The 144179-nt window shown below is 44.6% G+C and overlaps 1 protein-coding gene across 1 annotated transcript; it reads right to left on the bottom strand.

Moving 5' to 3' along the window:
* Positions 1-32419: 32419 nt before the first annotated feature.
* On the bottom strand, positions 32420-103306 carry LOC148513467 (potassium-transporting ATPase alpha chain 2). Its single transcript, XM_088481751.1, has 23 exons — positions 103080-103306; positions 79176-79331; positions 75038-75097; positions 72539-72742; positions 71182-71295; positions 69385-69519; positions 66642-66759; positions 64172-64440; positions 62573-62771; positions 61815-61924; positions 61588-61722; positions 61313-61505; positions 59478-59653; positions 58477-58613; positions 57511-57661; positions 57198-57366; positions 56245-56399; positions 55682-55805; positions 55453-55598; positions 54902-55035; positions 50536-50637; positions 44522-44613; positions 32420-32772 (listed from the first exon to the last, which is right to left on the bottom strand). Exons 1-23 carry the CDS (start codon positions 103089-103091, stop codon positions 32744-32746), a joined length of 3120 nt encoding a protein of 1039 aa, XP_088337877.1. The 5' UTR covers positions 103092-103306; the 3' UTR covers positions 32420-32743.
* Positions 103307-144179: the final 40873 nt, after the last annotated feature.

Below are 144179 nucleotides of genomic sequence, written 5' to 3'. Positions count from 1 at the left end.
CATAAATACTCCCATTCCACAGAGTCTAAGGCCTTGGCTGCATCTAAGGAGACCACCACCGCTTCAGAGGCATCCCTTTGGGACATTTGCACATGGTAAAATCATCGCCTAAGATTTTGAGTAGTGGATTTACCAGGCATGAAGCCGGTCTGGTCAGGGTGTATAATAGAAGTAATAACAGAATTAAGACGAATAGCCAGCAGTTTTGCCAATATTTTAATGTCGGTGGTAAGAAGGGAAATAGGTCTATAAGATTCTGGATGGAGGGGGTCCTTCCCAGGCTTCAGGAGCACTACAACCAAGGCCTCCGACATGGATGGCGGGAGACAACCAGTCATCAAAAAAGAATCAAAAGTCTCAATGAGACGCGGGATAAAGAAGCTTTTACATTTCTGATATAACTCTATCGGGACACCATCAACTCCGGGAGCTTTACAGTGTGGATAGGAGGAGATAGCAACCTCCAATTCCTCCTCTGTAAAAGGAGCATCTAACAAATCCACCACCGCAGTCTCAAGACGGGGCAGACGGACCGCCTCTACATAGGCACAAAGCTGGCAGAGAGAATATGATACCTTAGTAGCATAAAGAGAGGAGTAATATTGCAAAAATAGAAGGAGCAGAGGTATAAACCCCGTTATTATCCCCAGGAATTAGGAGCCGACGGTAAGTGACGCGCCAGGAATTACCGCCATAGTTTAGGCCGCAGTTCTGCAGTAAGACATTTGCAGCTCAGGTTAATGTCAGGCTGGTTGGCGGGTAAGTAGTATAGACTCATTCTCCAGCCATTAGTACATTGTATGTGTGGCCCTAGGTGCTGAGTGCCGTCCATAGCTTTGTGTATAGCTATTAATAACAGGGTCCCTGTCCCACATTAACCAGTTAAATGGATAATGCTGCCTCTACATTATTAATTAGGTTAAGATGAGTCTGAAAAACAATAAACCATGTCCTGCCAAGTGAGTTATATTGTATTGCCTGCCCACTGTGTGTGTGTATAGAGAGAGAGAGAGAGAGAGAGAGAGAGAGATATATATAGATATATAGATATATATTAGGAGCTCCGGATTGGCGCATTGTGTATCACAACACTGGGGGGTATTTACTTATATTACAAGTTGGGTAACTAGAGTGTAGAGCCTACAGTACTATGGGGGTCATTCAGACCCACTCGCGAGCGGCAGTACGCTCGCAAGTGGGTCGATGTTCCCCACTGCGCATGCGCACGACGGAGGGAGCTCCGTCGTACGCATGCGCGAGACCCGGCGAGCGAAGGACTTTCCAACACTCCGGGTCTCGCACCAAAGGGGGCGTGCTGTCGATGTTGATTGACAGCACGCCCCCTTTGGTGGGCGTGCCGGGGGCGTGCCTTCCAGACGGTGGCGTTCCTATGGGCACGCCTACCGTCTGAAGCCGGCCCCACTGACATCACTAGTGATGTCAGTGGGAGTGATTTTGGCTCTGATAGAGCCAAAATCACTCCAGGGCTTGTGGCTGGGAAACCCGACCACAGGGTTTCACTCACAAGTCCGATGGTCGCGATGGTCAAGACCATCGCGACCATCTTGTTGGACGCTCGTATATGCTGTGGGTGGTGACCCACAGCTATACGAGCGTCCAGGAGGACGCTCCATTTTAATGGAGGTGGGCCCTGATTCAGAGCGAGCGCTCTGGTCTGAGCTTCCGGCTCTGAATCAGGGCCTATGTACTGTGTAAATGTATGTAAGGGGTGTTATCATTAACAGAAATGAATCAGTATGTTCTAGGCTTTTCCTGCTATAAATAATTTTCTCTGAATATTCCTTATCACTATACTAGAGAGCAAGCTCTGCAGGTCACTGGTAGTGTGCAGACATTAATACTTCTCCTATACATAATGAGAAGGACCTGTTATTGGGACTGTTGTACTTTGCAGAGCACTTTTTAAGCTGTGGCTGTGCCTACGTCCCAAAATAACTTTTGTCAGTGTCCTTTCCGTTCATTGAGGCCTAAGGTCACTTTTTATTTCAGAAAAGCAAACAATAATGAAATGGACATATTGTTACTCTGTATAAATACATCCATGGCCAATATAAAGCGCGAGGAAAGCCAACTCTTTGCTTTGTGCGTGCGTAGGTAAGGTATGTGGGTCCTGTAATGTAAAAATAGAATCTGATTGTTAGTAAAGCCCCTCCCTGCCCTATAATAGTACTTCCATGGGACACTCGTTGTGGTCAGCAGGGTTCTGATAAACACAAAGGTCCCCATTCAGAGGCGGTCGCAAGAAGCGAGCATTCGTTCTGAATGAGGGCGGCCGCTTGAATTTTCTAGTGCGGCCTCCTGGTCGCTAGCTAAGCTGTGGTTGACCACCCACAGCTTTAGCGATCGACCAGGTTAATTGTCACAATGGTCCAGACCATCGCGACCATCGGGACCTGCGACGAAACCTTAGGGTCTCGGCAACCGCAAGCCCCAGGGAGCTTCCTGCTCTGATCGAGCAGGAAGCTCCCCACTGACATCACTGCTGATGTCAGTGCGGCCGCTCACAAAATGGCAGGCGCTCCTTAAGGAACGCCTCCGTTTGTGAAAGACCCCCCCCCCCCACCGCCACACCTACAAAACGGGTTTGAGCTGTCGATCAACATCGACGGCCGGCTCTTTTGTAGTGAGCTCCAGAGCAAGAGAGTTTCTCTCGCTCAGGGGCTTGCGCACGCGCAGTGTGAGTGTACTCTATACAGCACTATTACCATCATTCCTTACACTGTACTCTGTACAGCACTATTACCATCACACCTTACACTGTACTCTATACAGCGCTATTACCACCACACCTCACACTGTACACTATACAGCACTATTACCACCACACCTTACACTGTACTCTATACAGCGCTATTACCATCACACCTTACACTGTACTCTATACAGCACTATTACCACCACACCTTACACTGTACTCTATACAGCACTATTACCCCCACACCTTACACTGTACTCTATACAGCACTATTACCACCACACCTTACACTGTACTCTATACAGCGCTGTTACCACCACACCTTACACTGTATTCTATACGTCACTATTACCACCACACCTCACACTCTACTCTATACAGCGCTATTACCATCACACATCACACTGTATTCTATACAGCACTATTACCACCACACCTTACACTGTACTCTATACAGCACTATTACCACTACACCTTACACTGTACTCTATACAGCACTATTACCATCACACCTCACACTGTACTCTATACAGCACTATTACCACCACACCTCACACTGTACTCTATACAGCACTATTACCACCACACCTTACACTGTACTCTATACAGTGCTATTACCACCACACCTTACACTGTACTCTATACAGCGCTATTACCATCATACCTCACACTGTACTCTATACAGCACTATTACCATCACACCTCACACTGTATTCTATACAGCACTATTACCACCACACCTTACACTGTACTCTATACAGCACTATTACATCATACCTCACACTGTACTCTATACAGCACTATTACCATCATTCCTTACACTGTACTGTATACAGCGCTATTACCACCACACCTCACACTGTACTCTATACAGCACTATTACCATCATACCTTACACTGTACTCTATACAGCACTATTACCACCACACCTCACACTGTACTCTATACAGCACTATTACCACCTCACCTCACACTGTACTCTATACAGCACTATTACCCCCACACCTTACACTGTACTCTATACAGCGCTATTACATCATACCTCACACTGTACGCTATACAGCACTATTACCCCCACACCTCACACTGTACTCTATACAGCGCTATTACATCATACCTCACACTGTACGCTATACAGCACTATTACCCCCACACCTTACACTGTACTCTATACAGCGCTATTACATCATACCTCACACTGTACGCTATACAGCACTATTACCCCCACACCTTACACTGTACTTTATACAGCGCTATTACATCATACCTCACACTGTACGCTATACAGCACTATTACCCCCACACCTTACACTGTACTCTATGCAGCACTATTACCATCACACCTTACACTGTACTCTATACAGCGCTATTACCACCACACCTTACACTGTACTCTATGCAGCACTATTACCATCACACCTTACACTGTACTCTATACAGCACTATTACCATCACACCTCACACTGTATTCTATACAGCACTATTACCACCACACCTCACACTGTACTCTATACAGCACTATTACCACCACACCTCACACTGTACTCTATACAGCACTATTACCACCACACCTTACACTGTACTCTATACAGCACTATTACATCATACCTCACACTGTACTCTATACAGCACTATTACCATCACACCTCACACTGTACTCTATACAGCACTATTACCATCATTCCTTACACTGTACTCTATACAGCACTATTACCATCACACCTTACACTGTACTCTATACAGCACTATTACCACCACACCTTACACTGTACTCTATACAGCACTATTACATCATACCTCACACTGTACTCTATACAGCGCTATTACCACCACACCTCACACTGTACTCTATACAGCACTATTACCACCTCACCTCACACTGTACTCTATACAGCACTATTACCATCACACCTCACACTGTATTCTATACAGCACTATTACCACCACACCTTACACTGTACTCTATACAGCACTATTACATCATACCTCACACTGTACTCTATACAGCACTATTACCATCATTCCTTACACTGTACTGTATACAGCACTATTACCACCACACCTTACACTGTACTCTATACAGCGCTATTACCACCACACCTCACACTGTACTCTATACAGCACTATTACCATCATACCTTACACTGTACTCTATACAGCACTATTACCACCACACCTCACACTGTACTCTATACAGCACTATTACCACTTCACCTCACACTGTACTCTATACAGCACTATTACCCCCACACCTTACACTGTACTCTATACAGCGCTATTACATCATACCTCACACTGTACGCTATACAGCACTATTACCCCCACACCTCACACTGTACTCTATACAGCGCTATTACATCATACCTCACACTGTACGCTATACAGCACTATTACCCCCACACCTTACACTGTACTCTATACAGCGCTATTACATCATACCTCACACTGTACGCTATACAGCACTATTACCCCCACACCTTACACTGTACTTTATACAGCGCTATTACATCATACCTCACACTGTACGCTATACAGCACTATTACCCCCACACCTTACACTGTACTCTATGCAGCACTATTACCATCACACCTTACACTGTACTCTATACAGCGCTATTACCACCACACCTTACACTGTACTCTATGCAGCACTATTACCATCACACCTCACACTGTATTCTATACAGCACTATTACCACCACACCTCACACTGTACTCTATACAGCACTATTACCACCACACCTCACACTGTACTCTATACAGCACTATTACCACCACACCTTACACTGTACTCTATACAGCACTATTACATCATACCTCACACTGTACTCTATACAGCACTATTACCATCACACCTCACACTGTACTCTATACAGCACTATTACCATCATTCCTTACACTGTACTCTATACAGCACTATTACCATCACACCTTACACTGTACTCTATACAGCACTATTACCACCACACCTTACACTGTACTCTATACAGCACTATTACATCATACCTCACACTGTACTCTATACAGCGCTATTACCACCACACCTCACACTGTACTCTATACAGCACTATTACCACCACACCTTACACTGTACTCTATACAGCACTATTACCACCACACCTCACACTGTACTCTATACAGCACTATTACCCCCACACCTCACACTGTACTCTATACAGCGCTATTACATCATACCTCACACTGTACGCTATACAGCACTATTACCCCCACACCTTACACTGTACTCTATACAGCGCTATTACATCATACCTCACACTGTACGCTATACAGCACTATTACCCCCACACCTTACACTGTACTCTATACAGCACTATTACCACCACAGCTTACACTGTACTCTATACAGCACTATTACCACCACAGCTTACACTGTACTCTATACAGCACTATTACCACCACACCTTACACTGTACTCTATACAGCACTATTACCACTACACCTCACACTGTACTCTATACAGCACTATTACCATCACACCTCACACTGTACTCTATACAGCACTATTACCATCACACCTCACACTGTACTCTATACAGCACTATTACCACCACACCTCACACTGTACTCTATACAGCACTATTACCACCACACCTCACACTGTACTCTATACAGCACTATTACCCTCACACCTCACACTGTACTCTATACATCACTTTTACCACCACAGCTTACACTGTACTCTATACAGCGCTATTACCACCACACCTTACACTGTACTCTATACAGTGCTATTACCACCACACCTTACACTGTACTCTATACAGCGCTATTACCATCATACCTCACACTGTATTCTATACAGCACTATTACCACCACACCTTACACTGTACTCTATACAGCACTATTACATCATACCTCACACTGTACTCTATACAGCACTATTACCATCATTCCTTACACTGTACTGTATACAGCACTATTACCATCACACCTTACACTGTACTCTATACAGCGCTATTACCACCACACCTCACACTGTACTCTATACAGCACTATTACCATCATACCTTACACTGTACTCTATACAGCACTATTACCACCACACCTCACACTGTACTCTATACAGCACTATTACCACCTCACCTCACACTGTACTCTATACAGCACTATTACCCCCACACCTTACACTGTACTCTATACAGCGCTATTACATCATACCTCACACTGTACGCTATACAGCACTATTACCCCCACACCTCACACTGTACTCTATACAGCGCTATTACATCATACCTCACACTGTACGCTATACAGCACTATTACCCCCACACCTTACACTGTACTCTATACAGCGCTATTACATCATACCTCACACTGTACGCTATACAGCACTATTACCCCCACACCTTACACTGTACTTTATACAGCGCTATTACATCATACCTCACACTGTACGCTATACAGCACTATTACCCCCACACCTTACACTGTACTTTATACAGCACTATTACATCATACCTCACACTGTACTCTATACAGCACTATTACCATCACACCTCACACTGTACTCTATACAGCACTGTTACCATCACACCTCACACTGTACTCTATACAGCACTATTACCATCATTCCTTACACTGTACTCTATACAGCACTATTACCATCACACCTTACACTGTACTCTATACTGCGCTATTACCACCACACCTCACACTGTACTCTATACAGCACTATTACCACCTCACCTCACACTGTACTCTATACAGCACTATTACATCATACCTCACACTGTACGCTATACAGCACTATTACCCCCACACCTTACACTGTACTCTATACAGCGCTATTACATCACACCTCACACTGTACGCTATACAGCACTATTACCCCCACACCTTACACTGTACTCTATACAGCGCTATTACATCATACCTCACACTGTACGCTATACAGCACTATTACCCCCACACCTTACACTGTACTCTATACAGCACTATTACCCCCACACCTCACACTGTACTCTATACAGCACTATTACCACCACACCTTACACTGTACTCTATACCGCACTATTACCACCACACCTTACACTGTACTCTATACAGCACTATTACCACCACACCTCACACTGTACTCTATACAGCGCTATTACATCATACCTCACACTATACAGCACTATTACCATCATACCTTACACTGTACTCTATACAGCACTATTACCATCACACCTCACACTACTCTATACAGCACTATTACCACCACACCTCACACTGTACTCTATACAGCGCTATTACCATCATACCTCACACTGTACTGTATACAGCACTATTACCACCACACCTTACACTGTACTCTATACAGCACTATTACCATCACACCTCACACTGTACTCTATACAGCACTATTACCACCACACCTCACACTGTACTCTATACAGCGCTATTACCATCATACCTCACACTGTACTCTATACAGCACTATTACCACCACACCTTACACTGTACTCTATACAGCACTATTACCATCACACCTCACACTGTACTCTATACAGCACTATTACCATCATACCTTACACTGTACTCTATACAGCACTATTACCATCACACCTCACACTGTACTCTATACAGCACTATTACCATCACACCTCACACTGTACTCTATACAGCACTATTACCATCACACCTCACTCTATACAGCGCTATTACCATCATACCTTACACTGTACTCTATACAGCACTATTACCATCACACCTTACACTGTACTCTATACAGCGCTATTACCACCACACCTCACACTGTACTCTATACAGCACTATTACCCTCACACCTCACACTGTACTCTATACAGCACTATTACCATCACACCTCACACTGTATTCTATACAGCACTATTACCATCACACCTCACACTGTACTCTATACAGCACTATTACCATCACACCTCACACTGTACTCTATACAGCACTATTACCATCACACCTCACACTGTACTCTATACAGCACTATTACATCATACCTCACACTGTACGCTATACAGCACTATTACCCCCACACCTTACACTGTACTCTATACAGCACTATTACCATCACACTGTACTCTATACAGCACTATTACCATCACACCTTACACTGTACTCTATACAGCGCTATTACCACCACACCTTACACTGTACTCTATACAGCACTATTACCCCCACACCTCACACTGTACTCTATACAGCACTATTACCATCACACTGTACTCTATACAGCACTATTACCATCACACCTCACACTATACAGCACTATTACCATCACACCTCACACTGTACTCTATACAGCACTATTACCATCACACTGTACTCTATACAGCACTATTACCATCACACCTCACACTATAGAGCACTATTACCATCATACCTTACACTGTACTCTATACAGCACTATTACCATCACACCTTACACTGTACCCTATACAGCACTATTACCATCACACCTCACACTATACAGCACTATTACCATCATACCTTACACTGGGCCTGATTTGGCAAGGGAGAGATTTCCCACACTCTGCGTATACAAACTAGCCAGTGTGATCGGGTAAGTGTATGCAGACCGTTCAGATTAGTGGCGCAAGTTCATCCCAGATGCCCGGAGGTAAGTTGTAATTTGGTGCCCCCCTCCCCCCCCCGTCACAGCCGCTGCACTATAATGTTACAATTCGCTTGTGGACAGACTATAGATAGATGAAGACAGTAGCTGATCGTCTGACATGGAGCTCTCTACTAGTGTATGATGGCCGGGGAAGGGTGCCATGTATTCGGCGGCTGTGACTCTACGCTCTGGGTACATAGTTACAGCCCTAAGTGGGGTGAATATGTTGTGGACGATGGAGGTGGTGCCCCTTCAGAGCCGGAGCCCGGTGGCAGGCGCCTCCATTGTCTCCCATAGTTCTGTCCCTGCTTCCGATATTGATTGACAATGCAACACCTAAGTACGTAAGATATTAGTGTTTAGTGAACACACAAACCCTGTACTACAACAATACAAACCAGTATCCAAAACACGACTATAGAAACGTTTGCGAGTTTTCTTTACCTGGGGCCAATGCACTTACGGTACCTCTGGCCCTGCGGATTTGTGTTTGCAGCCCCACAGGGTAGCACGCAGAAATCTGTATGTCCGGGGTGAGATCGAGCCGTGAGGGGGTGAGTTATGTACAGGAGTCTGTACAGATATCAGTGATAAGTAGGCTGAGACCTTAATATGGGTCAGGGGGATATTGCAGCTTGGCTGATCTGGGCCTGTTTATCTCTCCCCAGTATAGATGTTGATGAGGTTTTCATGCACCTTTTTTCTTAGTCTTTAGTAATGAAGCTATTTTGGTCCATTTATTTAGGACAGCTCCACCCTCAGCTTTTCATGTTTGTAGCCTGTTTGCTCTGGTTCCTGAGGAATCATTAGACAGCGGGTGTGGAGGATGTGTATAACAACGAGAATGTGCTGGTACCAGTACATATCAATCAAATGTCATTCCTGTGTGTCTGTTGCTGGTACCAGCGCATTCTCCGCTCAGTCCACACCCGAGCGTGACCTTTCCTCTAACTGGGGGGCAATGAACCAAGATCTCATCTCGGTCTGGTCACATTAACATTTCACCATCGTTGTGTAAAGGAATAGTTCACTTCTGACTTTCTTACTGACTAGGAGAATGGGGACTATTACAGTAATATTCAGTCTTCTGCGACTACCTTACTGGTTAGGAGAATGGGGACTATTACAGTAATATTCAGTCTTCTGCGACTTCCTTACTGACTAGGAGAATGGGGACTATTACAGTAATATTCAGTCTTCTGCGACTTCCTTACTGACTAGGAGAATGGGGACTATTACAGTAATATTCAGTCTTCTGCGACTTCCTTACTGACTAGGAGAATGGGGACTATTACAGTAATATTCAGTCTTCTGCGACTTCCTTACTGACTAGGAGAATGGGGTCTATTACAGTAATATTCAGTATTCTGCGACTTCCTTACTGACTAGGAGAATGGGGACTATTACAGTAATATTCAGTCTTCTGCGACTTCCTTACTGACTAGGAGAATGGGGACTATTACAGTAATATTCAGTCTTCTGCGACTTCCTTACTGACTAGGAGAATGGGGACTATTACAGTAATATTCAGTCTTCTGCGACTTCCTTACTGACTAGGAGAATGGGGACTATTACAGTAATATTCAGTCTTCTGCGACTTCCTTACTGACTAGGAGAATGGGGACTATTACAGTAATATTCAGTCTTCTGCGACTTCCTTACTGACTAGGAGAATGGGGACTATTACAGTAATATTCAGTCTTCTGCGACTTCCTTACTGACTAGGAGAATGGGGACTATTACAGTTATATTCAGTCTTCTGCGACTACCTTACTGACTAGGAGAATGGGGACTATTACAGTAATATTCAGTCTTCTGCGACTTCCTTACTGACTAGGAGAATGGGGACTATTACAGTAATATTCAGTCTTCTGCGACTTCCTTACTGATTAGGAGAATGGGGACTATTACAGTAATATTCAGTCTTCTGCGACTTCCTTACTGACTAGGAGAATGGGGACTATTACAGTAATATTCAGTCTTCTGCGACTTCCTTACTGACTAGGAGAATGGGGACTACTACAGTAATATTCAGTCTTCTGCGACTACCTTACTGACTAGGAGAATGGGGACTATTACAGTAATATTCAGTCTTCTGCGACTTCCTTACTGACTAGGAGAATGGGGACTATGGGCCTGATTCAGACCCACTCGCAAGCGGCTGTCCGCTCGCAAGTGGGTCGATGTTGTGCTCTGCGCATGCGCACGATGGCGGGAGCTCCGTCGTGCGCATGCGCCAGACGCGACGAGCGAAGGAAAGTCCTTCGCTCGTTGTGTCTGATCAAAGGGGGCGTGCTGTCGATGTTGATTGACAGCACGCCCCCTTTGGTGGGCGTGCTGGGGGCGTGCCTTCCTGACGGGGGCGTTCCCACGGGAACGCCTCCAGTCAGAAGCCGGCCCACTGATATCACTAGTGATGTCAGTGGGAGTGATTTTGGCTCTGATAGAGCCAAAATCACTCCGGGGCTTGCGGTTGAAAACCTCAACCGCAGGCTCCGGCTCACAGTTTCGATGGTCGCGATGGTCAAGACCATCGCGGCCATCAAACTGCACGCTCGTATAGGCTGTGGGTGGTGAACCACAGCTATACGAGCGTCCAGGGGGACGCTCCATTTTTATGGAGGTCTGCCCTCATTCAGAGCGTGCGCTCTGCTCAGAGCGTACGGCTCTGAATGAGGGCCTATTACAGTAATATTCAGTCTTCTGCGACTACCTTACTGTCTAGGAGAATGGGGACTATTACAGTAATATTCAGTCTTCTGTGACTTCCTTACTGTCTAGGAGAATGGGGACTATTACAGTAATATTCAGTCTTCTGCGACTACCTTACTGACTAGGAGAATGGGGACTATTACAGTAATATTCAGACTTCTGTGACTTCCTTACTGACTAGGAGAATGGGGACTATTACAGTAATATTCAGACTTCTGTGACTTCCTTACTGACTAGGAGAATGGGGACTATTACAGTAATATTCAGACTTCTGTGACTTCCTTACTGACTAGGCGAATGGGCAGGTAAGCAGTCGGGAAGCCGGCTGACCCTAATCAAGGGTCTAAAGACAGGCAACGCCTGATATGCCGCCTGTCATTAGACATACGCCGGGAGCCTGGCATCCCGATTGAAGGGGCGCCGAGGGCGGATAGCCGCGTGGGAAGGGGGGTTAGGTTTAGGGTTCCCGGGGGGGACTTAGGGTTAGGAACCCCCCCAGGAGGTTAGGTTTAGGCTAGGGGAAGGGGGTATAGCGTTAGTCACGCCCGGGGGGGGGACTTAGGGTTAGACACACCCCTGGGGGACCTAGGTGTAGGCGGTGGGGAAGGGGGGTTAGGTTTAGGCACTGGGGGGAAGGTTAGGGTTAGGCACCCCTAAGGGAAGGTTATGGGGGTAGAAATAGATTAGTATATACTTACCTTAGGACGATCGGGATTTCCTCCTCTGCCAGGATGCCGCTGTCGGGATTCCAACCGCCGGGCATGGGTCCGGCGGTAAATCATACCAATTCCCCTGGGGAGTATTACAGTAATATTCAGTCTTCTGTGACTTCAGTGATAGGTGTATAAGTATAAATAAGTATGTGAGCACTAACCAAATGCGAGCACTAAGGATTTATGTTACTGACTGTGGAGATATAAGTTGCTGAATTCCAAGAACCTGATTTTTTTTGCACAAATTAGTGTCTGTTCTTAAAGGAACAATAAAGAGTCTAAGACTGCGTTCTTCATTGATTGTGGGGAGTCGTATTGTTTAAAAACAGCAAGAAAATCCTGCAGTGTCCAAACAAACTTACACACAAGTATCCTGCTTCTCTTATCTACATTGTTACCTGAGAAACAACTATGACAGCGGTTCCCAAACCGTGGGCCTGATTCAGACCTGCTCGCAAGCGCATAGCGCTCACAAGCAGGTCGATGGTGGCCCAGTGCGCACGCACGGCATGCACACTGCTCATGCCCCGGAGCGAGCGCAAAAAGCACTCGCTCCGTGGCTCACTACGAAAGCTCACTCAACATCGACAGCTCGCCCCGTTTTGTAGGGATGGCTTCACAAATGGAGGCGTTCCCAAGCGAACGCCTACCGTTTGTGGGCAGCCCCACTGACATCACCAGTGATGTCAGTGAGAGAGCTTCCGGCTCTATTAGAGCCAGAAGCTCTCTGGGGCTTGCGGCCACGAGACCCTACCACAAGGGTCTCGTCGCCAGCCCGATGGTCGCGACCATCATCCTGGCTGCTCGCAATAGCTGTGACTGGTCACCCACAGCTATGCGAGCGGCCAGGAGGCCGCAACTAAAAAAACCAGCACCCGCCCTGATTCAGAGCGAGCGCTCGCTTTTTACGAGCGCCTCTGAATCAGGCCCTGTGTGCCTAGGCACCCTGGGGTGCCTCGGGACACATGAAAGGGTGGCTCAGGTTTTGGTCCAGCACCAAGTCAAATAATTTATGGTCAATGTAATGTAAATATATGAACAAACAGAAACACAAACCTGTCCCCACCACATAACTGAGCCTAAGGATGACCGGTCACCACAATTTACTTCACTACATCTTTTTGTGAATGTCTCAATAACAAACTTTTGGCTTAGGGGTGCTGTGAAAATAATGCTGATACACTAGGGCGCCGTGATTTAAAAAAGTTTGGGAACCACTGAACTATGTACATACATTAGTATGGGGATGTGGAAATTATGGTATTCATCAAATTCCGAAAATTATCAATTTTCGGAATTTGATGCAGTTACTATTCGCCACTGTGAGGTGGCGAATAGCAGAATCAACTTACCTGTATCCGCGTGTGCAGGTCCCCCGACGAGTCCCTCCGGCGCTCTGCTCCGTCCTCAGGCTCCAGAGGCTGGTCTGTCATGTGATTTCCCAGCAGAGCACAAGAAAGTTTAGACAAAAAAATATATATATTTTTTTTCTAATCTGTCATGTGGTCTGCTGGGAAACCACATGACAGACCAGCAGGACAGAGCCGGAGGCTGCTGCGCGGACAGGTAAGTTTGGGGGGGGGGGGGGAGGTGAGCGGAGGGGGGGAGGGGGGTGGTCGGGGGGGTACACAAACTTAACGCATCAGTAGGCAGTGCTGCGCATGCGCTGGTTTTACAGATGTAACAGTGCATGCGCAGCACTGTTTCCAGACGCGATAAGGTAGTGTAGAGAGGGAAATGTATCTATTTCCCGAAAAGCTGTCATCGCAAAAATGACAGCTTTTCGGAATAGATACTTATGGAGAGGTGGAATGATGAATTCCACCTATAATTAGCTAGAACTCCATGAGAGCTAATTATCTCCAGAGAATTTTTAGGTTTAATGAATAGGCCCCATAATCTCTAAACACAACTGTGATAAATACCTAGATGTAATAGCTTAGTAAGGGTTTTTTACTTATTTGAATAGAGACATATGTGGCCGTGAGAATTTAGATGCATTTCTAATTGAATGCATAATACAGAACTTGTATTAATTTCTAAATAGTTTTATTTATTGATACATATTTATCGGTTTAAAAACAATGGTTATTAACATTCTGCTAAATTGCTGGTAATTTCTCTTTTTAAAAAAGAAAATAAATCAATATTTTTCATTATATAGAACTGTGTGTTAGCACTTTCCATTTTCTTTTTGTAGGTGTATTAGTTGTTTGTGCACAAATAGGTTGCAAAGTGAGAATTAATGGGAGCCCACTGTAAATGCCATTGTGACCGTGATATTGGCTCTGATCTGTGTGTTAGGAGTTCTGGCCTTATGATACCGTACAAACACTGTGGGGTATATTTACTGAAGGTGGATTTTTTAGTTGATTTTTTTATGTGGATTTAAATCAACTAAAAAGGTCTAATTTACTAACGTCGGATTATGAAATTGATTTCAAAATGGAATACGATGTGAGTCGATTTTGCAAGGTGTAAATGCAAAGAGAACATAAAAATTGGAGATAAAAGCATCTAAATAAAAAAGAAGCCTGTACAGATCACTATGAGCCGTGCATGCTTTTTAGGGTCACATTGTTTTTATTATTATTTTCACATTTATTCCCAAACGGTGTTGGATCCCTCTGTAAACCCATAACCAGCCCTGAACCTTTTAGTCTGGTCTGGTCATGGAAAATCGGGAAACCCCATGACAATTTTTTCCCTGATTTCCCATTGGGGTGCCAGGCGAGGGGGAGCCAATTCTAAAAACAAGTGACATTGACAGAAACCAAAAATTCTAGGGATAAATCTTCAGAACCAGGAACTGCCTGTAGAAATCCGTTAAAGCAGAGCTCACACTCAGTACGCGCCTCATCCCTCTGTCGCAGCTTGGGGGATAACAGGTCTCATGTCCTTATATACCATATAATGTTCTGCTTCATGTATACTGCCCTGGACTGGCCATTGAAATTACTAAAACGTCGCACAAGAGAGACACAGTTGTCAGTGTGATTCTTACATTACAAGACCCGTGAGTGCTGCCATTCATCTTCATTATATATAGATAGATAGAGAGACAGTGTGTGTATGTTTGTATCTATATATATATATATATATATATATATAGGTGTGTGTGTGTGTGTGTATACATATATATATATATATATATATATATATATATATATATAATGTATACACCATTTTATTTCATATATATAAAATCTGTTTTATAGATGGGTTTTTATAAAATATTAATTTCTCACATTTTACCATTTGAGACAAATTTACTTTAATAAAACTATAATCCACATCTGCTTTCCTTCCCAGGGATAACCCTTGTTGCTGTCAGGGTGGCACAGTGGTGCTTGGGGTTAGAGATCCCTAGGGCACAGCTTTTTCTGTGTCTAATTATCACATACATGCCCCTCCCCACCTTGCCACAATTGAACAAGTACCCCTGATCGTCACAGCCAGTACCCCTGGAATACTATACACCAGGGTGAGAAATTAGCAACACTACGTCCACCAGGGGGCAGCAGGAAACCACAGACTATCCGTGCCACGGAGATAATATATTGTCAGGCTGCAGGTACCAGTGCATTCTGCAGCTTCAACTCAACCAGAGAGGCCGTAAATCAACAGTGTCTACTGTATCTACCCTTTTCTGACATATACTGTACTGTATACAGTCCTGGGAATGCCCAGAATGGCAACATGGAACTTAGGGCCTGATGCAGAGCCGGACGCTATTTGCGCTCGCTCGTTCAGAAAAAAGGGGTGGCTATTCAAATGAACCGTTCGCTCTTTGCGGTCTGTTCACGCCTCTAGGTCTGAACGAGCGAACAAAACATGCGGCCGTTTTTTTGAAAACTACGCCCCCTGGCCGCTCACATCCTACGTCATGTCCGCTATTTATTAGATTAATCGAGTACATCAACCAGCGTATGAACTGTTCTGACTATAAAATAACCCAGTGACGTGGTCAATGACGCTGCTGTATTAATTATGCACACCCATAAAACGCCCGTTTTGACCTTTAAGCACGCCTGCGTTCTGATCTCCACTCCCCGTTTTCAAGCACCTTCCCCTGTTACCACCCACATACGCCTCCTCCTGTCACTCATATTAGCAGGCATTCAGCGAAGAAACGATTTTTGGCCGCACTGACTGGTTCGCGCATGCGTATTAAGATCCGTACGCATGTGCAGTTGTGCAAACATCGCTCGGAACGAACGAGCGGCTCTGAATCAGGCCCTTAACCTAAAGAATGGACACAGTGATCTCACAGGCATCTGTCTATTTCTGCATGTGGAAGTGGATACATCGATATTTTGTGTCGCGATTTCTCATTGCCGCAGCCTCAGTCTCTGCTGCCACGATGAATGGGCAGTAATCTGCTTTTATACTGGGAGCAAGTCATGTATTACAAAGGTTTTTCTCTGATTATAGTGTTACAATATCTGATATATCACTGAATAAAGGAGGGTACACACCTGAATGCTATATCTGCGGGTACACTGAATGCCTGCGACGCTAACAGACATATCGCTTGTACACACTGGCCGACACGCACGCCATAATGGCTGTCCATGTCAGTAACTAGGCAGATCATATATGGCATGACCAGGGGCGTAGAGAGCCACGCCGGGCCCCGGTAAAGAGGGGACGTGGCCTAATTTCAGAAGGCGTGGCCACGCCCCCTTAAAAAAAAATAGTGTTTTGCAGCGCCGCGAAGCCCGTCGCAAAGCCAGTGGGCGGCGCGATCAGTGTGATCGCTCCCCCCTTCAGGCATAGGAGATTGCTGTGGCTGCTACTTAGTAGCCGCAAGCAATCTCCCTCCTGCAGGGGGAGGGAGGAAGTGAGGGGGGGGCGGCGCCAGACCAGGGCCCCTCTGGAAGCCTGGGCCCGGGTAAACTCCCCCCCGCTCCCCCCCCTCTCAGCGCCCCTGGGCATGAGCAGTGTGCAACTTCCTAATGGTTTCTGAGTGAACGGAGTGATTATAAGTCTGACATTATAGGAGAGAAGTGACTGTACAGTTTTCCCTGCTCCAAAACGTGTTCAAATATTAATTTGCAGCCTTATTGGTACATTTACAAACCAAAATCAGTGGTTACCGACAGACATAGACGGCGTTTTTCTGTCTATAAAAAGAGTATTTACCATCTGCTGGGTTTCAGCTTCAATCAAAACCCAACATTAATGGTCTTTTGTTTTTACCTGTTCTAGTCCGTCGTTTATGTTACTTTTCCAATCAAATTAAAGTTATAGAAAAGAGAAGAAAGTGAGGTCTCCCCCCACATCCATGACCAGCGCTGGACCACTGAGCCTAGGCTGGTGCTGGAAAATAACCGGCCGGGGGGGATAACGGAAGAGCAGGGAGACATATAGCATGGGGTTCCCCTGCCATAACGTTAACCAGCCCCAAACTAGTCACCCACGGCTGGAATCACTAAGGAAGTGGGACCAAAAGAAAAAAGGCCAAAGAGTTCTGTACATTTATCCTGACGTCCAGTAATTGCGCGTAACGCATGACACCACTGCAGGTCCTTATTGGGACCTTTATTTATTATTCATTCCCATCCTGCTCTTTACAGAAAGCTCCCTTAGAAACGCAGCTATCATCCCGCAATAGTCTTTAGTCACAGTGTAGCGGCTGGTCTACGTGTAGCCAGGAGTTTACCTGCATAGTTCTGTCTCCTCAGAGTCAGTGCTCGGTGAACTACCAAGTGCAAGTGTGCCATTGTTCTGGGACTGCCAATGTGCCATTGTTCTGGGACTGCCAAGTGCCAATGTGCCATTGTTCTGTGATTCCTATTTACCAGTGTGCCATTGTTCTGTGATTCCTATTTGCCAGTGTGCCATTGTTCTGGAATGCCAATGTGCTATTTTTCTGTTTGACATTGCTCTGGGACCCCAAGAATCATTGTGCGATTGTCCACAGAATCCCAAGTGCCAATGTGCCATTGTTCTGTGATGCCTATTTGCCAGTGTGCCATTGTCCACAGAATCCCAAGTGCCAATATGCCATTGTTCTGTGATGCCTATTTGCCAGTGTGCCATTGTCCACAGAATCCCAAGTGCCAATATGCCATTGTTCTGTGATTCCTATTTGCCAGTGTGCCATTGTCCACAGAATCCCAAGTGCCAATGTGCCATTGTTCTGTGATTCCTATTTGCCAGTGTGCCATTGTCCACAGAATCCCAAGTGCCAATGTGCCATTGTTCTGTGATTCCTATTTGCCAGTGTGCCATTGTACACAGAATCCCGTGCCAATGTGCCATTGTTCTGTGATTCTTATTTACTAGTGTGCCATTGTTCTGGGACTGCCAAGTGCCAATGTGCCATTGTTCTGTGATTCCTATTTGCCAATGTGCCATTGTACACAGAATCCCAAGTGCCAATATGCCATTGTTCTGTGATTCCTATTTGCCAGTGTGCCATTGTCCACAGAATCCCAAGTGCCAATATGCCATTGTTCTGTGATTCCTATTTGCCAATGTGCCATTGTTCTGGGACTGCCAAGTGCCAATGTGCCATTGTTCTGTGATTCCTATTTGCCAGTGTGCCATTGTCCAAAGAAACCCAAGTGCCAATGTGCCATTGTTCTGTGATTCCTATTTGCCAGTGTGCCATTGTTCTGGGACTGCCAAGTGCCAATGTGCCATTGTTCTGTGATTCCTATTTGCCAATGTGCCATTGTTCTGGGACTGCCAAGTGCCAATGTTCTGTGATTCTTATTTGCCAGTGTGCCATTGTTCTGGGACTGCCAAGTGCCAATGTGCCATTGTTCTGTGATTCCTATTTGCCAGTGTGCCATTGTCCACAGAAACCCAAGTGCCAATGTGCCATTGTTCTGTGATTCCTATTTGCCAGTGTGCCATTGTTCTATGATTCCTATTTGCCAGTGTGCCATTGTTCTGTGATTCCTATTTGCCAGTGTGCCATTGTTCTGTGATTCTTATTTGCCAGTGTGCCATTGTTCTGGGACTGCCAAGTGCCAATGTGCCATTGTTTTGCGATTCCTGTTTGCCAGTGTGCCATTGCCCACAGAATCCCAAGTGCCAATGTGCCACTGTTCTGTGATTCCTATTTGCAAGTGTGCCAATGTTCTGGGACTGCCAAGTGCCAATGTGCCATTGTTCTGTGATTCCTATTTACCAGTGTGCCATTGTTCTGGGACTGCCAAGTGCCCATGTGCCACTGTTCTGTGATTCCTATTTGCAAGTGTGCCAATGTTCTGGGACTGCCAAGTGCCAATGTACCATTGTTTTGCGATTCCTGTTTGCCACTGTGCCAGTGTTCTGGGACCCCCAACTGTTGATATGTGCGCACTATTTTGTGATGTACACAGATGGTAAATAGTAGACACCAGTGGAAAGAAGTATATGAAGAGAGACCAGAAGGATAGGCTTACACAGGAGCTTGGGTTTAGTAGTGCACAGGTCTGTACAGCCGTACTCACAGTTACAGAAGGCAGAGGAGATGGAGAGGAGCACACAGCGGACCTGCCGGTCATGTATGCAGGATATCACAGGATCACCCTGAGCTGAACACTACACATCCATGACACAAACACAGTGGCAAGATGCCGCTCATGTGTAGAAGACCTAATGGTGGCCATCTTGGTAAAGGACAGCTGCTTCAAGTAATGGAGCACTACATATACCAACACCAATTGCTGATGTGCCATTATTTTTGGGGGGAGGGGCCCTAGATTGCACACCCTAAGCACAATGTGAGGTGCTACCTGCTGAGACAATGTGAGGTGCTACCTGTCTGTTTTCTGCCTGTAGTGCTACAGGCAGAAACAGACAAATGCAAGTGCACACTCTACCATGCTGAACCTAATAATATTACTGCTAAATTGCATAAGTGGTTCTTGGCATAATAATGGCCATGAATGTCAGAGTTACGCCCTTGCATGTCCTGTTCTCTAGTCTGAATGTCAGTGTTAGACCTCGCATGTCCTGTACTGTAGTATGAATGTCAGAGTTAGACCTCGCATGTCCTGTACTGTAGTATGAATGTCAGAGTTAGACCTCGCATGTCCTGTACTGTAGTATGAATGTCAGCGTTAGACCTTGCATGTCCTGTACTGTAGTATGAATGTCAGAGTTAGACCTCGCATGTCTTGTCCTCTAGTATGAATGTCAGTTAGACCTCGCATGTCCTGTACTGTAGTATGCATGTCAGAGTTAGACCTCGCATGTCCTGTACTGTAGTATGAATGTCAGAGTTAGACCTCGCATGTCCTGTACTGTAGTATGAATGTCAGAGTTAGACCTCGCATGTGCTGTACTGTAGTATGAATGTCAGAGTTAGACCTCGCATGTCTTGTCCTCTAGTATGAATGTCAGTTAGATCTCGCATGTCCTGTCCTCTAGTATGAATGTCAGTTAGATCTCGCAAGTCCTGTCCTCTAGTATGAATATCAGAGTTAGACCTCGCATGTCCTGTACTCTAGTATGAATGTCAGTTAGATCTCGCATGTCCTGTCCTTTAGTATGAATGTCAGAGTTAGACCTCGCATGTCTTGTCCTCTAGTATGAATGTCAGCGTTAGACCTCGCATGTTCTGTACACTAGTATGAATGTCAGAGTTAGACCTCACATGTCCTGTACTCTAGTATGAATGTCAGAGTTAGACCTCACATGTCCTGTACTCTAGTATGAATGTCAGAGTTAGACCTCGCATTTTCTGTACACTAGTATGAATGTCAGAGTTAGACCTCACATGTCCTGTACTCTAGTATGACTGTCAGAGTTAGACCTCGCATTTTCTGTACACTAGTATGAATGTCAGAGTTAGACCTCACATGTCCTGTACTGTAGTATGAATGTCAGAGTTAGACCTCGCATGTTCTGTACTCTAGTATGAATGTCAGAGTTAGACCTCGCATTTTCTGTACACTAGTATGAATGTCAGAGTTAGACCTCACATGTCCTGTACTCTAGTATGAATGTCAGAGTTAGACCTCACATGTCCTGTACTCTAGTATTAATGTCAGAGTTAGACCTCACATGTCCTGTACTCTAGTATGAATGTCAGAGTTAGACCTCGCATTTTCTGTACACTAGTATGAATGTCAGAGTTAGACCTCACATGTCCTGTACTCTAGTATGAATGTCAGAGTTAGACCTCGCATTTTCTGTACACTAGTATGAATGTAAGAGTTAGATCTCGCATGTCCTGTCCTCTAGTATGAATGTCAGTTAGATCTCGCAAGTCCTGTCCTCTAGTATGAATATCAGAGTTAGACCTCGCATGTCCTGTACTCTAGTATGAATGTCAGTTAGATCTCGCATGTCCTGTCCTTTAGTATGAATGTCAGAGTTAGACCTCGCATGTCTTGTCCTCTAGTATGAATGTCAGCGTTAGACCTCGCATGTTCTGTACACTAGTATGAATGTCAGAGTTAGACCTCACATGTCCTGTACTCTAGTATGAATGTCAGAGTTAGACCTCACATGTCCTGTACTCTAGTATGAATGTCAGAGTTAGACCTCGCATTTTCTGTACACTAGTATGAATGTCAGAGTTAAACCTCACATGTCCTGTACTCTAGTATGACTGTCAGAGTTAGACCTCGCATTTTCTGTACACTAGTATGAATGTCAGAGTTAGACCTCACATGTCCTGTACTGTAGTATGAATGTCAGAGTTAGACCTCGCATGTTCTGTACTCTAGTATGAATGTCAGAGTTAGACCTCGCATTTTCTGTACACTAGTATGAATGTCAGAGTTAGACCTCACATGTCCTGTACTCTAGTATGAATGTCAGAGTTAGACCTCACATGTCCTGTACTGTAGTATGAATGTAAGAGTTAGACCTCGCATGTCCTGTACTGTAGTATGAATGTCAGAGTTAGACCTCGCATGTCCTGTACTGTAGTATGCATGTCAGAGTTAGACCTCGCATGTCCTGTACTGTAGTATGAATGTCAGAGTTAGACCTCGCATGTTCTGTACTCTAGTATGAATGTCAGAGTTAGACCTCGCATGTCCTGTACTCTAGTATGAATGTCAAAGTTAGACCTCGCATGTCCTGTACTGTAGTATGAATGTCAGAGTTAGACCTCGCATGTTCTGTACTGTAGTATGAATGTCAGAGTTAGACCTCGCATGTCCTGTACTGTAGTATGAATGTCAGCGTTAGACCTCACATGTTCTGTAATGTAGTATGAATGTCAGTTAGATCTCGCATGTCCTGTACTCTAGTATGAATGTCAGAGTTAGACCTTGCATGTTCTGTACTGTAGTATGAATGTCAGTTAGATCTCACATGTCCTGTCCTTTAGTATGAATGTCAGAGTTAGACCTTGCATGTCCTGTCCTCTAGTATGAATGTCAGTTAGATCTCGCATGTCCTGTACTGTAGTATGAATGTCAGAGTTTGACATTCATACTACATTACAGAACATGCAAGATCTGAGTTAGATCTTGCATGTGCTGTACTGTAGTAAGAATGTCAGTGGTGGAGTCACCACTACTAAGATTGGTAGTGACCTGACGATACGGATGCAGATAACATCAGTAAGACCGTATTCTGGAGCATCTCTAGGCTTTCCCCTCTACATGAGGCAAGGCGGAGGTTTCCTATAAGCCACTGATTCTCAACCTCAACACTCACGTTTTCTCAGCAGGAGCAGGTCATATAGTCAGGATTTCTTCTTCGGGGTCCATAGGGTCCACAGAAATTACCTTGGGGTATGTGGTTGGAGTGATCCAGGCACCAGTTAACAAGTTCTCAGCTCCCATGATGCACTGGGTCCTCCTATATATTTTCCCCCTGGCTACAGGCAGTTAGTTTTTTGTTTGGTGCGCAGGAGTGCACCTAGCTGACAGTGGGACTGCGGCAGTCGTCCCAAACAAGTTTTTTTTTTTTTTTTCATGAGTAAGCAGCACAAGGCTGGCCGGCTAGGCATTCAGATGGACGCCCATGCTGCCTGCTCTGTCTTCTCCCACCGGCGCTGCACACACCAGTGAAGGAACTGGTGATTTTGGCGGGTATCGGACTGAGCCCAGGACTACAGCCGGGAACATTGGAGACTTCGGTAAGGTCGTTCCCCGCGGCTGCTGACAAAGGGGAACCACGTGGCAGTCCGTGCCTCCAGCGGAGGAGACACGCCGGAGGACGCTGTAGTGAGGAGCCAGGTAAACTGCCTCCCACACTAGACCACTGGGACATGAGGGAACCTGACAGCCAGGGGCTTAGTAAATGGTGGCTGCCATGTTAGTGTGCCGGGTGGATCCACACAGCAGAGGGGAGGTACGCTCTCCCCGGCATCCCCTCCCCCAACCCAGACGTTGGTCCAGATCCGAGGTTTCCCGCGTCTTGGTTGCTTCTGCCTGCCTCCCTGTATATGAGACGGCCAGAGACCACTCTCAGGTGCTCTCGGTGGCTGCGATCTCAGGAGATCGGGTGAGTCTCCCTGTATACCTCTCCTTCGGATCAGGTTATACAGAGCTCGATATCTTACTTAGCCTTGTGTGCTGTTCGTAGTTGACTAAGAGCTTATTGCATATATATGTATTGTATATTTTTGCATTGTATGTGACTTGTGTAAATCTGCTGTGTGTTATACTGTCTTTGTGTTCCTGAATGACTGTCAGTTACTGTATAACTATCATGGCTGTTTCTCCTCATAAGCCCTCTGCTACAGGGGTGCCGGTTATTTTGGGTATGAAACACTGTCACATTGTATTATATTACTTTGCATAACATTAGGGATATTGCTATGTTCAAAGAAAATGAGAAGTGGGAGGTGAAAGCCCCTGTGCTGGTGTCATGTATGGCCTGTCAGGCGGGTTATCCCCTGTGCTGGTGTCATGTATGGCCTGTCAGGCGGGTTATCCCCTGTGCTGGTGTCATGTATGGCCTGTCAGGCGGGTTGTCCCCTGTGCTGGTGTCATGTATGGCCTGTCAGGCGGGTTGTCCCCTGTGCTGGTGTCATGTATGGCCTGTCAGGCGGGTTGTCCCCTGTGCTGGTGTCATGTATGGCCTGAATGAGGAAGAAAGAAGAACTCTCTAGTTGGGGTCACTCTTTACTGATACTAGATTGATAATTAAAAAATAGCATTTATTGGATATGCATTAAAATATCTGCCAAAAACAAATACAGATCCTAAATAGCACAATTAACAATCAATATTGGACAAAACAAAACACAATACTAAACACTAATATAGGAAACAATGTGAAATATGAGTCAGTGGAGTGACTTCAGGAGAAAGGGTTATATATTCAACAAATATGGTCATATGGAAAAGACCACTAAATGAGCCCCCCTCGAGATGTCAATCCAAACAATATAATGTTAATAGTATTGTGATCATACACAGAAAAAGTAAGTTCCATGAAAATAAAATTCCATGACATATCACAGCAACAACACACATATATTATAATAAATCTCAAAATTACAAAATTGTCAAAAATTGTTTGATATCAGATATTGGTAGAGAACTCTCAATGTGTATATCTTCAGGTTAATCAGATAGAGAAATAGTAAGTCTATCATATATGAAAAAAATGAAAATCCATAAAAAAGAGAGGAGACAATAATAAACTTGTGTAACAGACTATGGGTCCACCGATTGCCGTATATAAATTATTACAGGTACCACAGAAAATAAGATTACAGAATAAGTGTGAAAATATAGGTAAGATATACCCTTTGTATGGTGTCAAGGCAACAGCTGCTGCCTGTCATTATGTACACAGTGAATGACACGTGAGCGTGTTGTCAGACTTACCCAAGGGTATAGAAAAGTGTATTGAGCATCTACTGTTAAGTCTGATGTGAAAAAGGAACCTGATGTGTAAATAGTGCAGGAACCTATTCAGATCTAGCCTTAATGAGAGTGCCCATAGTAAAAAGTATATTGTAGTAAATATGTGACATAAGGTCAGGTAAAGGCCACAGTATGTGATCGTCCCCAATGCTGCTGCTACTCACATGTCATATGGGCAGTGGTGAGTAGTGAGAAGCCTAGGATCGTGTACTGTGGTAAGAAGAAAGTAAAATATTGGCAGCACTGTAGTCCATGTAAGGTAAGTTATGCTCTGGTTGCCTCTGGGGTAGTGCAGGGCTAATCACTCACACATAACACAAATGGTCTATACGTGCGCCTGGAAATGATCGCTCTAGTGAGAATCGGCATGGGGTGAACAGAAGTCTGCCATCACCGGAGTCCTCAGCGTGTAGTGCTGTGAGATCCCGCCTGTACACAGCGGGAGTGCACCTGATCCGAGACACGCGTTTCACGTGCTGCTTCCTTAGTCGGATGCCGGTTACCTCACACAGGTGATCTTTAACCTATGCGTTAACCAATCAGAGGGCTAGGTACTGCTGTGCATATGTTAAACGCCCAGTGATGGGTCAAACTAAACTCACTCCTGATTGGCCCAATTACGAGAAACCAGGGAAAGAAGAAATTAAATAATACCACGTGATCACAACACTACCACGTGACGTACTAATCGGGAATTATAATGTTTATGGCTTAATAATGTTAAAAGACAAGAGCAAATGTGTAAAATGAGAATACAAAAACTTAATGGATCTCTGGACCCAAGATTATAAACAATGTTTATATAATTGTATACACTCGTTTTTTTATATGGTAAGTATAAATAAGTGCTGACAGTAGGAGAGTGACGGGGAGGAGGTGATCGGAGGGTAATTGCAAAATTTATATATATAGAGAATCACTGTGTTATATGTTAAGCAAGTGATAGGAAGTAATAATGATCATGTGGATAAAGTGAAAAAAGTGAGAAAAAAGTGTATGTAGATATGATATTGGTGAATTAATATAAGGGGTAACGAGAATGATTATCCTGATTTAGAATGAATAGTGGAGACTATGTGCTTATAATGAAATAAAATTGTGTATATATGAATAATGGAAGAAAAGTAAACTAAAATAAAATAAAACAAAAAATTACAAAATAAAAAATATTTGTAAATAGTGAAATAATGATGTGAGGTAGTGTCTGTATAGTATTCTAAACAATTGTGAATGAAAAAATTGTGAAAATAAAAGATTATATAGTAGAACATAAATTAATATCAAAAATAAATCAGTGAAATAGAAATGTGAAAATTAATAATATTAAGAAATTATTTAGAAAAAGTAAATAAGTAAAAGGTCCGAGTCAATATGAGGTTGATAAAATTAATTAACGTTTAACATTACAGTAGGCCTTTTATACTAAAAGCTATGAGGAAAATCATTCTATGATCCTTTATTCTTCCTATAAAAAGGAAGAGAAGTTAATCATTTCATTTAGTCCATAAGGACTGACCGTATTGAGCCTGAATGTCCATTGGCTTTCTCGCTGTAGTAATACTCTCATAAGGTTGCCGCCTCTCACACCTAGTCTGACATGCTCAAGTCCAAATGCTTTAAGACTTTGCGTGGTTCCGTTATGATGTCTCAGGAAATGTCGGGCAACAGAAGTTAATTTCTTCATTTTCGTAAGGTCATGGTGGGCATTTCTAATGTTACCTACATGTTCCAAGATCCTTTGTTTAAGTATGCGGGTGGTCATGCCTATGTATCTGAGGTTGCAGCTACACTCTAGACAATATACAACCCCCATGGCATCACAATTAATGAATTGTTTTAATTCAATGTTGTGGCCAAATTTGTCCGTAACATGATCTTTTTTAATAATGTATGGACAGGCCTTACACTTGCCACAGGGGAAAGTGCCTCTTAACTTGGGTTTTCCCCTAACATTGCCCACGTAGTGACTTTTCACTAGTCTGTCTTTTAGGTTATAGGATCTCCGCCAGCTAAAAGTGGGTTTATCCTGTAGGGATTTCCGTAAGTCGTGATCCATTAGAAGGATGTGCCAGTGTCGTGTGACAATCTTTTGGAGATCCTTCCATTCATTACAGAAGTTTGTTATAAAGCGTATCTGATCTGAATCTTGTTCAAGTTTCTTACTATTGGAGAAGATCAGAGTGTGTCTGTCTGTTTTTAATGCCAGATGTTTGGCGGTCTGTAACCTCTATTAAGTAGGCGTGTGGTAAGATCTTCAGATTTTGCCATAAAAGTCTCTACTGTGGAGCAATTCCTTCTGAGTCTAAGGAACTCGCCTTTAGGTAGGTTTCTAATAGTCGGCGGAAAATGTGCACTGTTACTATGTAAGAGGCTATTTGTAGCTGTCTCTTTTCTAAACAGTTCCGTTAGGAGATGTTTTTCCTTGTCTAGGATCAGATGTAAATCCAAGAAAGTTGCCTTCTCTGTACTAATTGTGTGTGTTAATTTTAAATTGATGGAATTATTGTTCAATTCTTGAATGAAGGCCAATAGGTCAGTGTAGTTGCCCTGCCAAATCATGAAAATATCATCGATGTATCTCAGCCATGTTGTTATATGGCTGGTATGATGATCGTTACTCTCATTGAAGACTATCTCCCTCTCCCACCATCCGAGGAACAGGTTGGCATAGGTGGGCGCACATGCCGCGCCCATCGCCGTTCCTCGGATCTGTAGGAAGAATTTGTCATCGAAAGTAAAGAAATTTCTTTGTAAAATGAACTCCAATAAGTTCAAAAGAAATCCTTTAAATTCATCCATACCCTCAATTTGCAGGAAATACCGAATCGCTGAAATGCCTATCTCATGTATAATGCATGTGTAGAGGGACTCCACATCAAGTGTCACAAGCAGATGGTCTTCCTCTAGTTGTATATCATGTATTTTCCTCAATACTTCCCTTGTATCTTGAACAAAAGATGGTAAGGTTTCCACATGGTGACGAAGATGTTGATCCAAGAAAACTCTGGCCTGTTCTAATAATCCTCCTATTCCGGACACTATAGGTCATCCGGGGGGATTTATTAGATCTTTATGGATTTTAGGTAGCATATAAAATGTTGGTGTCATGTATGACCTGTCAGGCGGGTTGTCCTCTGTGCTGGTGTCATGTATGGCCTGTCAGGCGGGTTGTCCTCTGTGCTGGTGTCATGTATGGCCTGTCAGGCGGGTTGTCCTCTGTGCTGGTGTCATGTATGGCCTGTCAGGCGGGTTGTCCCCTGTGCTGGTGTCATGTATGGCCTGTCAGGCGGGTTGTCCTCTGTGCTGGTGTCATGTATGGCCTGTCAGGCGGGTTGTCCCCTGTGCTGGTGTCATGTATGGCCTGTCAGGCGGGTTGTCCCCTGTGCTGGTGTCATGTATGGCCTGTCAGGCGGGTTGTCCTCTGTGCTGGTGTCATGTATGGCCTGTCAGGCGGGTTGTCCCCTGTGCTGGTGTCATGTATGGCCTGTCAGGCGGGTTGTCCCCTGTGCTGGTGTCATGTATGGCCTGTCAGGCGGGTTGTCCTCTGTGCTGGTGTCATGTATGGCCTGTCAGGCGGGTTGTCCCCTGTGCTGGTGACATGTATGGCCTGTCAGGCGGGTTGTCCCCTGTGCTGGTGTCATGTATGGCCTGTCAGGCGGGTTGTCCCCTGTGCTGGTGTCATGTATGGCCTGTCTGGTGGGTTGTTCCCTCAGGATTTCATACAAAATAGATTATGTGGTCACTGTTACAAAGAGTCACCACATTAGTCCAGCCTACCAGCTCCTGGACAGGAACCCCCGTTTTCCCAGATCATGGCCCTGTATACCTCTCCTTTGGTGGCCAGGTTATACAGAGCTCAATATCCTACTAAGCTGTTTGTGCTTTTTGTAGTTGATTAAGAGCCTATTGCAAATATATTGCTTAAATGCATTAAGTTTTGCTGGGTTATGCTGCCTTTATTTTTCTGAAAAAACTGTCAGTTATAGCTATACTTCACATTTACTAGATATTTGTGAAGGTGGTCACATTACATTGTTTCCTTTATATGATAAGGGAAGTACTCCAACTAGACACCAGAAGGTGATTTAAACTGGATTATCTCAATCTGTACAGCTCACTGAGTTTATGTTGGAATATTCCATATAGACTGTTCCAGATTCCAAGGAGACTAGTGTCTGTTTACCCTCTCCCACAGGGAAAGTGCATTAGGTGGGAAATCCCCCTACCTATTGGGGATTTTTTTGTGACACCATCCTAAAGGATTACTTCCCAGAAGGTTGTTTACACAACTCCGCCATCAGATTCTATCCAGGCCCTTGCTCTCTAGTATACCAGTCAGGCTTCTAAATTCAGGGGTGATAATCCCGGTTCCTTTGGTTAACAAGGAAGGATATTACTCGAAAATCTATCAACAAGTTGGTCCAAGTGCCCATGTTCCGTATGTATACCCTACAGTCAATTATGCTGACAATGGAACCTGGGGATTTCATGGTTTTCCAAGATAATGGCAGTCATGGTTACTCTTCTCAGAAGGAGTTGGGATACTACCATACTTGGCGACCTCCGGATATTGGGCATTCTCCAGAGATTTTCTAAACATTATGTCCAGCTGACCAATGTATGGTTACAGGAGCACGGCTGGATAGTCAGATTGGAAAAGGTTTTTTCTTTCTCCAAAACAACAGATGGTACATCTGGGGGTGCTACTAGGATTCCCTGGTACAAAGGATCTTTCTACCAATGGACAAAATTGCTGCGTTACAGTTGTGGGTGCGCAAAATGCTCTGCAATCAAAGAGTGTCAGTTCACTCAGCAAGGCAGGTTCTGGGATCCATGGTATCCACCTTTGAACATGGTGGTATATGTCCAGTTCCATTCCAGGTCCCTGCAGCGATGGAGACGGTCAGTATCATCTGGTAATGTCTCGAGCGATCCGCATCTCGCCAGAAGTTCGGCTCTCCCTCTCATGGTGACTGCAGACAGGTCATCGGAACAGGGGTTGCTCCTTCTAGTTTCACGATTGAGTGCTCCTCACTACCAATGCCAGCCTCCGTGGAGGGGGTGCGGTGATGGGTCATCACACCTTTTAGGGGGATCCCTCAGCCGATTTTGGGGACGCGCTAGCAGTGAAGTGGAACTTCAAGCTAGCGTATCTCTTTCCTCTGATCTCCCTTCTCCCAAAGGTCATCAGAAAATTCAAGCAGGAGGACGGCACAGTAATACTGATAGCCCCTGCTTGGTCCAGTTGTCATTGATTTACCGATCGTCAGAGTCTTTCCATAGACACTCCATGGCCTCTTCCTCTAAGGCCGGACCTATTAACACAGGGTCCCTGCCTGAATCCGGACCTTCCACGTCTGTTGTTGATGACGTGACTCTTGAATCTGCCATCTTAAGAGCCAAGGGTTTTACCAGTTCTGTAATTCAGACTATGCCTGGGGCGCGAAACCTTCCTCTGCCCGCATTTATTACAGAGTTTGGCACTTGTATTTTCTTTGGTGTGAACATAGAAAATATGATCCTGAAGTGTTTAGGGTCTCTCGAGTGCTTTATTTTCTTCTGGCTGAATTAGACCGGGGTCTCCGTGGGATTTGATGTTGGTTCTCAGGGCTCTACAGGCTCCTCCATTCAAACCCCTGAAATCAGTAGACCTCAAGTAGTTGACAACAAAGACAGTTTTTCTTCTTGCTCTCGCCTGTGTCCGTAGGGTCTCTGATTTGGCAGCCATTTCTTTTCACTCTCCTTTTTTGATTTTTCATCAGGATAGAGCTGTTCTTCGTACCAGGGCAGGTTACCTTCTTAAGGTTGTATCCTGTTTCCATGTAAATGAAGAAATTGTGGTTCCAGCCTTCCAGGCCTCTCTGTAGGTGAAGCTTCTCTGGCTGTTGTACGCGCCCTACGTATCTACGTGGATCGCACACCCACTCTGTTAGGAAATCAGATTCTCTTTTTGTGTTGTATGGCTGTCATAAGCGAGGCTGGCCAGCCAACAAACAGACTCTGGCTAGATGGCTTCAAATGACAGTTTCTCAGGCTTACACACAAGCTGATCTCTCTGTTCTCAACACAGTGACAGCACATTCTACTCGATCTGTGGGACCATCGTGGGTGTTTCGTCGTGGTGCCTCTGCTGAACAATTGTGCAAGGCAGCCACATGGTCTTCCATCCACACCTTTGTCAAATTTTGTGTATTTGACACATTTGCCTCTCAGGATGCTTCCTTAGGGCGTCGGATTCTCCTTTCTACTGAGACACAGGAGCATCTCCACGCTTAAGGGAACTGCTTTGGGACATCCCCAAGGTAATTTCTGTGGACCCTATGGACCCCAAAGAAGAAACTAAGACATATGGTATAACATACCTTTGTTAACTCTTTTTCTTCCAGGTCCATAGGACACCCACCCTAAAGCACCTGGTGTTATTGGGTAATCTGTTCTTTTGTATTTCTGTGATTCCCTCTTCTTAAAGAGAGTGGTTCTAGAGTACAATGGTCCTTCTCAACTTTTTCCTTCTCCTGCTTTGGGCTTGGTAACAAACTGCCTGTAACCAGGAGCGGGGTATATATGGAGGGGGACCCAGTGCATCCTGGGAGCTGAGAGCTTGGTAACTGTTTGGGGTATGTGGTTGGAGTGATCCAGGCACCAAAGTAATTCCTGTGGACCCTATGGACCTTGAAGAAAAGGAGTTAACAAAAGCTATGTAAACCCGGCAGGCATTGCACTGTTCTGTGTGTGTGAATTCGCCGTCATTTTAACAATTTATTTAGACCTATTCTTTTGTGACTGGAGGTTGGATGCGGCTTATATTTAGCAGAACTCATTACACCCCCCACCCCCTGCCCTCAGCCTCCCCGTCCAAAAGAAAAGACTTAAGTTCAAAATAAACTATAATTGTCCATATTCATGAAAAAAAATACTTTATTGATGTTGCTTCTTTGTTTTTTAGTTTTTTTAGGGTTTCTTATATAAAAAAGATTCTGCGACTATAAACATTCTGCATTTACAGGAGCGGAGGAGTCGCCTCTTTACAGGTCACTTTTTTTTTTTTTTTAATTAAAATAGGATTTTTTCATATTTAACTTTGTACATAACATTTATAATACGTAGCTTATCATCCTGATTTGTTCAACAAATAGGATGTCTCTATATAACAGCGGGGAGAGATATCTGTGCATGTTTATCAGTCCACACCACCAGGGAAGGTACGAAATGGTCCCGGGAACCTCAGTAATACATGTTCCTGTCCCACCAGCCTGGAAGAGAGGAGAGGGCAGATTAACCCCTGCATGTAATAACCGCTTCATCGTACACACAGGAACTGCGCTGCCGGGGAAAGCTGAGCAGCCATATACAGGAAGATATTTTACATTTCATTTTTATTTATCAACTTTTTTTTTTTCCCCCTATACAATGTGCACATGCTGCTGTGATAGGGATGGGCCCGCCGTGTCAGGGATTGGGCCCGCCGTGTCAGGGATTGGGCCCTCCGTGTCAGGGATTGGGCCCGCCGTGTCAGGGATTGGGCCCTCCGTGTCAGGGATTGGGCCCGCCGTGTCAGGGATTGGGCCCGCCGTGTCAGGGATTGGGCCCTCCGTGTCAGGGATTGGGCCCGCCGTGTCAGGGATTGGGCCCGCCGTGTCAGGGATTGGGCCCCCCGTGTCAGGGATTGGGCCCCCCGTGTCAGGGATTGGGCCCCCCGTGTCAGGAATTGGGCCCGCCGTGTCAGGGATTGGGCCCGCCGTGTCAGGGATTGGGCCCGCCGTGTCAGGGATTGGGCCCGCCGTGTCAGGGATTGGGCCCTCCGTGTCAGGGATTGGGCCCGCCGTGTCAGGGATTGGGCCCGCCGTGTCAGGGATTGGGCCCTCCGTGTCAGGGATTGGGCCCGCCGTGTCAGGGATTGGGCCCGCCGTGTCAGGGATTGGGCCCCCCGTGTCAGGGATTGGGCCCGCCTTGTCAGGGATTGGGCCCGCCGTGTCAGGGATTGGGCCCGCCGTGTCAGGGATTGGGCCCGCCGTGTCAGGGATTGGGCCCGCCGTGTCAGGGATTGGGCCCGCCGTGTCAGGGATTGGGCCCTCCGTGTCAGGGATTGGGCCCCCCGTGTCAGGGATTGGGCCCCCCGTGTCAGGGATTGGGCCCCCCGTGTCAGGGATTGGGCCCCCCGTGTCAGGGATTGGGCCCCCCGTGTCAGGGATTGGGCCCGCCGTGTCAGGGATTGGGCCCCCCGTGTCAGGGATTGGGCCCGCCTTGTCAGGGATTGGGCCCGCCGTGTCAGGGATTGGGCCCGCCGTGTCAGGGATTGGGCCCGCCGTGTCAGGGATTGGGCCCGCCGTGTCAGGGATTGGGCCCTCCGTGTCAGGGATTGGGCCCCCCGTGTCAGGGATTGGGCCCCCCGTGTCAGGGATTGGGCCCCCCGTGTCAGGGATTGGGCCCCCCGTGTCAGGGATTGGGCCCCCCGTGTCAGGGATTGGGCCCGCCGTGTCAGGGATTGGGCCCGCCGTGTCAGGGATTGGGCCCGCCGTGTCAGGGATTGGGCCCGCCGTGTCAGGGATTGGGCCCGCCGTGTCAGGGATGTTGTCCGTTATACCATGTTATGTGCTCCCCTTGTTCATGAATGAAATGTGTCCAGGCCATGGTAAGCAGCAGACTACTCGCCGACACTCTAGAACTTCTGAGGTTTGGGCTCTTCCGGCTCATTGAGACAATTCCCCCTGGTGTAGAGGAAACGGCTAACGTAGCCTTAGACCGGGGGACATTAATGTAAGTCTTCCTCTTAGTAAGAAAACACTGAACTGGTCAGGAGCGCTCACTAAATATTAATGCCTTATGGCTTAAATCCAGCATTTAGACTAATCAGCTTCGCATTCGGTATGAATAGCCAGCTGCCTCATGACCGGCAGTTCGATTCCCGGTTGCGGCAGCCCGACAAAACAGCAGAGCCCGACAGTGCTGGAAATCCTGATAGTCCCTAAGGTAAGTACTTACTAACCTAACCAACCCCCCTAACCCTCCTTAGGGGTGCCTAACCCTAATCCCCCCTCTAAGTGCCTAACCTCCCCTTCCCCACTGCCTATCCCTCCCGGGGGGGTGCCTAACCCTAATTCCCCCCCGGGTGCCCTAAACCTAACCCTCCTCCCCCCGCGGCTGTCCGCTCGCAGCGCCCAGCATCCCTTCCATCGGGATGCCGGGCGCCTGTCTCCCGGCGCCGGGAAAATAACAGGCGTCTAGATTTTAGACGCCGGTCATTTATCCCCCGGTGGTCAGGATTGCGGTCGCCGACTTCCTAAACGTATCCCTCAGCTTCCCAGTAACATTAAACATTAGGTAGCTATAAAGTATCACCCAACGCTCTCTGCTGCGTTCTATAGGACGCCTGTAACACCCAAAGCTGGCGAGGAGCCTGGACCAGTCACCCAGAGGCCGACAGACAGGACAGACGGCCCAAGTGTCTGTGATCCATATGGATCTTCTCCACCGTATACGGCGATGTAACTGCGCAGGGACAATGAGCACAAACACTGGTCAGTAACGGTTCCTTCATCCTCCTTTCCCATGTCCAATAATAATCCGATTGCTTAGGATAAGAGTATTATTGGGCACGTATGCCATTCAAGGCCATACCTGGTGTATTATAGCTATGAATGATGTACTTCGGTGATGTGTACTAGTCATGTATAGAGATGAGAGGAAATGTGCTCTTATTCCTCACTAGAGGCGACGGTCGGTCTTTCTGGAAATACAGCTATGAAGTACGGGCCCCCAGTGCATAATATCGCAGCGCTCTTAGCCGTCAGCGTAGAGTTCACAAACCAGAGGATCTGGTCTGACTACTCCCTATTGTCAGTGAAAGTTATGCCCAAGTACCAAATGCAGCCAAAGGTGTTTTCCCTCTACGAGGCAGAGCATACAAAGCAGAGCATACGAGTGAGCATACAAAGCAGAGCATTGAGAGTGAGCATACAAAGCAGAGCATTGAGAGTGAGCATACAAAGCAGAGCATACGAGGCACAGCATTGAAAGTGAGCGTACAAAGCAGAGCATACGAGGCAGAGCATTAAGAGTGAGCATACGAGTGAGCGTATGAGGCAGAGCATTGAGAGTGAGCATACAAAGCAGAGCATACGAGGCACAGCATTGAAAGTGAGCATACAAAGCAGAGCATACGAGTGAGCGTACGAGGCAGAGCATTGAGAGTGAGCATACAAAGCAGAGCATACGAGGCAGAGCATTGAGAGTGAGCATACGAGGCAGAGCATTAAGAGTGAGCATACAAAGCAGAGCATTCGAGGCAGAGCATTGAGAGTGAGCATACAAAGCAGAGCATACGAGGCAGAGCATTGAGAGTGAGCATACAAAGCAGAGCATACGAGTGAGCGTACGAGGCAGAGCATTGAGAGTGAGCATACAAAGCAGAGCATACGAGGCAGAGCATTGAGAGTGAGCATACAAAGCAGAGTATTCGAGGCAGAGCATTGAGAGTGAGCATACAAAGCAGAGCATTAAGAGAGAGCATACGAGGCAGAGCATAGATGGCAGAGCATTGAGAGTGAGCATACAAAGCAGAGCATTCGAGGCAGAGCATTGAGAGTGAGCATACAAAGCAGAGCATACGGGTGAGCATAAGAGGCACAGCATTGAGAGTGAGCGTACAAAGCAGAGCATTCGAGGCAGAGCATTGAGAGTGAGCATACGAGTGAGCGTATGAGGCAGAGCATTGAGAGTGAGCATACAAAGCAGAGCATACGAGGCAGAGCATAGAAGGCAGAGCATTGAGAGTGAGCATACAAAGCAGAGCATTCGAGGCAGAGCATTGAGAGTGAGCGCATGAGGCAGAGCATACAAAGCAGAGCATTGAGAGTGAGCATACGAGGCACAGCATTGAGAGTGAGCATACAAAGCAAAGCATACGAGCAGAACATACGAGTGAGCGTACGAGGCAGAGCATTAAGAGTGAGCATACAAAGCAGCGCATTCGAGGCAGAGCATTGAGAGTGCGCATACGAGGCAGAGCATTGAGAGTGAGCATACAAAGCAGAGCATTCGAGGCAGAGCATTGAGAGTGAGCATACAAAGCAGAGCATACGAGGCAGAGCATTGAGAGTGAGCATACAAAGCAGAGCATTCGAGGCAGAGCATTGAGAGTGAGCATACAAAGCAGAGCATAAGAGGCACAGCATTGAGAGTGAGCGTACAAAGCAGAGCATTCGAGGCAGAGCATTGAGAGTGAGCATACAAAGCAGAGCATTAAGAGAGAGCATACGAGGCAGAGCATAGATGGCAGAGCATTGAGAGTGAGCATACAAAGCAGAGCATTGAGAGTGAGCATACAAAGCAGAGCATTCGAGGCAGAGCATTGAGAGTGAGCATACAAAGCAGAGCATACGGGTGAGCATACGAGGCAGAGCATTAAGAGTGAGCATACAAAGCAGCGCATTCGAGGCAGAGCATTGAGAGTGCGCATACGAGGCAGAGCATTGAGAGTGAGCATACAAAGCAGAGCATACGAGGCAGAGCATTGAGAGTGAGCATACAAAGCAGAGCATTAAGAGAGAGCATACGAGGCAGAGCATAGATGGCAGAGCATTGAGAGTGAGCATACAAAGCAGAGCATTGAGAGTGAGCATACAAAGCAGAGCTTTCGAGGCAGAGCATTGAGAGTGAGCATACAAAGCAGAGCATAAGAGGCACAGCATTGAGAGTGAGCGTACAAAGCAGAGCATTCGAGGCAGAGCATTGAGAGTGAGCATACAAAGCAGAGCATAAGAGGCACAGCATTGAGAGTGAGCGTACAAAGCAGAGCATTCGAGGCAGAGCATTGAGAGTGAGCATACAAAGCAGAGCATTAAGAGAGAGCATACGAGGCAGAGCATAGATGGCAGAGCATTGAGAGTGAGCATACAAAGCAGAGCATTGAGAGTGAGCATACAAAGCAGAGCATTCGAGGCAGAGCATTGAGAGTGAGCATACAAAGCAGAGCATACGGGTGAGCATACGAGGCAGAGCATTAAGAGTGAGCATACAAAGCAGCGCATTCGAGGCAGAGCATTGAGAGTGCGCATACGAGGCAGAGCATTGAGAGTGAGCATACAAAGCAGAGCATACGAGGCAGAGCATTGAGAGTGAGCATACAAAGCAGAGCATTAAGAGAGAGCATACGAGGCAGAGCATAGATGGCAGAGCATTGAGAGTGAGCATACAAAGCAGAGCATTGAGAGTGAGCATACAAAGCAGAGCTTTCGAGGCAGAGCATTGAGAGTGAGCATACAAAGCAGAGCATAAGAGGCACAGCATTGAGAGTGAGCGTACAAAGCAGAGCATTCGAGGCAGAGCATTGAGAGTGAGCATACAAAGCAGAGCATACGGGTGAGCATACGAGGCAGAGCATTGAGAGTGCGCATACAAAGCAGAGCATTAAGAGAGAGCATACGAGGCAGAGCATAGATGGCAGAGCATTGAGAGTGAGCATACAAAGCAGAGCATAAGAGGCACAGCATTGAGAGTGAGCGTACAAAGCAGAGCATTCGAGGCAGAGCATTGAGAGTGAGCATACGAAGCAGAGCATACGAGTGAGCGTACGAGGCAGAGCATAGAAGGCAGAGCATTGAGAGTGAGCATACAAAGCAGAGCATTCGAGGCAGAGCATTGAGAGTGAGCGTATGAGGCAGAGCATTGAGAGTGAGCACATGAGGCAGAGCATACAAAGCAGAGCATTGAGAGTGAGCATACGAGGCACAGCATTGAGAGTGAGCATACAAAGCAGAGCATACGAGCAGAACATACGAGTGAGCGTACGAGGCAGAGCATTGAGAGTGCGCATACGAGGCAGAGCATTGAGAGTGAGCATACAAAGCAGCGCATTCGAGGCAGAGCATTGAGAGTGCGCATACGAGGCAGAGCATTGAGAGTGAGCATACAAAGCAGAGCATACGAGTGAGCGTACGAGGCAGAGCATTGAGAGTGAGCATACAAAGCAGAGCATACGAGTGAGCGTACGAGGCAGAGCATTGAGAGTGAGCATTCGAGGCAGAGCATTGAGAGTGAGCATACAAAGCAGAGCATAGGAGTGAGCGTACGAGGCAGAGCATTGAGAGTGAGCATACAAGGCAGAGCATTCGAAGCAGAGCATTAAGAGAGAGCATACGAGGCAGAGCATTGAGAGTGAGCATTCGAGGCAAAGCATTAAGAGAAAGCATACAAAGCAGAGCATTCAAGGCAGAGCATTGAGAGTGAGCATACGAGGCAGAGCATTGAGAGTGAGCATTCGAGGCAGAGCATTAAGAGAAAGCATACAAAGCAGAGCATTCGAGGCAGAGCAATTGAGAGTGATCATACAAAGCAGAGCATATGAGGCACAGCATTGAGAGTGACCATACAGAGCAGAGCATTTGAGAGTGAGCGTACGAGGCAGAGCATTGAGAGTGAGCATACAAGGCAGAGCATTAAGAGAGAGCATACAAGGCAGAGCATTAAGAGAGAGCATACGAGGCACAGCATTGAGAGTGAGCATACAAAGCAGAGCATACGAGCAGAACATACGAGTGAGCATACGAGGCAGAGCATTGAGAGTGAGCATACAAACCAGAGCATACGAGTGAGCGTACGAGGCAGAGCATTGAGAGTGAGCATTCGAGGCAGAGCATTGAGAGTGAGCATACAAGGCAGAGCATTCGAAGCAGAGCATTAAGAGAGAGCATACGAGTCAGCGCATTGAGAGTGAGCATACGAGTGAGTGTACGAGGCAGAGCATTAATAGAGATAATACGAAGCAGAGCATTGAGAGTGAGCATACAAAGCAGAGCATACGAGGCAGAGCATTGAGAGTGAGCATACGAGGCAGAGCATTGAGAGTGAGCATACAAGGCAGAGCATTGAGAGTGAGCATACAAGGCAGAGCATTGAGAGTGAGCATTCGAGGCAGAGCATTAAGAGAAAGCATACAAAGCAGAGCTTTCGAGGCAGAGCATTGAGAGTGAGCATACGAGGCAGAACATACAAAGCAGAGCATACGAGTGAGCGTACGAGGCAGAGCATTGAGAGTGAGCATACGAGGCAGAACATACAAAGCAGAGCATACGAGTGAGCGTACGAGGCAGAGCATTGAGAGTGAGCATACAAGGTAGAGCATACACAGCAGAGCATTTGAGGCAGAGTATTGAGAGTGAGCGCACGAGGCAGAGCATTGAGAGTGAGCATATAAGGCAGAGCATACAAAGCAGAGCATAAGAGTGAGCGTGCAAAGCAGAGCATACGAGTGAGCATACGAGGCGGCATTGAGAGTGAGCATACAAAGCAGAGCATTCGAAGCAGAGCATTAAGAGAGAGCATACGAGGCAGAGCATTGAGAGTGAGCATACAAAGCAGAGCATTTGAGGCAGAGCTTTGAGAGTGAGCGTACGAGGCAGAGCATTGAGAGTGAGCGTACGAGGCAGAGCATTGAGAGTGAGCGTACGAGGCACAGCATTGAGAGTGAGCATACGAGGCAGAGCATTGAGAGTGAGCATACGAGGCAGAGCATACACAGCAGAGCATTGAGAGTGACCATACAGAGCAGAGCATTTGAGGCAGAGCATTGAGAGTGAGCATACAAAGCAGAGCATAGGAAGCAGAGCATTGAGAGTGCGCATTGTGAGTGAGCATTCGAGGCAGAGCACTAAGAGAAAGCATACACAGCAGAACATTCAAGGCAGAGCATACAAAGCAGAGCATTAAGAGTGAGCATACAAAGCAAAGCATTCGAGGCAGAGCATTGAGAGTGAGCATTCGAGGCAAAGCATTAAGAGAAAGCATACAAAGCAGAGCATTCAAGGCAGAGCATTGAGAGTGAGCATACGAGGCAGAGCATTGAGAGTGAGCATTCGAGGCAGAGCATTAAGAGAAAGCATACAAAGCAGAGCATTCGAGGCAGAGCAATTGAGAGTGATCATACAAAGCAGAGCATATGAGGCAGAGCATTGAGAGTGAGCATACAAGGCAGAGCATATGAGGCACAGCATGTAGAGTGACCATACAGAGCAGAGCATTTGAGAGTGAGCGTACGAGGCAGAGCATTGAGAGTGAGCATATGAGGCAGAGCATACAAAGCAGAGCATAAGAGTGAGCGTACGAGGCAGAGCATTGAGAGTGAGCATACAAAGCAGAGCATTGAGAGTGAGCATACAAAGCAGAGCATACGAGTGAGCGTACGAGGCAGAGCATTGAGAGTGAGCATACGAAGCAGAGCATACGAGTGAGCGTACGAGGCACAGCATTAAAAGTGAGCATACAAAGCAAAGCATTCGAGGCAGAGCATTGAGAGTGAGCATACGAGGCAGAGCATTGAGAGTGAGCATACACAGCAGAGCATTTGAGGCAGAGCATTGAGTGTGAGCATACAAAGCAGAGCATTCGAGGCAGAGCATTGAGAGTGAGCGTACGAGGCAGAGCATTGAGAGTGAGCGTACGAGGCAGAGCATTGAGACTGAGCATACAAAGCAGCGCATTCGAGGCAGAGCATTGAGAGTGCGCATACGAGGCAGAGCATTGAGAGTGAGCATACAAAGCAGAGCATACGAGTGAGCGTACGAGGCAGAGCATTGAGAGTGAGCATACAAAGCAGAGCATTGAGAGTGAGCATACGAAGCAGAGCATACGAGTGAGCGTACGAGGCACAGCATTAAAAGTGAGCATACAAAGCAAAGCATTCGAGGCAGAGCATTGAGAGTGAGCATACGAGGCACAGCATTGAGAGTGAGCATACAAAGCAGAGCATTCGAGGCAGAGCATTGAGAGCGAGCATACAAAGCAGAGCATACGAGGCAGAGAATTGAGAGCGAGCATACAAAGCAGAGCATTGAGAGTGCGCATACGAGGCAGAGCATTGAGAGTGAGCATTCGAGGCAGAGCATTGAGAGTGAGCATACAAAGCAGAGCATTCGAGGCAGAGCATTGAGAGTGAGCGTACGAGGCAGAGCATTGAGACTGAGCATACAAAGCAGAGCATACAATGCAGAGCATACGAGTGAGCGTACGAGGCAGAGCATTGAGAGTGAGCATTCGAGGCAGAGCATTAAGAGTGAATATACAAAGCAGAGCATACAAGGCAGTGCATTGAGAGTGAGCATTCGAGGCAGAGCATTGAGAGCGAGCATACAAAGCAGAGCATTCGAGGCAGGGCATTGAGAGTGAGCATACAAAGCATAGCATTCGAGGCAGAGCATTGAGAGCGAGCATACAAAGCAGAGCATTCGAGGCAGAGCATTTGAGAGTGAGCATACAAAGCAGAGCATTCGAGGCAGAGCATTGAGAGTGAGTATACAAAGCAGAGCATTGAGAGCGAGCATACAAAGCAGAGCATACGAGGCAGAGCATTTGAGAGTGAGCATACAAAGCAGAGCATTCGAGGCAGAGCATTGAGAGTGAGCATACGAGGCAGAGCATTGAGAGCGAGCATACAAAGCAGAGCATACGAGGCAGAGCATTGAGAGCGAGCATACAAAGCAGAGCATTCGAGGCAGAGCATTTGAGAGTGAGCATACAAAGCAGAGCATTCGAGGCAGAGCATTGAGAGTGAGCATACAAAGCAGAGCATTGAGAGTGAGCATACGAGGCAGAGCATTGAGAGTGAGTATACAAAGCAGAGCATTGAGAGTGAGCATACAAAGCAGAGCATTCGAGGCAGAGCATTGAGAGTGAGCATACAAAGCAGAGCATTCGAGGCAGAGCATTGAGAGTGAGCATACGAGGCAGAGCATATAGAGTGCGCATACGAGGCAGAGCATACAAAGCACAGTATAAAATGCAGAGCATTCAAAGCACAGTATATAATGCAGAGCATACAAAGCACAGTATAAAATGCAGAGCATTCAAAGCACAGTATAAAATGCAGAGCATTCAAAGCACAGTATATAATGCAGAGCATACAAAGCACAGTATAAAATGCAGAGCATTCAAAGCACAGTATATAATGCAGAGCATACAAAGCACAGTATATAATGCAGAGCATACAAAGCACAGTACAAAGCACAGTATAAAATGCAGAGCATTCAAAGCACAGTATATAATGCAGAGCATACAAAGCACAGTACAAAGCACAGTATAAAATGCAGAGCATTCAAAGCACAGTATATAATGCAGAGCATACAAAGCACAGTATAAAATGCAGAGCATTCAAAGCACAGTATATAATGCAGAGCATACAAAGCACAGTATATAATGCAGAGCATACAAAGCACAGTATATAATGCAGAGCATACAAAGCACAGTATATAATGCAGCGCATACAAAGCACAGTATATAATGCAGAGCATACAAAGCACAGTATATAATGCAGCGCATACAAAGCACAGTATATAATGCAGCGCATACAAAGCACAGTATATAATGCAGCGCACACAAAGCACAGTATATAATGCAGAGCACACAAAGCACAGTATATAATGCAGAGCATACAAAGCAGAGTATATAATGCAGAGCATACAAAGCACAGTATATAATGCAGAGCATACAAAGCACAGTATATAATGCAGCGCATACAAAGCACAGTATATAATGCAGCGCACACAAAGCACAGTATATAATGCAGAGCACACAAAGCACAGTATATAATGCAGAGCATACAAAGCACAGTATATAATGCAGAGCATACAAAGCAGAGTATATAATGCAGAGCATACAAAACACAGTATATAATGCAGAGCATACAAAGCACAGTATATAATGCAGAGCATACAAAGCACAGTATATAATGCAGAGCATACAAAGCACAGTATATAATGCAGAGCATTGAGTGAATATAACACAAAGAGAAGGTTCATTTTACACATGATCACCTAATGTAAAATGTTATTAACGTTTCCCCCTAAGCTGGAGCCCTTGTTCTCCCTCTTGTGTAATACAGAACATATTGCAACATGAGGTGGAGGCTGGTGAGAGCCTCCATAGATCCCAGCGGTTCTCAGTGGCAGGAGAGCGGCTGTATGGGGCTGGCTGGGGCGGCATGGGGCTGGCTGGGGCTGCATGGGGCGGCATGGGTCTGGTTGGTGTGTCTGGGGCGGCATGGGGCTGGCTGTGTCGACCATCACACATCAAGTTGTTACAGCTTTAAATGGTTTGAAATGCAGTATTGCCCGATGTGTAATCCCAGGGCATGCTGGAATGTGTAGTTCCACAGCAGCTACAGAACCTTAGGTTCTGATTTGGGCCAGAGTATCAAAACTGGTCTAAAGAGAAAATGCCTCCTCTCTTTCTCATAGGGGAATATTTATTAACAAAAGCCCCCAGCCCCCAAAATGTAAGAATCCTTATTGCTGCATATTGTGGCAATAAGGATTCTTATTGGGGAAATGTACACATCTAAGTCACCGGGACGCGGGCTCCGGCAAGCGCCAGTCCTAGCGATCAGTAAGTAGTAAAGTGATCACATATACAATCACATTATTTCCGGTTTTGGGCTTCGGCTGGGGCAACTGGTGATTGGCATCACAAACAGCCCAGCCCAAGATCCCTCCCCGTCAGAGCTGCCCCATTGAAGCTGCCGGCTAACATCCCATGAAGATGGCATTTGTGGATCTTGTTACATACCATAGACAAATGCTGGGGGGGTTCCAGTTGCCCAGAAACCCCCCTCCAAGCCAAATCATGTCCACATTAGCTGTATTGTATAATATGATTGACTATAACTGTGACCACAGCATGCAGTATTAGGACCTGAGCGCACTATTAGTGCAGCAGAGCAGATTACGCCCCCTCCATGGGTTGGTCACACTGTAACATGAAGCATAGAAATCCTGCGTTTGCCCCTGCATTCCGTTACCATAGAAAACCATGGAGATGGCAGGCGGCAGGATATTTCCCATATCTCCTGCTACCTATATTTTCTGTATATTTTAGGAACAGAACTGTTTGATGAATAGGCCCCATTGAGATCTGTGGTTTCCCAAAGGCAGATGTGCTGGCGCCATGTACTTACACAGCCGCTACCCCCGGGCTGCGCATGACCCCCGAGACGTATACAGCCATTGTACTTACTGCCGGGATAGCGCCGGATGAACAGTTTGCGGATTTCATCATAAACAAAGATCAGGACAGCGAACGGGGCAGCGACAAACCAGTACTGAACCCTGGGCATAAGCAGAGGGGAAAAACCGTTACACGGTGTACACTACATACATTACACGCTACATGTATGTTACACAGTGTACAGTACATTACAAGCTGATATACCCCACACATGTTACACAGTGTACACAACATACATTACACGCTGATACACGCCACATGTATGTTACACAGTGTAAGCTACATACATTACAAGCTGATACACGCCACATGTATGTTACACAGTGTAAGCTACATACATTACAAGCTGATACACGCCACATGTATGTTACACAGTGTACACAACATACATTACATGCTGATACATGCCACACATGTATGTTACACAGTGTAAGCTACATACATTACACGCCACATGTATGTTACACAGTGTACAGTACATTACAAGCTGATATACCCCACACATATGTTACACCGTGTACACTACATACAGTATAACGCAAACTGTTACACCCCACATACACAGTACTGTACGTTATATTAGTCACACAGACTGTACCACAGTTTAGAGCAGAGGTTCCCAAACTCGGCCCTCAAGGCCCCCTAACAGTCCAGGTTTTCAGGATATCCATACTTGACCACAGATGACTTAATTAGTACCTCAGGGCCTGATTCAGACCCGCTCGCTAAGCCGCGTTCACTCGCTATGGACGATTGTCGCCCGTCTGCACATGCGTATTAGTCGCAGTGCGCATGCGCAAGCCAGTCACTGCGATCAGGAATCGTGCGCTCGTAGCACAAAGACTGAGCTGTACTTTGAGTGACAGATAGCGCCGTTTGTGGGTGGTAACAGGGGATGGTCCAGGAAAACGGGGGAGTGGATGTGCGAACGCAGGCGTGTCTGGGCGTCAAAACGCCGTTCTTTGGATGTGCATAATTAGCATGGAGGCGTCATTGTACACGTCACCTGGTTGTATTTCTGTGATCGCAGTGCTTGTGGTGGGGTAGGGTCTAACTTAAGGGCTGCGGGTAGCGCCGATGGCTCTCGATGGTTCTGATTAATCAGACACTTCCTGGAGATAACGTGTGTTAAGAAAGAAAAGTGGGCGTCTAACACCAGCATGCGCTCACTCTGCCGTCGCTCTCTAAGTCATAGAGGGCGTCCTTACACCAGACACTGCGATCGCGGCATTTGCATACCCGGCCCCTTTTGGCTGTGTGAGAGCGTAGCTTAGCGATCGGGTCTGAATGAGCTCCTCAGTCAGTTTGGTTATACCATCTATGCACAAGCATGGAAATCCTTAAAACCTGGACTGTTAGGGTGCCTTGAGGACCGAGTTTGGGAACCCCTGGTTTCGAGTCATTTTAGTTACCCTCTCACCCATTCTGTGCTGAAACAGAGAGATACCTGGTGCCTGAGAGTCTGATGGGAAGAGGGAGAGACTTCCAAATGGGTTCTCAAGCCCCAGTGCCCCACTACTTCATCAGAGCCCCCCCCCCAGCTGTCATCCTAACCTGCTGCTCCCTGCTCCTTCCTCCCATCTACCCCATCTGTGTCACGCCTGTTAGAATGTAAGCTCTCACGAGCAGGGCCCTCTACCCTCATGTGCTTCTCCTTACTTGTACTTTCATCTGCTCCTCACTCCCCACTAGGGCACCTAACACCTGGTTGCTGACGCCCTGCTGCCTATGTCAGTGTAATTATCGCTAATGCAGCAATGTATATATTATCCATGTCCTTGTCCTGCATTATATTGTGCTGTAAGTCGCTGGTTTCTTGTCACATGTACTGTGTAAGGCGCTGCGGAACACTTGTGCCGCCATATAAATACAGGAAAATAATAATACCTCAGTTACCTAAAACTAGATTTCCCGTTCCCCCCCCCCCCCCCCCCCGGGAGCCTCTAACCTAAACGCGGTTGCCCGGCTTACCTTCGTTCGGTATGCCAGGCGTTGGGCTCCCGGCGTAGGGATAATGACAGGCGTCAGGATTTTGACGCCTTAGGTTAGTCCCCTGTCGGGATTGCACAGACGGCCTCCTGACTGCATCCCGTCTCCCAGCTCCAGACCTCGTGGCCCACTTAAATTATAGGTGAACACTAAGATTATCTGTCCAATCTGGCTGGTTGGAACGGAGATCTGCTAATTACTAGGGAGCAAATGACAATCGACAATTTGTTCCTAAATACTGGAAAATAGACAAAAATGGTTGTTTGGACAAATTGGTAAAATCAAAGGGTTTTAACCATTTTGTCTGGTTTCCAGGGTTTGGGAAGAAATGGTCGATCGTCATTTGCTCCCTTACATCACCAGATTTCCCTTCCAACCAGCCGGATTGGACAGATAATCTTATAGTGTGTAGCTGCAGGTATTACACATCCTATCAGTATTACAAGTGAAAACATTGGCACCAACAGTGGGTCTTTTAAAACATGTCATCCAATAATAAATACACTTGTGCACCTACTAGGAGATATGGAAAACATGCACTGTTAGGGGTTCCAGAGGGCTTGAGTTTGGAAACAGCCGGGTAGACGAAGTATTTAAATCCAGCTTAATGGATCATGGGTTCTCACCTCCAGTCTTCAGGTTCCCACAACAGGTCATGTTATATGGATTTCTTTAATCATACACAGGTGAGGTAATCTATGTTGCTGGGTCAGTAATTATCCCACCGGCTTCCCCTAACAGAAATATTCAACACATGACCTGTTGGAAAATCTTGAGAGTTGATATTGAGACCCCTTGATTTAAAGAATATTTCCAGATTTACCCAACTGGCCCCTGTGCTCTATGTATATCTCTATAGGTGCTCATCCACTAGACGATTAAGTTGAGCGACTGAACGATAATCGTTTGCAAAAATGTCTAAAACGACCAGCGATGCGCGCTTCCACTGGTCGTAAAGACATCTATCATCGGGCAAACATGCTGGACAACCCGACGATAACGTCAGGTTCAGCATGTTAGGAGATGATTGATGAGCCTGCACTGAATGACTGCTCGCTCAGTGTAGACACAGCACAGACTGACAAATGACTGCTCGCTCAGTGAGGGCACAGCACAGACTGACAAAACTGCTCGCTCAGTGTAGGCACAGCACAGACTGACAACGACTGCTCGCTCAGTGTAGCCACAGCACAGACTGACAACGACTGCTCGCTCAGTGTAGGCACAGCACAGACTGACAACGACTGCTCGCTCAGTGTAGGCACAGCACAGACTGACAAAACTGCTCGCTCAGTGAGGGCACAGCACAGACTGACAACAACTGCTCGCTCAGTGTAGGCACAGCACAGACTGACAACGACTGCTCGCTCAGTGTAGGCACAGCACAGACTGACAAACAACTGCTCGCTCAGTGTAGGCACAGCACAGACTGACAAACAAATGCTCGATCAGTGTAGGCACAGCACAGACTGACAACGACTGCTCGCTCAGTGTAGGCACAGCACAGACTGACTAATGACTGCTCACTCAGTGTAAGCACATCACAGACTGACTAACAACTGCTCGATCAGTGTAGGCACAGCACAGACTGCCAAACAACTGCTCGATCAGTGTAGGCACAGCACAGACTGACAACGACTGCTCGCTCAGTGGAGGCACAGCACAGACTGACAAACAAATGCTCGATCAGTGTAGGCACAGCACAGACTGACAACGACTGCTCGCTCAGTGTAGGCACAGCACAGACTGACAAACGACTGCTCGATCAGTGTAGACACAGCACAGACTGACAACGACTGCTCACTCAGTGAGGGCACAGCACAGACTGACAACGACTGCTCGCTCAGTGGAAGCTCATCACAGACTGACAACGACTGCTCGCTCAGTGTAAGCACAGCACAGACTGACTAATGACTGCTCGCTCAGTGTAAGCACATCACAGACTGACTAACAACTGCTCACTCAGTGTAGGCACAGCACAGACTGACAAACAACTGCTCGCTCAGTGTAGGCACAGCACAGACTGACAAACAAATGCTCACTCAGTGTAGGCACATCACAGACAACTGCTCGCTCAGTGTAGGCACATCACAGACTGACAACGACTGCTCACTCAGTGTAGGCACATCACAGACTGACAACGACTGCTCGCTCAGTGTAGGCACAGCACAGACTGACAAACGACTGCTCGCTCAGTGTAGGCACAGCACAGACTGACAAAACTGCTCGCTCAGTGTAGGCACAGCACAGACTGACTAATGACTGCTCGCTCAGTGTAGGCACATCACAGACTGACAAAACTGCTCGCTCAGTGTAGGCACAGCACAGACTGACAAACAACTGCTCGCTCAGTGTAGGCACAGCACAGACTGACAAAACTGCTCGCTCAGTGTAGGCACAGCACAGACTGACTAATGACTGCTCGCTCAGTGTAGGCACATCACAGACTGACAAAACTGCTCGCTTAGTGTAGGCACAGCACAGACTGACAAACGACTGCTCGCTCAGTGTAGGCACATCACAGACTGACTAATGACTGCTCACTCAGTGTAGGCACATCACAGACTGACAACAACTGCTCGCTCAGTGTAGGCACATCACAGACTGACAACGACTGCTCACTCAGTGTAGGCACATCACAGACTGACAGCAACTGCTCGCTCAGTGTAGGCACAGACTGACAACGACTGCTCGCTCAGTGTAGGCACAGCACAGACAGACAAAACTGCTCGCTCAGTGTAGGCACAGCACAGACTGACAAACGACTGCTCGCTCAGTGTAGGCACAGCACAGACTGACAAAACTGCTCGCTCAGTGTAGGCACAGCACAGACTGACAAACGACTGCTCGCTCAGTGTAGGCACAGCACAGACTGACAAACGACTGCTCGCTCAGTGTAGGCACATCACAGACTGACTAATGACTGCTCGCTCAGTGTAGGCTCATCACAGACTGACAACGACTGCTCGCTCAGTGTAGGCACAGCACAGACTGACAACAACTGCTCGCTCAGTGTAAGCACATCACAGATTGACTAATGACTGCTCACTCAGTGTAAGCACATCACAGACTGACTAATGACTGCTCACTCAGTGTAGGCACAGCACAGACTGACAAACAAATGCTCACTCAGTGTAGGCACATCACAGACAACTGCTCGCTCAGTGTAGGCACATCACAGACTGACAACGACTGCTCACTCAGTGTAGGCACATCACAGACTGACAGCAACTGCTCGCTCAGTGTAGGCACAGACTGACAACGACTGCTCGCTCAGTGTAGGCACAGCACAGACTGACAAACGACTGCTCGCTCAGTGTAGACACAGCACAGACTGACAAACAAATGCTCGATCAGTGTAGGCACAGCACAGACTGACAACGACTGCTCGCTCAGTGTAGGCACAGCACAGACTGACAAACGACTGCTCGCTCAGTGTAGGCACAGCACAGACTGACAAAACTGCTCGCTCAGTGTAGGCACAGCACAGACTGACAACGACTGCTCGCTCAGTGTAGGCACAGCACAGACTGACAACGACTGCTCGCTCAGTGTAGGCACAGCACAGACTGACAACGACTGCTCGCTCAGTGTAGGCACAGCACAGACTGACAAAACTGCTCGCTCATTGTAGGCACATCACAGACTGACAACGACTGCTCGCTCAGTGTAGACACAGCACAGACTGTGAAATGACTGCACGATTACAATGTCGTAATCGTGCAGTCGTTTTGAGGTCTGCTAGTGGATGGGCACCGTATCTCTGCTGGTTAGATACATTCTTTAGTTGTGGAATGTATCTAACATGTAACATCAAAAATATTCCAGTATATGCTCAGCGTGTTACTGAGTGAGTGTTACTATTCTGCATCCCTGTATCAGACATGAATGAATTGTTATATATAATTTATAACTTGGAGTCAGAAATATTATACTGTTCTGCATTTTATCACTAATGCATTTATCTATAGAGATTATTTTATCCAGCAGCCGCCATTACACAGAGCAGCACAGTCTCCACCTGCTCCACTCACCTTAACGGGGCAAACTTTAATGCAAACGGCATCCCGGGGCAGTAAGACAAAAAGGCTGCGATAACGATTTGTGTCGCCAAGCTGAACAGGAGGAATTTATTGCTGCAAAGTGAGAGAGAGGAACCTGAATCAGTCAGTAGTCTTGGATACCAGTGTACAGTCAGGAGTGTTGGATACCAGTGTACAATCCGGAGTGTTGGATACCAGTGTACAGTCAGGAGTGTTGGATACCAGTGTACAGTCAGGAGTGTTGGATACCAGTGTACAGTCAGGAGTGTTGGATACCAGTGTACAGTCAGGAGTCTTGGATACCAGTGTACAGTCCGGAGTCTTGGATACCAGTGTACAGTCCGGAGTCTTGGATACCAGTGTACAGTCAGTAGTCTTGGATACCAGTGTACAGTCAGGAGTGTTGGATACCAGTGTACAATCCGGAGTGTTGGATACCAGTGTACAGTCAGGAGTGTTGGATACCAGTGTACAGTCAGGAGTGTTGGATACCAGTGTACAGTCAGTAGTGTTGGATACCAGTGTACAGTCAGGAGTCTTGGATACCAGTGTACAGTCCGGAGTCTTGGATACCAGTGTACAGTCCGGAGTCTTGGATACCAGTGTACAGTCAGTGGTCTTGGATACCAGTGTACAGTCAGGAGTGTTGGATACCAGTGTACAATCAGGAGTGTTGGATACCAGTGTACAATCAGGAGTGTTGGATACCAGTGTACAGTCAGTGGTCTTGGATACCAGTGTACAGTCAGGAGTCTTGGATACCAGTGTACAGTCAGGAGTCTTGGATACCAGTGTACAGTCCGGAGTCTTGGATACCAGTGTACAGTCCGGAGTCTTGGATACCAGTGTACAGTCAGTGGTCTTGGATACCAGTGTACAGTCAGGAGTGTTGGATACCAGTGTACAATCAGGAGTGTTGGATACCAGTGTACAATCAGGAGTGTTGGATACCAGTGTACAGTCAGTGGTCTTGGATACCAGTGTACAGTCAGGAGTCTTGGATACCAGTGTACAGTCAGTGGTCTTGGATACCAGTGTACAGTCAGGAGTGTTGGATACCAGTGTACAATCAGGAGTGTTGGATACCAGTGTACAATCAGGAGTGTTGGATACCAGTGTACAGTCAGTGGTCTTGGATACCAGTGTACAGTCAGGAGTCTTGGATACCAGTGTACAGTCAGGAGTCTTGGATACCAGTGTACAGTCCGGAGTCTTGGATACCAGTGTACAGTCCGGAGTCTTGGATACCAGTGTACAGTCAGTGGTCTTGGATACCAGTGTACAGTCAGGAGTGTTGGATACCAGTGTACAATCAGGAGTGTTGGATACCAGTGTACAATCAGGAGTGTTGGATACCAGTGTACAGTCAGTGGTCTTGGATACCAGTGTACAGTCAGTAGTGTTGGATACCAGTGTACAGTCCGGAGTCTTGGATACCAGTGTACAATCAGGAGTGTTGGATACCAGTGTACAGTCAGGAGTGTTGGATACCAGTGTACAGTCAGGAGTGTTGGATACCAGTGTACAGTCAGTAGTGTTGGATACCAGTGTACAGTCAGGAGTCTTGGATACCAGTGTACAGTCCGGAGTGTTGGATACCAGTGTACAATCAGGAGTGTTGGATACCAGTGTACAGTCAGTGGTCTTGGATACCAGTGTACAGTCAGTGGTCTTGGATACCAGTGTACAGTCAGTAGTGTTGGATACCAGTGTACAGTCCGGAGTCTTGGATACCAGTGTACAGTCCGGAGTGTTGGATACCAGTGTACAGTCAGGAGTGTTGGATACCAGTGTACAATCAGGAGTGTTGGATACCAGTGTACAGTCAGGAGTGTTGGATACCAGTGTACAGTCAGGAGTGTTGGATACCAGTGTACAGTCAGTAGTGTTGGATACCAGTGTACAGTCAGGAGTCTTGGATACCAGTGTACAGTCCGGAGTGTTGGATACCAGTGTACAGTCAGGAGTGTTGGATACCAGTGTACAATCAGGAGTGTTGGATACCAGTGTACAGTCAGTAGTGTTGGATACCAGTGTACAGTCCGGAGTCTTGGATACCAGTGTACAGTCCGGAGTGTTGGATACCAGTGTACAGTCAGGAGTGTTGGATACCAGTGTACAGTCAGGAGTGTTGGATACCAGTGTACAGTCAGGAGTGTTGGATACCAGTGTACAGTCAGGAGTGTTGGATACCAGTGTACAGTCAGTAGTGTTGGATACCAGTGTACAGTCAGGAGTCTTGGATACCAGTGTACAGTCCGGAGTGTTGGATACCAGTGTACAGTCCGGAGTCTTGGATACCAGTGTACAGTCAGTGGTCTTGGATACCAGTGTACAGTCAGGAGTGTTGGATACCAGTGTACAATCAGGAGTGTTGGATACCAGTGTACAGTCAGTGGTCTTGGATACCAGTGTACAGTCAGGAGTGTTGGATACCAGTGTACAGTCAGTAGTGTTGGATACCAGTGTACAGTCAGTAGTGTTGGATACCAGTGTACAGTCAGGAGTGTTGGATACCAGTGTACAGTCAGGAGTGTTGGATACCAGTGTACAGTCAGGAGTGTTGGATACCAGTGTACAGTCAGGAGTGTTGGATACCAGTGTACAGTCAGGAGTGTTGGATACCAGTGTACAGTCAGTAGTCTTGGATACCAGTGTACAGTCAGGAGTGTTGGATACCAGTGTACAGTCAGTAGTCTTGGATACCAGTGTACAGTCAGGAGTGTTGGATACCAGTGTACAGTCAGGAGTCTTGGATACCAGTGTACAGTCAGTAGTCTTGGATACCAGTGTGCAGTCAGGAGTGTTGGATACCAGTGTGCAGTCCGGAGTGTTGGATACCAGTGTACAGTCAGGAGTGTTGGATACCAGTGTACAGTCCGGAGTGTTGGATACCAGTGTACAGTCAGGAGTGTTGGATACTAGTGTACAGTCCGGAGTCTTGGATACCAGTGTACAGTCAGTGGTCTTGGATACCAGTGTACAGTCATGAGTGTTGGATACCAGTGTACAGTCAGGAGTCTTGGATACCAGTGTACAGTCAGTAGTCTTGGTTACCAGTGTACAGTCAGGAGTCTTGGATTGTAGTGTACAGACCGTGTTCTCCTCGCCAGTGTTTGTGTGACTTAAGGCCCTATGTATTAATGGTCACGGAACTGCAGTGATTATTAAGGATCCATATTGCGGAAGATATTTTCATTTTTAATGAAAATATCCCTGCTATGTACCAAGGGGAACTCACAATAGCATTGTGCTATTAGTACATGCCATTTCTACATTGTTTTTTTTATTATTATTATAAAATTAACTTGATAAATAGATAACTACTCTTTCTTTAGTAATTTCATTCTTTCTTGCTTTAAATACAGAAAACCTCAGGACATTCAGTGCTAAATACCCGGGTTTAAATGTTTGGAAAGTTTATTTGCTCAGAATACATTAAGGACCACATTAACTCTAGGGGCAGACGTACTAAGCTCTGGAAAGTGATACATTAAAAAGTGATAAACTACCAGCCAATCAGCTCCTGTCATTTTTCAAACACAGCTTATAACATGACAGTTAGGAGCTGAGTGGCTAGTCGTTTATCACTTTCCAATTTATCATTTCCAGAGCTTAGTACATCTCCCCCTCAAACTACAAGTTCGCCAGGCGAGGTTCCATGTGCTAAAGTCCCATCTAAAGTCCGACCTCTTCCCACTTTCGTTCCCGGTCGTTGCTGGTGATTTCAGGGCCAATGTGTCTCCCACAGTAAGCCTAGAAATGTGCCTCTCCGCCTTTGTGCAGCAGGAAGGCGCCAACCAAATTAAATCTGGTCCCGGGAGTGGCGCAGTCTTTGGCTTTGTGCCCCCGCAATTAGGTCTCTTCTCTTTGCGCTGCTCTGGTGCCTTCTCCTGTGACAACACCGCACAGCGTTTCCAAAGACAGTTGTGCACTTTTGTCAGTGAGGAACCGATCATTCCTCCCCCAAATCATGTGAGAATGGCAGGTTCCGTTTGATTTAAGAAATGATAAATGTAGGAGAGTAAAGGAAACTGGCCCCATTATTCTCAGTGCAATCTGGTCTAATTATACAAGCTCTGAAAAGTTTTGCTTTTTCGAGCTTGGTCCCAGTAGTGAACGCCAATTTCGTTATCCAAAACCACTAGTAAGGGATCCTCCGTATCCTCCCTGACAGCCTCCGTGCCCCTCTGTACTATGTGAATGCACCGCAGAAAACTGCGATAATAACAGTGTCCTAGCCGGCAGCCTCCATCGGAGCCACAGTCCCGGGTGTGTCTGTATGGACATAAAACACCGTACACTGGTGACAACACTGGTGATGCACGTTCACCCTAATGTTAAGTTGTCAACTTACCTAAAAATGCCCTGTTGGAAGAAGGAATTTCTCCTGGTCTTTCGGATGATCAGATCAGCCAGCTGCTGTACGACGATACTGACAAAGAACGCGGTGTACACCGTCCACTCCTGGAACTGCCGCTGAGCGAAGGTCTGAAACATAGGCCACAAGGGATCAGAGGAAGAAGAGTGTAGGCAGCTTTAGAGGTATTAGTGCTGGTGGACCAAGTCTGTCCAAAATTAAGGAACGGGAATGGACCTCTTGCAGATGAATGCAGGGAAAGCCATGTAGGAACCTTAAATTTAAAGGAACATCCCCCCTATTTGTTGTTCATAAACTCATTCATGGTTTATATGGCCTATATGGACGGACGAGAAAGCACCGTGCGTTAATGAGGGTGCGATCAGCAACAATTCATAGCGGTTGAGGATTATCTCTGTAGAGTCTAACGCTGATGACATGTGCGCCCACCATTCCTGCGTCACGTGACAACATGGCTGCCAGGCCTGACGACTCATTGGCTGGGTGTTGATGTTCCTGATGTATTTTGGCTTCATACTGTAACTTACCCATTCCTGGCCAAAGCTGTCCACCAGTTCCTGATTAGTAGCGTCTTCCCAGGAGACCCGCAGACCGATTACGGTGTAGGGCAGAAATCCCTGTTCAGCCAGAACGGTGAAATAGCAAACAAAGGCTCCGACGGACTGGATAATCCCTGTAAGCAGGAACGTCTGTGTTCAGAAGGCAGATTTGTGGCATAAGTCCGGTATACGCCGTGGCGTGGCTGGAATTACTCACCGATCTGTAGATAGGCATATAGCGCCAGCTGCTGGTTCACCAATCTGTCCACATTCTTCCTGCGCGGCTTCCGGTTCATGATGTCCCTCTCCGCCTTCTCGTAGGCGAATGAGACCGAAGGGATCTGTGTAAACAGCAACAAGAAATGTGCATCAGAAATGGCGGCCGTTGTCGTTGGCGGCATTCGCTGCGCCCAATGGGTTCTCTGCGTCCATTATTCACACCACTGGGAGGGTTCCTGCTAAACCCTTCACCTTAAGGAGCCAGGAAAGCGGAGCCCGTATGACATTGATGTAAATCTGACACGTGTGTTACGGTTACACGTGATCAGTCGTGCGTGGGGGTGGGGGGGGGGAAGATTCCCATCTTTGCTGTAAGCCACTTATGGTTTAATAAATGGTGGCACGGCGCCATGCGTTACCCATGTCATGTGTAGATGGGAAGACTCCTGCGTAAATACATTATAGTGATGTGTTATTTATTCCTGCAAAATATGGTTATTACTGGTTCCTTTCCAATGTATGGCTTTAATGTGAAAGTATTCAGGCTACATGTATACTCACAATGTCTGTGCCCAGGTCAATAAACAGGATGGTGATCGTGCCAATAGGGAGTGGAACATTGGCGATGATGTATATGAGGAAGGGGCAGAGCTCGGCGATGTTCTTGGTCAAGGTGTATCCGATCGATTTCTTAATATTATCAAAGATTAAACGTCCTGCAAAGTGGAACAATTATTGAGAGATTGGCGATACCAGAGGTGTGTAATAGGAGAAAAGTGCAGCTCGTACGACGTCCTGTCTGCCATACAGTAAGTGAGGCTGGGGCTGTACAGCCGCTATCACTGCTCCTAACACTAACGCTGTGCTCGTACGATGCCCTGTCTGCCATACAGTAAGTGAGGCTGGGGCTGTACAGCCGCTATCACTGCTCCTAACACTAACGCTGTGCTCGTACGATGCCCTGTCTGCCATACAGTAAGTGAGGCTGGGGCTGTACAGCCGCTATCACTGCTCCTAACACTAACGCTGTGCTCGTACGATGCCCTGTCTGCCATACAGTAAGTGAGGCTGGGGCTATACAGCCGCTATCACTGCTCCTAACACTAACGCTGTGCTCGTATGATGTCCTGTCTGCCATACAGTAAGTGAGACTGGGGCTGTACAGCCGCTATCACTGCTCCTAACACTAACGCTGTGCTCGTACGATGTCCTGTCTGCCATACAGTGTGAGGTCGGGGCTGTACAGCCGCTATCACTGCTCCTAACACTACAAGTTACTGGAGCCTGAAGTTTGGGCCCTGGGGGATTCTTAGAGGAACCTGCAAATCCAGCTGTAGGTTTTACAAGTTTTTATGTTCCTGCGATGGAAACTGCTGATAAGCCTCAGCCACAGAACCTGTTGGGTGAAGTCAGAAACCCTTCAACACTGAGAACAATTAGTCCTGGTCGGGCTGAACTATGATTAACCCTTTCTCTGGAAATACATTTACCAGTGTCCTGGGATGATGTGTTACCTTCTTCAACTCCGGTGACAATGGAGGCAAAGTTATCGTCCAGCAAAATCATATCGGCAGCGTTCTTCGCAGCATCTGAACCAGCTATGCCCATGGCGATGCCAATATCTGCCTTCTTCAGGGCTGGCGAGTCATTGACACCGTCACCTGTCACCGCGACCACAAAGTTCTGGAACAGAGAATGGAGATTCCTGGTAGTCTACGATTCATTATCACTTGTAGCCCGAATTCCGCATAGTGGCGGATTTATTCATCTGTATAATGTCACCCATGGTTACCGCGCAGACGCAGGGTAATGAGGAGACTCTCTTACCTGTCTCTGACAGCCTTCCACTATAATCAGCTTCTGCTGCGGCGAGGTGCGAGCAAATACAATCTCCGAATGGTTGGCGAGGATGTCATCCAGCTCTTCGGGAGTTACGTCCTTTAGCTCCCCGCCATTCACCACGGCTGCCTTTGCCTCACTGTATCAGGGAAAAATAAGGATTATCGCTATCGTTAAACCACTCGAAAAATATTTCCTTTATATAACGCCATCTCAGAATGGTGTTATATGAAGAAAATACTTAAATATCCCGAACACTGCAGGGACAGAAGGACATTTTCCCATAAGTCCTTGCAGCATGTTGTAACTCCACCCAGTCTCCGTCCCTGCTTCCCGGTGACCGCGGACAGGTAAGTCCACCTAGATCCTGTTAAACCTGTGTGATTGACGTGTATACAGACTTTATATTTATATTTAACATTTATATATAAATGGCGATTATATTTAACATGTATATATAAATGTTAAATATAATTGCACATAAATAAATATACATGTATACAGGCTAGTATAATGCCTGTATACACATGCCAATTAGTTTGGACAGGCTGGAGATGTACTTACCCCGTCGGTGGTCGCCGCAAGCAGGGACAGAGACTGTTCCCGAGCGCATGACTGAGCCTGCGCAGAGGAACAAACAGAATGGATAGTTTTCGGAATCCCCAATACAATCCCTTCTGTGACATCACAGGGACAGTATGTTACCGCAACCGCTGTCCCTGCACAAAATAATGCTGAATAGCTGCCATAAAGTATCATGATTGATAAAAACTCATGACGATGTTACCCGATAATAATATTCTGTGCAACATCGTCACTCTTGCGGAATAGACCCCATTATATGCTTCAATCTATGTGCAGGTCTGGCTGTCATTCTAGGCAACACTGTATGTACTAAGAAGAGAGAGGTCGTCTCTGTGACAGTAGAGGCCCGGATTGTGCGCGTTATCTTACCGTTTATTCACTTGCTGCGAGGAAATGTTCAGGCGTTTGGCAATATCATCCACAGTTTCACTCCCAGCTGAAATAATACCAACGCTTTTGGCTATAGCTTTTGCAGTGATTGGGTGGTCACCAGTAACCATTATAACCTATGTGGAGTGAAAATACAGTGCATTCAGCAACATCATTTATTTACAGTATATACCAGTTATGTATATTGGGCCTGATTCAGACCCGGTCACAAGCACTGAGTGTTCGCAACCGGGTCGATGGTGGCCCAGAGCGCATGCGCACGACGGAGCCGGCTCCATCGTGCGCATGCGCGAGACCCGGATAGCGACGGGGAATCCGTCGCTCCGGGTCTCGCACCAAAGGGAGCGTGCTGTCGATGTTGAGTGACAGCACGCCCCCTTTGGTGGGCGGGTCAGGGGGGTGGCTGCCCAGACAGAGGCGTTCCCATGAGAACGCCTACCGTCTGGGAGCGGCCCACTGACATCACAAGTGATGTCTGTGGGAGAGCTTTCGGCTCTGTTCGAGCCGAAATCTCTTTGGGGCTTGCGGCAACGAGACCCTACCACAAGGGTCTCGTCGCAAGCCCGATGGTCTTGACCATCGCGACCATATCTGGCCAATAACATCAGTCCCTGCCCCAGTGGAGCTTACACTCTATATTCCCTAACACACGCTCACACACATACACACTGGGGTTAATTTGTTTGTTGGGAGCCAATTAAACTATCAGTATATTTTTGGATTGTGGGAGAAAACCGGAGTACCCGCACAGGGAGAACATACAAACTCTACACAGGACCGTGGTGGGAATCAAACCCAACCGACCTCAGTGCTGTGAGGCAGTAATGCTGACCATTACACCATCCGTGCTGCCCGATAATAACATGTAATGCCTGTGTGTTGGCGTACGTTAGATCAGGAGGATACCACCGCCCCGATCCAGACTGTGGTAATATAACTCTTGCAGATCTCAGACGGACGCACGTATTTGTCATTTCTACCTTGATCCCTGCGCTCCGGCACTTTGTGACAGCATCTGGCACTGTGGAGCGAGGTGGATCTATCATGGATAGGAGACCAACAAAGCAAAGGTTTTCGGTTGGGAAGTTCATGGATTCCGTGTCAAATGGGTAGGACGAAGGATACCCGTCTTCTGGGAGGTACACGTGGCAAAATCCTAGGAGCAGAAATAAGTGGTTAGGTGAGAGGGGGCCGCAGTGACTGTGCAGTATAATGGATGTTGTATTCTATACATTATGGAGGTCACTGAGAGCAGTTCCAAGATGCTCCAATCTCTAAGCGGTGTCCATAACTTTGCCAAGATGACCATCAGAAAGGACATTCGCAGTGTAACAAATAAGAATACATTTAATCTAGGCCCCATGTGGGAACTGGATAATCATCATAGTAGCAGATACTCACTTGAGCCTACGTGGGTCTGACACACAGATAATAAAAAACATCTGATTTGTCTACAGAAATGACTACACTCCCTAGTATCTCTCTCACACACTATTCGTTTCCCAGTAATATAATTCCCACCACAGAAGTCGGTTCAGGAGCAACACGCTCCAAGAAGGAAGTATTTGATCTCCCTACGCAATTACAATTAAGTTCAAGTTATCATTACCCAAATAATAACCTTGTAGTACAGATATGAAGCATGGATAAGCCAAATCCACAGGCAACATGGATTTGATAAGAATCACAGAGACCAATCTTATTAAATGAAGTTTAATAGAAGAAAAATACAATACTTAAAGTATATACAAAATGAATAAGAATGACATACAAATAAAGGCCTAAGCAAATAATTTTCTTCTACACAAAAATGACAAATAATAACAGAACAGTCTCACTTACATGAATCTGTTTGCGGGGAGATGCAAGAAGATGCAGCAATTCCCAATGTCAGATAGACTCCCAAGAATTGTACAAAGTTCTACATGTGGGATATGGTATTTACCCCTATTTTGGTGTCAGGTTGCTCATAGCCTGGGCTGGTTGCTGCTAATGCAGGGCAAGTCTGGAGTCCCTCCACAAAAGCTGCGACTGACACTAGGCTATGGCTATTCCAACGTGACTGACCGTTCATGCGGCCTTCGCTCTGCTTACGGCAACTAGAGCCCCAGGATGGAACATAATGGAGTTCATTGTAGCAAAGAGGTTCAATGTTGAAATGTTTGAATGATTATCACTGCTACAATGATGATGATGATGATTATTATTCCAGTTATTCTTATTCATTACACTGCATGTGTCCGTGCCGATGGTCATCACCAGCTCGGATCTTCGCTCCAGGGGTCCGAGCACTCCTGACAGGCGTATCTGCGGCTGCTTTCACCTTTAGGGGCCCATTTATCATTCTATATTTGCGGCTATGTCCGAAAATATTTAGTATGCCCCGGATGTATTAAGGAGGGACCGCAGCAGGTATCTCAGATACCTGCAGCGATCCCTCCATTACCGTAGGCAGCTGCATCCCCCATAGGTTTCTATGGGGGATGCGATGCTGCCAGATTTACCAATATCAGGAATGCCATGCATCTCAGAGATTGCCCCCCGCAGCTACTGCCACACTGCATAATTGGCCGGTGAAAGGTTCCTCTGGAACCCTCCCTGGCAATGGTCGCCGCACATGCGCGGCAGCTCTCCGGTTCATCGCAGGGACGGGCTCCTTTTGAAGCCCCTCTACCTGCAAGTGCTGAGTAATACAATCTTGCAATGCGATCGGGGCGGTAATATCATGGCCAGATCGCATTGCAAGTGCAAATAAATGGGGCCCTACTCTTTGTAACAACGTGAACACAACGTTAATGAAGTCATGTGATCTCACCCAGTACTCGCTCGCCCAGTCCTCCCAGTTCCATGTAAGCGGTCTGGAAGGAGTCCTTTATAGACTCACTCAGCGGCAGCTCACTCCCCTTAATCATAATAGTGGAACATTTCTCCAATATTCTCTCCGGGGCGCCTTTCATGACCAGCAGGAACCTCCTGTCGTGTGGATCATCCGTCTCGTGTATCGACAGCTGGAAATACAAACCAGTCGCTAGTTACATTGCGCACTGTGGCGGCTGCGGAGGTGCGAGACTCATTACTCCTATCTCCTACCTGGAACTTGTTTGTGGAGTTGAACGGTATCTCAGCCACCTTCTTGTTCTGATTCCTGATGTTCATTACGTTTCCCGTCAGCACCTCGGAGAACTTCAGTAGGGCGGTCTCAGACGCGTCTCCCACCACTACTTTCTGCAGGAGGGAAGCAGGGTGAGGATTGGGCATTATCTGTATTCTCCAGCGATGCCGGTACGCTGCCACCTGGATACATTATATATACATACCTTCATAATCGGTACATCGTCTTGGTCAGCCTTAAACTCAGCCCGGTTACACAGGGATACGATCCTGCACAGCGCATCCCATGTCTCAGACGTCTTCTCGAAAGAGTGATCTGGAAGAACAGAACAAGCCCAATGAGATTCCCGAAATCAGCGGTTACCCGTATGTATTAAGGAGGGACCGCAACCGATATCTCCGATACCTGCTGTGATTCCTCCATTACCGCTGGGAGCCGTCTCCCCCGTAGGTTTCTATGGGGGATGCGATGCTGCCAAATTTACCAACATCTGGAATGCGCTGTAGTCTATGGGCTACACTGTGCGTAATTAGCCGGCGGAGGGAAACTCAGGAAACCTCCCCGGCTATGGCCGCAGCACATGTGCAGTCCGCGTTACTGAGCATGCGCAGCTGCTCTCCGGCACATCGCAGGGATGGGATCCTTTCGGAGCGTGTGTCCAAGATGATATAATCGCATATTGCAATGCGGTTATGGGCGGCAATGTCATGGGCAGATCACACCGCAAATGCGACCATTAAATAACTGGGGGCCACAATGTTACAGCTAATCACATATCACAGTGAGTTACGTGCGATTATTTCCCACGCTGCCCCTGACCCCGCAGGTTGTATTCAGTCCTCTGGTGATAACGCACATATTACATATCAGCGAGTGCAGCGGCTCCTGAGCTCTTCAGGGTTCTAGTGGACTGAGAAATTCCCAGCCGATCGGGAACCGCAGCCGTCGTATTCCTACACTTACGTGCTTGGTCCTCGCTAGTGTCGGCCGCATGTATGTGGTCATCAAACCAGAGATGGGCTACAGTCATTCTGTTCTGTGTCAGGGTCCCTGTTTTATCAGAGCAGATGATGGAGGTAGAGCCCAGAGTCTCCACAGCCTCCAGGTTCTTCACAAGACAGTTCTTCTTGGCCATGCGCTTTGCGGTTAGGGAGAGCGTGACCTGGGGGGCAGAGATTATTCTGGGTATGTACATATGACCACAGGATTCCTCAGCTACTGTATAGGTAGGAAGAGATGTACTGTACATGTTGGTGCAGTGTTGTTTATGGCGTTGTACAGTCACCGGAAGGATTGTATATGGGATTCGGTAATGTGGGGACGGGCAGTAAAAAAACGCTTTATGGGGGAAGATCAGTCTGGTCGGAATTCTTGTACAATGATTGCCACAAAACAAACGGACCAGTCTGTCGCCATTACTGTGTGTCATGTGACCTATAGGCAGGAAAGGGTTACTCATATCTCTGAAGCGGCGTCATAACGGTCCAGGTCACAGTGTACGGGATCCCAGTTTCAGCGGGATACTGAGCCGTATATATTACCAGTCTGTGAGGTGCTGGGAGCAGGAACAGCCGGAGATGGCTGAGGACACCAGAAGTCTCCCTTATATTATGATAGGAGTAGTCATAGCCTAATATAAGTGATAGACTGAGGACAGACACCTTTATTACAGATTATTGGTACTATATTATCATGGTGATCCCAAGGTCACAGCTATCACGTTACTGCCGACTCTGCGCAGTATGTTATTGTGATAGAACTGGGGGGGGAGCCCGGAGGCTGCTGGGGGGGGGGATCAGAACAGCGACTCTCTCTCCTATCTACATTCGCCAACGGGGAGGGACAAACACTGAAAAGCTAAGCTTTACGGTAGGGATGACCACCGGTGGGGTAGCCATAGATGGTTACCATTGATTAGTTGTGTGCCATTGATGGTAATAACCAATGTTTGGTGAAACATCCATGGTTTGCACCCCTCGATGGCCACCACTGCTGGGGGAACAGTGGGCCAATCAAAAAGCAGGTGGAGCTGAAAGAGCGCAGGGGGCGGGGCTAAGCTCAGTCCAGGAAAAAAAAACAATCATCACTCCCACTCGTCCATCGATTATCAATGGAGTCTGTGGCTCTCTGCCATCGATGGTAAAAGCATTCTACATCGGTCATAGACCATCGATGATTTTGAATCATGGTCGATGGCCATCCTTACTTTCCGGAGCTGGTTAAATTGAGGAATGCAGCAGAGGCTGGACTAATGCAGGAGATACCTCTGATATCCTGTGTTCAGATTGGTAAATGGCAGGGGTAGAGGAACCATGCAGAAAGCGATGTTAGTGACTGTTGCATAACTTTGATAAAGTATAATGTGTTGGGGCTGGGACTGTTCATGTATTGTATCTGCACTACACGTCCTAGCATGGCCTAAGACTTCTCCAGCTTATTGTTCAGTTATATCCCTCTGTGGCTCTTACTCTGTTCAGGATAATGGAGAGTGGCCACCTGTGGGTGTGGCAGAATATGTACAGTACACTGGCTGAAACGCCCAGGAGGAGGAGGGGTACTCACAGTCACTGTAGCCAGAAGTCCCTCGGGCACGTTGGCCACGATGATCCCAATGAGGAAGATGATGGAGTAGAGGGCGGAGTACCCCATGCACATGGCAATGATGAAGAATATGACGCCAACAGAAACAGCTACTCCTGCCACAATGTGTACAAAGTGTTCTATCTCCACAGCGATGGGGGTCTTCTCGTTGCCTACCCCCGATGCCAGCGTAGCAATCCGGCCAATTATAGTCCGATCGCCAGTGTTTATCACTATACCGTTAGCTATGCCTAAACAAGGAAACAAAACTCATCAAAGCAAAACGCGTTATTTATGGTTATAAGCAAAATGGTAGAAATCTTTGGTTTCTTAACTGATAGATCACCTCTATAATGTGCGGTGTCAGGTATCTGCGGCTGGGTGCACTAAGTGCCCTATAACTGATAGATCACCTCTATAATGTGCGGTGTCAGGTATCTGCGGCTGGGTGCACTAAGTGCCCTATAACTGATAGATCACCTTCTCTATAATGTGCGGTGTCAGGTATCTGCGGCTGGGTGCACTAAGTGCCCTATAACTGATAGATCACCTCTATAATGTGCAGTGTCAGGTATCTGCGGCTGGGTGCACTAAGTGCCCTATAACTGATAGATCACCTTCTCTCTAATGTGCGGTGTCAGGTATCTGCGGCTGGGTGCACTAAGTGCCCTATAACTGAGAGATCACCTCTATAATGTGCGGTGTCAGGTATCTGCGGCTGTGTGCACTAAGTGCCCTATAACTGATAGATCACCTTCTCTATAATGTGCTGTGTCAGGTATCTGCGGCTGGGTGCAGTAAGTGCCCTATAACTGAGAGAACACCTTCTCTATAATGTGCTGTGTCAGGTATCTGCGGCTGGGTGCACTCAGTGCCCTATAACTGATAGATCACCTTCTCTATAATGTGCGGTGTCAGGTATCTGCGGCTGGGTGCACTAAGTGCCCTATAACTGATAGATCACCTTCTCTATAATGTGCGGTGTCAGGTATCTGCGGCTGGGTGCACTAAGTGCCCTATAACTGATAGATCACCTCTATAATGTGCGGTGTCAGGTATCTGCGGCTGGGTGCACTAAGTGCCCTATAACTGATAGATCACCTCCTCTATAATGTGCTGTGTCAGATATCTGCGGCTGGATGCACTAAGTGCCCTATAACTGATAGATCACCTCTATAATGTGCTGTGTCAGGTATCTGCGGCTGGGTGCACTAAGGGCCTGATTCAGAGCCGGACGCTATTTGCGCTCGCTCGTTCATTAAAAAGGGGTGGCTATTCAAATGAACCGTTCGCACTTTGCGGTCTGTTCACGCCTCTATGTCTGAATGAGCGAACAAAACTTGCGGTCGTAATTTTGAAAAAGACGCCCCCTGGCCGCTCGCACCGTACGTCATGTCCGCTATTTATTAGATTAATTGAGTACATCGAACAGCGTATGAACTGCTCGCTATTCTTGTGGTTGGTTTTTCCTACCACAATCTTGCGAGCAGTTCTGGCTATAAAATAACCCAGTGACGTGGTCAATGACGCTGCTGTATTAATTATGCACACCCATAAAACGCCCATTTTGACCTTTAAGCACGCTTGCGTTCTGATCTCCACTCCCGTTTTCAAGCACCTTCCCCTGTTACCACCCACATACGCCTCCTCCTGTCACTCAAAATAGCAGGCATTCGCTATTTACCGAACAAACGATTTTCGGCCGCACTGACTGGTTCGCGCATGCGTATTAAAATCCGTACGCATGCGCAGTTGTGCGAACATCGGTCGGAACGAACGAGCGTCCACTTACGAGCGGCTCTGAATCAGGCCCAAAGTGCCCTATAACTGACAGATCACCTCTATAGTGCGCGGTGTCAGGTATCTGCGGCTGGGTGCACTAAGTGTCCTATAACAGATAGATCACCTCTATAGTGCGCGGTGTCAGGTATCTGCGGCTGGGTGCACTAAGTGTCCTATAACAGATAGATCACCTTCTCTATAATGTGCGGTGTCAGGTATCTGCGGCCGGGTGCACTAAGTGCCCTATAACTGAGAGATCACCTTCTCTATATTGTGCTGTGTCAGGTATCTGCGGCTGGGTGCACTAAGTGTCCTATAACAGATAGATCACCTTCTCTATAATGTGCTGTGTCAGGTATCTGCGGCTGGGTGCACTAAGTGCCCTATAACTGATAGATCACCTTCTCTATATTGTGCTGTGTCAGGTATCTGCGGCTGGGTGCACTAAGTGCCCTATAACTGATAGATCACCTTCTCTATAATGTGCGGTGTCAGGTATCTGCGGCTGGGTGCACTAAGTGCCCTATAACTGAGAGATCACCTCTATAATGTGCAGTGTCAGGTATCTGCGGCTGGGTGCACTAAGTGCCCTATAACTGATAGATCATCTTCTCTATAATGTGCTGTGTCAGGTATCTGCCCTGTCACACACACAACCTCAGGCCATTACCTTCCAGGCAGGTGGAGGAGTAGAAGGCGATGTTCTTGGTCTCAAGAGGGTTTTCATTTGTGTATTCACTGGAGCGACTCTGGGCCTCCGACTCCCCTGTAAGAGATGAATTATCCACCTGCAGAGAGATGCGACAGCCTCTGAGTAATGCTGGCTACACACTAGACCAGTGGTTCCCAAACTGTGCGCCATGGCATCCCGGGGTGCCTTAGGACACTTGCAGGGGTGCCTCAGGTTGGTGGTCCAGCACCAAATCAAGTTATTTATGGTCAATGTAATGTAAATATGTGGACAAACAGAAGCACAAACCTGTCCCCACCACATAACTGACCCTAAGGATGACCGGTCAGCACATCCCCGTCCCCACCACATAACTGACCCTAAGGATGACCGGTCAGCACATCCCCGTCCTCACCACATAACTGACCCTAAGGATGACCGGTCAGCACATCCCCATCCTCACCACATAACTGAGCCTAAGGATGACAGGTCAGCATATCCCTGTCCTCACCACATAACTGACCCTAAGGATGACAGGTCAGCACATCCCTGTCCCCCACCACATAACTGACCCTAAGGGTTACAGCTCAGCACATTCCTGTCCCCACCACATAACTGACCCTAAGGATGACAGGTCAGCACATCCCTGTCCCCACCACATAACTGACCCTAAGGATGACAGGTCAGCACATCCCTGTCCATCACCACATAACTGAGCCTAAGGATGACAGGTCAGCACATCCCTGTCCTCACCACATAACTGACCCTAAGGATGACAGGTCAGCACATCCCCGTCCTCACCACATAACTGACCCTAAGGATGACAGGTCAGCACATCCCTGTCCTCACCACATAACTGACCCTAAGGATGACAGGTCAGCACATCCCTGTCCTCACCACATAACTGACCCTAAGGATGACAGGTCAGCACATCCCTGTCCTCACCACATAACTGACCCTAAGGATGACAGGTCAGCACATCCCTGTCCCCACCACATAACTGACCCTAAGGATGACAGGTCAGCACATCCCTGTCCTCACCACATAACTGACCCTAAGGATGACAGGTCAGCACATCCCCGTCCTCACCACATAACTGACCCTAAGGATGACAGGTCAGCACATCCCTGTCCTCACCACATAACTGACCCTAAGGATGACAGGTCAGCACATCCCCGTCCTCACCACATAACTGACCCTAAGGATGACAGGTCAGCACATCCCCGTCCCCACCACATAACTGACCCTAAGGATGACAGGTCAGCACATCCCTGTCCTCACCACATAACTGACCCTAAGGATGACAGGTCAGCACATCCCCGTCCCCACCACATAACTGACCCTAAGGATGACCGGTCAGCACATCCCCGTCCTCACCACATAACTGACCCTAAGGATGACCGGTCAGCACATCCCCATCCTCACCACATAACTGAGCCTAAGGATGACAGGTCAGCATATCCCTGTCCTCACCACATAACTGACCCTAAGGATGACAGGTCAGCACATCCCTGTCCCCCACCACATAACTGACCCTAAGGGTTACAGCTCAGCACATTCCTGTCCCCACCACATAACTGACCCTAAGGATGACAGGTCAGCACATCCCTGTCCCCACCACATAACTGACCCTAAGGATGACAGGTCAGCACATCCCTGTCCATCACCACATAACTGAGCCTAAGGATGACAGGTCAGCACATCCCTGTCCTCACCACATAACTGACCCTAAGGATGACAGGTCAGCACATCCCCGTCCTCACCACATAACTGACCCTAAGGATGACAGGTCAGCACATCCCTGTCCTCACCACATAACTGACCCTAAGGATGACAGGTCAGCACATCCCTGTCCTCACCACATAACTGACCCTAAGGATGACAGGTCAGCACATCCCTGTCCTCACCACATAACTGACCCTAAGGATGACAGGTCAGCACATCCCCGTCCTCACCACATAACTGACCCTAAGGATGACAGGTCAGCACATCCCTGTCCTCACCACATAACTGACCCTAAGGATGACAGGTCAGCACATCCCTGTCCTCACCACATAACTGACCCTAAGGATGACAGGTCAGCACATCCCTGTCCTCACCACATAACCGACCCTAAGGGTGACAGGTCAGCACATCCCTGTCCCCACCACATAACTGACCCTAAGGATGACAGGTCAGCACATCCCTGTCCTCACCACATAACTGACCCTAAGGATGACAGGTCAGCACATCCCCGTCCTCACCACATAACTGACCCTAAGGATGACCGGTCAGCACAATTTACTTCACTTTACTACATTTTTTAAAATATTTCTTAATAACAAACTTTTGGCTTAGGGGCACCGTGAAAACAAAGCAGAGTCACTAGCGCGCCGTGATTGTTAGAAGTTTGGGAACTTCTGTACTAGACTATTTTTTTAATGATTTGGCTGATTCTGACGCATGGGAACGACAAATCACGCAGGGTGTACCCATTATCACAATGCGTTGCGCGCTCAAACCGGTCGTCCGTCGCATCCTCAGATCTTTTGTACATGCAGGAGAATCTGAGGCTCTCGCTAGGGATTTTACATAAGAAACACTAAGATAACAATCAGTCAGGAAAATCTCCGGAATGTAGGAAACATTTCTGTTCTCTGTGAGAAGTGCCGAAATTTCAAAAATACATATTTCCCTCTAACATCTTTATTACACTCCGGTCTTATGACATAAATAAATAGCCGCGTGATAAAGAGCCGATTACCTTACAGCCTTGGGCAAAGACAATCCTGAGATCTGCAGGGATCCGGTCTCCCCCTTTGACATCCACCAGATCTCCTACCACAAGCTCGGAGGCTGGGACCTCCAACTTCTCCCCATCTCGGGTGACAACGGCTTGCTAGAAGCAGACAGATACAGGAGCTTATATGACAACAACATGTGTAATAGTAACATATTGTCCCTATTGTGTTGCAGACAATCTGGGCACAGTAACTGCAGAGTGATGTTATGTTCCATCGGAGGAAGAGAGAGGCTGGAAGATCTGACACTATCACCTTGTGCTCTGACAAACAGAAGCCTAGAATGTATCATAGGCCCCATGTACATGCTGCAAAGCCTCCATCACTGATACGTCATCCTATAGGAAGGTGTGTGTGTATATATGTATATATAATTAGAATCCTTCATTTATATGGTGCCACAAGGGGTCCGCAGCTCCTTACAAAGTATATATATAGAATTCTCCTACATACATGTCATGGGTCTAATTTATGGTCTGGGGACTCGGATAGTGTGGATCGCGCAATGATCCGATCACCAGGTGAATGAGAACTGAGCAGGTTATGATGCAGCAGCCAAGATAGATGAAGTCCTCACAGCTAACATGGTGCCAATGCTATATAGGTTCCTTTGCCAGCAGCTCTCTCATACACAGATAGTGTGGATCACAGGTAATAAGCGGTTACACCTGGTGCCAATGCTATATAGGTTCCTATGCCAGGAGCTCTCTCATACACAGATAGTGTGGATCACAGGTAATAAGCGGTTACACCTGGTGCCAATGCTATATAGGTTCCTATGCCAGGAGCTCTCTCATACACAGATAGTGTGGATCACAGGTAATAAGTGGTTACACCTGGTGCCAATGCTATATAGGTTCCTATGCCAGGAGCTCTCTCATACACAGATAGTGTGGATCACAGGTAATAAGCGGTTACACCTGGTGCCAATGCTATATAGGTTCCTATGCCAGGAGCTCTCTCATACACAGATAGTGTGGATCACAGGTAATAAGCGGTTACACCTGGTGCCAATGCTATATAGGTTCCTATGCCAGGAGCTCTCTCATACACAGATAGTGTGGATCACAGGTAATAAGCGGTTACACCTGGTGCCAATGCTATATAGGTTCCAATGCCAGGAGCTCTCTCATACACAGATAGTGTGGATCACAGGTAATGAGCGGTTACATCTGGTGCCAATGCTATATAGGTTCCTATGCCAGGAGCTCTCTCATACACAGATAGTGTGGATCACAGGTAATAAATGGTTACACCTGGTGCCAATGCTATATAGGTTCCTATGCCAGGAGCTCTCTCATACACATATAGTGTGGATGACAGGTAATAAATGGTTACACCTGGTGCCAATGCTATATAGGTTCCTATGCCAGGAGCTGTCTCATACACTGATAGTGTGGATCACAGGTAATAAATGGTTACACCTGGTGCCAATGCTATATAGGTTCCTATGCCAGGAGCTCTCTCATACAAAGAAAGTGTGGATCACAGGTAATAAATGGTTACACCTGGTGCCAATGCTATATAGGTTCCTATGCCAGGAGCTCTCTCATACACAGATAGTGTGGATTACAGGTAATGAGCGGTTACACCTGGTGCCAATGCTATATAGGTTACTATGCCAGGAGCTCTCTCATACACAGATAGTGTGGATCACAGGTAATAAATGGTTACACCTGGTGCCAATGCTATATAGGTTCCTATGCCAGGAGCTCTCTCATACACAGAGAACACAATCTGCCAGCTGGACGTGCGCTCACCTGTGGGATCATCTTATTGAAACTCGCCATGATGTTAGTGCTCTTAGCTTCTTGGTAGTAGGCAAAGCAGCCAGTGAGGAAGACGACTACCGCCAGCACCACTCCCAGGTACAGCTAAGGAGAAAGAGAACATGGTCATTCACCGTACATCTGACACGTCTCAGCTGAGATCTGCGTGCATAGGTGTGTGTGCGCCATACCGTACATCTGACGCGTCCCAGCTGAGATCTGCGTGCATAGGTGTGTGTGCGCCATACTGTACATCTGACGATGTAGAGAATGAAACTAAAGAACAGCCAGTTGTCCATTCCAGTCTCTCATTGGGGGGAGATGTACCAAGCCTTGGGGGGGAGGGGAGATGTCCCAAGCCTTGGGGGGGAGGGGAGATGTCCCAAGCCTTGGGGGGGAGGGGAGATGTCCCAAGCCTTGGGGGTAGGGGAGATGTCCCAAGCCTTGGGGGTAGGGGAGATGTCCCAAGCCTTGGGGGTAGGGGAGATGTCCCAAGCCTTGGGGGTAGGGGATGTCCCAAGCCTTGGGGGTAGGGGATGTGCCAAGCCTTGGGGGGGATGTGCCAAGCCTTGGGGGGGGTGTGCCAAGCATTGGGGCTGGGGATGTGCCAAGCCTTGGGGGCTGGGGATGTGCCAAGCCTTGGGGGGGAAAGATGTGCCAAGCCTTGGGGGAGGATGTGCCAAGCCTTGGGGGGGATGTGCCAAGCCTTGGAGGGATTAATCTGTCATTTTTCCAGATGAGTCTTTGACATGACAGAAGATGATTGGCTGCTTTGAGCAATGACTCCATTTTATCTCTCTCCAAAGCTCGATACATCTCCCCTAGAGCAGGTGTGGGCAATAAGCAGCTCCCCCCAGCTGTTGTAGAACTACATATCTCAGCATTCCCTGCTGCAGTTTTGCCTAGAGACTTCTAATATAATTGTATGATGGCCAGGAGATATATTGTTTGTGTTACTGGATGTTTGGGCCTATAACGCCCCCCGTCCTCCATGAGACACTAGCAGATCAATGTCTGCATTACTTTAGCATCAGCGAATAATTTCTAACGCGGGTCCCTCTCCTCATCTTCCTAGGTATAGCAACCTATATATACAGCCGAGGTCTGCAATGCGGGGTCCGGAGCCGATACCCCATCATGTCAGCCCAGGGGAAGCTATGACCATCCGGGGGGAGTATACACCCGACACATTCGGGGTACATCAGAAGGCAGGAATCACAATTCTATTGGGGGAATGGAGCGCTATAAAGCCACAACATGTATAATATAAACCTGATGTCACCTAGCGGATAAGTGCAGCCTGGCAGACAAGTACCACACCGGACACCCAGCTCCCCATGCTGCTTACATTGTCCCGGGGTGTGGTGTGGTCCTGGGCATATTGGATGCCATATGCGATCCAGCAGAGGATGGCACCAGCCCAGAGGAGCAGCGAGAAGCCACCTATCATCTGTCTGAAGAACTTGACGATTTCAGGGGTGCCCTTGGGTGGCGTGAGTTCGTTGGGACCATCGCGAGCCAGAATCTCTGCAGCTTTTGCACGGGTGAGACCCTGTAAGGGTAAATAGAGGAAGTTACTCCCACACCTGAGAATGCTATATGCCAATAGGCTGCCTAGCTGAGAGTGAGGGAACAGGAGCCAAAACGTGGTTAAAATTAAACCACCCACCTGGATATATCCAGAAAGGAAACGTACAGAACACTGCGGCCTAAACCCAACTGGGCAGAGATTGTTCTGCTGTGCGTGCGACAGGTTGTTCTGGCAGCGGTGTGACCGTGATAACCATCTCTAAAACGTCGCTGGCTTTCATCTCTGGGCTCCAACATTTAAATACTAACTATAAATTTGTCTTCTGAATTCCTAATCACAGCATAAAATTCCCCCCATAATTCTGAGTACTGATTAACCAGAGCTGCACGGTGTGTGTACAGCGAGTACTGCAGCCGGTCATGGGCATCACACACCTGCTGATTGTATCTTGCAGCTGCTAAATGGCGTTGCTATTGGTATTTGTAGTAACAAACTACAATACCCGGCGCTCAATAATATCTACTGAAATATTCCACCTGCTAGCTAGTAGCAAACTTGGGGCCTGATTCAGAGCCGTTCGCTATTTGTGGTCGTTCGTTCAAAAACAAGGGGTGGCTATTCAAATGATCCGTTCGCAAATTGTAGTCTGTTCACACCTCTAAGTCTGAACGAGCGAGCAAAACATACGCTCGTTTTTTTGATAAAAACGCCCCCTGGCCGCACGCACCATACGTCATGTCCGCTATTTATTAGATTAATCGAGTACATCGTACAGCGTATGAACTGCTCGCTATTCTTGTGGTTGGTGTTTTCAACCGCTATTTTGCGAGCAGTTCTGAGTTAAAAAAAACCAAGTGACGTGGTCAATGACGCTGCTGTATTAATTATGCACACCCTTAAAACGCCCGTTTTGACCTTTAAGCACGCCTGCGTTCTGATCTCCACTCCCCGTTTTCAAGCACCTTCCCCTGTTACCACCCACATACGCCTCATTCTGTCACTCAAAATAGCAGGCCCTCGCTATATTGCGTACCAACGATTTTCGGCTGCACTGACTGGTTCGCGCATGCGTACTAAAAACCGTACGCATGCGCAGATGTGCGAACATCGCTCGGAACGAGCGTACTGCCGCTAGCGAGTGGCTCTGAATGAGGGCCTTGATCTCTTTTTGGTTCTTATTGTTTGAAGTTTTAATTGAAGAAATAAGGGTAACCCATATGCATGGAGTTAAATAATCAATTAAGCCAATCCTGGAAGCTTAAAAGGAGACCAAATGGAGGTTTGTCTCCAGTCTTGAAAAAGTCCTAACTTGCTATAGGACGAAACGCGTTGACCAGAGTCACTTAGTGCTTATCAGGAGGATCCAATATTACTGCAACCGCTATATTGAGCATTGGCCCAGCAGGACTTGCTGTATTTCCAGCTAAGAATTGGTATTGTTCCTCTAGAGGCGTGCTGGAATAGGGAGCTGCTGGAGGACTTCTTGCCCAGCAAGCCCTACCCGTTACACGCACAGCGGGACGTGCCGATCAGCTGACCTTGGATGTATCCAGCGGCTGGAGCCGCTACATTGTAACACGCGCCTGGGGCAGGAGTCACTGGAGGACTTAACGCCCAGCAAGCCCTGCATGATTTCCACTAGCGGTGCATGTGGATTGTGTCTACAGCCTTATGAGAAGGGCACATCATTCAGCACTTTCGAGGTGTACATCAATTCACATTATTGTATCCCGTGAGATATATACCTATTTGGATATTATTTCAACAATTGTGAACATCTCCATGGGATCGTATGTATACTAGCGTGGCCACGCACAGAGTACTTTAAATTGTATATTTAGAGATCAAGTTCATTCCTGCTTTTTATATATGTCTAATATAGTGTTCTTTATCTAGCTGCATTTGTCGCTATAATAATATTCAACTTCATCTGGAGTATTTAGCGTTAATATTGTGATTGTTCATGTGCAATTAATTGTTATTAAATAGATTATTTTATTGATCCGGTCTTCTATTCATTTGAACAGAGAGTACATACAATACATTGTATTGATACTAATTATTGCTACCCACCTTGCGCAGTAGCCACACAGGTTGCTATTGGTAGTTGTGCATTACAGAGACATGCCCCCTGCTGGACGCAGACAGGATGACGCAATTCCTTTCATATCATATATTTCATACTTACATTTATTTAAATGAACGATAATAACTAAACATCACGAGCAGATACAGTACAGTATATTCAGTGCCACACACAGAGCTTGTCACTGGGTTATAGCAGCGTATCAGCCCTAAAGCTACATTGTTACTCACTTTGAGAAGACTTGTTTCATATTTTGATTCCAGCTCCTCAATATCAAGTTTATGATCGTCCTGAAAGTCAGAGGCGACAAAGACAATGAACACAGTAATAAACAGAACAGCGTCATTTCGCTTTAGATAGTAAGCTCTTGTGTACAGGCTCCAATCCGCCCTTGTGCTTCAGTTCGTACCATGTAAAATGATGATACTTCACATATAATGGATAATAACAGTAATAATGAAGAATCACCTTTAAGTATCTGAACATAACTGCGGAATAGGTGATGTTCTTGGCTCTGAGTGATGACATTTGGGTGAATGACACAATTACTGCTCATACAATGAGCTTATTGCACACATGAAATATCAGGACACAAAGGCCCATAATGTCCATCTAACATCTGATGCCATCTTGTAGTGCCCTGGCCTCTATATGAGGGGCTCCTGCGTCCTTTCCATGGAACGGCCAGTGTAAATAAGCGGGCGGCCTGTTGTGTAGGGGACGAGACTTGTCATACCTGGCGTAACCTCTGTCATTCCAGCCTAAGGGCAGGGAATGCTGCGTCTGAGAGAAGTATGTACCCCCCTGGCTGAGACTTCATTCCACAGCAGAAATAACCTCAGACAGGCCGGACAAGGTTTGTGGCTCTGAGAATGGGAATGTTGGGTGATCCCTATAGGTCAGATTACGGTGATGACCTCACCTTATACTGTGATATACATTTTATGTTAATAGAACTAATTACTCTTTATAATAGATTCCCCGATCAGACAGTGTCATGTTTTCCCTGCCATCAAACACAACAATCATTGACAGCCTGGAATACAGTGTCCGTGGTATACCATGGTCTATAATTACTATACACAGAATACATACATTGCATGGCTGATGCGTCTGTACGTCGTCACCCCTTATCTACAGTAATCCTCGGCTACTGGTGCTGTACTGAGCCTGGCAGAGCTGTCTGTAAGTAACTGTGCCAGGACAAGTCAGCACTGCTCTAACAGGTAAATCCTGTAGACATGGCCCTCAGGGGTTACTTTGCACTGACTAATGAGAAATGCAACGGTGCAGGACAGGTTTGTCTATCTATATGTATGAACTGATATTCTTACTCTAAAGGTGCTTACACACTTGGCGATGTGCTCACCATCCGACATTGTGTCCGATTTCCCCCTGAACTCTCCCCAGCAGCTCCCCGGCAGTTGTGGGCACGATTTGGTGTTAAAAAACTGTCCAATGTGACTAACGATCTATCGTGCCTCCTAACTATTCCAGTGCATCGTGCCTCCTAACTATTCCAGTGCATCGTGCCTCCTAACTATTCCAGTGCATCGTGCCTCCTAACTATTCCAGTGCATCGGGCCGCCTAACTATTCCAGTGCATCGTGCCTCCTAACTATTCCAGTGCATCGTGCCTCCTAACTATTCCAGTGCATCGTGTCGTCTAACTATTCCAGTGCATCGTGCCTCCTAACTATTCCATTGCATCGTGCCTCCTAACTATTCCAGTGCATCGTGCCTCCTAACTATTCCAGTGCATCGTGCCTCCTAACTATTCCAGTGCATCGGGCCGCCTAACTATTCCAGTGCATCGTGCCTCCTAACTATTCCAGTGCATCGGGCCGCCTAACTATTTCAGTGCATCGTGCCTCCTAACTATTCCAGTGCATCGTGCCTCCTAACTATTCCAGTGCATCGTGCCTCCTAACTATTCCAGTGCATTGTGCCTCCTATACTATTCCAGTGCATCGTGCCTCCTAACTATTCCAGTGCATCGTGCCTCCTAACTATTCCAGTGCATCGTGTCGTCTAACTATTCCAGTGCATCGGGCCGCCTAACTATTCCAGTGCATCGTGCCTCCTAACTATTCCAGTGCATCGTGCTGTCTAACTATTCCAGTGCATCGTGCCTCCCAACTATTCCAGTGCATCGTGCCGCCTAACTATTCCAGTGCATCGTGACTCCTAACTATTCCATTGCATCGTGACTCCTAACTATTCCTGTGCATCGCGCCTCCTAACTATTCCAGTGCATCGCGCCTCCTAACTATTCCAGTGCATCGCGCCTCCTAACTATTCCAGTGCATCGTGCCTCCTAACTATTCCAGTGCATCGTGCCTCCTAACTATTCCAGTGCATCGTGCCTCCTAACTATTCCAGTGCATCGGGCCACCTAACTATTCCAGTGCATCATGCCTCCTAACTATTCCAGTGCATCGTGCCTCCTAACTATTCTATTGCATCGTGCCTCCTAACTATTCCATTGCAACGTGCCTCCTAACTATTCCAGTGCATCATGCCTCCTAACTATTCCATTGCATCGTGCCTCCTAACTATTCCATTGCATCGTGTCGTCTAACTATTCCAGTGCATCGGGCCGCCTAACTATTCCAGTGCATCGTGCTGTCTAACTATTCCAGTGCATCGTGCCTCCCAACTATTCCAGTGCATCGTGCCGCCTAACTATTACAGTGCATCGTGTCTCCTAACTATTCCATTGCATCATGCCTCCTAACTATTCCAGTGCATCGTGTCGTCTAACTATTCCAGTGCATTGTGCCTCCTAACTATTCCATTGCATCGTGCCTCCTAACTATTCCATTGCATCGTGCCTCCTAACTATTCCAGTGCGTCGTGACTGAGATTGTGAGATCTGCCCTACAGCACGGCAGATCTGAAGATGCAATGTATGACCAGCGGGTACGCGCATCGGCATCGTGACCGTGAGTGGAAACTCACGATTTGGGCATATTTTACACGATTTGTCGTCACGATGCGTCGGAATCGGATAAATCATGTAAAAAATCGCCGTGTGTGTAGGCACATTTACACAATGACCGGTCATTATTACGGTGTCTGACATCACTTTATTTTTGTGCTTATACTACTGAGAAGAGAAGTGATTGGCCCAATGCACAAAGACCCTAAGGGCTGTATTTACTAAAGTGAGTTTTTACAAAGGGGTTATTGCCCATAGCAACCAATCAGATTCTAGCTATTATCTTCTAGAAGGTGCTAGATAAATGTTACGTAGAATCTGATTGGTTGCTATGGGCAACATCTCCACTTCTAAAAACTCTCACTTTAGTAAATACACCCCTAAGCGTCACAAAAGACACAAGATGGCAGCAATTTCCTGCACAAGCTTTAAATGTGATGTGCACAACATGAGTAATGAGGGTACAGTACAATAACGGGTATATGGGTGAGGGCTTACAGTAGTATATAGGGTACATGTTACACTAGAGGGTAGATGGGCATAGAAAACACAAGGTTCATGGGCACCAGGGGTATGTTTCAGGGCATATGGGCATAGGAGGTATGACGTCTACAGGGTACATGGTCACAATACACTAGAGGCTAATGGCTACAATAGGGTTACCTGGGCATGGAGGGCACAACACATGGTATATAGACACCAGGTAGACTATAGAGTACATGGGCACAGGGGGGTCAGCACCTGCAGGGTACATACTGTAGGCTTGGAGCGTACAGTAGAGGTTACATGGACATGAGGGTACAGAACCTACAGGGTACATAGGAATGAAGGGCACAGTACATGGGCACAGGTGGTACAGAACCCACAGGGTATCTAGGCATGGAGGGCATAGTACAGGTTATATAGACATGGGGGTACAGAACTTACAGGGTACATAGGCATGGAGGTCACAGTACACAGTACATGGGCACAGGGGGTACCAGAAACATGGGTATGGAGGTTACATTACAGAGTACATGGGCTTAGGGGGTACAGTACCCACAACGGACATAGGTATGGAGGGCACAGTACAGAGTACATGTGCACAGGGGGTACAAGGCACATAGGCATGGGGGGCACAGTACGTGGGCACAGCGGGTATAAGGCACATAGGCATGGAGGGCACAGGGGGTATAAGGCATATAGGCATGGAGGGCACGGGGGTATAAGGCACATAGGCATGGAGGGCACAGGGGGTATAAGGCACATAGGCATGGAGGGCACAGGGGGTATAAGGCACATAGGCATGGAGGGCACAGGGGGTATAAGGCACATAGGCATGGAGGGCACAGGGGGAATAAGGCACATAGGCATGGAGGGCACAGGGGGTATAAGGCACATAGGCATGGAGGACACAGGGGGTATAAGGCACATAGATAATTTCTCACCAGCTCAAGTTCTTGCTTAAGGTCATCGACTTTCTTTCCTTTCTGTTTCTTCTTCTTCTTTGTCAGATCCTTATAGTCGCCGCCATCCTGTCCCTTCTCTGGATGTTCTACATCAGGTTTTCCAACAAAATCCACAGTGAAAACATCAGGCTGTCCCTGTAATAGCAGCATCATACGGCTGTCACTGTAATAGCAGCATCATACGGCTGTCCCTGTAATAGCAGCATCATACGGCTGTCACTGTAATAGCAGCATCATACGGCTGTCACTGTAATAGCAGCATCATACGGCTGTCCCTGTAATAGCAGCATCATACGGCTGTCACTGTAATAGCAGCATCATACGGCTGTCCCTGTAATAGCAGCATCATACGGCTGTCACTGTAATAGCAGCTTCATACGGCTGTCACTGTAATAGCAGCATCATACGGCTGTCCCTGTAATAGCAGCATCATACGGCTGTCACTGTAATAGCAGCATCATACGGCTGTCCCTGTAATAGCAGCATCATACGGCTGTCCCTGTAATAGCAGCATCATACGGCTGTCACTGTAATAGCAGCATCATACGGCTGTCCCTGTAATAGCAGCATCATACGGCTGTCCCTGTAATAGCAGCATCATACGGCTGTCCCTGTAATAGCAGCATCATACGGCTGTCCCTGTAATAGCAGCTTCATACGGCTGTCCCTGTAATAGCAGCATCATACGGCTGTCCCTGTAATAGCAGCTTCATACGGCTGTCCCTGTAATAGCAGCATCATACGGCTGTCACTGTAATAGCAGCATCATACGGCTGTCACTGTAATAGCAGCATCATACGGCTGTCCCTGTAATAGCAGCATCATACGGCTGTCCCTGTAATGGCAGCTTCATACGGCTGTCCCTGTAATAGCAGCATCATACGGCTGTCACTGTAATAGCAGCATCATACGGCTGTCCCTGTAATAGCAGCTTCATACGGCTGTCCCTGTAATAGCAGCATCATACGGCTGTCCCTGTAATAGCAGCTTCATACGGCTGTCCCTGTAATAGCAGCATCATACGGCTGTCCCTGTAATAGCAGCTTCATACGGCTGTCCCTGTAATAGCAGCATCATACGGCTGTCACTGTAATAGCAGCATCATACGGCTGTCCCTGTAATAGCAGCATCATACGGCTGTCCCTGTAATAGCAGCTTCATACGGCTGTCCCTGCAATAGCAGCATCATACGGCTGTCACTGTAATAGCAGCATCATACGGCTGTCCCTGTAATAGCAGCTTCATACGGCTGTCCCTGTAATAGCAGCATCATACGGCTGTCACTGTAATAGCAGCATCATACGGCTGTCCCTGTAATATCAGCATCATACGGCTGTCCCTGTAATAGCAGCATCATACGGCTGTCACTGTAATAGCATCATACGGCTGTCCCTGTAATGGCAGCATCATACGGCTGTCCCTGTAATGGCAGCATCATACGGCTGTCCCTGTAATGGCAGCATCATACGGCTGTCCCTGTAATGGCAGCATCATACGGCTGTCCCTGTAATGGCAGCTTCATACGGCTGTCCCTGTAATGGCAGCATCATACGGCTGTCCCTGTAATGGCAGCATCATACGGCTGTCCCTGTAATGGCAGCATCATACGGCTGTCCCTGTAATGGCAGCATCATACGGCTGTCCCTGTAATGGCAGCATCATACGGCTGTCCCTGTAATGGCAGCATCATACGGCTGTCCCTGTAATGGCAGCTTCATACGGCTGTCCCTGTAATGGCAGCATCATACGGCTGTCACTGTAATGGCAGCTTCATACGGCTGTCCCTGTAATGGCAGCTTCATACGGCTGTCACTGTAATGGCAGCATCATACGGCTGTCCCTGTAATGGCAGCATCATACGGCTGTCCCTGTAATGGCAGCATCATACGGCTGTCCCTGTAATGGCAGCATCATACGGCTGTCACTGTAATGGCAGCTTCATACGGCTGTCCCTGTAATGGCAGCTTCATACGGCTGTCACTGTAATGGCAGCATCATACGGCTGTCACTGTAATGGCAGCATCATACGGCTGTCCCTGTAATGGCAGCATCATACGGCTGTCCCTGTAATGGCAGCATCATACGGCTGTCCCTGTAATGGCAGCATCATACGGCTGTCCCTGTAATGGCAGCATCATACGGCTGTCCCTGTAATGGCAGCATCATACGGCTGTCCCTGTAATGGCAGCATCATACGGCTGTCACTGTAATGGCAGCATCATACGGCTGTCACTGTAATGGCAGCATCATACGGCTGTCCCTGTAATGGCAGCATCATACGGCTGTCCCTGTAATGGCAGCATCATACGGCTGTCCCTGTAATGGCAGCATCATACGGCTGTCCCTGTAATGGCAGCATCATACGGCTGTCCCTGTAATGGCAGCATCATACGGCTGTCCCTGTAATGGCAGCATCATACGGCTGTCCCTGTAATGGCAGCATCATACGGCTGTCACTGTAATGGCAGCATCATACGGCTGTCCCTGTAATGGCAGCATCATTCGGCTGTCCCTGTGTAATGGCAGCATCATACGGCTGTCCCTGTAATGGCAGCATCATTATACGGCTGTCACTGTAATGGCAGCATCATACGGCTGTCACTGTAATGGCAGCATCATACTGCTGTCACTGTAATGGCAGCACCACTGTAATGGCAGGGTGTCTGGTCTGCACACAATGCTCAGTGTCAGTAAGTATCACACACACACAATGCTCAGTGTCAGTAAGTATCACACACACAATGCTCAGTGTCAGTAAGTATCACACACACAATGGTCAGTGTCAGTAAGTATGACACATGCACACACAATGCTCAGTGTCAGTAAGTATCACACACACAATGGTCAGTGTCAGTAAGTATGACACACGCACACACAATGCTCAGTGTCAGTAAGTATGACACACACAATGCTCAGTGTCAGTAAGTATGACACACGCACACACAACGCTCAGTGTCAGTAAGTATCACGCACACACAATGCTCAGTGTCAGTAAGTATGACACATGCACACACAACGCTCAGTGTCAGTAAGTATGACACACACACAATGCTCAGTGTCAGTAAGTATGACACACACACCATGCTCAGTGTCAGTAAGAATCACACACACACCATGCTCAGTGTCAGTAAGTATGACACACGAAAACACAATGCTCAGTGTCAGTAAGTATGACACAAGAAAACACACAATGCTCAGTGTCAGTAAGTATGACACACGAACACACAATGCTCAGTGTCAGTAAGCATGACACATGCACACACAATGCTCAGTGTCAGTAAGTATGACACACACACAATGCTCAGTGTCAGTAAGTATCACACACACAACGCTCAGTGTCAGTAAGAATCACACACACACCATGCTCAGTGTCAGTAAGTATGACACACGCTCACACAATGCTCAGTGTCAGTAAGTATCATACACACACAATGCTCAGTGTCAGTATCACACACACACAATGCTCAGTGTCAGTAAATATCACAAACACACAATGCTCAGTGTCAGTAAGTATCACACACACAATGCTTAGTGTCAGAAAGTAGCTCACACACACAATGCTCAGTGTCAGTAAAAATCACACACACAATGCTCAGTGTCAGTAGGTATCACACACAATGCTCAGTGTCAGAAAGTATCACACACACACAATGCTCAGTGTCAGTAAGTATATCACACAATGCTCAGTGTCAGTAAGTAGCTCACACACAATGCTCAGTGTCAGTAAGTAGCTCACACACAATGCTCAGTGTCAGTAAGTAGCTCACACACACAATGCTCAGTGTCAGTAAGTAGCTCACACACAACGCTCAGTGTCAGTAAGTAGCTCACACTCGCCGTCCGTCCATCAGTGCCGCGCTCTTACATACATCAGGGATGTTCTGCTGGGCAGGTTTTTATTGCCAACACTTTTATTTTCCAAAGATAAACTCACTTTTCTCTACCTTTAACAGAAAGTAACAGTCTGACACCATTGTGGGTTATTATGGACCATATTCCTGACAATAGAGGCGAGGACATAACTAGCTACTATTACACTGTAACATCTCACTATAAGGACATAACTAGCTACTATTACACTGTAACATCTCACTATAAGGACATAACTAGCTACTATTACACTGTAACATCTCACTATAAGGACATAACTAGCTACTATTACACTGTAACATCTCACTATAAGGACATAACTAGCTACTATTACACTGTAACATCTCACTATAAGGACATAACTAGCTACTATTACACTGTAACATCTCACTATAAGGACATAACTAGCTACTATTACACTGTAACATCTCACTATAAGGACATAACTAGCTACTATTACACTGTAACATCTCACTATAAGGACATAACTAGCTACTATTACACTGTAACATCTCACTATAAGGACATAACTAGCTACTATTACACTGTAACATCTCACTATAAGGACATAACTAGCTACTATTACACTGTAACATCTCACTATAAGGACATAACTAGCTGCTATTATACTGTAACATCTCACTATAAGGACATAACTAGCTACTATTACACTGTAACATCTCACTATAAGGACATAACTAGCTACTATTACACTGTAACATCTCACTATAAGGACATAACTAGCTACTATTATACTGTAACATCTCACTATAAGGACATAACTAGCGACTATTACACTGTAACATCTCACTATAAGGACATAACTAGCTACTATTACACTGTAACATCTCACTATAAGGACATAACTAGCGACTATTACACTGTAACATCTCACTATAAGGACATAACTATCTACTATTATACTGTAACATCTCACTATAAGGACATAACTAGCTACTATTACACTGTAACCTCTCACTATAAGGACATAACTAGCTACTATTACACTGTAACATCTCACTATAAAGACACAACTAGCTACTATTACACTAACATCTCACTATAAGGACACAACTAGCTACTATTACACTGTAACATCTCACTATAAGGACACAACTAGCTACTATTACACTGTAACCTCTCACTATAAGGACATAACTAGCTACTATTACACTGTAACATCTCACTATAAGGACATAACTAGCGACTATTATACTGTAACCTCTCACTATAAGGATGTAACTAGCTACTATTACACTGTAACATCTCACTATAAAGACACAACTAGCTACTATTACACTAACATCTCACTATAAGGACACAACTAGCTACTATTACACTGTAACATCTCACTATAAGGACACAACTAGCTACTATTACACTGTAACCTCTCACTATAAGGACATAACTAGCTACTATTACACTGTAACATCTCACTATAAGGACATAACTAGCTACTATTATACTGTAACCTCTCACTATAAGGACATAACTAGCTACTATTATACTGTAACCTCTCACTATAAGGACATAACTAGCTACTATTACACTGTAACATCTCACTATATGGACATAACTAGCTACTATTATACTGTAACCTCTCACTATAAGGACATAACTAGCTACTATTACACTGTAACATCTCACTATAAGGACATAACTAGCTACTATTACACTGTAACATCTCACTATAAGGACATAACTAGCTACTATTACACTGTAACATCTCACTATAAGGACACAACTAGCTACTATTACACTGTAACCTCTCACTATAAGGACATAACTAGCTACTATTACACTGTAACATCTCACTATAAGGACATAACTAGCTACTATTACACTAACATCTCACTATAAGGACATAACTAGCTACTATTACACTGTAACATCTCACTATAAGGACATAACTAGCTACTATTACACTGTAACATCTCACTATAAGGACATAACTAGCTACTATTACACTAACATCTCACTATAAGGACACAACTAGCTACTATTACACTGTAACCTCTCACTATAAGGACATAACTAGCTACTATTACACTAACATCTCACTATAAGGACATAACTAGCTACTATTACACTGTAACCTCTAACTATAAGGACATAACTAGCTACTATTACACTAACATCTCACTATAAGGACATAACTAGCTACTATTACACTAACATCTCACTATAAGGACATAACTAGCTACTATTACACTAACATCTCACTATAAGGACATAACTAGCTACTATTACACTGTAACATCTCACTATAAGGACATAACTAGCTACTATTACACTGTAACATCTCACTATAAAGGACATAACTAGCTACTATTACACTGTAACATCTCACTATAAGGACATAACTAGCTACTATTACACTGTAACATCTCACTATAAGGACATAACTAGCTACTATTACACTGTAACCTCTCACTATAAGGACATAACTAGCTACTATTCTACTGTAACCTCTCACTTTAAGGACATAACTAGCTACTATTACACTAACATCTCACTATAAGGACATAACTAGCTACTATTACACTGTAACATCTCACTATAAGGACATAACTAGCTACTATTACACTAACATCTCACTATAAGGACATAACTAGCTACTATTACACTGTAACATCTCACTATAAGGACATAACTAGCTACTATTACACTGTAACCTCTCACTATAAGGACATAACTAGCTACTATACACTGTAACATCTCACTATAAGGACATAACTAGCTACTATTACACTGTAACATCTCACTATAAGGACACAACTAGCTACTATTACACTGTAACATCTCACTATAAGGACATAACTAGCTACTATTATACTGTAACATCTCACTATAAGGACACAACTAGCTACTAATACACTGTAACCTCTCACTATAAGGACATAACTAGCTACTATTATACTGTAACATCTCACTATAAGGACACAACTAGCTACTATTACACTGTAACATCTCACTATAAGGACACAACTAGCTACTATTACACTGTAACACCTCACTATAAGGACATAACTAGCTACTATTACACTGTGTCATCTCACTATAAGGACATAACTAGCTACTATTACACTAACATCTCACTATAAGGACATAACTAGCTACTATTACACTGTAACATCTCACTATAAAGACATAACTAGCTACTATTATACTGTAACCTCTCACTATAAGGACATAACTAGCTACTATTACACTAACATCTCACTATAAGGACATAACTAGCTACTATTACACTAACATCTCACTATAAGGACATAACTAGCTACTATTACACTAACATCTCACTATAAGGACATAACTAGCTACTATTACACTGTAACATCTCACTATAAGGACATAACTAGCTACTATTATACTGTAACATCTCACTATAAGGACATAACTAGCTACTATTACACTAACATCTCACTATAAGGACATAACTAGCTACTATTACAATGTAACATCTCACTATAAGGACACAACTAGCTACTATTACACTGTAACATCTCACTATAAGGACACACCTAGCTACTATTACACTGTAACATCTCACTATAAGGACACAACTAGCTACTATTACACTGTAACATCTCACTATAAGGACATAACTAGCTACTATTACACTAACATCTCACTATAAGGACATAACTAGCTACTATTACAATGTAACATCTCACTATAAGGACACAACTAGCTACTATTACACTGTAACCTCTCACTATAAGGACATAACTAGCTACTATTACACTAACATCTCACTATAAGGACATAACTAGCTACTATTACACTAACATCTCACTATAAGGACATAACTAGCTACTATTACACTAACATCTCACTATAAGGACATAACTAGCTACTATTACACTAACATCTCACTATAAGGACATAACTAGCTACTATTACACTAACATCTCACTATAAGGACATAACTAGCTACTATTACACTAACATCTCACTATAAGGACATAACTAGCTACTATTACACTAACATCTCACTATAAGGACATAACTAGCTACTATTACACTAACATCTCACTATAAGGACATAACTAGCTACTATTACACTGTAACCTCTCACTATAAGGACATAACTAGCTACTATTACACTAACATCTCACTATAAGGACATAACTAGCTGCTATTACACTGTAACCTCTCACTATAAGGACATAACTAGCTACTATTACACTGTAACCTCTCACTATAAGGACATAACTAGCTACTATTACACTGCATCTCACTATAAGGACATAACTAGCTACTATTACACTGTAACATCTCACTATAAGGACATAACTAGCTACTATTACACTGTAACATCTCACTATAAGGACATAACTAGCTACTATTACACTGTAACCTCTCAATATAAGGACATAACTAGCTACTATTACACTAACATCTCACTATAAGGACATAACTAGCTGCTATTACACTGTAACCTCTCACTATAAGGACATAACTAGCTACTATTACACTAACATCTCACTATAAGGACATAACTAGCTACTATTACACTGTAACATCTCACTATAAGGACATAACTAGCTACTATTACACTGTAACCTCTCACTATAAGGACATAACTAGCTACTATTACATTGTAACATCTCACTATAAGGACACAACTAGCTACTATTACACTAACATCTCACTATAAGGACATAACTAGCTACTATTACACTGTAACATCTCACTATAAGGACATAACTAGGTACTATTACACTGTGTCATCTCACTATAAGGACATAACTAGCTACTATTACACTGTAACCTCTCACTATAAGGACATAACTAGCTACTATTACACTAACATCTCACTATAAGGACATAACTAGCTACTATTACACTAACATCTCACTATAAGGACATAACTAGCTACTATTACACTAACATCTCACTATAAGGACATAACTAGCTACTATTACACTGTAACATCTCACTATAAGGACATAACTAGCTACTATTACACTAACATCTCACTATAAGGACATAACTAGCTACTATTACACTGTAACCTCTCACTATAAGGACACAACTAGCTACTATTACACTGTAATATCTCACTATAAGGACATAACTAGCTACTATTACAATGTAACAACTCACTATAAGGACATAACTAGCTACTATTATACTGTAACATCTCACTATAAGGACATAACTAGCTACTATTATACTGTAACCTCTCACTATAAGGACATAACTAGCTACTATTACACTGTAACATCTCACTATAAGGACATAACTAGCTACTATTACACTGTAACCTTCACTATAAGGACATAACTAGCTACTATTACACTGTAACATCTCACTATAAGGACATAACTAGCTACTATTACACTGTAACATCTCACTATAAGGACATAACTAGCTACTATTACACTGTAACATCTCACTATAAGGACATAACTAGCTACTATTACACTGTAACATCTCACTATAAGGACATAACTAGCTACTATTACACTGTAACCTCTCACTATAAGGACATAACTAGCTACTATTACATTGTAACATCTCACTATAAGGACACAACTAGCTACTATTACACTAACATCTCACTATAAGGACACACCTAGCTACTATTACACTGTAACATCTCACTATAAGGACACAACTAGCTACTATTACACTGTAACATCTCACTATAAGGACATAACTAGCTACTATTACACTAACATCTCACTATAAGGACATAACTAGCTACTATTACAATGTAACATCTCACTATAAGGACACAACTAGCTACTATTACACTGTAACCTCTCACTATAAGGACATAACTAGCTACTATTACACTAACATCTCACTATAAGGACATAACTAGCTACTATTACACTAACATCTCACTATAAGGACATAACTAGCTACTATTACACTAACATCTCACTATAAGGACATAACTAGCTACTATTACACTAACATCTCACTATAAGGACATAACTAGCTACTATTACACTAACATCTCACTATAAGGACATAACTAGCTACTATTACACTGTAACCTCTCACTATAAGGACATAACTAGCTACTATTACACTAACATCTCACTATAAGGACATAACTAGCTGCTATTACACTGTAACCTCTCACTATAAGGACATAACTAGCTACTATTACACTGTAACCTCTCACTATAAGGACATAACTAGCTACTATTACACTGCATCTAACTATAAGGACATAACTAGCTACTATTACACTGTAACATCTCACTATAAGGACATAACTAGCTACTATTACACTGTAACATCTCACTATAAGGACATAACTAGCTACTATTACACTGTAACCTCTCAATATAAGGACATAACTAGCTACTATTACACTAACATCTCACTATAAGGACATAACTAGCTGCTATTACACTGTAACCTCTCACTATAAGGACATAACTAGCTACTATTACACTAACATCTCACTATAAGGACATAACTAGCTACTATTACACTGTAACATCTCACTATAAGGACATAACTAGCTACTATTACACTGTAACCTCTCACTATAAGGACATAACTAGCTACTATTACATTGTAACATCTCACTATAAGGACACAACTAGCTACTATTACACTAACATCTCACTATAAGGACATAACTAGCTACTATTACACTGTAACATCTCACTATAAGGACATAACTAGGTACTATTACACTGTGTCATCTCACTATAAGGACATAACTAGCTACTATTACACTGTAACCTCTCACTATAAGGACATAACTAGCTACTATTACACTGTAACATCTCACTATAAGGACATAACTAGCTACTATTACACTGTAACATCTCACTATAAGGACATAACTAGCTACTATTATACTGTAACATCTCACTATAAGGACATAACTAGCGACTATTACACTGTAACATCTCACTATAAGGACATAACTAGCTACTATTACACTGTAACATCTCACTATAAGGACATAACTAGCGACTATTACACTGTAACATCTCACTATAAGGACATAACTATCTACTATTATACTGTAACATCTCACTATAAGGACATAACTAGCTACTATTACACTGTAACCTCTCACTATAAGGACATAACTAGCTACTATTACACTGTAACATCTCACTATAAAGACACAACTAGCTACTATTACACTAACATCTCACTATAAGGACACAACTAGCTACTATTACACTGTAACATCTCACTATAAGGACACAACTAGCTACTATTACACTGTAACCTCTCACTATAAGGACATAACTAGCTACTATTACACTGTAACATCTCACTATAAGGACATAACTAGCGACTATTATACTGTAACCTCTCACTATAAGGATGTAACTAGCTACTATTACACTGTAACATCTCACTATAAAGACACAACTAGCTACTATTACACTAACATCTCACTATAAGGACACAACTAGCTACTATTACACTGTAACATCTCACTATAAGGACACAACTAGCTACTATTACACTGTAACCTCTCACTATAAGGACATAACTAGCTACTATTACACTGTAACATCTCACTATAAGGACATAACTAGCTACTATTATACTGTAACCTCTCACTATAAGGACATAACTAGCTACTATTATACTGTAACCTCTCACTATAAGGACATAACTAGCTACTATTACACTGTAACATCTCACTATATGGACATAACTAGCTACTATTATACTGTAACCTCTCACTATAAGGACATAACTAGCTACTATTACACTGTAACATCTCACTATAAGGACATAACTAGCTACTATTACACTGTAACATCTCACTATAAGGACATAACTAGCTACTATTACACTGTAACATCTCACTATAAGGACACAACTAGCTACTATTACACTGTAACCTCTCACTATAAGGACATAACTAGCTACTATTACACTGTAACATCTCACTATAAGGACATAACTAGCTACTATTACACTAACATCTCACTATAAGGACATAACTAGCTACTATTACACTGTAACATCTCACTATAAGGACATAACTAGCTACTATTACACTGTAACATCTCACTATAAGGACATAACTAGCTACTATTACACTAACATCTCACTATAAGGACACAACTAGCTACTATTACACTGTAACCTCTCACTATAAGGACATAACTAGCTACTATTACACTAACATCTCACTATAAGGACATAACTAGCTACTATTACACTGTAACCTCTAACTATAAGGACATAACTAGCTACTATTACACTAACATCTCACTATAAGGACATAACTAGCTACTATTACACTAACATCTCACTATAAGGACATAACTAGCTACTATTACACTAACATCTCACTATAAGGACATAACTAGCTACTATTACACTGTAACATCTCACTATAAGGACATAACTAGCTACTATTACACTGTAACATCTCACTATAAAGGACATAACTAGCTACTATTACACTGTAACATCTCACTATAAGGACATAACTAGCTACTATTACACTGTAACATCTCACTATAAGGACATAACTAGCTACTATTACACTGTAACCTCTCACTATAAGGACATAACTAGCTACTATTCTACTGTAACCTCTCACTTTAAGGACATAACTAGCTACTATTACACTAACATCTCACTATAAGGACATAACTAGCTACTATTACACTGTAACATCTCACTATAAGGACATAACTAGCTACTATTACACTAACATCTCACTATAAGGACATAACTAGCTACTATTACACTGTAACATCTCACTATAAGGACATAACTAGCTACTATTACACTGTAACCTCTCACTATAAGGACATAACTAGCTACTATACACTGTAACATCTCACTATAAGGACATAACTAGCTACTATTACACTGTAACATCTCACTATAAGGACACAACTAGCTACTATTACACTGTAACATCTCACTATAAGGACATAACTAGCTACTATTATACTGTAACATCTCACTATAAGGACACAACTAGCTACTAATACACTGTAACCTCTCACTATAAGGACATAACTAGCTACTATTATACTGTAACATCTCACTATAAGGACACAACTAGCTACTATTACACTGTAACATCTCACTATAAGGACACAACTAGCTACTATTACACTGTAACACCTCACTATAAGGACATAACTAGCTACTATTACACTGTGTCATCTCACTATAAGGACATAACTAGCTACTATTACACTAACATCTCACTATAAGGACATAACTAGCTACTATTACACTGTAACATCTCACTATAAAGACATAACTAGCTACTATTATACTGTAACCTCTCACTATAAGGACATAACTAGCTACTATTACACTAACATCTCACTATAAGGACATAACTAGCTACTATTACACTAACATCTCACTATAAGGACATAACTAGCTACTATTACACTAACATCTCACTATAAGGACATAACTAGCTACTATTACACTGTAACATCTCACTATAAGGACATAACTAGCTACTATTATACTGTAACATCTCACTATAAGGACATAACTAGCTACTATTACACTAACATCTCACTATAAGGACATAACTAGCTACTATTACAATGTAACATCTCACTATAAGGACACAACTAGCTACTATTACACTGTAACATCTCACTATAAGGACACACCTAGCTACTATTACACTGTAACATCTCACTATAAGGACACAACTAGCTACTATTACACTGTAACATCTCACTATAAGGACATAACTAGCTACTATTACACTAACATCTCACTATAAGGACATAACTAGCTACTATTACAATGTAACATCTCACTATAAGGACACAACTAGCTACTATTACACTGTAACCTCTCACTATAAGGACATAACTAGCTACTATTACACTAACATCTCACTATAAGGACATAACTAGCTACTATTACACTAACATCTCACTATAAGGACATAACTAGCTACTATTACACTAACATCTCACTATAAGGACATAACTAGCTACTATTACACTAACATCTCACTATAAGGACATAACTAGCTACTATTACACTAACATCTCACTATAAGGACATAACTAGCTACTATTACACTAACATCTCACTATAAGGACATAACTAGCTACTATTACACTAACATCTCACTATAAGGACATAACTAGCTACTATTACACTAACATCTCACTATAAGGACATAACTAGCTACTATTACACTGTAACCTCTCACTATAAGGACATAACTAGCTACTATTACACTAACATCTCACTATAAGGACATAACTAGCTGCTATTACACTGTAACCTCTCACTATAAGGACATAACTAGCTACTATTACACTGTAACCTCTCACTATAAGGACATAACTAGCTACTATTACACTGCATCTCACTATAAGGACATAACTAGCTACTATTACACTGTAACATCTCACTATAAGGACATAACTAGCTACTATTACACTGTAACATCTCACTATAAGGACATAACTAGCTACTATTACACTGTAACCTCTCAATATAAGGACATAACTAGCTACTATTACACTAACATCTCACTATAAGGACATAACTAGCTGCTATTACACTGTAACCTCTCACTATAAGGACATAACTAGCTACTATTACACTAACATCTCACTATAAGGACATAACTAGCTACTATTACACTGTAACATCTCACTATAAGGACATAACTAGCTACTATTACACTGTAACCTCTCACTATAAGGACATAACTAGCTACTATTACATTGTAACATCTCACTATAAGGACACAACTAGCTACTATTACACTAACATCTCACTATAAGGACATAACTAGCTACTATTACACTGTAACATCTCACTATAAGGACATAACTAGGTACTATTACACTGTGTCATCTCACTATAAGGACATAACTAGCTACTATTACACTGTAACCTCTCACTATAAGGACATAACTAGCTACTATTACACTAACATCTCACTATAAGGACATAACTAGCTACTATTACACTAACATCTCACTATAAGGACATAACTAGCTACTATTACACTAACATCTCACTATAAGGACATAACTAGCTACTATTACACTGTAACATCTCACTATAAGGACATAACTAGCTACTATTACACTAACATCTCACTATAAGGACATAACTAGCTACTATTACACTGTAACCTCTCACTATAAGGACACAACTAGCTACTATTACACTGTAATATCTCACTATAAGGACATAACTAGCTACTATTACAATGTAACAACTCACTATAAGGACATAACTAGCTACTATTATACTGTAACATCTCACTATAAGGACATAACTAGCTACTATTATACTGTAACCTCTCACTATAAGGACATAACTAGCTACTATTACACTGTAACATCTCACTATAAGGACATAACTAGCTACTATTACACTGTAACCTTAACTATAAGGACATAACTAGCTACTATTACACTGTAACATCTCACTATAAGGACATAACTAGCTACTATTACACTGTAACATCTCACTATAAGGACATAACTAGCTACTATTACACTGTAACATCTCACTATAAGGACATAACTAGCTACTATTACACTGTAACATCTCACTATAAGGACATAACTAGCTACTATTACACTGTAACCTCTCACTATAAGGACATAACTAGCTACTATTACATTGTAACATCTCACTATAAGGACACAACTAGCTACTATTACACTAACATCTCACTATAAGGACACACCTAGCTACTATTACACTGTAACATCTCACTATAAGGACACAACTAGCTACAATTACACTGTAACATCTCACTATAAGGACATAACTAGCTACTATTACACTAACATCTCACTATAAGGACATAACTAGCTACTATTACAATGTAACATCTCACTATAAGGACACAACTAGCTACTATTACACTGTAACCTCTCACTATAAGGACATAACTAGCTACTATTACACTAACATCTCACTATAAGGACATAACTAGCTACTATTACACTAACATCTCACTATAAGGACATAACTAGCTACTATTACACTAACATCTCACTATAAGGACATAACTAGCTACTATTACACTAACATCTCACTATAAGGACATAACTAGCTACTATTACACTAACATCTCACTATAAGGACATAACTAGCTACTATTACACTAACATCTCACTATAAGGACATAACTAGCTACTATTACACTAACATCTCACTATAAGGACATAACTAGCTACTATTACACTAACATCTCACTATAAGGACATAACTAGCTACTATTACACTGTAACCTCTCACTATAAGGACATAACTAGCTACTATTACACTAACATCTCACTATAAGGACATAACTAGCTGCTATTACACTGTAACCTCTCACTATAAGGACATAACTAGCTACTATTACACTGTAACCTCTCACTATAAGGACATAACTAGCTACTATTACACTGCATCTCACTATAAGGACATAACTAGCTACTATTACACTGTAACATCTCACTATAAGGACATAACTAGCTACTATTACACTGTAACATCTCACTATAAGGACATAACTAGCTACTATTACACTGTAACCTCTCAATATAAGGACATAACTAGCTACTATTACACTAACATCTCACTATAAGGACATAACTAGCTGCTATTACACTGTAACCTCTCACTATAAGGACATAACTAGCTACTATTACACTAACATCTCACTATAAGGACATAACTAGCTACTATTACACTGTAACATCTCACTATAAGGACATAACTAGCTACTATTACACTGTAACCTCTCACTATAAGGACATAACTAGCTACTATTACATTGTAACATCTCACTATAAGGACACAACTAGCTACTATTACACTAACATCTCACTATAAGGACATAACTAGCTACTATTACACTGTAACATCTCACTATAAGGACATAACTAGGTACTATTACACTGTGTCATCTCACTATAAGGACATAACTAGCTACTATTACACTGTAACCTCTCACTATAAGGACATAACTAGCTACTATTACACTAACATCTCACTATAAGGACATAACTAGCTACTATTACACTAACATCTCACTATAAGGACATAACTAGCTACTATTACACTAACATCTCACTATAAGGACATAACTAGCTACTATTACACTGTAACATCTCACTATAAGGACATAACTAGCTACTATTACACTAACATCTCACTATAAGGACATAACTAGCTACTATTACACTGTAACCTCTCACTATAAGGACACAACTAGCTACTATTACACTGTAATATCTCACTATAAGGACATAACTAGCTACTATTACAATGTAACAACTCACTATAAGGACATAACTAGCTACTATTACACTGTAACATCTCACTATAAGGACATAACTAGCTACTATTATACTGTAACCTCTCACTATAAGGACATAACTAGCTACTATTACACTGTAACATCTCACTATAAGGACATAACTAGCTACTATTACACTGTAACCTTCACTATAAGGACATAACTAGCTACTATTACACTGTAACATCTCACTATAAGGACATAACTAGCTACTATTACACTGTAACATCTCACTATAAGGACATAACTAGCTACTATTACACTGTAACATCTCACTATAAGGACATAACTAGCTACTATTACACTGTAACATCTCACTATAAGGACATAACTAGCTACTATTACACTGTAACCTCTCACTATAAGGACATAACTAGCTACTATTACATTGTAACATCTCACTATAAGGACACAACTAGCTACTATTACACTAACATCTCACTATAAGGACATAACTAGCTACTATTACACTGTAACATCTCACTATAAGGACATAACTAGCTACTATTACACTGTGTCATCTCACTATAAGGACATAACTAGCTACTATTACACTGTAACCTCTCACTATAAGGACATAACTAGCTACTATTACACTGTAACCTCTCACTATAAGGACATAACTAGCTACTATTACACTGTAACATCTCACTATAAGGACATAACTAGCTACTATTACACTGTAACATCTCACTATAAGGACATAACTAGCTACTATTACACTGTAACATCTCACTATAAGGACATAACTAGCTACTATTACACTAACATCTCACTATAAGGACATAACTAGCTACTATTACACTAACATCTCACTATAAGGACATAACTAGCTACTATTACACTGTAACCTCTCACTATAAGGACATAACTAGCTACTATTACACTAACATCTCACTATAAGGACATAACTAGCTACTATTACACTAACATCTCACTATAAGGACATAACTAGCTACTATTACACTAACATCTCACTATAAGGACATAACTAGCTACTATTACAATGTAACATCTCACTATAAGGACATAACTAGCTACTATTACACTGTAACATCTCACTATAAGGACATAACTAGCCACTAATATACTGTAACCTCTCACTATAAGGACATAACTAGCTACTATTACACTGTAACATCTCACTATAAGGACATAACTAGCTACTATTACACTGTAACATCTCACTATAAGGACATAACTAGCTACTATTACACTGTAACATCTCACTATAAGGACATAACTAGCTACTATTACACTAACATCTCACTATAAGGACATAACTAGCTACTATTACACTGTAACATCTCACTATAAGGACATAACTAGCTACTATTACACTGTAACATCTCACTATAAGGACATAACTAGCTACTATTACACTGTAACATCTCACTATAAAGACATAACTAGCTACTATTACACTGTAACATCTCACTATAAGGACATAACTAGCTACTATTACACTGTAACCTCTCACTATAAGGACATAACTAGCTACTATTACATTGTAACATCTCACTATAAGGACATAACTAGCTGCTATTACACTAACATCTCACTATAAGGACATAACTAGCTACTATTACACTGTAACCTCTCACTATAAGGACATAACTAGCTACTATTACACTAACATCTCACTATAAGGACATAACTAGCTACTATTACACTAACATCTCACTATAAGGACATAACTAGCTACTATTACACTAACATCTCACTATAAGGACATAACTAGCTACTATTACATTGTAACATCTCACTATAAGGACATAACTAGCTACTATTACATTGTAATATCTCACTATAAGGACATAACTAGCTACTATTACACTGTAACATCTCACTATAAGGACATAACTAGCTACTATTACACTGTAACATCTCACTATAAGGACATAACTAGCTACTATTACACTAACCTCTCACTATAAGGACATAACTAGCTACTATTACACTGTAACATCTCACTATAAGGACATAACTAGCTACTATTACACTGTAACATCTCACTATAAGGACATAACTAGCTACTATTACACTGTAACATCTCACTATAAGGACATAACTAGCTACTATTACACTGTAACATCTCACTATAAGGACATAACTAGCTACTATTATACTGTAACATCTCACTATAAGGACATAACTAGCTACTATTATACTGTAACATCTCACTATAAGGACATAACTAGCTACTATTACACTAACATCTCACTATAAGGACATAACTAGCTACTATTACACTGTAACATCTCACTATAAGGACATAACTAGCTACTATTACACTGTAACATCTCACTATAAGGACATAACTAGCTACTATTACACTGTAACATCTCACTATAAGGACATAACTAGCTACTATTACACTGTAACATCTCACTATAAGGACATAACTAGCTACTATTACACTGTAACATCTCACTATAAGGACATAACTAGCTACTATTACACTGTAACCTCTCACTATAAGGACATAACTAGCTACTATTACACTGTAACATCTCACTATAAGGACATAACTAGCTACTATTACACTGTAACATCTCACTATAAGGACATAACTAGCTACTATTACACTGTAACCTCTCACTATAAGGACATAACTAGCTACTATTACACTAACATCTCACTATAAGGACATAACTAGCTACTATTATACTGTAACCTCTCACTATAAGGACATAACTAGCTACTATTACACTAACATCTCACTATAAGGACATAACTAGCTACTATTACACTGTAACATCTCACTATAAGGACATAACTAGCTACTATTACACTAACATCTCACTATAAGGACATAACTAGCTACTATTACACTGTAACATCTCACTATAAAGACATAACTAGCTACTATTACATTGTAACATCTCACTATAAGGACATAACTAGCTACTATTACACTGTAACATCTCACTATAAGGACATAACTAGCTACTATTACACTGTAACATCTCACTATAAGGACATAACTAGCTACTATTACACTAACCTCTCACTATAAGGACATAACTAGCTACTATTACACTGTAACCTCTCACTATAAGGACATAACTAGCTACTATTACACTGTAACCTCTCACTATAAGGACATAACTAGCTACTATTACACTGTAACATCTCACTATAAGGACATAACTAGCTACTATTACACTGTAACCTCTCACTATAAGGACATAACTAGCTACTATTACACTGTAACATCTCACTATAAGGACACAACTAGCTACTATTACACTGTAACATCTCACTATAAGGACATAACTAGCTACTATTACACTGTAACCTCTCACTATAAGGACATAACTAGCTACTATTACACTGTAACCTCTCACTATAAGGACATAACTAGCTACTATTACACTGTAACATCTCACTATAAGGACATAACTAGCTACTATTACACTGTAACATCTCACTATAAGGACATAACTAGCTACTATTACACTGTAACATCTCACTATAAGGACATAACTAGCTACTATTACACTGTAACACCTCACTATAAGGATGTAACTAGCTACTATTACACTGTAACCTCTCACTATAAGGACATAACTAGCTACTATTACACTAACATCTCACTATAAGGACATAACTAGCTACTATTACACTGTAACATCTCACTATAAGGACATAACTAGCTACTATTACACTAACATCTCACTATAAGGACATAACTAGCTACTATTACACTGTAACATCTCACTATAAGGACATAACTAGCTACTATTACACTGTAACCTCTCACTATAAGGACATAACTAGCTACTATTACACTGTAACCTCTCACTATAAGGACATAACTAGCTACTATTACACTGTAACCTCTCACTATAAGGACATAACTAGCTACTATTACACTGTAACATCTCACTATAAGGACATAACTAGCTACTATTACACTGTAACATCTCACTATAAGGACATAACTAGCTACTATTACACTGTAACCTCTCACTATAAGGACATAACTAGCTACTATTACACTGTAACCTCTCACTATAAGGACATAACTAGCTACTATTACACTGTAACATCTCACTATAAGGACATAACTAGCTACTATTACACTGTAACCTCTCACTATAAGGACATAACTAGCTACTATTACACTGTAACCTCTCACTATAAGGACATAACTAGCCACTAATATACTGTAACCTCTCACTATAAGGACATAACTAGCTACTATTACACTGTAACATCTCACTATAAGGACATAACTAGCTACTATTACACTGTAACCTCTCACTATAAGGACATAACTAGCTACTATTACACTGTAACATCCATCCCTGCTGGTATAAATCATTATATTGAGCTGGGAGAGGTTATTGGGTTCTTTAATAAACATCTCATATTCATTTATACATTTACTTTAACAAAATCTCAAACGAACATCCCATAAATAATAATAAACCTCATTACAGCTTTATATAGTAATGAATGGATTTATCACAGTGACAGTGTCTTTCCCAAGGAGAATGAATGTGATCACAAAGACTATTACTGTACGGCCTGCCATAGTACTGATCAGCAACATGCCCTGTATTCCTAACTACATGTACGGAGACATCTTCCTTCTGCTTCCTTACATACAATGTGTCTGATATCATGTGTGTGTGATGCTGGACTGTGCCCCATGAGCTTACATACAATGTGCCTGATATCATGTGTGTGTGATGCTGGACTGTGCCCCATGAGCTTACATACAATGCGCCTGATATCATGTGTGTGTGATGCTGGACTGTGCCCCATGAGCTTACATACAATGTGCCTGATATCATGTGTGTGTGATGCTGGACTGTGCCCCATGAGGTTACATACAATGTGCCTGATATCATGTGTGTGTGATGCTGGACTGTGCCCCATGAGGTTACATACAATGTGCCTGATATCATGTGTGTGTGTGTGTGATGCTGGACTGTGCCTCATGAGGTTACATACAATGTGCCTGATATCATGTGTGTGTGATGCTGGACTGTGCCCCATGAGCTTACATACAATGTGCCTGATATCATGTGTGTGTGATGCTGGACTGTGCCCCATGAGCTTACATACAATGTGCCTGATATCATGTGTGTGATGCTGGACTGTGCCCCATGAGCTTACATACAATGTGCCTGATATCATGTGTGTGTGATGCTGGACTGTGCCCCATGAGGTTACATACAATGTGCCTGATATCATGTGTGTGATGCTGGACTGTGCCCCATGAGGTTACATACAATGTGCCTGATATCATGTGTGCGTGATGCTGGACTGTGCCCCATGAGGTTACATACAATGTGCCTGATATCATGTGTGTGTGATGCTGGACTGTGCCCCATGAGGTTACATACAATGTGCCTGATATCATGTGTGTGTGATGCTGGACTGTGCCCCATGAGGTTACATACAATGTGCCTCATATCATCTGTGTGATGCTGGACTGTGCCCCATGAGGTTACATACAATGTGCCTCATATCATGTGTGTGTGATGCTGGACTGTGCCCCATGAGCTTACATACAATGTGCCTGATATCATGTGTGTGTGATGCTGGACTGTGCCCCATGAGGTTACATACAATGTGCCTGATATCATGTGTGTGATGCTGGACTGTGCCCCATGAGCTTACATACAATGTGCCTGATATCATGTGTGTGTGATGCTGGACTGTGCCCCATGAGGTTACATACAATGTGCCTCATATCATGTGTGTGTGATGCTGGACTGTGCCCCATGAGCTTACATACAATGTGCCTGATATCATGTGTGTGTGATGCTGGACTGTGCCCCATGAGGTTACATACAATGTGCCTGATATCATGTGTGCGTGATGCTGGACTGTGCCCCATGAGCTTACATACAATGTGCCTGATATCATGTGTGTGTGATGCTGGACTGTGCCCCATGAGGTTACATACAATGTGCCTGATATCATGTGTGTGTGATGCTGGACTGTGCCCCATGAGGTTACATACAATGTGCCTGATATCATGTGTGCGTGATGCTGGACTGTGCCCCATGAGGTTACATACAATGTGCCTGATATCATGTGTGTGATGCTGGACTGTGCCCCATGAGCTTACATACAATGTGCCTGATATCATGTGTGTGTGATGCTGGACTGTGCCCCATGAGCTTACATACAATGTGCCTGATATCATGTGTGTGAGATGCTGGACTGTGCCCCATGAGGTTACATACAATGTGCCTGATATCATGTGTGTGTGTGATGCTGGACTGTGCCCCATGAGGTTACATACAATGTGCCTGATATCATGTGTGTGTGATGCTGGACTGTGCCCCATGAGCTTACATACAATGTGCCTGATATCATGTGTGTGATGCTGGACTGTGCCCCATGAGGTTACATACAATGTGCCTGATATCATGTGTGTGTGATGCTGGACTGTGCCCCATGAGGTTACATACAATGTGCCTCATATCATGTGTGTGTGATGCTGGACTGTGCCCCATGAGCTTACATACAATGTGCCTGATATCATGTGTGTGTGATGCTGGACTGTGCCCCATGAGCAGGTAGAGTAGAATGTGTTGTACAGCTGGCTCATACTGCATTACTCTGTGTGATTATGTATTGGGGGTGCCCATCCATATGACTGGACCATGCCATGCACAGACATAGGTAGCGGCAGCACAGACATAGGGGTGCTCAGGCACCCGCAGAGCTGGCTCCTATGATTGGGATCCATTGAATAGGAGAAGGTGGTGACTTACCTTAGTGCCCATGGTAGGTGTATGTCGGGCAGGAATCTGCTGCTGAGCTCTGGAAGACTGCAGGAGGTAAAGGTCCAAGGCCAGCAAAGTAAAGTGTCCACCAGATTGTTCAAATGCAAGAGCTTTAGAGTTTGTGGCTGTCCCAACGAGGAGCCAATGTTAGCTGCAGTCCTCCCCAAACTGTGACATCCTGACAGGATAGCCTTCCAAAGCCCTGTGCCAGAGCATCAGCCAGCTGCTCCTATATCTAGCTCCAGACACTCCGCCCCACAGACCTGTTCCTCCTCTAGTCCTGCCCTGTTCCTTCACCTGCCAGGTGGAAAAGTACCACAGAGAGAGTCATCACTTGTGGAATTTGTTACATCCCGGTCATCTGTCCCATTATTGTCATCATCATCATCATTAATAATTACTGTATAAGACAGGACTCCTGGCCTCTGAGGGGAGGGGGTGTCTCATATAACCTTCTGCCCGATTTCACAGTCAGCAGCCCCGAAATCCCCCCACCACTATCTTGTGTTGTACTGCACCTCCATGGTATAGGGAAGGGGGCGGGTGACTGAACCCCTGTATTATTTACATTATTGGGGATTTTCTGTTGTGAGAAAATAAATCTGAATTTGGACTTAAACAACAATTCAATAAAATGATAGGAAACAGACTGGCGGATACGCAGATACTAACTTCTACAGCATAGTGATATTCATATAGGTCAGAAAAATAATAATAATATAGAAGTAATTACATATGAGGGGAGAGTAAAATATTTTACACCTCCCAGATATGTTTAAGCATTTGCCCCACTCGTTACACGATTATTTTACATCACTGCCTTCCATAATTAGATTGTAATCATCCCTTACGTTTACACCAATGTACATTATAAGGTGGTGACCGGAACACAGTAAGAGCAACAACATACTTTATGCATAGGCAAAATGCAGGGGGGGTTTCTGGTTGCCTGGAAACCCCCCTCCCCAGCCCACACCATGATGACCACAATTTAAATAGCATATAATACTAAAATTGCATGTTTTTAAGATCCACTCAGTGTCACAAATGAAAATAATTAGCACCACATGTTAATCTTTTAAAATGTGTGAGCCAGTAATGAATAAACTTGTGCACCAACTAGGAGATCTGGAAAACATGCACTGTTAGGGTTGCACTGCTATAGACCATCTATAGGGTCAATTATTCATACTGTACAATATAAAACACTATCTAGTACATAAGGAGACCAATATGTACATATATGTCCAGTGCAGTGCTAGGTTCCTCTGCTGCTCCCCCAGACTCCCGGACTTGCTCATTGATCTGGGTGCTGGAGTGTGGTATCCACAAGCCTGATATACTGTATATGGCTGGGGCTGGTACAGTATTAAGGGCCGTAATTAGATTCAAGTACTTACATGACAAGCCCACAAATATATCAGTATTAAATGGATACAGGGAAATGTGTGTCTGCGCGTGTATGTATGTATGTGTATATATGTATATACAGTATATATACACACACACATACATATACACCATACTTGCCAACTCTCCCTGATTGTCGGGGAGACTCCCTGAAATAGCAGCAATCTCCCTGTCTCCCTGAAGAGCCTAGTAATCTCCCTGATTGTACCTTACCCCCATTATGTAACTGTTATATACTTGGGGAAAAAAGCATTCAGTAGATATATACATTCAAACTGGATTATCAGTGGCATTTCCATTCAGTGGTTATAAGGCACAATGATCCCCATAGCTATGTGCATTTTCATATAAGGTTTCTCGTGATCAAGCCCTGAAAAGTATCAGAGTGTTTTCATCAACAATTAGATCTTACTGACTGATTTAGGGCTGGTTTATATCTGGATGTAAGTCAGGTATATGACACCTCTCAGCTGTAGCAGATAACGTTGTGCTCTTACGTGTATATATATATTTAATAACTACTCGGACAAAATTTATTAAGCAGCGCTTTGACGGCGGTTTCTATTCCATTGTAATCCCCGGCAGTTTGGTGGCGGTTTCTGTTCTATTCTAAACCCCGGGGGTTTGGTGGCGGTTTTGCAGTAGTATCTAAATGACAGCCCTGTTCTATTCTATTCTAAAATGTGTTTTGACTGTGGTTTGGCGGCGGTTTTGCTATCTGCAGATTTACTAAGGCCAAAACCGCTGCAAAACTGCCATCAAAATACATTTTAGAGTAGCGTAGAACAGGGATGTCATTTAGAAACCACTGCAAAACCGCCACCAAACGCCCGGGGTTTAGAATAGAATAGAATCCGCCACCAAACCGCCGGGGTTTAGAATAGAATAGAATCCGCCACCAAACCGCTGCTTAGTAAATTTCGCCCCTTGTCTTCCGTTAATAGACTGTCAACACTGAACAAACATGTTGTGTCTTACTGCAGTCAGCAGGTAGGGGGCACTGTGAGCACAGCATTGATAGAGGCCACACTAGTCCCTAGCAGAGTGTATTATCATTCCAGGTGTGCACAGGTGAGTGCAGGGGTGACTACTGGTACCCAGCGTCCTCCCTCTATACCAGACTTTATGATTAAATAGGAATAGAAATTGGGCTCAACACATGGAAAGAACGATGTGCTCACTTTGTTTTTATTATCTTATCCTATGTATAGTGTCCTCTTCTGTCAGGTCAGTCTTATCCTATGTATAGTGTCCTCTTCTGTCAGGTCAGTCTTATCCTATGTATAGTGTCCTCTTATCCTGTGTATAACGTCCTCTTCTGTCAGGTCAGTCTTATCCTATGTATAACGTCCTCTTCTGCCAGGTCAGTCTTATCCTATGTATAACGTCCTCTTCTGTCAGGTCAGTCTTATCCTATGTATAACGTCCTCTTCTGTCAGGTCAGTCTTATCCTGTGTATAACGTCCTCTTCTGTCAGGTCAGTCTTATCCTGTGTATTACGTCCTCTTCTGTCAGGTCAGTCTTATCCTGTGTATAACGTCCTCTTCTGTCAGGTCAGTCTTATCCTGTGTATAACGTCCTCTTCTGTCAGGTCAGTCTTATCCTATGTATAATGTCCTCTTCTGTCAGGTCAGTCTTATCCTATGTATAACGTCCCCTTCTGTCAGGTCAGTCTTATCCTATGTATAAGGTCCTCTTCTGTCAGGTCAGTCTTATCCTGTGTATAACGTCCTCTTCTGTCAGGTCAGTCTTATCCTGTGTATAACGTCCCCTTCTGTCAGGTCAGTCTTATCCTATGTATAACGTCCCCTTCTGTCAGGTCAGTCTTATCCTATGTATAGTGTCCTCTTCTGCCAGGTCAGTCTTATCCTATGTATAACGTCCTCTTCTGTCAGGTCAGTCTTATCCTGTGTATAACGTCCTCTTCTGTCAGGTCAGTCTTATCCTGTGTATAACGTCCTCTTCTGTCAGGTCAGTCTTATCCTATGTATAACGTCCTCTTCTGTCAGGTCAGTCTTATCCTATGTATAACGTCCTCTTCTGTCAGGTCAGTCTTATCCTGTGTATAACGTCCTCTTCTGTCAGGTCAGTCTTATCCTGTGTATAACGTCCTCTTCTGTCAGGTCAGTCTTATCCTATGTATAACGTCCTCTTCTGTCAGGTCAGTCTTATCCTATGTATAACGTCCCCTTCTGTCAGGTCAGTCTTATCCTATGTATAGTGTCCTCTTCTGTCAGGTCAGTCTTATCCTATGTATAGTGTCCTCTTCTGTCAGGTCAGTCTTATCCTATGTATAGTGTCCTCTTATCCTGTGTATAACGTCCTCTTCTGTCAGGTCAGTCTTATCCTATGTATAACGTCCTCTTCTGCCAGGTCAGTCTTATCCTATGTATAACGTCCTCTTCTGTCAGGTCAGTCTTATCCTATGTATAACGTCCTCTTCTGTCAGGTCAGTCTTATCCTGTGTATAACGTCCTCTTCTGTCAGGTCAGTCTTATCCTGTGTATTACGTCCTCTTCTGTCAGGTCAGTCTTATCCTGTGTATAACGTCCTCTTCTGTCAGGTCAGTCTTATCCTGTGTATTACGTCCTCTTCTGTCAGGTCAGTCTTATCCTGTGTATAACGTCCTCTTCTGTCAGGTCAGTCTTATCCTGTGTATAACGTCCTCTTCTGTCAGGTCAGTCTTATCCTATGTATAATGTCCTCTTCTGTCAGGTCAGTCTTATCCTATGTATAACGTCCCCTTCTGTCAGGTCAGTCTTATCCTATGTATAAGGTCCTCTTCTGTCAGGTCAGTCTTATCCTGTGTATAACGTCCTCTTCTGTCAGGTCAGTCTTATCCTGTGTATAACGTCCCCTTCTGTCAGGTCAGTCTTATCCTATGTATAACGTCCCCTTCTGTCAGGTCAGTCTTATCCTATGTATAGTGTCCTCTTCTGCCAGGTCAGTCTTATCCTATGTATAACGTCCTCTTCTGTCAGGTCAGTCTTATCCTGTGTATAACGTCCTCTTCTGTCAGGTCAGTCTTATCCTGTGTATAACGTCCTCTTCTGTCAGGTCAGTCTTATCCTATGTATAACGTCCTCTTCTGTCAGGTCAGTCTTATCCTATGTATAACGTCCCCTTCTGTCAGGTCAGTCTTATCCTGTGTATAACGTCCTCTTCTGTCAGGTCAGTCTTATCAACTAGATTTTGGGGTCTATTTATTAAAGTGAATTCCCACAAAAATAATGCAGAAATGACAGTTTTCCAATGAATTCAGTATTAGGGCAATTTAAGAATAGTCAAATGCAGGATATCACAGTCCCAACTTACAGCAAAGTGACTGCAGTCGGGTATTATTTAGGGTAACTAATGCCATTGTGTCCTATAGGCTACATTTTATTTCAGACAAGGATCCCTCTCTGGTAGCGATTACCTGCACGTGTACGGTCCTATAGTCACGCATACGGATATTACAGGAACTTTCTGCCAGCAGTCACATGGACCAATATCAAGATCGTTCCACCTGCTGACTGTGCGCTGCGGGGTCTGTGACAGTTATACTCACCCCCACCTGCTGACTGTGTGCTGCGGGGTCTATGACAGTTATACTCACCCCCACCTGCTGACTGTGCGCTGCGGGGTCTGTGACAGTTATACTCACCCCCACCTGCTGACTGTGCGCTGCGGGGTCTGTGACAGTTATACTCACCCCCACCTGCTGATTGTGCGCTGCGGGGTCTGTGACAGTTATACTCACCCCCACCTGCTGATTGTGCTCTGCGGGGTCTGTGACAGTTATACTCACCCCCACCTGCTGACTGTGCGCTGCGGGGTCTGTGACAGTTATACTCACCCCCACCTGCTTACTGTGCGCTGCGGGTCTGTGACAGTTATACTCACCCCCACCTGCTGACTGTACTCTGCGGGGTCTGTGACAGTTATACTCACCCCCACCTGCTGATTGTGCTCTGCAGGGTCTGTGACAGTTATACTCACCCCCACCTGCTGACTGTGCGCTGCGGGGTCTGTGACAGTTATACTCACCCCCACCTGCTGATTGTGCTCTGCGGGGTCTGTGACAGTTATACTCACCCCCACCTGCTGACTGTGCGCTGCGGGGTCTGTGACAGTTATACTCACCCCCACCTGCTGACTGTGCGCTGCGGGGTCTGTGACGGTTATACTCACCCCCACCTGCTGACTGTGCGCTGCGGGGTCTGTGACGGTTATACTCACCCCCACCTGCTAATTGTGCGCTGCGGGGTCTGTGATGGTTATACTCACCCCCACCTGCTGACTGTGCGCTGCGGGGTCTGTGACAGTTATACTCACTCCCACCTGCTGACTGTGCTCTGCGGGGTCTGTGACAGTTATACACACCCCCACCTGCTGATTGTGCGCTGCGGGGTCTGTGACAGTTATACACACCCCCCACCTGCTGACTGTGCTCTGCGGGGTCTGTGACAGTTATACTCACCCCCATCTGCTGACTGTGCGCTGCGGGGTATGTGACAGTTATACACACCCCCACCTGCTGACTGTGCGCTGCGGGGTCTGTGACAGTTATACTCACCCCCACCTGCTGACTGTGCGCTGCGGGGTCTCTGACAGTTATACTCACCCCCACCTGCTGACTGTGCTCTGCGGGGTCTGTGACAGTTATACACCCCCCCACCTGCTGACTGTGCGCTGTGGGGTCTGTGACAGTTATACTCAGCCCCACCTGCTGAGTGTGCGCTGCGGGGTCTGTGACAGTTATACTCACCCCCACCTGCTGACTGTGCGCTGCGGGATCTGTGACAGTTATACTCACCCCCATCTGCTGACTGTGCGCTGCGGGATCTGTGACAGTTATACTCACCCCCACCTGCTGACTGTGCGCTGCGGGGTCTGTGACAGTTATACTCAGCCCCACCTGCTGACTGTGCGCTGCGGGATCTGTGACAGTTATACTCACCCCCACCTGCTGACTGTGCGCTGCGGGATCTGTGACAGTTATACTCACCCCCATCTGCTGACTGTGCGCTGCGGGATCTGTGACAGTTATACTCACCCCCATCTGCTGACTGTGCTCTGCGGGGTCTGTGACAGTTATACTCACCCCCACCTGCTGACTGTGCGCTGCAGGGTCTGTGACAGTTATACTCACCCCCATCTGCTTACTGTGCGCTGCGGGGTCTGTGACAGTTATACTCACCCCCACAATCAGCAGGTAGGGGTGAGTACAGTACCCCTGGCATACTGCCTTGTGTGACACTGCGGAGGTGCAGTACGCCTGGCATACTGCCTTGCGTGACACAGCGGAGGTGCAGTACCCCTGGCAAACTGCCTTGTGTGACATAGCATAGGTGCAGTACCCCTGGCATACTGCCTTGTGTGACACAGCGGAGGTACAGTACCCCTGGCCTACTGCCTTGTGACACTGCAGAGGTGCAGTACCCCTGGCATACTGCCTTGTGTGACACAGCGGAGGTGCAGTACCCCTGGCATACTGCCTTGTGTGACACAGCGGAGGTGCAGTACCCCTGGCATACTGCCTTGTGTGACACTGCGGAGGTACAGTACCCCTGGCATACTGCCTTGTGTGACACAGCGGAGGTACAGTACCCCTGGCATACTGCCTTGTGTGACACTGCAGAGGTACAGTACCCCCGGCATACTACCTTGTGTGACACTGCGGAGGTGCAGTTCCCCCGGCATACTGCCTTGTGTGACACTGCGGAGGTGCAGTACCCCTGGCATACTGCCTTGTGTGACACTGCGGAGGTGCAGTTCCCCCGGCATACTGCCTTGTGTGACACTGCGGAGGTGCAGTACCCCTGGCATACTGCCTTGTGTGACACTGCGGAGGTACAGTACCCCTGGCATACTGCCTTGTGTGACACTGCGGAGGTGCAGTACCCCTGGCATACTGCCTTGTGTGACACTGCGGAGGTGCAGTACCCCTGGCATACTGCCTTGTGTGACACAGCGGAGGTGCAGATACCCGATGGTCACACAGAGTGATCTGATGCCGCATCCTCGTACACAGCTGCGGATCACAGAATCCGGTAGGAGCCGACTACTTACACGGGGCCTGATTCACAATGGAACGCAACACTGCGAATGCAATAGCAATTACGCACGCAGTTCAACTGTGATGATATGTTAATCCATTGCGATTGCTATGCCACCGCAGAACTATATAAGGACGCCCACTTTACTTAGCACACATCCGTAATGTTTAGCAGGACAAAAGGTAGAATAAACTACTAGACTCCCGGCGCTTCTACTAATTCAGTCAATAAATCGGCTTATGAGACCCAGCCGCAAATATAAGTAGTTCAGTGTTAACTTAAAAAAATAATAAGAATCATAAAAGAAACAAAATGGTTTATACTGCGCTAGGTTTCAGCCTATGGTTTATACTGCGCTAGGTTTCAGCCTATGGTTTATACTGCGCTAGGTTTCAGCCTATGGTTTATACTGCGCTAGGTTTCAGCCTATGGTTTATACTGCGCTAGGTTTCAGCCTATGGTTTATACTGCGCTAGGTTTCAGCCTATGGTTTATACTGCGCTAGGTTTCAGCCTATGGTTTATACTGCGCTAGGTTACAGCCTATGGTTTATACTGCGCTAGGTTTCAGCCTATGGTTTATACTGCGCTAGGTTTTAGCCTATGGTTTATACTGCGCTAGGTTTCAGCCTATGGTTTATACTGCGCTAGGTTTCAGCCTATGGTTTATACTGCGCTAGGTTACAGCCTATGGTTTATACTGCGCTAGGTCACAGCCTATGGTTTATACTGCGCTAGGTTTCAGCCTATGGTTTATACTGCGCTAGGTTTCAGCCTATGGTTTATACTGCGCTAGGTTTCAGCCTATGGTTTATACTGCGCTAGGTTACAGCCTATGGTTTATACTGCGCTAGGTTTTAGCCTATGGTTTATACTGCGCTAGGTTTTAGCCTATGGTTTATACTGTGCTAGGTTACAGCCTATGGTTTATACTGCGCTAGGTTTCAGCCTATGGTTTATACTGCGCTAGGTTACAGCCTATGGTTTATACTGCGCTAGGTTACAGCCTATGGTTTATACTGCGCTAGGTTTCAGCCTATGGTTTATACTGCGCTAGGTTTTAGCCTATGGTTTATACTGCGCTAGGTTACAGCCTATGGTTTATACTGCGCTAGGTTTCAGCCTATGGTTTATACTGCGCTAGGTTACAGCCTATGGTTTATACTGCGCTAGGTTACAGCCTATGGTTTATAGTACTGCGCTAGGTTACAGCCTATGGTTTATAGTACTGCGCTAGGTTACAGCCTATGGTTTATACTGCGCTAGGTTACAGCCTATGGTTTATACTGCGCTAGGTTTCAGCCTATGGTTTATACTGCACTAGGTTACAGCCTATGGTTTATACTGCGCTAGGTTTCAGCCTATGGTTTATACTGCGCTAGGTTACAGCCTATGGTTTATACTGCGCTAGGTTACAGCCTATGGTTTATACTGCGCTAGGTTTCAGCCTATGGTTTATACTGCGCTAGGTTTTAGCCTATGGTTTATACTGCGCTAGGTTTTAGCCTATGGTTTATACTGCGCTAGGTTTCAGCCTATGGTTTATACTGCGCTAGGTTTCAGCCTATGGTTTATACTGCGCTAGGTTTCAGCCTATGGTTTATACTGCGCTAGGTTACAGCCTATGGTTTATACTGCGCTAGGTTTCAGCCTATGGTTTATACTGCGCTAGGTTTCAGCCTATGGTTTATACTGCGCTAGGTTTCAGCCTATGGTTTATACTGCGCTAGGTTTCAGCCTATGGGCTCTGTTTATTAACATTATTTTTACTAAAATAAAATGAAGAGGGCAGTTTTATGTTTTCACACCTTATCACATTATTTTAGTTTCACCTGTAGTTACTATAGGGCAATTGGAGTAGAATTCGTAAAATTCTACTCCAACCCCTAAGTATCACTTATTTTTAGTAAGCAGATCGCATTTCCCATAATTGTAATGGGAAATGCGATCTGCCTGGGATTCACTAAAAATAAAATGTGAAAAAATACCGGGGAAAGCCCTGTGATAATAACGCCACCTGGAGGTGGCGTTATCCAGGGTCTTCCCCGGTTACCGGCCTCCTGCTCCGCTATAACAGGCACAGCAGAGCCCGGAGCCGGTCCCAGTGATCAGCTATGACCAGACCATAAGCTGATCACTACTGAAAAAAAAAAAAAACTTACGTGAACCAAGGGCCGGTGATCAGGGCTCCAGTGATGTCCTCTGTGGCTCCGGTCAGCTGGTCTCCCAACCTGCACTGTGACCCGGTCAGCTGGTCTCCCACTCTGCACTGTGATCTGGTCGGGGGCGCGATCACGGGGTGGGTAGTGGTGGCGCATGCGTGGGCACCTTGTCACTGTATTTTTTCTGGAAAATACAGTGATAAGGCTGCGGAGGTGATTTGCAAGCTTTATCGCAAGATCTGTCCCTGCAAGGGATTGTTAGTAAATCCCTGTGATATTGCTTGGTAATATCACACTACAATCTGCATTTTAATGCAGATTGTAGTAAATAGAGCCCTATATGTGAGTAATAATAGTCTAATTTCCGGTTAACACCACATATCCTTATCAGGAAAACTTCCTTATACTAGTATCTAAATGAATGAAATATGTGAATGCAGCAAGTATCACACAAACAATAACATTTTATCTTATTCAAAAGACATTAATATGGCCATATAAGTAAATAGTAAGTCATTAAAACACGTTAGAGATGGGTTGTTAGAAGTCCAGAGGCCCTGATTCAGAGCCGGACGCTCTGACAGAGCGCTCGCTCTGAATCAGGGCCCTCCTACTTTTTGGAGCGGCCCCCTGGCCTCTTGCATAGCTGTGGGTGACCACCCACAGCTATAGCGAGCGTCCAAAATGATGGTCGCGATGGTCAAGACCATTGTGACCATCGGGCTTGCGAGGAGACCCTTGTGGTAGGGTCTCATCTGCCGCAAGCCCTGGAGTGATTTTGGCTCTATCAGAGCCGAGAGCACTCCCACTGACATCACTAGTGATGTCAGTGGGGCCGGCACCAGACGGTAGGCGTTCCCATGGAAACGCCTCCGTCTGGGCAGCCACGCCCCCGGCATGCCTGTCAATCACCATCAACAGCATGCCTCCTTGGCTTGGCCGTCGTTATTCGGGTCTCACGCATGCGCACGACGGAGCCGCCTCCGTCGTGCGCATGCACACTTGGGCAACATCGACCCGCTTGCGAGCGCTCAGCGCTTGCGAGCGGGTCTGAATCAGGTCCAGAGTACGTTAGTATACCAGTTCTCTTACATAAATAGGATCTTTTATCCACAATGCAGAAAATGCCCAGGTGCCCGGACTAGCGGCGTGCTGTGTCTCTCCTATGCTCACCGGCAGTACAGACATCGCCCCTTCCTCCTGCTTTAGCTCGTACTAGGCAGGCCGCCATAGTGCTGCGGGTATGCAGGCTAACCACGTGGGTGATCGGTACTTGATTGTTCTGGGGAAGGTGCAGTATGGGTGAACTTGCCGCTCCAGGTACTCATGAAAAAGTCTCTGTGACATCAACGCGTTTCGTCTCAATTTAAACAGACAGCTATTCTGCGCCCAACGGTACTATCCGGAGTACCTGGAGCAGCAAGCTTACCCATACTGCACCTTCCCCAGAACAACCAAGTACCGATCACCCAGGCAATGTAACAAACACACAGGTTACGCTTATAGCATCTATCCGCAGGTACTTTGTGCTCATTTTATTGAGACGTTATAGCTTGCCAATTTTTAACAGTATAAATGGACTTCGCTCTGGAACTTTAAAACCGGATTAAACGCCGTGATACTGGAGATCGTTACATCCAATCACAGATGGCAACAAAGTGATGTATTTATAAACTGTTGCAATTACTCTTCCCAATTTTGCACTGAATGTGTATTGAAGTGCACTGTGAGATATATATATGGTTTAAGAACCTATATGTGATTAAATATAACAATATGTTTTACAATTAACGGAGCCATGACTGCTATATATATTTTCTGCCATTTCACAATCCAGAGGTGTTTTATCAATAGCGCAGTCTTATGGAGTTTATATTTATTAGTTTCCTGACAGCTAATCCTCCCTGGCTACTGTGTCGGCATGCAGGATGCCGACGGTCTGAATACTGGCGCCAAAATCCCGACAGGTCTGGATCCAGGTGCGTTTCTAGAGAGGAGGGGGCCCGTGTACAGTCTCTGACACGGGCCCCCTCCTCTCTGCCCGGCGGCCAGCGCCGGAGTTATAGACTCTGGGCACTAGAGTGTGCCCAGAGTCTATAGTGTCTGCACAGGTCACTGTGAAAATGGGCGCGGCGGCCATTCACCCTGTCCTGCGCATGCGCAAACGACGTGAAAATGGCTGCCGTGGCACTAGGGGGGAGGTTAGGTTTAGGCACCGGGGACGGGGTGTTAGGTTTAGGGTGCGGGGAGGGGGAAGTTAGGTTTAGGCACCGGGTAGGGAGAAGTTAGGGTTATGCACCAGGGAGGGTGGGTTAGGCACTAGGGGAGGGTGGGTTAGGCACCGGAGAAGGGGGTGTTAGGTTTAGGGTGCGGGGAGGGGGAGGTTAGGTTTAGGCACCGGGTAGGGAGAAGTTAGGGTTATGCACCAGGGAGGGTGGGTTAGGCACTAGGGGAGGGTGGGTTAGGCACCGGAGAAGGGGGTGTTAGGTTTAGGGTGCGGGGAGGGGGAGGTTAGGTTTAGGCACCGGGTAGGGAGAAGTTAGGGTTATGCACCAGGGAGGGTGGGTTAGGCACCGGAGAAGGGGGTGTTAGGTTTAGGGTGCGGGGAGGGGGAGGTTAGGTTTAGGCACCGGGTAGGGAGAAGTTAGGGTTATGCACCAGGGATGGTGGGTTAGGCACTATGGGAGGGGGGTGTTAGGTTTAGGGTGCGGGGAGGGGGAGGTTAGGTTTACGCACTAGGGGTGGGTGGGTTAGGCACTAGGGGAGGGTGGGTTAGGCACTAGGGGGGGAGGTTAGGCACTGGGGAGGGTAGGTTACGGTAGGGGTTTGAAAAATACTCACCGTTACTTCCTATGAGTGTCGGGATTTGGCGGTCGGGATGCCGCTGTTGATATTCTGACCAGCGTTATCCTGACAGCCGGGATTTCATACCCAAACCACATTATTTCTACTAAAAGCATATTGTAAAATAAAGCTGATATGATTGTGTAATGTCAGAGAACGTTCTCAGGGCTGTGAAGGATTTATGAGGCTCATATGGTCGCTGTCGCCGCACTAGCTCTATCTGACGGTCCGTGCACCACACAAAGGGCCGTATTCAGAAGTGGCTGCAGCTGGGGCTTCGTCTGCTTCTTATGCTAATGCCGCGTCCGATTCTGAACATACCGAGACGCCCACTTGCAGCGATGCTAATCCGTCTCGGCGAGTCTTTAGACGCAGAATCTTTCACCAGCCCTATGAGAAGTTATCCGTCTAAACATGGTGTCATGGCGTGCTAATGTCTGGTCCCCTCCCGGGATCACCAACTGGAATCCACAGCTCGTGCGTTCAAATTCGCTCTGCGCCTCGCAGCGGTTACCATTGGGACTCACGCGCCGTGCTTCCAACATCAGAGAACTGCGGGCGTATAGGCCGTGTGTGCATATAGAGCGCACGTCACTGAGTCAGACCCAAACCGCTTTCTCTCCTGTCCCTGGATACAGACAGACAGTACATGGAGGGAGCCAGAACACACTGTGCGGGAAGTGCCGGTTCCAGCAGGAACACTACAGTATATTGCTGATAATCACTTGCACTGAGTTCCAGACCATTTGGCAGAGCTGCACTGACCAGCCAGGCAGGATGAGCCGGTCTCTCCGCATTGCTCTCACCTTCCAGCAGTCGGCAGCTGATATAGGAGAACATTGCAATGAGTAAAGCTAGGTACACACTTGTACAATGATACCTGAGGTGCGAGTCTTCTTACACCTACATATCTGTCCTCCTGCATCCTTGCTGCATGCATCGCGCCATGCGATTTGCAGCGGCTGTGTGCGCCATGGTATGCCATGTTGGGGCTGCGTTCGCACCATGCACTCCTATGGAATGTGGGTGGGAATATAACGCACGTACCCGGTCGCGGGTGTGCGACTCATGCCATATGTATCGCGATTTGCCACACACGCGGTAAAGAAGCACTGGACATATCTGTATAATAGAAAGTACAGATGAACATGCAGATGCCTGCGCACACACTAATACCGTCCACCATTCCCATCTCCTGAAACCATCAGCTGCAAAGGTTGTGACTGCAGGAGCAGCGGGATTGGACAGAACGGTCGGCAGAGCGCAGGTCTGGTTCTCCCATTACGCATGGTATCCAGCTGAGTAGGGCGCCACATAGTGGAGGGCGCCTCAGCTGCGTACCATGCGGGCAGACTGTGTCTCTGTGACACAGCTGCACCGCGTGTGTAGCGCTGACCGAACGGATGTGTGTTTGCTTTAGCAGGTGATGAGAGGCAGACAGACTCATCGGCTGCTGCTCCCACTGGGCATCTTCCGGCTCCCACAGTGGGTAATGGGAGAGACGTCATGACGCCTCTCCCATGATGCAAAGCTGATAGCGGTGGCGGGACCGGGAGCAGGAGTGGGGTTTCAGGTAAGTGGTTTTTTTTAATCTTTATTACGTGTGTCTCTACTGCGGGGGGGGGGGCTACTACTGGGGGCACTACAAGGGGGGACTACTACTGGGGAAACTACAAGGGGGGACTACTACTGGGGAAACTACAAGGGGGACTACTACTGGGGGCACTACAAGGGGGGACTACTACTGGGGGCACTACAAGGGGGGACTACTACTGGGGGCACTACCAGGGGGGACTACTACTGGGGGGACTACTACTGGGGGCACTACAAGGGGGGACTACTACTGGGGAAACTACAAGGGGGGACTACTACTGGGGAAACTACAAGGGGGGACTACTACTGGGGGCACTACAAGGGGGGACTACTACTGGGGGCACTACAAGGGGGGACTACTACTGGGGGCACTACAAGGGGGGACTACTACTGGGGGAACTACAAGGGGGGACTACTACTGGGGGAACTACAAGGGGGGACTACTACTGGGGGGACTACTACTGGGGAAACTACAAGGGGGGACTACTACTGGGGGAACTACAAGGGGGGGACTACTATTGGGGGAACTACAAGGGGGGACTACTACTGGGGAAACTACAAGGGGGGACTACTACTGGGGGAACTACAAGGGGGGGACTACTATTGGGGGAACTACAAGGGGGGACTACTACTGGGGGAACTACAAGGGGGGACTACTACTGGGGGAACTACAAGGGGGATTACTACTGGGGAACTACAAGGGGGGACTACTACTGGGGGCACTACAAGGGGGGACTACTACTGGGGGCACTACAAGGGGGGACTACAAAGGGCACTGCATAGGGGTGAGGAACCTCCACTGGGGGGACTACTACAAGGGGGAACGACTACTAGGGGCACTATATAAAGGGTAATACTGGGGTTACTGCATAGGGGGTGGAGCTACAACTGGGGCCACTGTTTAAAGGGTACCACTATTGGGGGGCACTGCATGGGAGGACTACTACGGGGGGCACTATATAAGGGGCTTACTACTGGGGACACAAGGGGCACTGCACAGGGGGGATCATTACTGGGGTACTATATAGGGGGTATCACTACTGGGGGCACTGCATAGGGGGACTACTACTGGGGACACTATATAAGGGGCTTACTACTGGGGGCACTGCACAGGGGGGACCACTACCGGGGGCACTGTAAAAGGGGCACTGCATAGGGGGGTGCCAAAAAATATACTCGCTTACCAAAAAATTTGGGCTAGGGCCAGCCCTGGCAGAGCGTACACGCCTTTGTCCGTCATTGGGCCTGTGCATTGTACAGTGTGTAATACGCTAATGCTGCTAGAGGCGTCCTGTGTCATAGAGGCCTTCTGCTAGCTTCTGTGATGCGCTGATGTGTCTGAGGATACAGCATCGGATCTGCGGAAACATTGGGTCTGATTCAGTATTGTACTCAGTTGGCCAACCTACCATTGTATCTTACGAATATTAGGACGCACAGAAAACCTGACCGGCAGATGCAATCAGTTTCTTCCGAAAGAACTGCCCAGTGATTGTACAAGGGTTACCAACTGTAGCTTAGGGGGGCGTAACATTGCCCAGCAGTATACAGCTACATCTATTATGTTTCATGCCTCAACAATAAGTCATATAATAACCAAATATAATACGGCTGCGCGGTGCTTACATTTATAGCCAGATATAATACGGCTACGCGGTGCTTACATTTATAGCCCGATATAATACGGCTGCGTGGTGCTTACATTTATAGCCAGATATAATACGGCTGCGCGGTGCTTACATTTATAGCCAGATATAATACGGCTGCTCGGTGCTTACATTTATAGCCCGATATAATACGGCTGCGCGGTGCTTACATTTATAGCCCGATATAATACGGCTGCGCGGTGCTTACATTTATAGCCCGATATAATACGGCTGCGCGGTGCTTACATTTATGGCCCGATATAATACGGCTGCGCATTGCTTACATTTATAGCCCGATATAATACGGCTGCGCGGTGCTTACATTTATGGCCCGATATAATACGGCTGCGCATTGCTTACATTTATAGCCCGATATAATACGGCTGCGCGGTGCTTACATTTATAGCCAGATATAATACGGCTGCGCGGTGCTTACATTTATAGCCAGATATAATACGGCTGCGCGGTGCTTACATTTATAGCCCGATATAATACGGCTGCGCGGTGCTTACATTTATAGCCCGATATAATACGGCTGCGCGGTGCTTACATTTATAGCCCGATATAATACGGCTGCGCGGTGCTTACATTTATATCCAGATATAATACGGCTGTGCGGTGCTTACATTTATAGCCAGATATAATACGGCTGCGCGGTGCTTACATTTATAGCCCGATATAATACGGCTACGCGGTGCTTACATTTATAGCCAGATATAATACGGCTGCGCTGTGCTTACATTTATAGCCAGATATAATATGGCTGCGTGGTGCTTACATTTATAGCCCGATATAATACGGCTGCGCGGTGCTTACATTTATAGCCCGATATAATACGGCTGCGCGGTGTTTACATTTATAGCCCGATATATAATACGGCTGCGCGGTGCTCACATTTATAGCCCGATATAATACGGCTGCGCGGTGCTCACGTGCTGTCACTCAACATCGACAGCACGCCCCCTTTTGTTGTGAGACCCGGTGCGACGGAGTGCCCGCCGCAATCCGGGTCTCGCACATGCGCACGACAGAGCCGGCTCCGTCGTGCACATGCGCACTGGCCCACTATCGACCTGGTTGCGAGCGCACAGCGCTCGCGACCGGGTCTGAATCAGGCCCTGTATTTGGGCTTTTGATTGTATTGGGGACTGGCATCGATATGCCTCATTCTCTGCCAAAACGGACTGCCCCTGTTTCTCCACGGGACAATGGACTTGGTCTGCTGAGAATGGAAGGGGCACGAGACCAGGACTTCCCCATTAGACTTAGGAGGGGAGCCCTGCGGCCTCCGTTATGTGTCCCGCGACCGCAATGTGAGCCTGAGACATGCGCACCCGGTGGGAGCTGAGCCGGCGTGTGTGAAGGACCTGGACAGAGGAGATATAAGGAGCTGCCCAGCTGAGCATTGGGCGGTCCTGAGGTAATGGCAGACAGTGCAGGGTCTGCGCACTAACCTGGGAGTCCTGAGGCAATCGTGAGGAGATCCGGATGTGCGCACTTACCGGGCAGTGGCGGTGATCAGCAGGAGTGAGCGAGTGACAGAACATTGATATCCAGCTGTCAAGAGCAGCTGAGACTTCCTGTTGGCTGGAGAAGGGGGCGGATCAGAAGGCGGCTGGGGAGGAGAGAGAGGTGGTGACGCATCTCCCATCTCAGTGTAAACAGCTGCAGGAGAGGTCTGTATGGAATTACAACACCACCCTGTATTACTCCTGTGGCACTCAGCTGACAGGCTACACTTATACACACAGCTATAACAGTGAGGCAGTAAGAATGTCATCCCTCTGGCTAGCAAGCAGTGATAGTATAGCTGCCCCTGCAGATCAGGCAACCAGTTAAGAAAACGGCCAACATTGATTAGAAAGTGCCAGGACTCAGTTTCCCCACTTACCTGCAGACGCTGCCCTGCTGCCCCTTGGCTTGTCCTATATTTGTGTAGCTAAAGTGGTCAGGATCTGCAAGTTTATTCATAGACCGGCAGTGAGCAATTAATGCGGAGTAAATAATAAGCATCTCCTGTGAAGGGACTGTAACCTCATTGAACTTAGCAAGATAGTATGAAAGCAGTTTATTTGGATGCAGTAACATAGCTCTCCCTCCTATTCTGCAAAGTCTTTAGCAACAGTATCAACCGACCAGAGCAGGATTATAATTGCTAACTAAATTAGCCTTGCAAAGCAGAACCAATTTGTGCTTCATTAAATAAGTCAATTGTGAAAGGAGACAGGAAAGTGTAGCACAGATACTGACAAGATTTATTAAGTTCATTGACTTAAGCTTTCTGGATTTCTCAAGAGAGTATATACTCCACAGAACTACGATTGTGCACCACCAATACATTAGAAAGCTGGCCAGCAATATATAAACTTTAGAGATATTTTAACTGTTTGTTTATTTAAAGTAAGTTACAGGATAATATTGTGTTGTCTATAAATCTTCTTCTCTATTAACACCGATTCATGTTTTAGGAATAAATGTTCAGGGGAAACTGTGATTGTGCAGAGTTACAGTATAATAAAAATTGCATTGTTCTGTGTATACTTACTTACCTGAAAAGGGATCTGCGTATCCTATTGTTAAAATATTACTAATTGATGTAATGCCTATAGCAGCATAACAATTGAAAAAGTAAATAAATAGCAACTCTGTTGTTACACTGGGTTTGATTTAGTGTGTTAAGAGTTGATCTACCCTCTCCATATTAACGAGTCACACAACCGAAGAGAATATCCCAATCGGGACCAGCTTTTTCTGTGGTAAGGAACTGGCACATCACAACACAAACCTACCCACGTTAACAGGGTATCACATATCGTCTGTACACACTGGCCGAAGCAAACATGATATATAAAGACCAGTCTGTACCCAGCATTACTGGATATTCAATATTGTTTTTGTTCAACATTAGGGGTATATTTACTAAAGTGCAGGTATATAGAAGTGGAGATGTTGCCCATAGCAACCAATAAGACTCTAATTATCATTTATCTAGCACCTTATAGAAGATAATAGCTAGAATCTGATTCCCTGCACTTTAGTAAATATTCCCCTTACTATCAATTATCATCATTAGTATTAACAAATTTCTTTCATGTGGCAAATTGTTAATATTATCCAATATATGTAACGTAGCAAACTTCCACACATGAGGGCTATCTCATAACTGCTGGTAATGCAGACACACATTGGTAAACTGCACATTATCCAGCACATCAGTTTATTGATGTATTATTATCCTTTATTTATATGGCGCCACAAGGGTTCTGCAGTGTAAACAAATGAGCGAACAAGAAAACAACGACTTACAGGACATGGTATATACATTGCTGCATCAGTGATCATAACACTGACATATGCAGCAGGGTGTCAGCAACCAAGTGTTAGGTGCCCTTGTGGGGAGTCAGGAGGAGATGATCATATTAGTAAGGGAAGGTGAAGCACATGAGGGAAGAGGGCCCTGCTCGTGAGAGCTTACATTCTAAAGGACAGAGGCAGACAGACAGGGACAGTATCACATAGACCAAGGGAGTGAAGGATTTGCAGGAGGAGAGGGTGGTCCACAGTGTCAAAAGCACCAAAGAGGTCAAGGAGAATGAGCAAAGAATAGCGGCCTTTAGAATTGGTAGCAAGTAGGTTGTTGCTGACTTTAGTGAGGGCAGTTTCAGTGAAAATGAGAGTATGGAAACCAGACTAGAATGAGTCCAGCAGGCAGTGGGAGGAAAGAAAGGTGGTAAGGTGGTTGTACACAATACGCTCAAGTAGTTTGGAGGCAAAAGGGAGGAGAGAGATGGGTCGGTAGTTGAAGAGAGTGTTAGGATCAAGGGTAAGTTTTTTAGGAATGGGGGAAACAAGGGCATGTTTGGATGCAGAAGGAACAGTGCCAGGTGAGAGGGAGAGATTAAGGTGGGCAAGATAGCAACAGGCAGAAGGAGAGAAGTAGCGGAGGAGACACGAAGGGATAGGGTCAAGGGGGGAGGTGGAGGGAGGTGAGGACCGGATGATTGCCACGACTTCCTCTCCAGATACAGGGGAGAAGGATGTCCGAGTTGCTAAGATGGATGGGGAGGAATGGTAATTGAAAGGAGGGAGTGGAGTGCTGGGGAACTGGTGGGATATGATGTCCTGTATGGATTGAATTTTAGATGTAAAGTAGGTGGCAAATTAAAGGGCAGAGAGCGAGAAGGGGGTGGGCAGAGGAGGGAGTTGAAGGTGGTGAAGAGACGCTGGGGGTTTGAGGACTGGGAGGAGATGAGGTTCTTAAATATGACAATTTAGAGAGGCAAAGGGCAGCACTGTAGGATGAGAACATAAATTTGTAATAGAGAAAATCTGCCTTAGAGCGTGATCTTCTCCACTGTCGCTTGGTGCTTCGTGAACACTTTTGCAGGTATCTGGTGCATTTGGAATGCCAGGGTTGTAGTGTGGATCTACTGGGGTGAATAGTGACCACCAGAGCAACAGAGTCCACAGCAGAAGTAAGGGACGCATTGTATAGGGAAGTGGCTTGTTCAGGGCAGGAGAGAGAGAGAATCGGTGAGAGAAGAGAGTCAAGCAGGGAGGCTAAGGAAACGGTGTTACACTTAGTGATGGTGGCCTTAGGAGGTAGAGGAGGGAAAGGAGAGAGTGATAGGTTAAAAGAGAGAAGGTGATGATCAGAGAGGGGGAATGGGGAATTGGAGTAATCAGAAATATCACAATGGTGAGTGAAAGCTATATCAAATGAGTGTCCACTCACATGGGAGGGTGAGGAGGTCCATTGGGTGAGGCCAAATGAAGATGTGAGGGTAAAAAGTTTAGAGGCAGAGGATTGTGTGGGGACATTGATTGTTATATTGAAATCTGCTAAGATAATACAGGGAAGATCTGAAGAGAGTAAGTGAGGGAGCCAGGAAGCAAAGTTGTCAAGGAATGTGGAAGGAGGGACTGGGGGGCGGTAAATGACAGCTAAGTGCTTGTTCATTAGAAACAATCTCCAGCGAGATGGCGGTCGGCTTGGTCCCATGTGCAGTATAATCTGTGATCATTAGACTGAGGATCCGCAAGGTGTCATCTGTCACCTGTCACGATGAATCTTTCCGGATTCTCAGCAGGGAAAATCATATTAGACCATGTTATCATATTGGATTATTGTATGGAGCTTACGTGTTGTATTTTTATATTACTCTTAAAACCCGTACCTGCTGTTAGCAGCCATACTGTAAGCGAGTAATGGGCTCAGAGGCGAAAAATGCTGCCCCACCCCCTATGCAAAACTTATTTTATTCTTTTATATAATGTCACTGCCATTGATACTGTGTGTGATGATATACTTGTAGTTATATGCCATACAGTTTATGCTGACTTATGTTTCCTCTTACAGTTATACTAATATATATTATGTACTGAGTAGACAGCTAGGTGCATTTGACGTTGTCCTTGACAGTGGCATCATATGAATAGAATAAAATGGATTTTGGATGACGCTATGATTACTAATTGTCATACAGTAAGTTACCGTCAGTTCCTCAGCGTACAGTGTAAGTTACCATCAGTTCCTCAGCGTACAGCAAGTTACCGTCAGTTCCTCAGCGTACAGCAAGTTACCGTCAGTTCCTCAGCGTACAGCAAGTTACCGCCAGTTCCTCAGCATACAGCAAGTTACCGCTAGTTCCTCAGTGTACAGTGTAAGTTACTATCAGTTCCTCAGCGTACAGCAAGTTACCGTCAGTACCTCAGCATACAGCAAGTAACCGTCAGTTCCTCAGCGTACAGCAAGTTACCATCAGTTCCTCAGCGTACAGCAAGTTACCGTCAGTACCTCAGCGTACAGCAAGTTACCGTCAGTTCCTCAGCGTACAGTGTAAGTTACCGTCAGTTCCTCAGCGTACAGCAAGTTACCGTCAGTTCCTCAGCGTACAGCAAGTTACCGTCAGTTCCTCAGCGTACAGCAAGTTACCGCCAGTACCTCAGCATACAGCAAGTTACCGCCAGTACCTCAGCGTACAGCAAGTTACCGTCAGTTCCTCAGCGTACAGTGTAAGTTACCGTCAGTTCCTCAGCGTACAGTGTAAGTTACCGTCAGTTCCTCAGCGTACAGCAAGTTACCGCCAGTTCCTCAGCGTACAGCAAGTTGCCGCCAGTTCCTCAGCGTACAGTAAGTTACCGCCAGTTACTCGGCGTACAGTAAGTTACCGCCAGTTCCTCGGCGTACAGTAAGTTACCGCCAGTTCCTCGGCGTACAGCAAGTTACCGTCAGTTTCTCAGCGTACAGCAAGTTACCGCCAGTTCCTCAGCGTACAGCAAGTTACCGCCAGTTCCTCAGCGTACAGTAAGTTACAGTCAGTTCCTCAACGTACAGCAAGTTACCGCCAGTTCCTCAGCGTACAGTAAGTTACCGCCAGTTCCTCAGTGTGCAGTAAGTTACCGCCAGTTCCTCAGCGTACAGTAAGTTACCGCCATTTCCTCAGCGTACAGTAAGTTACCGCCAGTTCCTCAGCGTACAGTAAGTTACCACCAGTTCCTCAGCATACAGTAAGTTACCGTCATTTCCGCGGCATACAGTACCACGCCATTCCTTGCTCACTGTGGGCTATCATTGGCAGCTCCTCTCCACCACTTGTGCCAGGCACAAGTGACGCATCATTCTCCAACAACAGAGGAAGGGGAGAGGATCCAATCCAGCCGGCACCTGACCCGCCCCCCCTAATCGTATCGACGAGTCGCTGGCACAGCTATCCACAGTAGTATACCAACGAGGCTCATAGGGGTAGATTTATCAATGTTCTAAAATTGGAAAGTGGTGGTGTTGCCCATAGCAACAAATGAAGCTGTCTATCATTGCATCCCAGAAAATAAATAGACAGAATCTGATTAGTTGCTATTGGCAACACCACCACTTTTCAATTTTAGAAGCTTTAATAAATCTACCCTGTAGATGGGCAGGATTCAATTAGAGGCGGTAACCAGGTTAAGGGTGGTAGCATTGAGCTCTAACGCCTGCGGCTATTCAATTATAGCCCCTTTACCTTGCGCAGTAAATTACCCGCTAACAACCGCTAACTCATAGAATCCGGGATAAGTTCCCGTATCTATGGGTTAACACGTTTGCAGCACCCGCGATCAGGGAATTTAACGCGGATTTCTGTTCAAACCTACTCAGGCTCCAACAGAATCCGCCCCTATGAGTCTCATTAATATACTACTGCTCACACCTGTGCTGGGGACTCGCAGCGATGTAGGGGTCTGCAGCCGAGGGGCCATGGACTCACAATGAGTCTATGGACACCTGGCGGCGGGCTCATTCATCACTAGGGCCCTGGAGTTGTACACCGGGCTGCACTGCTGGTAGTTTTGCCCCTGCTCTTAACTTATGTACATCACCCACATGAATGAATCTATATTTTACTGCTAACCCTATAGTAAGCCTCAACAACAATTCAAAGAAATACTGTACTGTAAGATAACATGAGGAGATATGGTGATATACTGTACTGTAAGATTACATGAGGAGATATGGTAATATACTGTACTGTAAGTTTACATGAGGAGATATGGTGATATACTGTACTGTAAGATAACATGAGGAGATATGGTAATATACTGTACTGTAAGATAACATGAGGAGATATGGTAATATACTGTACTGTAAGATAACATGAGGAGATATGGTGATATACTGTACTGTAAGATAACATGAGGAGATATGGTGATATACTGTACTGTAAGATAACATGAGGAGATATGGTGATATACTGTACTGTAAGATACATGAGGAGATATGGTAATATACTGTACTGTAAGATAACATGAGGAGATATGGTAATATACTGTACTGTAAGATAACATGAGGAGATATGGTGATATACTGTACTGTAAGATACATGAGGAGATATGGTAATTTACTGTACTGTAAGATAACATGAGGAGATATGGTGATATACTGTACTGTAAGATTACATGAGGAGATATGGTGATATACTGTACTGTAAGATAACATGAGGAGATATGATAATATACTGTACTGTAAGATAACATGAGGAGATATGGTGATATACTGTACTGTAAGATAACATGAGGAGATATGGTGATATACTGTACTGTAAGATACATGAGGAGATATGGTAATATACTGTACTGTAAGATAACATGAGGAGATATGGTAATATACTGTACTGTAAGATAACATGAGGAGATATGGTGATATACTGTACTGTAAGATACATGAGGAGATATGGTGATATACTGTACTGTAAGATAACATGAGGAGATATGGTGATATACTGTACTGTAAGATAACATGAGGAGATATGGTAATATACTGTACTGTAAGATTACATGAGGAGATATGGTGATATACTGTACTGTAAGATAACATGAGGAGATATGGTGATATATTGTACTGTAAGATAACATGAGGAGATATGGTAATATACTGTACTGTAAGATAACATGAGGAGATATGGTAATATACTGTACTGTAAGATAACATGAGGAGATATGGTAATATACTGTACTGTAAGATAACATGAGGAGATATGATAATATACTGTACTGTAAGATTACATGAGGAGATATGGTGATATACTGTACTGTAAGATAACATGAGGAGATATGGTGATATACTGTACTGTAAGATACATGAGGAGATATGGTAATATACTGTACTGTAAGATTACATGAGGAGATATGGTGATATACTGTACTGTAAGATTACATGAGGAGATATGGTGATTTACTGTACTGTAAGATAACATGAGGAGATATGGTAATATACTGTACTGTAAGATTACATGAGGAGATATGGTAAAATACTGTACTGTAAGATTACATGAGGAGATATGGTGATATACTGTACTGTAAGATAACATGAGGAGATATGGTGATATACTATACTGTAAGATACATGAGGAGATATGGTAATGTACTGTACTGTAAGATAACATGAGGAGATATGGTGATATACTGTACTGTAAGATACATGAGGAGATATGGTGATATACTGTACTGTAAGATAACATGAGGAGATATGGTAATATACTGTACTGTAAGATTACATGAGGAGATATGGTAAAATACTGTACTGTAAGATTACATGAGGAGATATGGTGATATACTGTACTGTAAGATAACATGAGGAGATATGATAATATACTGTACTGTAAGATAACATGAGGAGATATGGTAATATACTGTACTGTAAGATAACATGAGGAGATATGGTGATATACTGTACTGTAAGATAACATGAGGAGATATGGTAATATACTGTACTGTAAGATAACATGAGGAGATATGGTGATATACTGTACTGTAAGATACATGAGGAGATATGATAATATACTGTACTGTAAGATACATGAGGAGATATGGTAATATACTGTACTGTAAGATTACATGAGGAGATATGGTGATATACTGTACTGTAAGATTACATGAGGAGATATGGTAATATACTGTACTGTAAGATAACATGAGGAGATATGGTAATATACTGTACTGTAAGATTACATGAGGAGATATGGTGATATACTGTACTGTAAGATTACATGAGGAGATATGGTAATATACTGTACTGTAAGATAACATGAGGAGATATGGTAATATACTGTACTGTAAGATAACATGAGGAGATATGGTGATATACTGTACTGTAAGATAACATGAGGAGATATGGTGATATACTGTACTGTAAGATAACATGAGGAGATATGGTAATATACTGTACTGTAAGATTACATGAGGAGATATGGTAATATACTGTACTGTAAGATTACATGAGGAGATATGGTGATATACTGTACTGTAAGATTACATGAGGAGATATGGTAATATACTGTACTGTAAGATTACATGAGGAGATATGGTGATATACTGTACTGTAAGATAACATGAGGAGATATGGTGATATACTGTACTGTAAGATAACATGAGGAGATATGGTGATATACTGTACTGTAAGATTACATGAGGAGATATGGTGATATACTGTACTGTAAGATTACATGAGGAGATATGGTAATATACTGTACTGTAAGATAACATGAGGAGATATGGTAATATACTGTACTGTAAGATAACATGAGGAGATATGGTAAAATACTGTACTGTAAGATAACATGAGGAGATATGGTGATATACTGTACTGTAAGATAACATGAGGAGATATGGTAATATACTGTACTGTAAGATAACATGAGGAGATATGGTGATATACTGTACTGTAAGATAACATGAGGAGATATGGTGATATACTGTACTGTAAGATACATGAGGAGATATGGTGATATACTGTACTGTAAGATAACATGAGGAGATATGGTAATATACTGTACTGTAAGATACATGAGGAGATATGGTAATATACTGTACTGTAAGATAACATGAGGAGATATGGTGATATACTGTACTGTAAGATTACATGAGGAGATATGGTAATATACTGTACTGTAAGATAACATGAGGAGATATGGTAATATACTGTACTGTAAGATAACATGAGGAGATATGGTGATATACTGTACTGTAAGATTACATGAGGAGATATGGTAATATACTGTACTGTAAGATACATGAGGAGATATGGTGATATACTGTACTGTAAGATACATGAGGAGATATGGTGATATACTGTACTGTAAGATTACATGAGGAGATATGGTGATATACTGTACTGTAAGATTACATGAGGAGATATGGTGATATACTGTACTGTAAGATAACATGAGGAGATATGGTGATATACTGTACTGTAAGATTACATGAGGAGATATGGTGATATACTGTACTGTAAGATACATGAGGAGATATGGTGATATACTGTACTGTAAGATAACATGAGGAGATATGGTAATATACTGTACTGTAAGATAACATGAGGAGATATGGTGATATACTGTACTGTAAGATTACATGAGGAGATATGGTAATATACTGTACTGTAAGATAACATGAGGAGATATGGTGATATACTGTACTGTAAGATAACATGAGGAGATATGGTAATATACTGTACTGTAAGATAACATGAGGAGATATGGTGATATACTGTACTGTAAGATTACATGAGGAGATATGGTAATATACTGTACTGTAAGATTACATGAGGAGATATGGTGATATACTGTACTGTAAGATAACATGAGGAGATATGGTGATATACTGTACTGTAAGATAACATGAGGAGATATGGTGATATACTGTACTGTAAGATTACATGAGGAGATATGGTGATATACTGTACTGTAAGATACATGAGGAGATATGGTGATATACTGTACTGTAAGATAACATGAGGAGATATGGTAATATACTGTACTGTAAGATAACATGAGGAGATATGGTGATATACTGTACTGTAAGATTACATGAGGAGATATGGTAATATACTGTACTGTAAGATAACATGAGGAGATATGGTGATATACTGTACTGTAAGATAACATGAGGAGATATGGTAAAATACTGTACTGTAAGATAACATGAGGAGATATGATAATATACTGTACTGTAAGATAACACGAGGAGATATGGTAATATACTGTACTGTAAGATAACATGAGGAGATATGGTAATATACTGTACTGTAAGATAACACGAGGAGATATGGTAATATACTGTACTGTAAGATACATGAGGAGATATGGTAATATACTGTACTGTAAGATAACATGAGGAGATATGGTGATATACTGTACTGTAAGATAACATGAGGAGATATGGTGATATACTGTACTGTAAGATAACATGAGGAGATATGGTAATATACTGTACTGTAAGATTACATGAGGAGATATGGTAAAATACTGTACTGTAAGATAACATGAGGAGATATGGTAATATACTGTACTGTAAGATAACATGAGGAGATATGGTAATATACTGTACTGTAAGATAACATGAGGAGATATGGTAATATACTGTACTGTAAGATAACATGAGGAGATATGGTGATATACTGTACTGTAAGATAACATGAGGAGATATGGTGATATACTGTACTGTAAGATAACATGAGGAGATATGGTAATATACTGTACTGTAAGATTACATGAGGAGATATGGTAAAATACTGTACTGTAAGATAACATGAGGAGATATGGTAATATACTGTACTGTAAGATTACATGAGGAGATATGGTAATATACTGTACTGTAAGATACATGAGGAGATATGATAATATACTGTACTGTAAGATAACACGAGGAGATATGGTAATATACTGTACTGTAAGATAACATGAGGAGATATGGTGATATACTGTACTGTAAGATAACATGAGGAGATATGGTAATATACTGTACTGTAAGATAACATGAGGAGATATGGTAATATACTGTACTGTAAGATTACATGAGGAGATATGGTAATATACTGTACTGTAAGTTTACATGAGGAGATATGGTGATATACTGTACTGTAAGATAACATGAGGAGATATGGTAATATACTGTACTGTAAGTTTACATGAGGAGATATGGTAATATACTGTACTGTAAGATTACATGAGGAGATATGGTGATATACTGTACTGTAAGATAACATGAGGAGATATGGTGATATACTGTACTGTAAGATAACATGAGGAGATATGGTGATATACTGTACTGTAAGATAACATGAGGAGATATGATAATATACTGTACTGTAAGATAACACGAGGAGATATGGTAATATACTGTACTGTAAGATAACATGAGGAGATATGGTGATATACTGTACTGTAAGATAACATGAGGAGATATGGTAATATACTGTACTGTAAGATAACATGAGGAGATATGGTAATATACTGTACTGTAAGATTACATGAGGAGATATGGTAATATACTGTACTGTAAGTTTACATGAGGAGATATGGTGATATACTGTACTGTAAGATAACATGAGGAGATATGGTAATATACTGTACTGTAAGATAACATGAGGAGATATGGTAATATACTGTACTGTAAGATAACATGAGGAGATATGGTAATATACTGTACTGTAAGATAACATGAGGAGATATGGTGATATACTGTACTGTAAGATAACATGAGGAGATATGGTGATATACTGTACTGTAAGATTACATGAGGAGATATGGTGATATACTGTACTGTAAGATAACATGAGGAGATATGGTGATATACTGTACTGTAAGATAACATGAGGAGATATGGTGATATACTGTACTGTAAGATTACATGAGGAGATATGGTGATATACTGTACTGTAAGATACATGAGGAGATATGGTGATATACTACTGTAAGATAACATGAGGAGATATGGTAATATACTGTACTGTAAGATAACATGAGGAGATATGGTGATATACTGTACTGTAAGATTACATGAGGAGATATGGTAATATACTATACTGTAAGATAACATGAGGAGATATGGTGATATACTGTACTGTAAGATAACATGAGGAGATATGGTGATATACTGTACTGTAAGATACATGAGGAGATATGGTGATATACTGTACTGTAAGATAACATGAGGAGATATGGTGATATACTGTACTGTAAGATAACATGAGGAGATATGGTGATATACTGTACTGTAAGATAACATGAGGAGATATGGTGATATACTGTACTGTAAGATAACATGAGGAGATATGGTGATATACTGTACTGTAAGATACATGAGGAGATATGGTGATATACTGTACTGTAAGATAACATGAGGAGATATGGTAATATACTGTACTGTAAGATAACATGAGGAGATATGGTAATATACTGTACTGTAAGATTACATGAGGAGATATGGTAATATACTATACTGTAAGATAACATGAGGAGATATGGTAATATACTGTACTGTAAGATTACATGAGGAGATATGGTGATATACTACTGTAAGATAACATGAGGAGATATGGTAATATACTGTACTGTAAGATAACATGAGGAGATATGGTAATATACTGTACTGTAAGATAACATGAGGAGATATGGTAATATACTGTACTGTAAGATAACATGAGGAGATATGGTAATATACTGTACTGTAAGATAACATGAGGAGATATGGTAATATACTGTACTGTAAGATAACATGAGGAGATATGGTGATATACTACTGTAAGATAACATGAGGAGATATGGTAATTTACTGTACTGTAAGATTACATGAGGAGATATGGTAATATACTGTACTGTAAGATACATGAGGAGATATGGTAATATACTGTACTGTAAGATAACATGAGGAGATATGGTGATATACTGTACTGTAAGATAACATGAGGAGATATGGTAATATACTGTACTGTAAGATAACATGAGGAGATATGGTGATATACTGTACTGTAAGATAACATGAGGAGATATGGCGATATACTGTACTGTAAGATAACATGAGGAGATATGGTGATATACTGTACTGTAAGATAACATGAGGAGATATGGTAATATACTGTACTGTAAGATAACATGAGGAGATATGATAATATACTGTACTGTAAGATAACATGAGGAGATATGGTAATATACTGTACTGTAAGATAACATGAGGAGATATGGTGATATACTGTACTGTAAGATAACATGAGGAGATATGGTAATTTACTGTACTGTAAGATTACATGAGGAGATATGGTGATATACTGTACTGTAAGATAACATGAGGAGATATGGTAATATACTGTACTGTAAGATAACATGAGGAGATATGGTGATATACTGTACTGTAAGATAACATGAGGAGATAAGGCGATATACTGTACTGTAAGATAACATGAGGAGATATGGTAATATACTGTACTGTAAGATAACATGAGGAGATATGGTGATATACTGTACTGTAAGATAACATGAGGAGATATGGTGATATACTGTACTGTAAGATAACATGAGGAGATATGGTAATATACTGTACTGTAAGATAACATGAGGAGATATGATAATATACTGTACTGTAAGATAACATGAGGAGATATGGTAATATACTGTACTGTAAGATAACATGAGGAGATATGGTGATATACTGTACTGTAAGATAACATGAGGAGATATGGTAATTTACTGTACTGTAAGATTACATGAGGAGATATGGTGATATACTGTACTGTAAGATAACATGAGGAGATATGGTAATATACTGTACTGTAAGATAACATGAGGAGATATGGTGATATACTGTACTGTAAGATAACATGAGGAGATATGGCGATATACTGTACTGTAAGATAACATGAGGAGATATGGTAATATACTGTACTGTAAGATACATGAGGAGATATGGTAATATACTGTACTGTAAGATAACATGAGGAGATATGATAATATACTGTACTGTAAGATAACATGAGGAGATATGGTAATATACTGTACTGTAAGATTACATGAGGAGATATGGTGATATACTGTACTGTAAGATACATGAGGAGATATGGTAATATACTGTACTGTAAGATACATGAGGAGATATGGTGATATACTGTACTGTAAGATAACATGAGGAGATATGATAATATACTGTAAGATAACACGAGGAGATATGGTAATTTACTGTACTGTAAGATAACACGAGGAGATATGATAATATACTGTACTGTAAGATTACATGAGGAGATATGATAATATACTGTACTGTAAGATAACACGAGGAGATATGGTAATATACTGTACTGTAAGATTACATGAGGAGATATGGTAATATACTGTACTGTAAGATTACATGAGGAGATATGGTGATATACTGTACTGTAAGATAACATGAGGAGATATGGTAATTTACTGTACTGTAAGATAACATGAGGAGATATGGTAATATACTGTACTGTAAGATAACATGAGGAGATATGGTAATATACTGTACTGTAAGATAACATGAGGAGATATGATAATATACTGTACTGTAAGATAACATGAGGAGATATGGTAATATACTGTACTGTAAGATAACATGAGGAGATATGGTGATATACTGTACTGTAAGATAACATGAGGAGATATGATAATATACTGTACTGTAAGATAACATGAGGAGATATGGTAATATACTGTACTGTAAGATTACATGAGGAGATATGGTGATATACTGTACTGTAAGATAACATGAGGAGATATGGTGATATACTGTACTGTAAGATAACATGAGGAGATATGGTAATATACTGTACTGTAAGATAACATGAGGAGATATGATAATATACTGTACTGTAAGATAACATGAGGAGATATGGTAATATACTGTACTGTAAGATACATGAGGAGATATGGTGATATACTGTACTGTAAGATAACATGAGGAGATATGGTGATATACTGTACTGTAAGATTACATGAGGAGATATGGTAATATACTGTACTGTAAGATTACATGAGGAGATATGGTAATATACTGTACTGTAAGATACATGAGGAGATATGGTAATATACTGTACTGTAAGATAACATGAGGAGATATGGTGATATACTGTACTGTAAGATAACATGAGGAGATATGGTGATATACTGTACTGTAAGATTACATGAGGAGATATGGTAATATACTATACTGTAAGATAACATGAGGAGATATGGTGATATACTGTACTGTAAGATAACATGAGGAGATATGGTGATATACTGTACTGTAAGATAACATGAGGAGATATGGTGATATACTGTACTGTAAGATAACATGAGGAGATATGATAATATACTGTACTGTAAGATAACATGAGGAGATATGATAATATACTGTACTGTAAGATACATGAGGAGATATGGTGATATACTGTACTGTAAGATTACATGAGGAGATATGGTAATATACTGTACTGTAAGATAACACGAGGAGATATGGTAATTTACTGTACTGTAAGATAACATGAGGAGATATGGTGATATACTGTACTGTAAGATAACATGAGGAGATATGGTAATATACTGTACTGTAAGATAACATGAGGAGATATGGTAATATACTGTACTGTAAGATACATGAGGAGATATGGTGATATACTGTACTGTAAGATTACGTGAGGAGATATGGTAATATACTGTACTGTAAGATAACATGAGGAGATATGATAATATACTGTACTGTAAGATACATGAGGAGATATGGTGATATACTGTACTGTAAGATTACATGAGGAGATATGGTAATATACTGTACTGTAAGATAACACGAGGAGATATGGTAATTTACTGTACTGTAAGATAACATGAGGAGATATGGTGATATACTGTACTGTAAGATACATGAGGAGATATGGTAATATACTGTACTGTAAGATAACATGAGGAGATATGGTGATATACTGTACTGTAAGATACATGAGGAGATATGGTGATATACTGTACTGTAAGATTACATGAGGAGATATGGTGATATACTGTACTGTAAGATTACATGAGGAGATATGGTGATATACTGTACTGTAAGATTACATGAGGAGATATGGTAATATACTGTACTGTAAGATTACATGAGGAGATATGGTGATATACTGTACTGTAAGATTACATGAGGAGATATGGTAATATACTGTACTGTAAGATTACATGAGGAGATATGGTAATATACTATACTGTAAGATAACATGAGGAGATATGGTGATATACTGTACTGTAAGATAACATGAGGAGATATGGTGATATACTGTACTGTAAGATTACATGAGGAGATATGGTGATATACTGTACTGTAAGATAACATGAGGAGATATGATAATATACTGTACTGTAAGATACATGAGGAGATATGGTGATATACTGTACTGTAAGATAACATGAGGAGATATGGTGATTTACTCTACTGTAAGATTACATGAGGAGATATGGTGATTTACTCTACTGTAAGATAACATGAGGAGATATGGTGATTTACTACTGTAAGATAACATGAGGAGATATGGTAATATACTGTACTGTAAGATAACATGAGGATATATGGTGATATACTACTGTAAGATAACATGAGGAGATATGGTGATATACTGTACTGTAAGATAACATGAGGAGATATGGTGATATACTGTACTGTAAGATAACATGAGGAGATATGGTGATATACTGTACTGTAAGATACATGAGGAGATATGGTGATATACTACTGTAAGATAACATGAGGAGATACATACTGGTCAGTGAGAGGACCTGAATCCCAATACAAAGAAACACTGCTACCCACTGGCACATTGCTAGCTGACATGTCAGGCGCACATACTATGAGACAAGCAATGTAACGTTAACGCCACTGAGTAGCATGAAACATTCTCCTAAAATAGATGCCATGAAATGATCCGGGCAGAGCACAAGACGGGCATACTGTAACGTGGATATGGTAATGTAGGTGTAGCTCTGTAATTAGATCTACACACCTGTACAACCCGGAATATTACAGTGTGATCCTCATTTTAAAGTTATCGGCTGCGTGATTATTCCAAGTATCACATATGTAATTACACGGTCAGAACCAAATAACAACGCAGAACCAGGGGCCAGGCAGAATTGGAGTCACGAACAAGCCAAGGTCAGAACCAATAATCAGGGTATGCACAGGAACGCTGGAGTATGGTAATGGAGCCTATACTCTGCTATACTCTGGCACAGGAGGGCTCCAAGGGACTTCCTTAAATAGACAGGCTTGAATCTGGCGCCTGCTGTGACGTCACCACTGCATGTGCCTGGCCCTTTAAAACTTCCTGCAATACAGCGCGAGCACCCCTAGGGGAGCCGCGGCAGTCTGCACGCAATCTAACAGCGCAAGCTGTAACCGAAGCAGGCGCCGGGATCTCCCTGCTGCCGCTCGCCAGGGGACACACCAGGAGCCGGAGAGGACCTCTTCAGCAGCGGGCCCAGGGATCTCCTCACCCGCTGCCCTGTCAGGGATCCAGTGATGACCGGTGTCCGGCACACTGTGACATTCAGCAGGACCCCGAAGCGTTGGGCGACCTGACCTGCAGACCCCTCTTGGATGAGTCTCCATTTTTAGTTTGCGGTGGAATTAGCCCTTACAGTGGTAATAGCCTTAAGGAATAGTAAATGTTAGGAGGTTTGGGATTAAATATAATTCCATTGTATGCTATACCTAATTGCACAGCAAGTCAAATAATAATTTTGTCTCACTGCATATTATTCTCTTTATCCTATAAATATTTATACACTTGATTAATAAACCAGTTTAAATTTGCTTATCTGAAAACCAGGACACTTCCACATTCTGCTGAAACTTGTCCTGCAGGCTGCGGCCACTTCTTGCCCCAAGTATTCAGGACGACATTGCAGGATACAATCTTCTAAGAAAGGGACAATACCAGGCTCCAGTCTGACTAGATGACTGAAGGACGGGTTAGCTACCTGCATTCCAGATACATTCTCTAACCCTATGGGCTGGGACATACCTCGCCACGTTTATTGTGTCCCTCATGCATTAAAAATCACATGGGAAGAGGAGTAAAAATTGTGCTTTATTTTATCCCCTATTCCAGCTAATGGCCCTTTCCTTTCAGTTTGGTTGTGCACTATGGAGGCGATTCTGCATCGAATGGAACTGCAAAGTTGCCTGCAGGCAGCACACATGCATGCAGGCGGCACGCAGGCCACAAACAGGCACGCAGGCAACACGCAGGGAGCACACAGGCACACAGACACACAGGCAGCACACAGACACACAGGCAGCACACAGACACGCAGGCAGCACACAGACACGCAGGCAGCACACAGGCAGCAGGCAGGTCACAAACAGGCACGCAGGCAGCACGCAGGGAGCACACAGGCACACAGACACAGGCAGCACACAGACATGCAGGCAACACGCAACACGCAGGGAGCACACAGGCACACAGACACAGGCAGCACACAGACACGGAGGCAACACGCAGGGAGCACACAGGCACACAGGCAGCACACAGACACGCAGACACACAGGCAGCACACAGACACGCAGGCAGCACACAGGCAGCTTTGCAATTCCGTCCTTACAAATATGCAAATGCAGCAGGAGGTGTATGATATGATATGAAGGAGGTCGCAGGCTGGGATCACCATCGTGACCATTGTTGGTCGATGGTCGCGATGGTGGATGGCGCCGGGCAGCCAGCCAGCTGAGTAAACCTCAGATTATTCAGGGTGGCCGGCTTGCGAGGCCAGGACACTGCGTCCGTCAACACAGTCCCTGGCCTTGCCACTCCCGGAAAACAGGACGGACATGCCCGTTTCCGGGAATTTTACCCCCTCCCTTAAAAGCATTCTGCACACTCACAAAATGGGTCCTGCGCACAGGGCGGTAGAGAGTGCCGCGGGGCCCCAGTAAAGAGGGGGCGTGGCCTAATTGCGGGAGGTGTGGCCACGCCTCCTTGTAGCAGAAACATTTTTTTTGCAGCGTCACGAAGCTGCGCTGCGCGCCAGGGCGGGAGCCCTGTAAAGCCCCTCAGCCTGGCGCAAAGCCAGAGGGGGGCCCGATCAGTGTGATTGCTCCCCCCTCAGGCAGAGGAGATTGATGTGGCTGCTGCTTTACAGCAGCTAGCAATCTCCCACGTGCTGGGCTGCTGCGAGGGAGGCGGGAGGAAGGGAGGGGGGGCAGAGCCGGACCCGGGCCCCCGTCCCCCCTCTCGGCGCCCCTGCCTGCGCACGCGCAGATTCCCGATAATTAGGCATCTGTATTCAGCATTGCAATGCTGAATCAGCCCCTATATGTACAAATCCAACTGAAATGAAAGGGCCAGAACTACTATATAAATTTCACCCGGGTAGACCTTAGATGTTTACTGTTTCCATCTCACCTCTCCAGTAACACATTAATCCTTCACCTTTATAGTAATGCATCCCTTCCCTCACTGCTATAGTAATACATTACCCTCCCTCACATGTGTACTAACACATTCCACTTCCTCAGCTCTGTAGTAACACATTTCACTCTCTTGTCTGTGTTGTAACACTTCAACATTCCCCTCCTTCACCAGTGTGTAGAAATACAATCCCTCCCTCACACCTGTAGTAACTTATTCCCTTCCCTCACCTCTGTAGTAACACATTGCCCTCGCTCACCCCTGTAGTAAAACATTCTCCTCTCTCGCCCCGTAGTAACAAATTTGACATTCACTTCCCTCAGCTGTATAGTAACACATTCCGCTTCCTGATCTGTGTAGTGACACATTCCCCTCCCTCACCTGTGTAGAAACACATTCCCCTCCCTCATCCTGTAGTAACACATTTGACATTCCCTTCCTTCACCTGTGTAGTAAAACATTCCCCTCTCTCACCTCTGTAATAACACGTTCACTTTCCTCACTATACAAATAGGGGAGCTACACCAACTGCCAGTGATGTTTGGCAGCACTTGGAGTGACAGTTGGTGTTTGAATACAGACTTGTGTGCAGCCAGGATGAGACAGTCAGTCAGGACATTGTACAGGGGGAGGAAACATTTCAGCCCTTTTCATCCCCTTAAGAGTCATGGAAGGAATATCCTCCCCGGTTTTCATGTTTCTAGGTCCAGGGATTTGCGCTGAGCGTTGATGAGTCAGGACATTTTGACACCATCACGTGTCGGTAGAGATGTACAGGGAAATGAGAGAGTCACTACCATGAATGGGTCTAAGCACTGATAATTCTGTTATTCCAAATACTCTTGGTGTGTGATCAAAGCGCGCAGACCCCCAGGGACACCTCTCACTGCGGCTAGCATGGAAACCACTTATGACTGGATGATAAGCTTGGTTAATTTGTTCCTCTCTCTGCATCAGGGCTGAAAAGTTACATTATCTCTTAGGTCTTTTTAATAAATTAAAAATGAGAATGAGGAGACTTTTCTCATAAAAAAGAATGTAATTGGGTAGGATAGCTTATGGAGGATATGTGTGGGCTGTATAGAGGGGATGTAATTGGGTAGGATAGCTTATGGAGGATATGTGTGTGCTGTATAGAGGGGATGTAATTGGGTATGATAGCTTATGGAGGATATGTGTGTGCTGTATAGAGGGGATGTAATTGGGTAGGATAGCTTATGGAGGATATGTGTGTGCTGTATAGTGGGGATGTAATTGGGTAGGATAGATTATGGAGGATATGTGTGTGCTGTATAGTGGGGATGTAATTGGGTAGGATAGCTTATGGAGGATATGTGTGTGGGCTGTATAGAGGGGATGTAATTGGGTAGGATTGCTTATGGAGGATATGTGTTTGCTGTCTAGAGGGGATGTAATTGGGTAGGATAGCTTATGGAGGATATGTGTGGGCTGTATAGAGGGGATGTAATTGGGTAGGATAGCTTATGGAGGATATGTGTGTGGGCTGTATAGAGGGGATGTAATTGGGTAGGATAGCTTATGGAGGATATGTGTGGGCTGTATAGAGGGGATGTAATTGGGTAGGATAGCTTATGGAGGATATGTGTGTGCTGTATAGAGGGGATGTAATTGGGTAGGATAGCTTATGGAGGATATGTGTGTGCTGTATAGAGGGGATGTAATTGGGTAGGATAGCTTATGGAGGATATGTGTGGGCTGTAGAGAGGGGATGTAATTGGGTAGGATAGCTTATGGAGGATATGTGTGTGCTGTATAGAGGGGATGTAATTGGGTAGGATAGCTTATGGAGGATATGTGTGTGCTGTATAGAGGGGATGTAATTGGGTAGTATAGCTTATGGAGGATATGTGTGTGCTGTATAGAGGAGATGTAATTGGGTAGGATAGCTTATGGAGGATATATTAGTGGGCTGTATAGAAGGGATGTAATTGGGTAGGATAGCTTATGGAGGATATGTGTGTGCTGTATAGAGGGGATGTAATTGGGTAGGATAGCTTATGGAGGATATGTGTGTGCTGTATAGAGGGGATGTAATTGGGTAAGATAGCTTATGGAGGATATGTGTGTGCTGTATAGTGGGGATGTAATTGGGTAGGATAGATTATGGAGGATATGTGTGTGCTGTATAGAGGGAATGTAATTGGGTAGGATAGCTTATGGAGGATGTGTGTGTGCTGTATAGAGGGGATGTAATTGGGTAGGATAGCTTATGGAGGATGTGTGGGCTGTATAGAGGGGATGTAATTGGGTAGGAAAGCTTATGGAGGATATGTGTGTGCTGCATAGAGGGGATGTAATTGGGTAGGATAGCTTATGGAGGATGTGTGTGTGTGCTGTATAGAGGGGATGTAATTGTGTAGGATAGATTATGGAGGATATGTGTGTGGACTGTATTTGCCCACACATTGCAGATTACTGAAAGGCGCCTGCAGTTGTCCCGGTAACTATTCTGTGTGATCCCCGTGCAGGCAAAAAGGGGGATCATCACATAAGGGATCCTCACACTAGTGTATGGGCCATTCCGGGAGAGAAAGGTAAGCAGGAGATATCTGTGACACTAGTGTATGGGGTGTATATCTGTGACCCTAATGTATGGGGTGTATATCTGTGACACTAGTGTATGGGGTGTATATCTGTGATACTAGTGTATGGGGTGTATAGCTGTGATACTAGTGTATGGGGTGTATAGCTGTGATACTAGGTGTATGGGGTGTATATCTGTGATCCTAGTGTATGGGGTGTATATCTGTGATCCTAGTGTATGGGGTGTATATCTGTGATCCTAGTGTATGGGGTGCATATCTGTGATACGGGGTGTATATCTGTGATCCTAGTGTTTGGGGTGTATATCTGTGACACTAGGTGTATGGGGTGTATATCTGTGATACTAGTGTATGGGGTGTATATCTGTGTTACTAGTGTATGGGGTGTATATCTGTGATCCTAGTGTATTGGCTGTATATCTGTGATACTAGTGTATGGGGTGTATATCTGTGATACTAGTGTATGGGGTGTATATCTGTGAACCTAGTGTATGGGGTGTATATCTGTGAACCTAGTGTATGGGGTGTATATCTGTGATACTAGGTGTATGGGGTGTGTATCTGTGATACTAGGTGTATGGGGTGTGTATCTGTGATACTAGGTGTATGGGGTGTGTATCTGTGATACTAGGTGTATGGGGTGTATATCTGTGATACTAGGTGTATGGGGTGTATATCTGTGATACTAGTGTATGGGGTGTATATCTGTGATACTAGGTGTATGGGGTGTATATCTGTGATACTAGGTGTATGGGGTGTATATCTGTGATACTAGGTGTTTGGGGTGTATATCTGTGATCCTAGGTGTATGGGGTGTATATCTGTGATCCTAGTGTATGGGGTGTATATCTGTGATACTAGGTGTATGGGGTGTATATCTGTGATACTAGGTGTATGGGGTGTATATCTGTGATACTAGTGTATGGGGTGTATATCTGTGATACTAGGTGTATGGGGTGTATATCTGTGATACTAGGTGTATGGGGTGTATATCTGTGATACTAGTGTATGGGGTGTATATCTGTGATACTAGGTATATGGGGTGTATATCTGTGATACTAGGTGTATGGGGTGTGTATCTGTGATACTAGGTGTATGGGGTGTGTATCTGTGATACTAGGTGTATGGGGTGTGTATCTGTGATACTAGGTGTATGGGGTGTGTATCTGTGATACTAGGTGTATGGGGTGTATATCTGTGATACTAGGTGTATGGGGTGTATATCTGTGATACTAGTGTATGGAGTGTATATCTGTGATACTAGGTGTATGGGGTGTGTATCTGTGATACTAGTGTATGGGGTGTGTATCTGTGATACTAGGTGTATGAGGTGTGTATCTGTGATACTAGGTGTATGGAGTGTGTATCTGTGATACTAGGTGTATGAGGTGTATATCTGTGTTACTAGTGTATGGGGTGTATATCTGTGATACTAGTGTATGGGGTGTATATCTGTGTTACTAGTGTATGGGGTATATATCTGTGATCCTAGTGTATGGGGTGTATATCTGTGATCCTAGTGTATGGGGTGTATATCTGTGATACTAGTGTATGGGGTGTATATCTGTGATACTAGGTGTATGGGGTGTATATCTGTGATACTAGGTGTATGGGGTGTTTATCTGTGATACTAGGTGTATGGAGTGTATATCTGTGATACTAGGTGTTTGGGGTGTATATCTGTGATACTAGGTGTATGGGGTGTATCTGTGATACTAGGTGTATGGGGTGTTTATCTGTGATACTAGGTGTATGGGGTGTGTATCTGTGATACTAGGTGTATGGGGTGTATATCTGTGATACTAGGTGTATTGGGTGTATATCTGTGATACTAGGTGTATGGGGTGTATATCTGTGATACTAGGTGTATGGGGTGTGTATCTGTGATACTAGGTGTTTGGGGTGTATATCTGTGATACTAGGTGTATGGGGTGTATATCTGTGATACTAGGTGTATGGGGTGTATATCTGTGATACTAGGTGTATGGGGTGTATATATGTGATACTAGGTGTATGGGGTGTATATATGTGATCCTAGTGTATGGGGTGTATATCTGTGATATCTCCTGCTTTATCTTCCTTATGAATGGCCCGATGACTTAATTTTTACAATTACCATTTTCACCTGCTT

Source organism: Taudactylus pleione, unplaced genomic scaffold, assembly GCF_031769625.1.
Source record: "Taudactylus pleione unplaced genomic scaffold, aTauple2 ptg000278l, whole genome shotgun sequence".
NCBI classification, from domain to species: domain Eukaryota; kingdom Metazoa; phylum Chordata; class Amphibia; order Anura; family Myobatrachidae; genus Taudactylus; species Taudactylus pleione.
The sequence above is the reverse complement of the archived record's forward strand: the minus strand, read 5'-3'. Positions and strand labels throughout refer to the sequence as shown.

Bases quoted from the DNA above. Each gene is read 5' to 3' on its own strand.
- LOC148513467 (XM_088481751.1), bottom strand. The intron at 56,400-57,197 runs GTAACACATCAT...TCCACTTTGCAG, and splicing joins TGTCACCGGAGTTGAAGAAG to GACGTTTAATCTTTGATAAT. The intron at 55,036-55,452 runs GTAAGTTACAGT...CCTATGTTTCAG, and splicing joins ACAGCTTTGGCCAGGAATGG to ACCTTCGCTCAGCGGCAGTT.